At 37.6% G+C, this 144,179-nt stretch overlaps 1 protein-coding gene across 1 annotated transcript; it reads left to right on the forward strand.

Annotated features, from left to right (window-relative positions):
• The first annotated feature begins 10,403 nt into the window (after positions 1 to 10,403).
• Positions 10,404 to 118,396, forward strand: Trpm6 (transient receptor potential cation channel subfamily M member 6). Its single transcript, XM_077797819.1, is given in 38 exon segments — positions 10,404 to 10,513; positions 13,917 to 13,955; positions 17,375 to 17,552; positions 19,613 to 19,826; positions 25,282 to 25,406; positions 29,320 to 29,491; positions 33,303 to 33,471; positions 34,423 to 34,546; positions 36,804 to 36,876; positions 36,999 to 37,099; positions 39,790 to 39,924; positions 40,893 to 40,946; positions 44,041 to 44,181; positions 46,492 to 46,593; positions 48,053 to 48,333; positions 50,299 to 50,527; positions 53,109 to 53,261; positions 58,640 to 58,786; positions 62,149 to 62,277; positions 64,702 to 64,953; positions 66,518 to 66,692; positions 66,896 to 67,010; positions 70,420 to 70,613; positions 77,909 to 78,041; positions 84,473 to 85,617; positions 86,022 to 86,131; positions 91,049 to 91,169; positions 94,066 to 94,157; positions 95,719 to 95,777; positions 97,439 to 97,464; positions 99,093 to 99,143; positions 100,614 to 100,679; positions 102,704 to 102,990; positions 103,283 to 103,365; positions 104,361 to 104,566; positions 110,584 to 110,635; positions 115,038 to 115,144; positions 118,263 to 118,396. Coding segments are annotated over 38 exon segments (6,084 nt in total).
• The last annotated feature ends 25,783 nt before the right edge of the window (positions 118,397 to 144,179 follow it).

Raw genomic sequence — 144,179 nt, forward strand, 5'->3', positions numbered from 1 at the left:
TCTTGTGGTGTTGCCTTCAGGTGTTTTCAGTCCCAGGTAACAATTTCCTTTCCTGTGATGATAGAGCGTTTAGGGTTTCTTAGCATGATGATCGAGTATTGATGGGGTTTAGGTCAGGCTGAGTCACAGTGACTATGAAGTGATCCTTGTTCGATGGGTATGTTTCAAAATGGTGCTGCCCTGTCAAGTTCTTTCTAAGAGTCAATGCATGGGCTGGGCACAGACATCTGAGAGGGTATGTGGAAGGGGAACTTGATTCAGATCTGGGAGTTTCCAGAAAGGTCTTCTAGAAGACATGATGTCTAAATTGGTGAAGAGAGAAAGGGAGTGTAGAGTATAGTAGAGAGAATAGCGTGTAGAGAACACCTGGAGGTAAATTCAGACACTTCCAAGTTGTTTAGTAGTTATAGAATGTAGAGATTGAAGCGGGGAGGAGGAAGGGATAAGGCCAGAGAGCATAGGCAGTGGACTCTGAACCTGTGGAGGTCTTTTAGGCTTTACCTTGAAGACAATGGCCAACCATTGGGAGGTTTTAGGTGAGAATGACTTATTTACTTTACTTATTTACTACAAGAAGATTACAGGGTTTATTGCAGAGAATGGATTGAAGAAGAAAAAGCTGGAGGCAGAAAGGCCTGGGAGACAATTTAGGCAAGAGTTTATGGTGACTAACTAGGGTAGTAATGGCATGAACTAGGATAGTGGCAATAAAAATACAGAGACAAGAGCAGATAGAGAAGGCAGTATTCCTTGGTGGTTGATTGAATGGGAAGAATAGGGAGGAATTAAGAGTGATGCCCTGTTTTCTAACTTGGACACTGAGTATACTGAGGAGCCCTTAGGGAATACAGGAAGGGTAGAAGGTTTTGGTGGGGGAAATGATAGGTTTAATTAGCAATAAATGGTTTTGTTCCTTGGTACCTAATCAGCTAAGTTGCATACAAATGAGCAGACTGCCCATCGCCATAGGGCAGTAAGAGACCATGCACCTCTGTCTTCTAAGTCCTTTCCCCACTTCTCAATTAACACATGACTTAGGAAGTATAATCAGAAAATCAGAGCATTCTTTTCATTGAAGTCTTCTAGTCTTCAGTTGTCTTTATTGCTTTATTGGTACTGGAGATTGAACCCAGGGGTGCTTTGTCCACTAAGCCACATCCCTAGCCCCTTTTTAATATTTTATTTAGACAGTGTCTCACAGAGTTGCTTAGGACCTTGATAAGTTGTTGAGACTGGCTTTGAAATTGTGATCCTCTTGCCTTAGCCTCCCGAGCCACTGGAATTACAGGTATCCACCACTGTGCTGGGCTCCAAGCCTTTTTTTATTTTTTGAGATAAGATCTAATTAAGTGGGCTGGGGATGTGGCTCAAAAGGTAGTGCGCTCGCCTGGCATGTGTGCGGCCCGGGTTCGATCCTCAGCACCACATACAAAGATGTTGTGTCCGCCAAAAACTAAAAAAATAAATATTAAAATTCTCTCTCTCTCTCTCTCTCTCTCTCTCTTTAAAAAAAAAAAAGATCTAATTAAGTGCTGAGGTTGCCCTTGAATTTGCAGTACTTCTGCCTCAGCCTCCTAAATCCCTGAGATTACAAGCAAGTGATGCTATGCCCAGAAATAACATGTTTTCAAAGATGTGCTATAGATATTTTCAACTTCTGAACATTAAAAGCATTGTGGGAAGTAGATTGAACTTCTGGCAATAAGGATTTTGTTCATTTATTTTATTTGTTATTACCATTATTTTTACATGGAAGGAATTTTGTCATCTCAAAATTCTTTTGGAAGGAAGTTGGGTATGAATAGTACACAAATATTTTAGTTCCCTGAAGGAATAAAGTGCATTATACTTAGTGTATTCATGATTGCTTGAAAGTTGCTAATAATTCATATCTTTTGCTTATACATTGGTACCCCTCTATAGAGGGCAAGATGTTAATATTTGAGTTGATTTAGAAATTTCACTTATAGATTTGTATTCTGTAGTAATAGAGACACATGAAAACTATGCTTTCATAGCCATTTTGCATAAAATGAAATATAACATGGATATACATGAGTAGGTAATTGGCTAAATAAATTATGGGGCTTCCATACAAAGGAATACTGGTCATCCCCAACCAGAATGAAGCAACTCTATATAATCAGATGTGTAAGATTATTACTGACTATTATTAATAAGTAAAAGAATAGCAGAGCAGTGTGCATAAGTTACCTGTATTTATGTAAAAGTTTATTTGATATATGCTTATAAATTCATAGAGTATCTTTAGAAGAATGAACAGTGAATGAACAGTTAGCTTTTGAGGAGGGAAGTTGATGGCTGGGATGCAGGAGTTGGAGGGAGGCTTAACTTTTCCGGTATCATCTATTGTGTCTTGTGGATTTTGTACCATTTACAACTTTGCCTATTTTTTAAAAATTGCTATTGCTGGGTGCAATGGTGCAGGTCTGTATTCCCAGTGACTTGGGAGACTGAGATAGGTGGATCACAAGTTCGAGGTCAACCTCAGCAATTTGGTTAGATCTTGTCCCAAATAAAAAATAAAAAAGGCTGGGTGTGGTGGTGCACACCTGTAATCACAGTGGCTCTGGAAGTTGAAGTAGGAGGATCCCAAGTTCAAAATCAACCTCAGCAATTTAGCAAAGCCCTAAGTAACTTAGCAATACCCTAAACAGTTGGAAATTACTCACCAGGGAGAACAAGATTTCTCCATTTTGCTGAGAGATTATCCAGAGGCCAGAGATGAAAGCAAATATATCTTGATTTTTTTTTGTTTTTTTGCATTGACCCTGTCTCAAAATAAAAATAAAAAGCTCAGTGTAAAGTGCCCCTGGATTCAATCCCCAGTATCCAAAATAAATAAATATACAAATACAAACAAAGTTATTTTTATTTGTATATTTACCCCAATTTTTATTCCCTTAGTCTAGATATTTGCAGACATGAATATTATGAGGAACATGCTTTGAGGTTCACCCATCAGGGAAATCCTTTGACTATTGTATTGTAGAAGTATTGTATTCCCCATAGGATGTCCAACGGGATACCATTAGTTTTCCCCATCTATATTAAATTTGGTGATGCTTAATTGAGAAAGCATTTCATATGCTCTTATGATCTATAGAACATACTCTGGAAAGTGCATCATACTGTGTCATGGTACTGTTAGGAGCTGGTTCAAAAAGAGACTTGGAATGTGCATGTGTGTCTCCCACCTTCTTTTCTCTCTCTGGGTAAGAGGTAAAAGGCAACCTTCAGAGATAAATGGGCTGCGACTTTCTGTAGAATATAGTTTCTAGAGTCTTGGGCAAAATTACCAAGTACAAATATTGTCAGTATCAGAAGAGGAAGAATTTTCAAGTCTGAACCCTTCTTCTTCTTTTTGTAAAATATATGTTTTTAGTTGTTGATGGACCTTACACGTATTCATATGTGGTGCTGAGAATTGAACCTAGTACCTCATATGTGCTAGGCAAGACTTTACTACTGAGCCACAACCCCAGCCCCTGAACCCTTCTTCTTGATGGTCCATGCCATCTCTTCACACCCACCCGTCCAACCCCACACCAAGATCTCTTAAGCCATTTTCATTCTCTCTTTATCTTCACCTCTCTCTTCATTGACTTCTCCTTTGTCTGTGAGTACGGTCTTACTTTTCTTCACATAAAATAAACTTCCTTTCAACTTCACCTGTAAAACATGGTGTAAAAGACTTCTGATATTGGTATTAGAATCTGCTCCTATGTACAAGGGAATAAATGTTATAAGTCATACAATTATGAATATTACTTTAGCTACAGCACACAAGAAATTTAGCACAGTCTTTGGCATATAAAAGGCTTTGTAAATGCTTTATAATGTTAATGCTTTATAATTTTTTGCTTTATAATGTTGATTTAGTGGGTATTGTTTTTAATATCGCTTCTCCCAAGAGTGTCTTTCACCATCTTCCTGCCTCTTCTCTTTTACAACCCAGTTCCTGGTTTGTTCATCACGGACAAAATTACCACCATCTTTACTTTCTTTGCAGTATTAATCATAGAGGAAGTATTTCTTTGAAATTTCCTACTTTTGTATGATACGTACATTTTTCTTGAAGAGAGGCCTCTTTTCCTATTTCAGCATCACGGCTAATAACTCTGTTCTTTAGTCCCTGGACTGTTCTGCACCTTTAGGCTTAGATGTTTCCTGAAGTACCTGACTCCTTCATCTTCTTTATTCTCTGCTTCTCAGTTTCCAAAAGGCTTTTGTCATCACCTTAACAAGGATGCTCCTGAACTCTCCAGGCTGAAACCTCTGTGTTTCTAACTAATGTGGAATTCCATCATCCCCGCTCTTGTCTTTCAAGGATTTTCCTGTATCCCATGACTTGCATGAAGACTTCCCATGTCTCTGCAGAAGGCAGAAAGGATTCTCTTTCTACAGATTCCCCCCCACACACATTTTTTATTGGGGAATTATAGTTGTCTTTCTATAGAGTCTCATGGCCTATGCTTGTGCCATATATTACTTAAGCCCTCTCATGGTATCTACTTGTAGACAGAAGTTCTTCTGTTCTGGTTTGAGTATTGGACATTGCTTTATTTATTTACTTACTTATTTACTTGCAGTGCTGGAGACTGAATCCAGGACCACCTTACACTTGTAAGGCGACACTCTGCCACTGAGTTATGCCCAACTCTTATTTATGTTATTTATTTGAGTTGTCAAAGTATTTTTTGATGAATGATTAAAGCTCTTGTTCTTATAGTTATCAATGTTTTTGTTTTTTGGTGATACTGGGGATTGAACCCAGGGGTCTCTATCGTTGAGCTATATCCCTTTTTTTTAAAAAAAAAATATTTTTTAGTTCTAGGTAGACACAATATCTTCATTTTATTTTTATGTGGTACTGAGGATCCAACCCAGTGCCTCACGCATGGTAGGCGAGCACTTTACCTCTGAGCCACAACCCCAGCTGGGATGTCATTTTAATGACATCTTTAGGAGGACGGGTGTGATATGCTCTGAAGTCATCTGTGAGGTTAAAAATAACATGCATTCAAAATGATCCTTGAAAAGCCCCTTGCCCATAAAATACAGTAAGCACTTGATGATTTTCATTGGGAACTACTTTTCCCTCTATGTTGGAACTTTTTTTTTTCATTGAGACCAGATTGAACAGGTGATCATGAAGTACCAGAATCTATTCACTTAGCAGACTAAGACATGCTTTCATGTGAGAATTGAGGCCAACTAGGGAATGGTGGATTCTCTTCTCCTCTCCTCACCTCACCTTGGGCCTGTATGTAGTCACTTGCTGGCAGTAGCTCTCCATGTGTGGTTCAAGGACTCCTGAAAGTCCCTGAAACTCTTTCAATGGTCCTAAAAGTCAAAATTACTTTCATAATGGTACTGGTATGAGATTTGCCCTTTAATTAGTTCTTTCATGAAGGTACTTTTTCTGAGATTCAGTGATGAATCCAAAAAATTCTAAAAAGTTCATTAAAATACTTTCTTTGGGGCTCGGGTTGTGGCTCAGTGGTAAACACTTTCTTAGCACATGTGAGGCACTGGGTTCAAACCTCAGCACCACATAAAATAAATAAATAAAATAAAGGTATTGTGTCCATCTACAACTTAAAAAATTAAAAAACCCCAAACCTTTCTTTGTCCAACTACATGTCTATGTGAGGCCAATTTTCTTATATACTTCAACCCAAACTATTCAAAAATAGACTGAATGCAGAAGCAAATATGAATACCTAGCTGTCCTGTTCCAGAAATGAGAGATTTGCAGAATTGCAGGACAAGGCCCTTCTCCCCTACTCCTGCCCCCCACTTCCTTTTCACCCTCTCTTCCTCCATCTTCTTTACTGAAGGTTAAATCCCGGTGTGTTCTACCATTTAGCTAGTTTCCTAGTCCTTTGTATTTATTTATTTTTACTTCTGAGATAGGATCTCACTGATTTGTTGAGACTGGCCTTGATTTTGCAATCCTCCTGCCTCATCCTCACAAAGAGGACTACAGGAGTGCCACTGTACCCTGCAAGAAAATGCTCTTTTAAATTTTAAATGTTTTTTTTTCTTAAAAATGTTATTTATGATAATGTGTTTTAGACTAATCATTATTTTTTTAAAATGCACCAGTTCATAAATACTTTTAAAGTCTCAATTTTAATTTCTAATATGGAAAATACTGGTAGACTCAATTCAAAGTTTTTTTGGGGGTTGTTGGTAATTTTTATAAGTATGAAGTGATCCTAAGTCCAAAACATTTGAGAACTGCTGCTCTTGGGGATAAGAGACACAGGAATGTGGAATGGTCACTAAATTGCCCACAGTGTTAAAATTGTTTCTGCCTCACACTTCACCTTCTAGCTCTCTCTCACATTCTTTCAGCAAAAATTTTGGAATTGTCTAACTAAATATGTGGTATGTGTACCCACCAATTTTTTTTTTTGTCTCTACCGAAGTTGAAGAAGTAAAATCCTGTTCTCTTTCTGCTGTACTACACTGAAAAAAAAAAAAAAAGACAATCTCCATTGCCATGGGGGTCATAAATAGCTTTTAAACTATTTAGGCTTTACTGTCCCAGATGATGATAAATTTCTTAAAAATCAATTATTTAAAAGTATAGTTTAATTAGTAACTCCAAGAAAAGTTTGTTGTTGTTTTTGTTTTATTAGATTACACAGATCATTCAGATGTAGTCCTAGTCAAGTTCTGGGTAATTTAATAAGATACTCTGAAATAAATACTATGTGTGTGGGATGGGAGTGTGTACCTCAGGTCAGTGGTAGGACACTTGCCTAGCATGTGGCATGGTTTTGATCACCAGCAAAATACACACATACATACACACACACACACACACACACACAAATAAATAAAAAGTAAGTAAAGACCATCTATGTATGTACATAATAAATTTGTGGGTATTTTGCTGCTCGGAAATCAGAAAGGATTGAGTTCATCAAATTGGGAAATCTTAGCAGATTAAAGTGGTTATATAACAACTAGGTCCGACATTTGGTTTAAGCTCTGTATTTTTTTATTCAGGGACAGTTGTAAAGAACAGTAATAAAAGAATCTTCCACTTCCTCTGTATTCCTTATCAAAATGATTTAACATGACCTGAAGTGAAAAATGTTTTATTTGTGTATTTTACTCCCTGGGAGACTGGGCAGCCCTGACGCATGTATGACACTTGAGGAAAAGGAGATCTTTCACTGCTGTTTTGAAACTGGGTTTTTGGACTGAAATAATGAGGGATTTAGTTCATGGAGAGAGGAAGGAAGGGGTGTGACATCACTTTGGTTTGTACCTTTATGATCCACTCTGTTGGGAGGGTCACTGTTGAATTCCTCTAATTCCCCAGTTGGCTCTGTGGAGAATTCATAAATGCTTTCTGCTCATTTACTCATGAGTTTATATGATCTGGAAACTCATTCTAAGGTGCTAAATACCTTTGTCCAAGAAGGCAGTACAGGAAAGTGTTAGTAAAATCTCTCACTTCTGTAGGAGAAGTGGCATTTTAGAGAATTGTGATTTATTTAGTTGACATCATATTTTTAGAGGTTTTCCTTTAAAAAAATTACTACCAACAAAAGAATGTTCACCTTTTATTACCAAAAAGGAAAAAAAGATGTAAGATTATTCTGTGGTCTCTTTCAAAGTATACTGCTAAATGTTGCCCTCTGGAAAGAGTATTTAGTGAACTGGGTGGCACATAACAATAATTCTAGCAATGAGGAGGCTGAGGCAGGAGAATAGCATGTTGAAGGCCAGCCTCAGCAACTTAGCAAGACACTGTCTTAACATTAAAAAACTGGGAGGGGGGCGGTTTGCTGAGAATGTACCTCAGTGGTAGAACACCTCTGGGTTAAATCTCTGAAAGCACCAACATAAAAAAATAAAAAATAAATTTTTAAAAAAAGATTATTTAAAGGAAAATCAACATACCTCATGGTAATGTTGGTGCAACAGGCCTTTAATTTCTGGATAATTTGTGTTTGGATGCTGTTTTTCTGAGTGTTCCTCTTGGATCCAGTGAGTGAAATGAGGCATCCCTGCAGAGTTCAAACAAAATTCAGGACAGGGCTCTGAGCTGATGCTTCCGGTGAACCAGCCAGCTTTGCACTGATACTTTTCCTAAGCCAAAAGATTGTTCACGCACCTGCAAGTCTGTTTGCCTGGCACTCAGTCTGAAGGGGTCTTGCTCCAAGGAAGGAGCTCTGTGGAGAATATAGGAAACATCACTCTGGAGTCTGAAAATCTTCCTTCTTCATTTAACCTATTCTGTTGCTTCCCCAAAGACTGCAGATTCCAAGATAAATAAAGCAATGCCTCTTTTGAGGTAAATTATAATAAGGTTAATAAGTAAAGATAGCAGAACAAGTACAGTCAAACTTCAGTACTGTGATATGTGAATAGAACCGGTGGCATCAAAATAGGAGCAAGTCATCAGTTCATCCAAAAAGTATTTATTAGATGTTGGATTTTATTTTATAACTTTATTTTGTTTATTTAGTTATTTATGTGGTGCTGGAGATCAACCCAGTACCTCACGCATGCAAGACAAGTGCTCAACGACTGAGCCACAACCCCAGCCCAGATGTTAGCTATTTGAGGGTCCAACCTCCACTCTTTTTTAAAAAAGAAAACAAATGACCTGTTACCTGTCCCTTCTTATGCCCAATCCTACAGCACTAGGGAATTAAAACAAATAAAATAATTTTCTGAAAGCTAAGGAATCTCTCTAAGATTATGCCTGCTCAGAGATTTCCCTGAGAAAATGATCTGGAAACCCTCAAAAATTGTAGAGTAGACATGCTGTCAGGGAGGGGCTGAGGCGGGGCACTTACCTGGAATGGGTGAGGGCCTGGCTTTGATCCCCCAGCACCACAAAGCAAAAAAAAAAAAAAAAAAAAAAATACTGTCAGTTAGGAAAGTGTTATTTTATGTACAGCTGCTGTTGGAGGACCAGTCTTTGGAACAATTCTTTCTAATTCCTGGCCCTCACCAGAGGCCTAAGTTTGAATGTAAAATCGTATTGTATTTTAGGGTAAAGCAAACTGAAGTCAACACTATTTTTATTTCTCCCTTTTCCTCCCCCAAGTAACAATAATTAAAAAACAAAAACAAAAAAAATACACCCCTTCTGTGAAGGCTGCCACAGTGGCCACAGAAATGGCATAGTCCCCACTGTTAGCTACTATTGTGTCCATGGTTTACTACTCCGTCAGAAGAAGCTAGCCCATTGGGCATTTGTCCCATCCCTGTTTGGGCTCCTACATCAGAACCAGCAAACCTGACCATGGGGTCTCTCTAGGGTGTGTTGGAGAGCATATTGAAAATGAGACCATTATGAAAGCAGAAAAGAATAAAGTTTTAAAGTAAGAATTATTTGAAATACTTGAAAATCAAGACTGCTTTTCTCTTGCCATAATTTTGAGCTAAGATATGGGAGTTAAGGAAAACCAGTTCTATGTTCCTGTTATGCGTGTGCTTCCTTGTTTACACCTGTGGAGGAAAATTCTACAAAGTGTACCTGAAGTTCTATTTTAAGTGTGTTCATTTTGTTGCTCATTCAAAAAGCAGAATGACTGGCATTGGGACTATGGGAACTATCGTATAAAAGTAGGCCATAAAGGACACTAAATTGTATTATGAGTGGTCCTCTGAGGGAGATTTAAAAGTCAGAATGTATTTTCTGTGGGGAAAAAAATACATTAAAGTTAAATTCTCAGGCTACCAACCAAAAGCTGAGTTTTACCTTTGATTTGACTAAAAATATATAACATGGAATTAAAAATATTTTCCTATTAGATAAAGGCCAAGCTTATTGGTTGGTGGGGTTCTGTGGTGGAACCAATGTCATCTGCCTCTAGACCTTTAATCCAGCTAATGGAGGAGGTTGGCTACGACTTGCATTTTGTGGAATGGGACAGATTTTATTACAAAGGAAGAAAGAATTCCATTGAACCACTTGGATTTTGGGACGGTTAAGGGCTGTGTAACATGAGGCAATACTGCCAAGGTAAACTAGGTTTATGGACTATGTATAGAATTTTGCCAAGATGGCATCTCTCCTCTGGCACTCTTTCCTGCTCCCTGTGAAATCTTAGGCAAAGGAAAAGGTTTTATGAGTGAGATTTTTGAAGTTTTGAGAGCTAGGTATTTATGCCATAGGAGTATGGTGCAAAATATAAAAGTGATTTTTAGCTGACTTAAGAGAACCCATCAGTTATGTATTTATTAGGATACATGTTGCTCAAAATGAGATAATGGATGAATTGTATTTTTGTGTTCACATTTGGCTTATTTATGTAGTAGAAATCAGCTTTGGTTGATCTTAGCATTTTAATGAGTAGCCATGATAATGAAACATTATCTTGCTTAACTGAACTACCGTGGTTATGCTTCTAACTTAGACACTTTCTGTTCAGTCCCAGAAATCCTGGATCGAAGGAGTGTTCGACAAGAGAGAATGCAACAAAATCATACCCAGTTCAAAAGACCCTCACAGGTATACTTTTCAATTAAAGTTTTCTTTTTAAAACAATTTGACTAGCAAGACTGTTTGTAGACATTTAGAAATACCACTTGTCAGAAGATCTGGTAATATCTATAAAGTCAGCATTAATTAATTTTAATGAGTGTTTGTTTTTTTTCCCTTTATAAAAGAACTACACGCTTATTGTAGAAAATCTGCTAAGAAAAGGGACCTTGTCAATTTTGTGCCTCACTTCAGCCCCAGTGCCTATGACAGTCCCTGTCCCAAATGAGGCTCCTTATAAGTGCCTGATCATTGAATTAATGAAGTGTAAAGAAGAAAGAAGTTAAACACAGTGATATCACTGTTAATATTGTGATGGATTTTTTTCTCTTTTTTGTTTGGTAATGGAGATTGAGCCCATGGGCGCTTAACTACTTTATATTTTTAATGTAAACCCTTTATATTCTTTTTTTTTTTTTTTTTTTTTTTTTTTTTTTTTTTTTTTTTTTTATTGTTGGTCATTCAAAACATTACATAGTTCCTCATACATCATATTTCACAGTTTGATTCAAATGAGTTATGAACTCCCAATTTTATCCCGTATACAGATTGCTGTATCACATCAGTTACCCTTCCATTGATTGACATATTGCCTTTCTAGTGTCTGATGTATTCTGCTGTCTGTATTATATTCTTAAGTTTGAGACAGAATCTTGCTAAATTGCTAAAACTGGCCTTGAACTTAAATCCTCCCGTCTCAACCTCCTGAGCTGCTGGGATTATAGGCATGCCCCAACATGCCCAGCTGTGGTGGATTTTATTCTACTTGCTCTTATTTCTCTTAATGGGGGAGATAGATGTTATAGAAAAATAATACATCCATTCCATCAAATTTGTATAAATAATTTATAATATTTGGATATTAAGTGTTCAAAACATTGTGAATATTCCTCATCCTCAACTGAATTATCTGTGACTATTTTGGACCTATCAGGATACTGTACTTAGATTATATGAACAGGTAATTTCAGTAAAATGGTCAGTAGAACAGAGTGGTTTGAGTTTGACTACTTTGTGTTCTTGATAGCCCTCTGGAAACTCCACTTGCAGAACAAAGTTCAATAAGGCAGCCTGTGAAAGATAGGGGAAGAAATGGATATGGAAAATTCCCCAGGGCAATCAGATCCATGGAATTAAGATTGGCTATCTTTGCCCTTGGGGCAAAAACTAAAAGGAAAATAGAAGAGTCACATTTTAATTAGGGGAGCCACTCTATACTTAGGTTCTTTGAGCCATTGGCCTTAAATTTATTAGAGTGTAGAAATCATAACTGTGTGCTTAGGACCACGTTGAGGTTCTTGAAATTCTTTTTCTTTGGGGATGACTAAAATAGTGTTCCTTGCCTTTGTTAAACATTGACCAGTTCCACCCTCATCAAATTACCTGCCCTCTATAAGCCCCGTGATTGGAAATTCTCATTTTACTTGTTTACAAAATGTTTATAGATGCCAAGGCAACCTTGTTTTTCTCCTTTGTCTTTTATGATGTCTTGTAATGTTATGTGGCTGCAGTGGAAAGCAGACTAAGTTCCAAGTGGGTCATTTTGCTTCTGAAAATGGAAAATCATCTTCATGATCACCTTGAACTTCACAAAAAGTGATAAAATTGCTAAATCAGTTAGACTCAAGAAGAACATCAGTGGGAGCCAAAGGTATAGCTCAGTGGTAGAGCACAAATGTAGGAGGCATGAGGTCCCAGATTCAATCCCCAACATGAATAACAAACAAACAAACAATGATCATAATTCCATGAATGATCTAAGACCTGATATGTTTTATGCAGAAGAGAGCTAACTCCATCTTTGTGAAATTATAAAAAGTTACTGTATGGCAAAGGCTTTTTTCTTAGATACTAGTAAGATTCTCTAAATTGTAGCTTTTATGTAATTTTCTTCATTATAATGGAAAAAATTGGCAGTATTTCATTATTATAAATTTCAATAAAATTTATCTTTGATTCTTTCTTATTTTTACTTCCTAATGAGAACCGACCTGATAGACTCAGTTATAGCATCTTTCCTCTTCCTTCTCAACATGCTGTAGAGGTAAAACTTCTAAGCACAGACATTCCCTGAAGGCAAGGACAGGAAGACATGAAAAGCCTGAATGTGAGTTTCGGAATTACAGAATGACCCTTATTCTATGAACACTGCCTTTGTTTCTATTATTTTAACTTAAGTTTTCTGTTAAAACTTCTTTACACTGAAAATCTGATCTTTGATGACCACAATGCTAACCCCCAAATCCAGAAGGTTCTTCTGAATCATAAAAGGAAAGATCAACAAGGATAAAGATCATAATTATGCCAACTGCCTTCCGAATCATTTTATAAATTTAATAAAATACCTATCAAAATCCTAAAAAGGCTGGATGTGGTGGCTCATGCCTGTGATCTCAGTGACCCAAGAGTCCGAGGCAGGAGGATGGCAAGTTCCAGGCCAGCCTCAGCAACTTTGCAAGACTCTGTCTCAAAAAGGGTTGAGGATGTATCTCAGTGGTAAAGCATCCCTAGATTTGTTCTCCAGTACCCTTCCCTCGAAAATATTCTAAAAATATTTTTTTTTCAGGAAACTTGACAACAATTCAAAATTCATATGAATGTATAAAAGTGTCCAGAAAAGTAAAATAATTTTTAATTTTTTAAAATTTTTGTTTTTGGAACCCGGGATTGAACTGGGCATTTCACTCTAGTCTAGGAAAGTAAGATAACTTTTTAAAAACAAGACTATAGCATTGAGGGCTTTCCATATCCAGTGTCAAGATACATTGAGAAGCCAGGTGAGGTGGCGCCTGTAATCCCAGCAACTTTGGAGGCGGAAGCAGGAGAATCAAGAGCTCAAAGCCAGCCTCAGCAAAAGTGAGGCCTTAAATAACTGACTGAGACCCTGTCTCTAAATAAAATACAAAATTGGGCTGGGGATGTGGCTCAGTGGTTGAGTGTCCCTGAGTTCAACCCTTGGTTACACCCCCTCAAAAAAGATATTGAAAAGCATAATAGTGAAAACATTTCTTCTTGCACATGCAATGATGTATTGGATGCGTGCCTGACAAGTAATGTATATGCTTGCCAAGCTCAAATAATCGTTTCAATTAATTTATAGGGCAGATGCTATTTCCAACTGTGAAAACTGGGACTTAGAGGAATCACTAAATCAATGAGATTTAAGTCTAGCATATTGGTTTCAAACTCCAAAATGTTTTAATAATTATATCATTGTTGTTACAGTAGATGTAGTAAATGACATATGGTATAGGAATACTCAGCAAATCTTGATTACCAGACTATGGAAAATAATAGGTATTGACTATATAATCATTAGGTATATTTTAAAATACAAAAGTAAACTAATAGATGTTTGGTTTCTTTCATTTAGATGTACTCCAGGCTGCCAAGTTTGCCAGAATTTAATCAGGTAAGATTTGTATAAATAAGCTTCTTTTTAACTTTAAGGCATGTGTTTATGACTCAATAGGATAGTTTCCTTGCATCTTGAATGGACTCAGTACAAAGTCTATGCTATTTGTTTTCCAAGGAAGGTTTTAAAAATGAGACTTTTTTTGATGGTGAGTGTTTGAATGTAATTGATTATTTGAATTACTTGAGACATTTACCTACATAACTGAAGGTCTTTGACAAGAGTTGCTGCCAATTGAAACATGGAAAACATTAAAATTTTATCTTAATATTATCTTATGCTTGGATAAAATAATATGCATCATGTGCTTGATCCATGGCTTGCAAGTAAGTTTTATGCATACCAAGCTCTATGGGAAAAACATTTGTGCTTATTGAAATTCACAGTGCAATGCAAATTTTAACAATGATGTATACTTTAAACTATGTGTTATTAACTGATTTTACTTTCTTTTTTTGTTTTTTTAAAAAATATTTTAGGTAATTTTTGGTGACCAATTTTACCTTTACTTATTCTTCTTTCTTTTTTAATATTTCTGGTAATTTTATTTTTAAAGAATTTTTGTTTGTTCTTTTTAGTTATATATGACAGTCGAAATCTATTTTGATATTTTATACAAACATGGAATGTATCTTATTCTAATTAGGATCCCAGTCTTGTGGATGTACATGATGTTGAGAGTCACTCTTGTGTATTAGCATATGTACATAGGAGAGTTATGTCAAATTCATTCTGTTACCTTTTTTTTTAGTAGAGAGAAATAAAATTACCTTAATTCTGATTATATACTTAGGTTTACATTAAGAATTGGATAATGAAAAATAAATTTTTATAAAATAGAGTCCTCAGTTTAGCAAGTCAGATGAAAAGGAAAATAATATGCACAAAACTTTAGAGTGTTTGAGAAACACCTAGTAAACTCTATAGCACCAGATAAGCATTGGTTATTGTGGTTGTAATATTATACTTAATGACTGATTGATTTGACTGAATTTGGAAAATACTCTGGCACTTTTTTTTTGTATCCAGGAAGGACTTTGATGTCTTTAGCCACATATGAAGTACTTTCCAGGTGGATTAGTATCTGTAATTATGTGTTGATTCCGTCTATCTGCATTGGTTTTAGTTGCTCTTTGAAACAGCTGCACACAACATCTTAAAATCATACAATATATTCTCTTCTCTCACAACTCTCCCTCACTTTTTTTTTTTTTACCCCCCAGTAGTGGGAATTGAACCTCAACACCTTGCATGTGCTAGGCAAGCAATCTACCGCTGACACTGAGCTACATCCCCGGCCTTTTTATTTTATTTTGAGACATGATACCTCTGCCCAGGCTGGCTTGAAACTTGTGATCCTCCTGAATCAGTCTGCTGAGTTTCTGGGATTATAGGCATGTACCAGCACACCAGGATCTCACAATATACACTCTAGAACATTGGTCATTAAATTGGGATGTATAAACTCCACAACATTAAAAAAAATACATTGAGGGATCCTAAAGAGAGACTGGAATTTGTATTTCTGTTTTTAAATCTAAAAAATAATTAAAATTTACTAATATATTTTTCAACATGCTGTAGAAGTAAAACTTCTAAGCACAGACATTCCCTGAAGGCTAGGACAGGAAGACATGAAAAGCCTGAATATGAGTTTCTGAATTACAGAATTTTAGAGTGTTTGAGAAACACCTAGTAAACTCTACAGCACAATTTTCAATTTCACATAGTTCAAAACTAAAGTTTAAGAAGATTTATAGTGAAAAATGTTCATCTTATTCTTGCCCAAGGGTGGAGGCAGCCCATTCCCACTTTCCCTATTCATGGTTCCTATGATTATTAGTTTCTTGTGATTTCTTTATGAGTTTTTAGTACACACATAGCAAAAATAAATGTGTTAAAATTTTCTTCATTCTTCTGTTTTCCACAGACACTAAGACATAGTAGAGGATACTCCCTGTGTGCTTTGTTGAATGCTTCCATACACCTTAAAATGCTTTCTGTAACAGGATAGAGAGAGCTCTGGATGCCCCATGAATTACATGTTTGATTTTCTATTGATGAATGATGTTTAGGTTATCTAATTATTTGCAATCTTTTGCAATTGTGAACCGAACAATAATGAATAACTTGGGGCATTTGCAATTTCACTTATGTCTTGACTAATTTATTATGTAGATTAACATTAATATACACTATAGTTTATACATAAATATACCGCTATTGGGGGGCATTCTCAAATGATTTTTGGTATTGATAAAGTGGTCTTTACACATTTTACTGGGTATGTATCATTAATTTTTGGGGCGTATGTACATCCTAGCTCTTTCTTAGTGATTTTAAAGTATAGAGTTCAGTAGTGTTTAGTACATTCCTACTGTTGTGTATGGATCTCCAGAACTTTTTAAAAATTATTATTATTTTATTTGTTCTACTTTGTTGTACATGATAGCAGAATGCAAATTCAATTCATCATATGCAAATGGAGAGCAACATTTCAGTTCTCTGGTTGTACAAGGTCACACCATTTGTGCAATCATACATGTACCTAGGGTAATGATGTCCATCTCATTCCACCATCTTTCCTACCCCCATAATTCCTCCCAGCCCTCCCCTTTGCTCAATCCAAAGTTCCTCCATTGTTCCCATCTGACCTCCCCCATCATAGATCAGCATTCAATAATCAGAGAAAACATTTGGCCTTTAGTTTTTTGGGGATTGGCTTACTCTGCTTAGCATAATATTCTCCAGCTCCATCCATTTACCTGTAAATGCCATAATTTAATTCTCTTTTAATGCTCAGTAATATCCAGAATTTTTTCATCTTGTAACACTGAAACCCTATGCACTACATGTCTCTCCATTGCCTTTTTCCGCAGCCACTGTAACCACTATTCTACTTTCAGTCTCTATGAATTTGACTCCTTTAGATATCTCATATAAGTGGAATCACATCACATTTGTCTTTTCTGGCTTATTCAATTACCATTATGTCTTCAAGTTTCTTTCACCTATGATTTAACATATATCAGAATTTCCTTCCTTTTAAAGGTTAAATCATATTCCATTGTATGTATACACATTTTTGTTTATCCATTCATCCAAGATGGATATTTGTGTTATATCCACCTTTTGGCTATTGTCAATAATGCCTCTATGCACATGACTATGCAAGAGATTTTTAACATTTTAGAAAACATTCTCCAAAATGATATTTATGTCTAATCAAAGGAGAGAACCAAGGAGGGTATTTCTAAATTTAGAAGACAATCCAATGTAATGTAATTAGTCTAATATAAATATTAATGTAAACTTGTAAGGCTTATTAACATATGGCATCTGTATATTACTCTGGGAAAATGTAGAAACATTGCATCGATTTTCTATGCTAAAGTCATTTGTTTTCTGGAATGTAGGTGTTGCTGTGGCCGATTGATCCAAGACCATCATGGGATAGACTATGCCTGGACTTGCTCGGCTGTCAAGGGTAATGAAAGTGAACAGTGGTCTGTTGAAAAACATACAATGAAAAGCCCGACAGATACCTTTGGCACTATTAATTTCCAAGATGGAGAACACACCTACCACTCTAAGGTTTGCTAAAAAGATTAATTTTGACTCATAATGTTAGAGGTTTCAATCCATGGTCACTTGGCCTTGTTGCTTTGGGCCTGTGGTAGCACTGGACATCATGGCAGGAACACATGATAGAAGAGGTCTGTTCACCTCATGGAGGGTAGGAAGCAGAGAGAGAGAGAGATGAGAAGGGCCTGGGGTCCCAACATTCCCCTCAAGGACATGCCCCCAATGGATGACCACTAGGACCCACCTCTGAGAAGGCCTCCCTAATAGTACCTTAGGGTGGCAGCCAAACTTTTAACATGTGGGCCTGTGGAGACACATCTTAACCACAGCACATAGATAGTATTGACAGGCTAGCCATCCTTCAGGTACTTTCTCTTGACCATATGAATTCCCAGTTGTTTGAATCACAGGCAGTTTCCCCAGGTAAGCCCACTTCAGGAAAGCTGTGCATCAGCTGTACCCTGGAGTGTGACCAGCAGGTGGATGGATTTGAAACAAAAGTTCATCCTCGTGAATACGGTTTTTTTCTTTTCTTTTTTTTTTTCCAGTCCTGGAGATTGAACTCAGGTGTGCTCTACCACTGAGCTACATCTGCAGCCCTTTCAATTTTATTTTGAGACAGTCTCTCTCTGCCAAGGCTGGCTTTGAACTTATGATCCTCCTGCCTCAGTCTCCCAGTTTCTGGGATTATAGATGTGTGCGACCATGCCCATCTTTGTAGTATTTTATTTTTTCCTTTTTTTTTTTTGGTGCATTATAGTTGTACTTAATGATGAGATTCGTTGTTATATTTCTATACATGCACATAATATAGCAATGTAGTTTGGCTAATTTTTGTTATTTTAATATGGCAGCTGTGTCCTAACTTGCAAATTAAATCATGATTATTCTTGGATTCTTTCAATTACATATTTGGTGATAGCTTTCCTATCCCAACATTCAGAAATTCAAAATTTTAATAATGAAATAAGGGATGGTGTATTATGAATTTCAAAGATGAATAGCTACCGTTTGCTGGGTGCAGTGGCACACATCTATAATCCCAGCAGCCTTGGTGGCTGAGGCAGGAGGATGGATAGTTCAAAGACAGCCTCAGCAACTTAGCTAGGCCCCAAGCATATCAGTGACACCCTGTCTCAAAATAAAAAATAAACATGGCTCAGCTGTGGCTGGGTTCAATCCCCAGTTCTCCCCCATCTTGTCCCAATTTCTACCATTCTGGAGGATAGTGTGAGATCCCTACCTGCAGGTATGATTTCTACCTGTGGTTCTTCTGGGTTTCTTATTGCTCTGATTTCATTCTATAAATCTGGACTATTCTTACTGCTTTTTGGACATATACTTGAGGGAGGCAAGCCCATCTCAATATTACAGTATTTGAATGGCTTATATGTGGCTACATCTTCCTGGACAAAGAAGGCCAGTTGCGCCATGTAAATCTTAGGCAAAATACAAAATGATCCGGAAGCTATTTGCTGGTTTGGATTTCCCTCATCTTTTATTTTGCTTGCATTAACTATTCAGAGATGACTGTTCTGTGAAAAGAATTTGTTTTGGAAAAGAAAATGTTTTTAGAAGGACATGATGAATAAAGGAAATGATTGGAAAGTTAAAAACTTCATAATAAGTTCTTGTAAGTGCTTCTGAATCTTTTGTTATGTGAATATGTGGAGGGGTCCAGTGGATGTAAAGCCACAGCATTTATGAAGTCACATTTCACCTACTTCTCGCAGCTTTCTGTTACCAGGTTTGCTGAGGTGGTGATTTTGGCTAGTTGTTTGAAGTGTTTCTGCCTCCCCTCAGGCCTTCTGGAGGACAGTGGGGGCCAAGCCTCTAGCCAGAGGAAACTTTCCTACAGTGACTTAGAATTCCCAGAAGGAACTCAAAGGGGGTGTGGGATCTTTTAAAAGTAAATATTTCCAATAAGTGAGGATGAACTTTAAGAGAGATTGTAGACATTTCCTTGCAGGTTTTGGCCATTTGGGTCTCCCTGCTGTGTGCTCATTGTTTCCATGCCTGGTATGTATTTTTCACTGTTTTCTGTTCATGGATATGTGTCTGTCTTCCAGTACATTAGAACTTCTTATGATACCAAACCGGATCATCTATTACATTTAATGTTGAAAGAGTGGAAGATGGAGTTGCCCAAGCTTGTCATCTCTGTCCATGGGGGTCTCCAGAACTTTAAGATGTCCTCTAAGCTTAAAGAGATCTTCAGCCAGGGTTTGGTCAAAGCTGCAGAGACAACAGGAGCATGGATAATAACCGAAGGCATCAACATGGGTAAAGCACGTGTCCGTCTGTCTCTCTTCTCTCCCTCCCCTGCTTTCCTTTCTTCTTCCTCCTTCCCTCCCTCCCTGTGCTTTCTCACTGCACAGCAGGCATTATGGATCTAATCTCAGGTCTGCAGTGCTCCTAGGACATGTGGTGATGTGAAAGGGAAAGATAAAAAGCCAGTGACTGGAAAATAAGCCCAGCAGAATGACAGACTTTTCCTAGAATGTTTTTATCGTTGTCGAAGTATGCTATTTCAAAGTAACTTCAAGTAAACTTCTGGCAAAGAAGTAGTTTTTCTTGAACTTAAGTCTCTTAAACCAAAACTCTTGAGACCAAGGGTTCTCTGCAATAGTAGGGTTCATTGAGCTATTCCAGATGTTAGCCAGAAGAGGAGCTGGTCCTGGGACAAGTTCTACAACTACCAGCAGCAGGACCAGCACAGTTGGAAATGTGTCCACTGGAAACAAGAGTCAAGAGCATTTTTATAATGAAAATTTGGGGAAGGAAAGCATAAATTGTTCATGTTGAATTCACATTGGTGATATATAAGAGGGGTGGGATAATATGAAGGAGAGAAGAACAGTTTACAGAATACCATTGTTCCTGGTTTGGTTGGGGTTAATAGTCTGGAAATTTCATTTGTAAGCATCATGTGGTGACCCCTGATCAGCCACCTGGAGTTTTGAGTCAAGGTTTCAACATACATTCAGGAATGTGAAACAGCCTTTTGTTCCTTTTAGCCTATAGCTGTTAACAGATTAATTTCTCTTATCTCTTCCCACTTCCGTCCTCTGGTCCTTGTAACTAAATTTAGGACATCTTTTAGTCGGGTGTGGTTGTGCATGCCTGTAATGATAAGTGACTCAGAAAGCTGGGGCAGGAGAATTGCAAGTTCGAGACTTGGGCAATTTAGCAAGACTCTGTCTCAGAACAAAAAATAAAAAGGACTGACAATGCAGCTCAGTGCTAAATTGTCTCTGGGTTCAATCCCCAGTACCCCACCATCAACAACAACAAAAAAGGACATCACAGAATTTGTCTTTTATCAAGGCTATTGTGAGATTAATAGGAACATCAAACCATACAAATGTGTAGTATGTATAGGTCTAGATAGTAACTAAACTCAGTCATTGTTAAAGTCTTAGATATTGGAAACAAATGACATACATAAAATTGCATTGATTATTTTGGGAATGAGTAGACAATTACTTTGTTTTTAAAGACATTATTGTCAATAGACTGTCTATATCATTGACATTTATGTTTAATTAAATTTTATTATTATTATTATTATTATTATTATTATTATTGCAGTTCTGGGGATTGAACCCAGTGATGCTCTTTTTCTGAGCTATATCCCAGTCCTTTTTATTTTTCACTTTGAGGGTCTTGCTAAGTTGCCCAGGCCAGTCTCAAAATTGCCATCTTCCTACCTCAGCCTCTAGAGTTGCTGGGGTTATGGGCGTGCGCTAACACCCCTAGTTCGTTGACTTTTTTTTTTTTTTAACCACAGATATAACCCAGGGGGTACTTAACCACTGAGCCACATCCCCTTTGCTCTTTTTATTTTTAATTTTGAGATAGGGTCTTGCTAAGTTGCTGAGGCTGGCTTTGAATTCGCTATTCTCCCACCTCAGCTCCCCCTGAGCCTCACTGCAATCTGACATTCAAGAACCTCATATAGTGGCCTCTGAACTTTATTCCTTTGCATCAGTTTATGAGCATCCTGTACATAAGAATTCTCTAGGGAACTTAAAAAAAAAGCAAAAAACCCCAGAAATTAAAAAGCAGATGCACATGCTCTTCCTCAGATGAATTTGTGGCTTCAAGGGTCTAGCTTCTGAAGTGAATCTAATGTGCAGCTAGGCTTGAGAACAAGTGACTCCCCCAACCCTCATCTCTTACTGATCTGTTGCTAACAGATGGCTTTTGATCTCTCTTTACTCTTCTCTCTTCTGAATCCAAAGTCTCTGATTAAATCATGCCCATCTTTTAGGGCTGACACAAGATGTCAACACATTCATGAAGCAGCATCTGATGTCTCAACTAGAGCTATTTACTTTTATCTCTTAATTCCTATAGCAGTGACTTCCTGCAGCCTGTGTGTGTTTGCTTCACACATGAGCATGAGTCTGTGTAGTAGCTCTCTGCCCTGTCTGTGGTGCACCAAAGGCCAGCCCACACCTTTGTCCAAGTATTTAGCAACACGTGCTGATTTAACAATTTCTTTTGACTGAAGAGGAATAAAGGAAGAAAATGATAAACAAATTAGCAACAAACGACCACAAAAACCCATAAAAAACAAAATGAAACAAGGGATTTGGCCTGTCACTAATAGGAATCTGATAGTTTGTCTTGTACATTTTATAGATGATTATTGTTTCACATTTTGACATAAACTGAAGCTGGCAGAGTTCTAAGTCCGTTGTATGGTACTTATTTTATTTCCTGTAAAAAAAGAGAGTGGGGAGGAGAACTTTTAGAGAGCTCAGAAAAAGGTCGACTTGGAAAAGATAATTTTTTTGTTAAATAACTGCATTACAGGTTTCATTTTACTTATTGTTTTTTAGAAAAGAAAATTTAGGTGAGGATCACCAAACCTAAAGAAAAGCATAGACAGTAGTGGGAAGATGATTTAAGTAGATTATATGAACAGGAGAGATGATGGAAAATAAGGAAGACTTGCAACTCCTCTAAATAACCATCAGTCTGATTCAATCAGAGCTCCTAAACAGATCTCAGGTCCTACCCCAGACTCACAGAATCAAAATCTGCATTTGAACAACACCTTGGATGATTCTTGCACATTTAAATTTTCTTTTGCACATTTAAATTTGAGAAGCTCTGCTTATGAATGCCTGTCTATCTTGAGACGCTTCTGAACTAAAACTGAACATTTTTTTGGCACGGCTATTTGACAATTACTGAGTTGAATGCCACCAGCCTTCAAGATCTACTAGGTCTAGAACATCTGGATAGGTGTGGATGAAAGACAAGCAGTGTGGCCCTAGGTGAGGGACACAGGTGGGCTGTGACAGCAGACAAAAAGCAACTGATTAGAATTTGATGCTGACAGGGTTAAAAAGAAAGTTTGAGGAAAAGGAAAGGGAGGATGAATTCTGTTTTGAACTGAGGGCCCCTTTTGGATGAGGATACAGCCCATGGATTGGTCTTCAGCAAGGCAGTGGTGGCACTTCATCATGAGAATCACAGAAAGAGATCAACGCAAGTGTAGAGAGAAGTGATAAGGTCACTGGCTGCAGTGTGTGCCATGTGGCAGGGCTCAGGGACAGTAAGGGAGACTGGAGCCAGATTGGGTTCTGTGCTCATGGCCTGGCATTATTCTCTGTGTGGCAAAGGGCTCTTGAAGGTTTTTGAACCAGAGAATGGATAGGGGAATGATATGGTCAGATTGAATTTTGCAGAGACTCTCAACAGAGTATTTGTACTAGGATAGCAGGTGGGTTTCTTAAAACACCACCACCACCAAAAATAACTGTACGGTGTTGCTACCCTAAACCAGGCCAAACTTCTGGAATCAAAATCTCTATTGGGATGGATAGCTCCACAGTTGATATACAAGTGTTCCTGAAGTTCAGAACCCAGGTTCTACAGATGAATCTGGCAGAGTTTTAATGGATTGGGGGAGAAGATGCCAGAGATAAGAAAGTGATTTAGGTGCTCTGCATCAGATCCATGAAATATGAAGGTGTCTTTCTTAGTCTGTTTGTGCTGTTATAACAGGACACTGACATTAGTAATTTATAAAGAACAGAGCTTATTCTCTCACTTTTTTTGGCTGGGAAGTTCAAGATCAAGGGATCAACATCTGATGTGGATTCTCTGGCTGTTTCCTCACTGTTGAAAGGTGGAAGGGCAAGAGAGAACAAACCCATTATCAGAAACCCCTTTAAGTATCATAAATCCATTTATGAGGATGAAACCCTCATGACCTAAACAATTCCCCCAAGTCCCCATTTCAGACACTGCTGCATTGAGGACTAAAGTTCCAGTGCATAAATTTTTTTTAATATATATATTTCCTTTTTTTTAAATTGTTGGTCGTTCAAAACATTACATAGTTCTTAATACATCATATTTCACAGTTTGATTCAAGTGGGTTATGAACTCCCAATTTTACCCCATATACAGATTGCTGTATCACATCAGTTACCCTTCCATTGATTGACATATTGCCTTTCTCGTGTCTGATGTATTCTGCTGTCTGTAAATTTTTAAAGGGACACATTCAAACCATATCAGCAGGTTTTTTCCTCTCTGTGCTAATGACATATGTAAAGTCATTAGCATACATAAGGAAGACTGTCTTAAGATGCAGTGTTGTAACTAAAGGTCAGAGTCAAAGTCAAAGGACTACTTATTGTATGATTCCAACTATGTGACCATCTGGAAAAGGCAACTATGGAAAGAAAGATCAGTAGAAAGAAGATCAGTGATGTCTAGGGCTTAGCAGAGAGGAGGGATGAATATTCAATGCACAGAGAAATTTCAGGGCAGGAAAAATATTCTGTATGATATTACAGTGGTAAATAGGTGTCATTATACATTTGTCAAAACTCATAGAATATATGACCCCAAGAATGAACCCCAATGTAAACTATACCTCTGGTTGGTAATTGATTATAACAAAATGTACCACTCTAGTGGTGGTTGTTAGTTGGAGAAGTTATGTTTGTGAGATGGCAGTGGGCATAGGGGAATTTCTGTACTTTGTGTTCAAACTAAAACTGCTCTAAAAATAAAGACTATTTTTTTTAAAGAGTCAGATTATCTAAATTGGAATCTTAGCTCTACAAATTGCCAGCTCTATAACCTTGGGCAAATTATTTGACCTCTCTGTGCCACCATTTTTGTCTATAAAATGGACTAAAAAAATCCTAATATGTAAATACTTGTAAAGTAGTTATCACTTGCTGAAATCTTATCATGTTCTGGAAAGGGGTGGCTACTATAAATATTATTATTAACTCCAGGAGATCAAACATTAATGTACTATTTCTTAATGTATTCTCTCTGAATTATTTGTGTATATGAAGCTATTAAAATAGTTTGCCTTAATGAAGCCAGGGATACATCTGCAGGGGGTTTTGCTGAGATTTTAGAGAAGATTAGAGATAAAGACATATAGAACATTCATGATATCAGGGCTGGACTTGCTGAGAAAGGACAACGCACAGAACATTCTGGTCATTCAGCAGGCTCAGAGCTGAGATTGTAGGCAGAAATTGCCCAAAAGGAGAGGGAAATTCTTTAGGTACAGAGGTCAGTGATAAGAGAAAAAGGTGTCAGGAGAGAATAGGGGAAAATGAGATACCAGAAGTCAATTCCACTGTGCCAGCAACTTTCCTTAAAAATAACCTTTTGCATTATCTGTATCTGTTTGACTCTGTTTTATGTGATTTGTGAGTTAAAATTTGACTTCTGAACTATTTGTCGCTAGGAGTGTCCAAGCACGTTGGAGATGCCCTAAAAGCCCATTCCTCTAAGTCCTTGAGGAAAATCTGGACTGTTGGAATCCCTCCTTGGGGTGTCATTGAGAACCAGAGAGATCTCATTGGAAAAGATGTAAGTAGACAATCCTTTCATAGCAAAAGGAAATAAGTGTAAATTCAAATTGCCCATGTAACACTGCAGCTAGGTGTCTAATAGTCCCCTCAAATGTAGTAAATATATCCCTAGCCAATTTCTGCCTTCCTCCTACATCCCTCATCCTATTTTATTCTTTTACTTTTTTATACTTTAGTATTAGGATTGAATCCAGGGGTGCTCTACCACTGAGTTACACCCCCAGCCCTTTTTATTTCATTTTTTGAGACACATTCTCCTTTAATTGCTCAGGCTGGCCTTAATCTTGTGATCCTCCTGCCTCAGCTTCCCAAATGGCTGGGATTATAGACATGTACCCCAAATTCAGCCTTCATCCTATTATAGAAAATGACAATTCCATCTTTGCAGTTGTTCAAGCCAAAAACCCCAGATGAATTCCAGAATGAGCTCTTTGTCTCATGCCTGAGACCTGATCCATCAGTAAACTACTTGAGCTCCACTTTTGAAATATGCTGAAAAACCTGACCTCTTTTCATTATCTTCACTGTTAGTGACCAGGTCTAAATGACCTTATGATACTAAATGATTGTAATAGTCTTCCTTCTTCTTATTGTTTTCTCCTATCTACAGTCTAGTGTCAACACAGTAGCCAGAATGTTACTGGTAAAATAGAAATCAAATCATGCTATTCCTCTTTGCAAAACTCCTCAATGGTTACTGTCCTGCAAATAGCCAATATATTTGGAATGGTTTGCATGTAGTGAAACAAGACAGATTCTTAATTTGGCTCTTGCTAGTTCTTTTCTCTTATTTCATATTACTCTCTGCTTCATTCATTCTTATGTATTGATTCTTTGATCCTATCTATGTGTTTATATTAGGAGGGAATGGATGTGTCTATTTATAAAGCTTTTTTTAGTAAGATTATTGGTATTAGAAAAGATATAAAGAAGAAAGAAAGATAACTATTGTTAATATTTTGGTGTGTTATGATTCCAGAATTTTTCTCTGAATATGCCTATCTGTGTTTTTAAAAATTGCCTTTAAAAAGTAACAAAATAAACTCACTGCTATGCTTTTTTTAAATTTAACTATTTAGCATAGTTATTTCTCTATGTTAATCAATGTAGTCATGTTTATGGTGTATTTTAACACTTATTTTGGAAATTTTCAAACGCATTAAATAGTAGAGATATTAGAAGAGAGTCATTGGGATTATAGGTGTGTGCCTATAATCCATGCCTGGTTTGATTCACTTTTCCCCATTCTTGCAATTCATCTCTTTTTTTTTCCCCCTTCAATTTGTTTGTTGAAGAACTTGGGTCATTTTTCCTGAAGAGTTTCTCACAGTTTGGATTTTCCAGATTTAACCTTTTGCAGCAGACTTAACATGTTTCCTTGTTTCTTGTCTTCCTTGTAAATTGGTAGTTTGGTCAAGAATAACAATCAGACTTGGATTCTTTTTGTTCAGGTTTATGTTATGGGAGGTGTGTCCTTCTGCTGTGACCTTTGATCACCTGTCTTTTCTTGGTTTTAGCAGTCATCACCTAGATTCATTATTTCAATAAGGTCAGAAATGCTGATATTTAATTATAGCATTCTCCTTTCAATTATTTGCTTTGCTATTCTTCGAAGAAAATAGTTTCTCATCAAGCGCTTGTCTTACCTTGTACAGTTGGATAGGAAAGGCAGAAAAAATGTCTGATACTTTATTTTCCAGTTTTCAAAATAATGGGATGATTATTTACCATCCTCCAAAGGTGAAACTTACTTTTTCTTTAAATTCATGAATTTAAACCTATATATTTCACTATGCTAGTCATTATTGTTAGAATTTTTGTTTTCTTCATTGTACTGGGGATTCAACCCAGGGGAGCTCAACCACTGAGCTACACCCCCATCCTTTTTATTTTGAAACAGGATCTTGCTGAGTTGCCCCACTTGGATTCAAACTTGTGATCCTCCTGCTTTGGCTTCCTGAGTTGTTGGGATTATAAACATATGCTGTCACCATGCCTGGCTCTATAGTATTTTTTTATCATACTTAAATTGCTCCATTTTGTCTAGAAGAGGTTTTTAGTATCTTGTTGAGTCCCTTTGCTCAATTCTTTCATCTCATAACTTTCTTGCTTTTTTAAGATGAAAAAATATTCTGGGATGATTGTGTATAATTTTTGTTCCCTAGAGATACTGCTGTTTGCTTTCAGTGGGGCATAGTGTTAGGGGACCACAATTTGGGGCCACGGGTGCCTTTTCATTTTTCTTACCTGATAGTGTTTTACCATATTATAGTTAATTATTCCTCTATGATTGCCCTTTCTTTCTCACTTTTATAGGCATTATTAATATTGTGTGAGATATACAAATCTTTGGTACTGCCTTGCTTGTTTCCTTAGAAATTGTTCTCAAAGAGCAGGGCTTGGTCCAGTTGCTGTGTATATTTAAAAACATGAAAGGTTGTCTTACATGAAATTGGTAAAGAAATGGTGATTGTTCATAATGTACCAAGGGGGTATGTGAGTGCCCAAGTGCCCTGTTCCTTGGCCAATTAGGAATCTTCTGTGTTTAAGACTTTTTTTTTCCCATTCTTATAGGTATAAAGTCATACCCAACTGTTCTTATTTACATTTATCTGGTTGCTAGTGAGGTTCAGTGTCTCTTCACATAGTTTTTTATTTATAGCCTAGTAATACTTTTTTCATGTATACTACATTTCTCTCAAATTTTATTTTATATTATTTATGAGTTTTTTTCCATAAATATAAGCTGTATAGTAATTCTGCCAGTCATTTTCCTTTAGGTTTCTGGTCATGTTTCACAATTATAAAGGTGACTTTTTTTTAATTTGTTGTTTCTTTTTAGTTTTACATGACAGTAGAATCCATTTTGATACAATTAGAGCCTAATGTTAGCAAAATTCATAGTTCTTTTTACATCCATTATTTCTTTGAAGGCTCATGGCAATCCTCCAAAGTAGGAATTATCCTTGTTCTCATACATGAGGAAAATAAGCCTGAGAAAGGAAGCAGGAGTAACCCAGGGTTAAGGTCAGCAGGAACTTTAACTTGGTCTTTCTGATTAAATACCATGTCCATACATCTAAAAGCAAATAAGAATTGGAGCTGCTCAAAGGGGTGTTCATAAATGTTAAAAAGACCTTAAGTTTTTTTTTTTTTTTGTACCAGGGGTTGAACCCAGAGGTGCTTAGCCACTAAGCCACATCCCCAGCATTTTTCATTTTTTATTTTGACACAGGGTCTCTTTAAGTTGCTTGGGGCCTCACTACATTCCTGAGGCTGGCTTTGAACTTTCAAACCTCCTGCCTCAGCCTGCCCAGCTGCTAGGATTACAGGCGTGTGCCCCCACAACCAGCTGACCTTGATATTTTTTATCAAATAAAATGCCAATTGGCTGGTTGATTGTTACCTCTCACTTCATTTGGAATACTAGAAAAAAATCAGTGGCACAATATTATTCTATAATAGATCTACTGAGAGACAGCGTGATTTGTATAGTGGTGCCAATTCTTGAACTGTTTTTTCATGGTCTGAAACAAGGTGAGTATGGAAGTGGAAAATAAATATTTAGAACCTTTTTTAGCAATGCAACTGTGCAATGGTATCTAAGTGTTTGGTGGATGTGCTCATCCTGCTGACCATGGTATGTGTGTGTGTTTTAGAAATTGTATTATGAGGCTCACATACAATGGGCTGTATAGTAGTCGTGCATAATAAGAGCACATTGGTATTTTATTGGCCCATAAGAAAGGGTAAATTTAAAAATTTGATCTCTCTCCACAGAGAGTTTGAGAAGCACTGTTCCAAGTAGCAGGTAATAGTTTTTAAACTTGACAGCTGCTCTGTTAGTGCATAGAGCAGCTGAGCCTGGGGAAGTTGAGCTCTGACCCTCTCTTGTCCTTGCTGTCCATCAGGTGATGTGCATGTACCAGACTCTGGGTAACCCCCTCAGCAAGCTCACCACACTCAACTGCATGCATGCGCACTTCATCCTATCCGATGATGGGACTGTGGGCAAGTATGGAAATGAAATGAAGCTCAGGAGGAACCTGGAGAAGCACCTCTCTCTGCAGAAGATACACAGTCGTGAGTTCTGTCAGGGCTCAGCTGACAGGTCTGCCTGGGGGCCTGCTGATGAGCCCAGTCCAAGCCAGTTCCTGCCTCCAAGCAGCCAGAGAGCCAGAAAGGGGGTGCAAGATAGTGCAGAATTATGAGAAAGAGGATCACAAGTTAGGGGGACAGTATAGCCAGGAGAAATTTCATGGAACAATGGAGACACTAGCAAGGCCTCCAAGAGTCCATAGAGTTGGGTAGTTGGAGTTTGGGAAGAGGGAGGGTTTCCACAGGGAAGACAATGAGACAAGCCTTAGAGGAGCAGGGGTCAAGGAAGACTATGTTTCATATGTGTGTGTGTGAGTCGGGGGGGGTAGAGCTCAGGCATGGATGTGGTTCAGACCTGACAGGGCTTTTAGAAAGTAGGGCGTGGAAGGTGTCAGGTTTGTGTTGTGCTAACAGTGGTGCTTCAGATGGCCATTTTGGGCTGCTGTGTTCAAGGAGCCCAGAGCTTGTGCAGGGCAGCCGTAGCTCAGTGGCTGACACTTCTCTAGCATGCATGAGACCATGGGTATGATTCATTTTGGTGGCATCTGTGGAGTGGGAGTCTTTGGGCAGTGAGGAGGGCTTCTTTATAGAGAGGAGGAGAGCTGGATGCTGGCTGGAGAGATGGAAACTTTTTTGGTCCATCAGGAGCAGCAGAAGGTGGCCTTTGCTTCTTGTGATGAATTAAATCTTCCACACAATATTTCTACCTTCTGGGACAGGCTAGAAGCTTCTCCAGGAAGCTTCAATTCTGCTCAACCTTTGAGTGTTGGCTGAAAATACTGAAAGTCCTTTTAGTTTTTTTGCCTTGACACCCTGAAACAGTAGGAAGCAGTGAGGTTAGACAAATCACAGCTGTATTCCACTGCCTGTGACCTTGGGGGATGGAGTTCATGTGGTGAAACTGCTTTTTTTTATTATCAATTGGAAGGACCCTTTTACCTCTAACTGTTGTTGCAAAAATTAAATGAGAAAAGGTATGTTAGATGTGCTTAGAATAGTGTTGGGTGCATAGTATCACCTCAATAAATGTTTGTTTGTTTCTTTCCTTGTCTTCCCTTAGTACAGTGGTCATCTTGTGGTTGTGGGGTCAGGAAGGCAGGGGAGGGGCCATGGAAATTGCTACCAGTCACTTATGGCTTAGGGTGAATGAAGGTCTTGAGTCTCATTTAGGTCAGGAAAAGGGGAGGATTGGGTGTGTGGTCCTCTGTGGGACAGAGGTGGCTAGGGAAATAGAAGACCAACGGAGCACAGGGAAAGAGGAAAGGTTGGAGAATGGCCCTGAAGAAGAACCATGCTGGGAAAGATCTGTTAAGTCTCTAAAATGCTAGTTATTTAAAGTATCCCGTGGCTTCTGTTCACCTGCGCTCACTACCTGAATTGCTCAGGCTCTGTGCAGCACAGTAGTGTATGCTTCATGAGGGTCTTTGTCTTTCTGGTGCCCTACTGATTTTCCATTTTTTTCCCTCCAGTATTGGGAACTGAATCCAGGGATCCTTAACCACTAAGCTACATATCCAGTTCTTTTTCATTTTGAGACAGGATATTACTAAGTTGTCCAGGCTGCTATGGAACTTGGGATCCTCCAACCTCAACCTCTGGAGTGGTCAGATTGCAAGTGTTTTCCTCTATGCCCAGCTGATTTTCTGTTTTTGTGTGAATGCAATCAACCCCAAGCTTGCACCGAGCAGAAGCAGTTGATGTTTGTACTTTCAAAGACTTTGAAACTTAGGACAAGCTGTGTGCAGTGGCTCATACCCATAATCTCAGTGACTCAGGAGGCCAGCTTCAGTAATTTAGCAAGGCCCTAAACAACTTAGAGAGACCCTGTCTCAACAGGGCCAAAGATGTGGCTATGTGGTAAAGCATCCCTGAGTTAAATCCCCATTACAAAAAGACAAAAATAAAACAACAACAAAGAAATCCTTTGGATGTACCTGGAGGGCTTCCATGACTATGGACAAAGAATGTGGGATCCATCGTAGTGGATTGGTAACATCCTTATTCTAAGGAGAACTCATATGAAAATAGCAAAAACAATAACTACTCCCCATACAGAGCAACATTTTTAAAATGAAAACTGGGATGCTAAGATAACTATGCTTATTTTGTAGTCTCTTCTTTCCCACTAAACATGGATGCATTTTCATGTTAATAAGCATGCTACTACATTTCTAATGGCTATGTAATATTCTATTGTATGAGATGTAAGAGATTCTCTTAGAATTTTTTTTTCTGTCACAAGATTAATGAATATTTATCTTAAGTTTTCTTTCTTGCCTTTGTGCTTCAATAAAACATTTTCCACATTTAATTTAGTTTTGATAAGATGATATGATTGGAAGACCCTATGTCTACTGGTTGATAGATCCTAGGTTTGCTTTTTGTGATATGGAGACAACAATAAGGAAGTAGAATTGGCAGGTATGCTGTTGCCTGCTAATTTTTCTTCTTTTGAAAAGTAAAAGTATTGATTTAAAAGTAATATATCAGTCAGGTATTGGTGGCACACACCTGTAATCCCAGTAACTCAGGAGGCTGGGGCAGATGGATTACAAATTTGAAGCTAGCCTGGGCAACGTAGTGAGATCCTGTATCAACAAAACAAAACAAAACAAACAAACAAAAAGTAGAACACCCCTGGGTTCAATCTCTAGTATTGCCACTGCATAATAAATAAAAATAATATATCAGTCTGGAGTACATTTAGTGTTAAAGTGTTTGCCTAGCATGTGCAAAGACTTGTGTTCAATGACAACAACACAAAAAAGTGATATATACCATTAGTGTATGGTATTAAAATGTAATAAGAAATATGTAAGATGAACAAATTTATCTAAACCCTCCCCTACCTTTTCCACTGCTAATAGTTTGATGTATATCCTTCCAGATTTTGCTAGTCATTTATATAACATGCTAAAGATATAGGGATATGCATGTAAAATATATAGGCAATTATAAGGTTTTGAAAATACAAATTGGGTATATTATTTATTTCATTCTATATGTATTTTTTTCACTTAATGTCTTTTTTAAAAGAGTGACTTGGCTGCTCCTTATTTTTTCATTGTTGTAATAAAATAATTAATGCTGCCAGTAAGAATTCAAATGGTTAAAAATCAGAATATATTGAAATGTAAACATCTTTGAGGGTTGCCCAATTCATCTTATTTAAATAATGATAATTCAAATAATGACTTAAAAATTTATTGAGCTGGGTCCCATGCTTTAATCCTAGTGACTTGGGAGTCTGAGGCAGGAGGATCACAAGTTCAAGGCCAGCCTCAGGAACTTATCAAAACCCTGTCAATAAATAAATAGGACTAAGGATCTAGCTCAATGGTAGGATGTTGCTGGGTTCATTTCCGCGTACTGCAAGAAAAGGAAACAAAAAGATTTAAAAAATTGATCGTATTTATAGAGGAGTGATGGATACATTTGAATCCATCATATAGTTCTGTTTACTTTTCGATGTTTGGGATTTCCCAAAATGAAAAGTTTAACTTTCTTGAAGACAATGTCTTTCTTTCTTTTTTTAAATCACTGAAGGACTTGAGTTAACTTTTGTCCTGGCAAAAACTTAAGGAGGCCCTCACCATACTTTATGCTACATTTTATTTGAAGTCCAAGTTTATAGCTTGACTTCATCTAAGCAAACTGGGTAAATTAAGGGACAGGGGCAGGTGCAAGCAATGAGGATATGTGGTAGTGGAAAGACTTGTGCCCAGAAACCAAAGGGGCTGACTCTCAGAGAGGGATGTTTTGTCTCAGTCTGATGATGGTTTGTGATCTGAAACAGGCTCACGACAAGGCGTGCCTGTGGTGCAGCTGGTGGTGGAAGGAGGTCCTAACGTCATCCTCATGGTGTGGGAGACTGTCAAGGACAAAGACCCAGTGGTGGTGTGTGAAGGTACAGGCAGAGCTGCTGACCTCCTGGCCTTTACCCACAAACACTTAGCAGATGAAGGGTAAGTCCTCAACTCTTCTTTTTAAAATGACAGTGACCTACTTACTTTTCCATTTTAGATCTTTGAGCCATACATGATGTGGGTCGGATATCCTTGGAGTACAGAGGGTGACACTGGAAATCATTTTTGTTCATTAGTCCCTAGATGCCTCCCCAACAATGAAGGCTGTATTTTCTTAGCTGAGGAATGGCTTGCCTTTATTAGGGAATCTTGAGCCTTGTTTGAACTTCCAGAAAAGGCATTTCCAGGGAAATCAATGAAGAGATGTCCCTGCATTGTCCCTTATATTTGAGAGAGCTCTGCAGGGAGGGAAGGAACCAGTATTAGCCCCAGATCTCCTTCAAACTCATTTGCCATTAGAAAAAATAGTGTGAATAGGGAAAAACTAACATGCCAGCATTTACATAACACGAGTTGTGTTTACCTCAGGCATTTAAATGAGAAAGTTTTTTAAATGAGAAAGTTTTTCTCCAGCCATTCCTATGGGCAGCATGAATCTTCTTTGAAAGCAGGTTTATGCTGTATAAATACAGTGCCTAAAAGTAAAATGCCAACTCTGTTAATCTATTTGGTAAATGTATTTCATGCTTATGTTCTTCTATCAGCTCTCTGGCATCTCTTTCCTTCTGACTTCTCTTCCCATTCAGACTTCAGCCACCTATTTCTACCCTGTACCCCTCTCTGTCTTTTCATACCTCTCCTTTTCCTAAAGTCACCTGGATGAGTGGTTCTTAAAGTTTTTAGCATTTCTCATCCTTTTACTCATGTTCCAGTTCAGCCTTCTGCTGGATCCCCTCCTTGCATTTTCTTCCTGCTCAGTTGTTCTCTGGCAGAACTATCCATAGAAACCTTTTCAGTGGGGCGGGCAGTTGGGTTTTCTTGAATTGAAGTTTCTGGCTTGGTGCCTTCTCTGGGTTGCATCCAGTCATAACCATTTATTTCTCTCTCAAGGATGCTGCGTCCTCAGGTGAAAGAGGAAATCATCTGCATGATTCAGAACACTTTCAACTTTAGTCTGAAACAGTCCAAGCACCTTTTTCATATTTTAATGGAGTGTATGATGCACAGGGATTTTGTGAGTATGAGTTGATGATTCAAACTGACTTCAAAGAATGACAGTTTGCATACATTGCAATGTTTAATTTTTTCATTTTTTTTCATTTTGAACTTGAGTAGATGTAACTCAACCTTTCATTGAGTCAACTTAGCTTTTTCATGCTTCACCCTCACCTCCACCCCAATCCTTCATGATTCAAATTTCAGACTCTACCTGGGAGAAGGCCCCCTAGGATAGGTCCCTGGATAGGATTAACTGTGTTACAGAAACATCGTAAAACTTGGTGAAAGTTACACATAAATGTTTTCAGAGAGTAAAGGAACAGCTTCCTGTCTTCAGTGAACTCAAGTCTGCTGAGTTCAGATGACAGCATCACAGACTGTCCTGGAGGAGGTCGCTGGGATGGTACTGGACAACAGGAAATGTGAAAATACACTCTGGAATAGAAAACAGAGTCCATAGGCTATGGCTGTGGTCATATGCACACTTCGGAAAAGTGTTTAGTGTGTCAGGGACAGGGGTCAAAATTTTTATCAATTTGGATGATATAAGGCTGAAAATTAGCCCGACCTGGTGGTGTACACCTGTAATCCCAGTGGCTCTAAAGGCTGAGGCAGGAGAATCTCGAGTTCAAAGCCAGCTTCAGCAAAAACGAGGCACTAAGCAACTCAGTGAGACCCTGTTTATAAATAAAATACAAAATAGTACTGTGGATGTGACTCAGTGGTTGAGTGTCCCTGAGTTCAATCCTGAATACTCTCCCCCCAAAATAAATATAATAGATAAAGCTGAAAATTATAGCACATATGCAGATATGTCATGATTCAAAGTGAACTTTCCAGAATTGGAAGAATTTTGGTGATATTATAGTACTTAGCCTGAAAAAACCTGTTGGATAGAACTAGGCTACAGAAATTGTGGTAAAACATGTAATAGTGACTCAATAACAATTGGGTTTATAATTATCATTATGCTTTTGAATATATTTTTCTCCTGAAATAGCCCCATGAGTAAGTTCAGTGTAACAGCGGTACTGTATTTTAATTTCAAAAATGAAGCTAAAAGCCAAAGAATCTAAGTGATTTGCACAGCCTTGCAGTTAAAAAATGTCAGAACTGAAACTCTCGAGGTCCAAGGTGAAATCTTGTTCTTAGTCTACTCCACTATTTATTTCCACAATAATCAGTAAATTAAGAAAAGGACAGGTTAAAGAGGATGCCATTGTGCTCGCCCCTTCCTGTTATCAACAAGTGAAATGAACAGAGTAATGACTGGAAGAGTAGGGAAGGCAGCTAAAGAGTTTGCACATTAAAGCAACTGGGTTTTCAGCTCCTGTGCCATTGAAGGTTGATTTTATTCATGTGCATAGTGAAGGGAATGAATGTGTGAAGCTGTAGGAACATGATATTTATATCTTATAGGAACTGTTTTAGTTCTTCATCCCTGTGATAAAATGCCTTATGAAATCAACTTAAAGAAGAAGGGATTTATTTTGTCTCAGGGCTTTAGAGATTTCAGTTCATGGTTAGCTGACCCCATTCATCCTGGGCCTCTGGTGAGGCAGAACATGGCAGAAGGGCCTGGCACAGTAAGCTTGTCAGTCCTGGCTCTTTTCTGTTAATCAAGTTTCCTCTGCTATATGGAATGTAGTTTCATCTGGAAAGGCTAGAATATATTCATTAGTTTTTATTTGTCTTAAAAAAAAAAGACATTCACAATCCAAAACACTCTGGGCACTTTGACATTGTGAACAATGTCTATGCTACTGTTCATTGTCCTTGGTCACTAAGTCCATTGTAAAATTGCCTTACTTGTTTTAGGACAAATGTTTGAGGATTCATTTCTCATTAAAAAATAAAAGTCTTGGTTTCTAAGTTTAAGTGAGCGGAGGATCTCATTTGGTATCCCTTCAAAAGGAAGATTGATCTTATTTTCAGTAGAAATAAACATTGAGGTTCTTTTTCTTCCTTTTTTTGTAGCATGCACATGGAAAATTAATATAATATTGTTTTTTCAGAAATGTTTCTTCTAATACACATGGAGTTTATAAAGTTTCTTCTTATTCCAAGCGCCTACAAGTTTTTTTTGTTACCCTATTTTAAAATATTTATCATTTCTATAAGTAAAAAAAAAATTAAATTACATTTTGAAATTACAAAATGAGGAATGATTTCTTCAATTCATGAGCTTAAATGTGAATTCTATGAATATTGATTGAGAGCATGTCTTTGGTAGTTTCTGAATATATGGCTTTTTTATTTTTCAATTGTTACAGATAACCATATTTGATGCTGATTCTGAAGAACAGCAAGACCTTGACTTAGCAATCCTAACAGCTTTGTTCAAGGGTGAGTGACTGAAGAGATTTTTAATTGTTCCTCACTTCCTGTTCTCACATTCCAGGGCACCTTGTGCTTGTTGCCTGGATATTTTGAATAGAATATATGATTGTTCCTTTCTTTTACCACAGGCACAAATTTATCAACATTAGAACAATTAAATCTAGCAATGACCTGGGACAGAATGGACATTGCCAAGAAACATATCCTAATTTACGGACAACATTGGAAGGTATGATGAAAACGGTGTTGTTTGGAAAAAAAATATCTTGCATGTTTTGTTAGGGAGAGGCAGAGAAAAAAAATTAAAGGAGAAATAGATAGGTTTGGGAGGGGTATAGGAAGAGCATCTTGATGTCTGGGCACCCAGGAATGGCTAAGACATTTCTCTCAATACATTGCCTCCCTGAAAATAACTTTTCCCTCACTCTTTAGTTAATGTAAGCTGGAAAAGAAAGTTGGAAGAAAGACAGAATGGAAGGATTTTTATTTTATTTTTTGAATGGGTAGATTTCTGTTATTTAAAACTTAAAAAATATCTCTACTTCCATGAATATGTAATAAATACTCACAGTAGAAATTAGTGGAAATAGGAAAAAATGATTACCTGTAATGGTAATGATGATCACTATTAACAGTTCATTAAATAATAAAGTTGCTGGGCAGGGACTGTGCTCAGTGATAGTGCACTTGCCTGGCATGTGTGAGGCACTGTGTTCGATTCTCAGCACTGCATATAAATAAATTAAAGATATACCAACAACCATATATATAAAATAAAGTTGTAACTATATCTTGGGTAAGTTATATTTGGGTCAAATGATACATGCACATTGTTTAAAACATCAAATGGTATTAAAGGGCTTTTAAAAATGTAATTCCCTTCCAGAAGGAGTCTACTACTTTTGACATTTTTGGACTGTTCACTTCTGACATTTATAAATTTTCATATTTCTCTCTCTCTCTCTCTCTCTCTCTCTCTCTCTTTCTTTTTTTCTTTTGTGTGGTACTGGGGATTGAAACCAGGGATACTGTACTACTGCATTACAAGTTCAGGACAAGATCACCAAATTGCCCTCGGTGGCCTAGAACTTGTCATCCTCCTGCCTCAATCTCCTGAGTTTCTGGGATTACAAATGTGTGGTGTGCCACTGTGCCTGGCTAAATCTCCCCATTTCTAAATAAAGTTGTATGGCTATCTTCTGATTCATCAATTTTAGAAGACTCTCAACATCTGCCTTTTGGGGGCCTCATGGCTGCAATGTGGGCAGATTGCCTCTATTCCTGGTGCTTGGCTGTACTCCTAGAATCTACCTCCATCATGCTGGGAATCTTTTTCTCTCACTCCTCTGGAAGAGTGGCTGTTTTCTGTACATGAGGACTTCCTCTTTGTTGATTTATTCCTTTATTTTGATGCCATGCATGCTTGAGTAACTTCTAAGAAGGGACTATGGGAAATAAATATTTTGAGGATCTATATGTTTTTCTATTTTTAATCTACACTTGAGTAAGTTTTTCTATAGAATTTTGGGCACTCAGCATTGCTGTTGAGAAATAGAAATTTGTTTTCAGATCCTTTATGGCCATTTTCCCCTCCTGCTGTAAGTTTTAAAAATCTTTTTCCAGTGTTCTGAGATTTCACAATGATATGTGTTACTATAAGTCTGTATATCCATTCTATATTATTGGCATATGATATCAGCTTGGCATGGATGTTTTCTTTCCTTTCCATTCCATTCTGTTTGTTTTTTGCATTCTCTTTGTGGATTCCTATATTCTGAATGTTGAACCTATGGATTGCTGTTCTAATCTTCTTATCTTTTTCCTCCTATGTTCCTTATCTTTTCTTAGTAGATTTCTTCAACTTCAGTTTTCTATGAAGCTTTTCTCTTCTGAGAGCATATAGTTAATCTAGTAATTTCCCAGAGCAAATATGTTCTCTGATAGTATTCTCCTACCCTTTGTCCTCATTGGCATCCATTATATGTCTTACTTTATCTCTCTGAGACTATTAATGGTAGCTTTTTTGTAGGTTTCTCCATGCATTATCTGATTTCTCATTGTTGATGTTTTCTTATCTGTTGGCTTTGGTCTTTCTGTTGAAGGGTGGAGGATGGAAAGCTCATTAGCAACTCTGAGCCTCTAGTTGGAGCTTTTCTGTAAATGTGAGCATCACAGTAGGTGATCTGTCATTTGTTGTGGGACTCCCTCAGATGTCAGCAGATTCATGTGTTTTCTCTTGCATTGGTGTTATTAACCAGAAGAGAATCTTTTGATCCCCTGCCTGGAAGTCCAATGGGGAAGATGATAGGGAAGGACCCAAGGCATTTATTTCATCTTGGTGCTGCTGGAATTCAGTGGCATAGATCTTGTTTGGTTCTTGACATTTCCCAATTGAATTATTTGGCTTTCTGGAAACTGCTAAGTCAATTACCACTTGACTAACTGCTTTCCAACTTCCAAAATGTTGCACTGTTGTCTCCACTTTAGCCCTCCTTGTGCCTGTGAATTTCTTTCTTTCTTTTTAAAAAAAATTCTTTTGCAGAGTCTTAATGGTGGGACAAATTTAGAGAAGTATGTTTAACTTGCCGTTTATACTCAGAAACCAGGTAAAGCTTAAATGAAACATTATGTTACCAACATTAGAAAAAAATTTTTTAAACCCCAAACCAAAATACCGTTTGATTTTTATTAGAATTGCATTAAGTCTGCACACCATTTTGGGAAGTTGTGAAATCTTTATCATAGTCAGTTTTCCCATGAAATATTTCTTGATTTAGTCAAGATGCCTTCACTTAGGTCCTGCCCGTTCTTGGTAAGGCTGTATTTTGTAATTACTGGGTGTGTATGCTCTAAGTGCAAATATGTATAATTCCTTAGTTTATCCTACTTTAACTGTCTTTTAATTTGTACCTGATGAAGCCTGGCACACTAGAACAAGCAATGTTAGATGCCTTGGTGATGGATCGGGTGGATTTTGTGAAGCTTTTGATAGAAAATGGAGTGAACCTCCATCGCTTTCTTACGATCCCCCGACTGGAAGAGCTCTACAATACGGTGAGTGTAGAGCTTCATCAGCCATCCTCCGATTGAAGGTTTATTTACTAATTAGCTTAGGATTTACCTATCTCCTTGAATGTTCATGTACACAGTTTATAAAGATACAGGCTTTTCAACCGAAGGAGAAACCTTCTCACCAATTCTAGTTTATTCTACTAAGACATAGATAAAGACTAAAATGTGAATAAGAACAAATTGCCTTTTATTGAGCTACTTGAAGTATCTTAACCCAAGGCCACTGTTAAAATGATGTTACTGCAACTTCCCAATGCAAATCCTTTGTTGAAACTAGTCTGGCTTACTCATTGTGTAAACACCAGTTGCTGAAGCAGTGGAAATATCTTTTCTTGATCTTTGAATATTATTCTCTCTTCAATGTCCTATTCAAGCCATGTCTTCTTGATTATGCCAGTTAGTTTACAGCAGTCTGTTCCTAGGGTATGGATTAGTTATAACTCTTTTTGAGCACCCACATATCCATTTTTTAGTGTAATTACTCACTGCTTTCTATTTTTATAAATATGCCACTGAATCCCTTAGAAACCTGGTTGATTATAATAAGGTTTCAATAAATGTCCAATGTTAAAAATGTACTTGTGTCTTAGGATTTGTAATAGTATGAACATTTATATATAATAAAGAATAGTTACAAATTACTTAAAATGTATTTCTGCCTTTTATCACATAAAGCTAAAGCTGATATCCTTAGTGTATAGATAGATAGATAGATACCTTGTTTTGAAAATCTTTTCATCCAGAGACAAAAGAAAAGGGAAAATATTTCATCTAAATACATCTTCTCTAGGGAGAGTTCTTCCTTAAAACCAACCAGCTTAAGTTTCATTACTAAAAATGTTGAACAAAATTTTCCATGTTGTGCATTATTTACACACTTGGAAATAAAGGGTCCCCCTCATTTTACCACAATTAAAGGAAATAATTATTTCTATTGTTCTTTATCACAGAAACAAGGACCAACTAATATGCTGTTGCATCATCTTGTCCAAGATGTAAAACAGGTAACCTAATTACAAAGATGTGGAAATATCTTTGTATATTGCCTTAGCTTTGTGATTAGAGGAGTAGCCATATTTTGCTTCTTTTGATTTTCTAGTGAATTATCTACCCTTTTTACATATATATGGTTCTAAGCAATTTTTTCTCATCAAACCACACTCTTACATTTTTTCCCTTTAATTCACTTTATGTTTTTAGTTTAGATCTACCAAGTAAGTGACATTAGCTAATAAAGAACAAAATGTGATATATATATACACAATGAAGTATTCCTCAGTCATAAGGAAGAATGAAATTATGATATTTGCTGGTAAATGAATAGAAATGGAGAACATCATGCTAAGTGAAATAAGCCAGACTCAAAAAGCCAAAGGTCGAATATTTTCTCTGGAAGCTATTCCAAAATAAGGAGAGGGGAATCCAGGGTGGAAGATTCCATCAAAAAGGAAGGAAGGTGTGGGCTAGATGAATGGGGACTGAGTGGGAGGGAGAAGAGATGGGATAAGGGAAGAACAGAAAAGTGAATCTGACCTAACTTTCCTCTGTGTACACACATGAATACACACCACTGAATCTTACCATCATAAACATCCACAGACACTAACCAACAAGAAAAAAAAAAAAGACTTAAAGTAAATAGCAGAAAGATCAGTGGAACAGAGAGAGGAAGAAAGGAAGGGAAAGAGAAAAAATACTGGGGACTGAATTATAGCAAATTATATACCATGCTTTTTTAATTATGTCAAAATGAATTCTAATGTTATGTATAACCAGAAAGAAACAATAAAATATGTGAAAAAAGAAATTGCAAAAAAGAAACAAACAAAAGCATGAAACAGAGACATGTAACACTTCCAATCAGAACTTCAGCTCTACACGACAGGGCAGTGGTGCCCATGGTGACAACTGCCAGCAGAAAAAGAGTCTGTGGTTCCGTTGTCTTTATTGGAGGACTAACATGATTTCGTTGCTTTTGTTGATACTGTTTGGAATATTTGTGACAGCTCGGGGACACTGGCACATTTTTTCTGGGTCTAACCACTGTTCTAGGGAGTCTGGAGGGACCCCACTGCTCAACACCCTTGTTCAGATTTTGCTCCTGGTCTTCCCCATGGAACTTTGAGTTAGATCAGACCCAGGATTGGGACTTCCTATTTTCCCCCTGGTCTTGTCACTCTGGTTAAAATCTACTGAAGGCACACTTTAAAACTTCCCTCATTTCTTTGAAGCCTAGTATCTCATAGGATAGAATGATAGAGTGTGGAATTTCTGCTTATGTTGACTTGGAAGGAGAACCAGAGCGAAAGAAATTTACTTGGCAAATTTGTAATAAGCAAAAGTGTCTATGCTGAGGTGGATTTTATTTATATTGATTTATGCTATGTCAAGATAGTTTCTTAAATTATTTCTTTAAACTCTATCAGTAAATTGAAGAATAAGGCATAAAATAGGTTAAAGATGCTCTTACTAATTTATTTATCATCGTATTTATTGGGGATTGAATCCAGGGGTGCTTTACCATAGATCCACAAACCCAGTACTTTTTATTTTTTCCTTTGAGACAGGGACTTACTGGGTTTCCCACACTGACTTTGAACTTATGGTCCTCCTGTCTCAGCCTCCCGAGTCCCTAGAATTATAGGTGTGCACTACCATGCCCAGCGAATTTATGCTTTTAACTAGCAGCAAGTAAGAATGTTATTTATTTATTTATTTTTCTACCAGGGATTGAACCCAGGGGTGCTTGACCCCTGAGCCACATCCCCAGCCCTTTCTATTTTTTATTTTTTCGAGATAGAGTCTTACTAAGTTGCGGAGGCTGGCTTTAACTTTCAATTCTCCTGTCTCAGCCTCCTGAGCCACTGGTATTATAGGCATGTGCCACCACACTTGGTTACCAGGAATGTTATTTTTTTATGATCTTTGAAAAAAATAAATTATAAATGTGGAAAAAAAGAAAAGTATATATGGATACACATACTCCGTCTCTCTCTCTCTCTCTCTCTCTCTCTCTCTTTCTCTCTCTCACACACACACACACACACACACACAAAAAAAAAAAACCCACCTAATTTCTTGTTCATAGCTTTGTGAATGTTATTCACAATTTGTCCATTTTAGAGACCTTGTTTAACACTCCACCTTAAAAAATTTATATGAATGGCAGTTTAGAAGTCAGCAGCTGTACAATTTGAGGTGTAGGGGGTCAAAATAATTTTCATTTAGAATAAGAGCCATGTACTTGGAATTCTGCTGTTCAATACTGCTGTCAGCTATAAAATTTCTCTTGGCACAGCCTCATGTTTTGAGATATCATTTGACTCTGTAATTCTATGCTCCTTATTTATGTTTGTTCTACTTCCTTCCACATTCTTGTTTTACATATGATGTGTTCAACACACTGCAAGGTGTAACAGCCATTTCAACAGAAGCTGAAAAGTTAACCCAATATAAACCGGGCATGGAGGTGCATGCCTGTAATCCCAGCTGAGGCAGGAGGATCACAAATTCAAGACCAGCCTCAGCAATTTAGCTAGACCCTAAGCAACTTAGCAAGATCCTGTCTCAAAATCAAAAATACAAAGGGCTGAGGATGTTGTTCAGTGGTTAAGTATTGCTGAATTCAGTCCTTGGTACCATAAGAAAAAAAGTTAACCCAATGTGAATTTTGGATTGCCTACATTTACTATATACTTCATGATTTTACTTTTGTTGTTGTAGTTTTATATATATAAAACAATCTATATATATATATATAAACAAAACAATCTATAGATTCTCTATAATACTACATTTAATTGTATCTTATTCAAATATATGTGTGCCTATGTTTGCATTCATGATAGGGAGAGGGAAAGAGAAGATAGATGTAGGCGTACATTTTCTGTCTGTGAATGTAAAAAGACGTTAAGGCTAAGATTTTTTTTCTTCTGAATAAGTAGATTCTATCAATAGCTGGCAATATAAATTGATTAGTTTGTAAAGAGGATTAAAGTATATCTCATTGAAATTAACTTGGTTATTGTCTGATAGCATGGCCAAAGAGGCAGAGAAAGAGAACTCAAAGTCACAACTCCTTGCGTGCTTTTGTTGCAGCACACCCTTCTTTCAGGCTACAGAATAACTCTGATTGACATCGGATTGGTGATAGAATACCTCATTGGTGGAGCATATCGAAGCAGCTACACTAGGAAAAGTTTCAGAGCCCTCTACAACAACCTCTACAGGAAACACAAGGTAGCATAATTAACAAGTGCCCCTAATGAAATTAAGAATAATTAGAAATTGTAGGTTTAGAAAAATGTTTTGTTATGTTCAGATGTCAATAGCTTCTAACGTGGACATTCTATTTGTGAACCTTTTTTACCTGCTGTATGTAAATACTGTGCTTCGCCTGGCATGCTGTGATGGGATGAACATAAAGATCAGGAGTTTAGAAACTTCTAGATGATATAGATTTATGAAGAACTAGCCATAATACAAAACAGAACATAATAAGTGATATATTGAGGGCTGGGGTTGTGTCTTAGTGGTAGAGCACTCACCTAGCACGTGCAAGGCCCTGGGTTCGATCCCCAGCACCACATAAAAATAAATGAATAAAATAAAGGTATTGATTGTGATAACTACAAGTAAAAAATAAATATTTTTAAAAATAAGTGCTACATTGAGATAGAAGTAATGTGATGAGATGGGACTTGTTAGAGAGAGAAATGGCCAGTTCTTTTTCTCTTTGTTTTCTTTTGAAAATATAGAAGTTAAAAGCTTAATAGGATTAGATCTATAAACTCTTTAGCCCACAGCCAGATGATGACAACCTTGGGATAAACACAGGGATTTTATTGGAAGATGCAAACAGAAATTTTTTAAAAATAGAAATAAACATTTTATTTTCTATCATAGATTTGAAAATCTAAGAATAAAAGTTTAGAGTTGTTATTTAGTAGATTAGCACAAAAAAATTGCTTGTTTTTTGGAATTTCCATTGTAGACTGGACTGAGGAGCCTAACTCCTTTGAGAAGATAAGGGCAGAAGAGGGAGTTTGGGGTATTTATGTTGACAGGAGCAGGAGCAGTGAGGGCCTCAGCACTCAGACACCGGGGTATGTTTTTTGCAGTGACAAGGAGACCTTTACTGGAGAGTAAGTGCCAGAGGCACAAGAGATGAGATTTGCAAGGTGGTTGGGATCAGATCATATAAAGAGCCTGGACTATTCAGCCACTTTGGCCCTTTGTAAAAAGTAATGAGAAGTGGAAGCTGAACTTGGCTTTAGGACTTGGAAAAAACAGGAAAACAATGCAAAACAGATGGAACCCCAAAACTTACCCAGAAAATTCTCTGTTAAGATTTCAGAGGCATAGGGATGTATTTAGGAGGTACCAGCTATTTCATTAAAAAAAAAAAAAATATATATATATATATATATATACATATGAGTGTGTGTGTGTATATATATATACATATATAATGTTCTACCAAATATCTATCTATATATATATATATATATTGCTGTGAGTTTACTAATGGCAGATATGAGGACTGATTGTAGCATGTAGTTTTTTTATGTGTGTATACATATATATATGTGTGTGTGTGTATATATATGTCTGTATATATATATATATATATATACATACATATATATATATATATATATATATATGTAAAATTTTTTTAGAGACACAGTGATGTATTTAAGAAAGCAGAGACACATTCAAGGGAGAATGTGGACTTTCTTAAGAGTGAGAAACATGAGGAATGGGGATAAAGCAAAGAGTATACATTCAGGGGAGAATGTGGGCTATCGAAAGATCCAGAAGTAGCCTGTATATTTATGTCAATTCTTTTAATATATTCTTTGTGTTTTTGTTTCTTATTGATGAACACTTGATGCTGATAACAATGACTTATGTTCTTATTGGGCCCAGTCACTGAAACTCTAAATTTAAATATAAATGTAGAGTTTATAGATCTAATCCTATTAAGCTTTTAATTTCTATATTTTCAAGAGAAAACTATATAACATCTGGAGAAATTTCATAACTTTCTAACTTCACTTATTCTTGGAGCAGTTTGTGAATGGGAACTTTTTCTTATCAGAACTATAAATCTTTATTGCCTATTTTGAACTTGTTCCAATGATAGAATATCCATTGATTCTAATGAAATTTCCACATAGAGAAGGAATGTAAATATACAGTAGGGAGCAGAAGAGTGTGTTCTCTAAGATGTTAGAAAGTAGCAGTGTGCTTAATAAGAGGAAGATTATGAGAGGCTCTTGAGTAATTAGACTCCAGGGAGATGAAATGCTAATGATGGATGAGAGGCATAACCATTAGATATTTGGTAGAACATTATATTTATTTTTATATAAAAAATATAAACATATGTATTTATATTTATTTATTACATATTTTCATTATTGTCTATGAAAAAAATATTGTTACCACTATAACTTTCTTTTTTCTGTTTTCTTTTCTTAAAAAAAATAACAAAATAACTATATATGCCAGAGAACAACCAGCTTTGCTCAAAGCTTCTCCCAGCATCCTCTTCACCAGCGATGTTCTTTGTCAAATAGAAACGAGTCTGCAGAAAACACCTCGCATTCCCAGTTCTTCAGAACTGCCCAGCCTTATAAATTCAAGGTATCACTCATTTGTTTTTAGAGTGGACAATAAATTATTCTCTCAGACTGAGATTGTTTCTTCATCGAATATTGGAGAAAGCAATGTGCAAACAGAGAAACCATTTATAAGTGCCTTAAACAGATGGCACAAGTCAAAAAGCATAACACAGCTGTCCTCTGACAATCAGGAGCAAAGGCCTAGGATATAGCACTGGCAACCCAGTGATTGTCTGGGCTTGCACTTTGGTTTCTCTTTCTTTCTCCTAGCTTTGCCATGCCCAGACGGTGACTCAGGCTGGCAGTCTATGCCATAGTATTAAAAATTTATAATCATTGCCCAACACTACATCCTTGTCTTTCCTGAACCAAGGTTGAGCTGTATGAGGACTGCTTCCTTCTCCTTCAGTGCTCTCAAAAATGCCTTTTTGTGTCTTCCTTTTTCCATTCTAAGGTTTTCTTGAGATTAATTTAGCCTGTCATTATGGTATAATGATAATTGCATGTGTGTGTGCGTGTGTGCCTGCACATACACAACAACCTTAATATTTCCCTTTGCTTCTTACTTCCTTAATCCCATTTTCCTCTGGGGAAAAATGATTTTGCTTAAGCATTTCCATGGAAATATTTGCCATGTTGGATGAAAGAGATTTGCTTTCCAAGGCTCCTGGGATGAACATATATTTGATTACCCTTGGCCATCATTAATGAATACAGATTCCTTTTATTTTGGAAAGAGAGAAAATAGATTAGAATTCTTTTGCTATGATCCCTCAAATTGCAAAGAATAATTACTGAATCGTTATTATATTTCCAAGTATTATTCTGGCTACTAGGTTAAATTTGGGAAACAAGTGGGTCAGGAAAGATATGAAGATGATTCAGAAATGATTCCATTTTTCTCCAGGTTATACAGTAGTACAGTACGAGACAATGAAATAAAGACATACGAAGTGACATCTGAGATGAGCTAAGAGTGACCTCACCAGGAGGAGAATACTATTTCATTATTATCCCTAGAGAAATATAATTAGAATAAGGGAAAGAAAACTTAAAAACCAATCTGTTTTGATGCATGTTTGGAATACTAGTGACATCCACTTAAGGGGAAAATTATAAATCTATTTGATAAAGTGAGGTTAGAGATTTTTAAAATAATTTCCATATTTCCAATATATTATTTCAACACCTTTCCTTGGGAAATCAAAAGTTGTCATGTAGTTATTGGGTATATCTCAAAGTAGTTGTGCCATGTGAATTTAAAGTATCTCAGCTTAGGGACTCTGGATGCCTTAAATACAACAAGAATACATCACTGTAGAATGTTTAATTTTTTCTTGCTGGTTTATAAAATCCTATCAATATTTCCATGTCTTTTTTTAAGTGATTTTAAAAAATATCTCTAAGATACTTGCTGTGTTATATTAGGTAAAACCTCATCCTAGTATTTGGAAATGTAATCCTATTTTGCTTTCCAACAGGAAAAGCCTGGAGTCTCTCATAAATCAAGGAAGAAGTCAAAAGAAAGACAAGACATTACAGATGACCCTGAATCCACTGGCTTTATTTATCCTTACAATGACCTGCTGGTTTGGGCTGTGCTCATGAAAAGGCAGAAGATGGCCATGTTCTTCTGGCAGCATGGAGAGGAAGCCACAGTTAAGGCAGTGATTGCTTGCATTCTCTACCGAGCGATGGCCCACGAAGCTAAGGACAGCAACATGGTGGACGACGCCTCAGAAGAGTTGAAAAATTACTCAAAGTAGGAGTTATCTCTTCACTTCATACTAAACACGGACAGTTCTTAGAATGGTTAGACACTTTTATCTCCCTCGCCTTAGAACTTGTAAGACAAGTAGATTTATTACCATGTCAGTTAGTCAGGGTTCTCCAGAGAGACAGACCAGCAGGTTACATAGGTAGACACATGAGAGGGGATTTATTGTGTGATTATGATGGCTGAGAAGTCCCATAACAGGTTATCCATAGACTGGAGACCTGTGGATGCTAGTAGCATGGCTCAGTCCAAGTTCAAAGACTTCGGAACCAGAGAAGCCCCACTGGTAGTACTCTCAGTTCCAGGCTGAAAGCCTGGGAAACTGGGGAGGGTGCCCCTGGTATAAGTCCTGGATCCCAAAGGCTGGAGGGCCTGGACTTCTGTTGTACAAGGCAGGAGAAGAAAAGCTTGTCCCAGGCCTCAGGGAAATAGACTCATTTTCTTTCTGTATTTCTTCTCCCCAGCAGATTGGGAGAACAAATACTGAGGATGGATGTCCCTGGTCCATTTCAGACTTACATACTAAGCTCCTCTGCAAACACTCTCACAAACACACCCCAAATAATGCTTTATCAGTTTTCTAGGTATTCCTTAATCCAGTCATGGTTACACCTAACATTAACCATCACAGAGTACATTTCATGGACTCTCCTGTTAAAGGGTCTGTAGGGATTTTAAGGACCTTTGTGGGATATACAAAAGAGAAGAGGGCTTCAGGTCAGAAAAGCTGGGTCCTAACCTAAGTCCAGCTGTATACTAACTGGACAGATCACTTGACCATATTTCTCGGCTTTAGCTTCCCATCTATAGTTAATGATTTTGAAATGAATGATGTTGAAAATTTTTCCCAAATCTCAAACTCCTTGACATTAAGTGAAATTAAGAGTTGTTTTTTTAGAGATAGTTTAATTTACTTTATTTTTTTATTAGTTGTTCAAAACATTACAAAACTCTTGACATATCATATTTCATACATTTGATTCAAACGGATTATGAACTCCCATTTTTACCCCGTACACATATTGCAGATTCACATTGGTTACACATAAGAGTTGTTTGTAACCTTAAGTATCTCTCATGTTGGGAAAACGAATAAATGTATTGTGTTTAAGAACCAGAGAGTAATGGCAGAAGACAGAAAAGTTGGGAATGTTTTTGATGTTTGGATTACTAAAGTATTGTGGTATTAAGAGGGGAAGCCTAGAGATAACAGAAACTCATTTACAATTGTGATTTAAAATTCCAGAGAATGGCAGTTTTTTCCAAAGGAAACGTCCTCCTGGAAAATCTTCTGATGATGTCTCTAGGTCTAGCTTTTTATTTAAGTCATCCAGGTATCTGGTAAAAATAAAAAAGAAGGGCTGGGGATGTGGCTCAAGTGGTAGTGCTTGCTTGGCATGCGCAAGGCGCTGGGTTCGATCCTCAGCACCACATACAAATAAGATAAAGACATTGTGTCCACCAAAAACTAAAAAATAAATATTAAAAAATTCTCTCTCTCTCTCTCTCTCTCTCAAATAAATAAATAAAAATAAAAAAGAAAGAAAGCTAGAAAGAAGAAAAATGGTTCCACAACATTCCTTAGATGCTAGCTTGGTTTTGAAGTGTTTTTCACCAAATAATTCTCTATTAGGTCTTATCCGGAGTCCCACACCAAGCCTTCTGTAGCTTGTTGCACAGTGTGTACTGACTCCTCCCTGTGAATAAGTAAGGTGTCAACTAAATTCCATATGCTACCAGGGAACTCCTGAGGTTTTGTTCCTTCATGAAAAGGAGAAAAATCCCTTTCCTAAGCAGCCATTCCTTTAACTTCTGCAGACTGAGATTCTTAATGTTTCTCAAATTAAGCCTAATGACTGGTGCTTTTTGAGTCTCCTCTCCAATCTTTTAGAACATTTCTGGAGCTCTCCCTTGGCCTTGCATTCTCCGTTCACCACTGTGTTCTTGCAGGCAGTTTGGCCAGCTGGCACTGGATGTGTTGGAGAAGGCCTTCAAGCAGAATGAGCGAATGGCCATGAAGCTGCTGACATATGAACTCAAGAACTGGAGCAATTCTACCTGCCTAAAACTGGCTGTGTCTGGAGGGCTGCGTCCCTTTGTTTCACATTCTTGTACCCAAATGCTGCTGACAGACATGTGGATGGGGTGCCTGAAAATGAGGAAAAATTCTTGGCTGAAGGTAAATTGACTTTCCTTACAGAGTGTAATGTTGGTTCAGTGGAAAGGTCTATATTCTTGAGCTCCATTTTTTTTTGTTTGTTTGTTTGTTCCTGCAAGGCATCCACAGGAAAACTAGTTGCTATCTTTCCACAGGTGAGGCAGGATTTTCACAGGGGCATCTCCAGGGGCATCTCCAAAAACTACTTTGTCTACTATTGCCACAATTACTTTTCAAAAATGGGAATAATTGAACATGTCTGGTCAAAGACAGACCCATGTGAAGGAGGGGAGAAGAAGTTAAGCAGATACAAACATGCAGGTGTCGGGCTGGGGCTGTGGCTCAAGTGGTAGCACGCTCGCCTGGCATGTATGTGGCCCGGGTTCGATCCTCAGCACCACATACAAACAAAGATGTTGTGTCCGCCGAAAACTAAAAAATAAATATTAAAATCCTCTCTCTCTCTCTCTCTCTCTCTCTTTAAAAAAAAAAACCAAAAACATGCAGGTGTTGTTATTATTACATGCCACTGCCTGGGAGAATCCTGACAGAAGTAAAGGAGACTATTCAGGAAATTTTTTCTTAGTTTAAGAATACTTCTGATCAAACTGTAATTAAAAAGACAACAAAACAAAACAAAAACAAACAAAAAACCAACAATATTAACAGAGGCTGGGGTGTAGCTCATTGGTGGAGCATACAATTCAGCATGTGTGAGGCCCTGGGTTTAATCCCAGCACCAAAACAACAACAAAACAATAACAACAAACACTAATAGATAGTAAGCTAAGTAAAATTAGCAATGTCTGTGGCAATTCTCATCCAATGTGCTGTTTCTGGGCCCAGTGACTCTCTTATAAGGCTGCCCTCAAACTCGTTTCTTCACACCAGTAACCATCTCCAAATTCTTTGCTCCTCCTTCATTTTAAATTACCAAGAGTAAAATGAATTAGGTAAAAAGGACATTTAACCTTTGACATGAACCTAAGCTTAAAGTTTTAGGTTGTGGTAAACCTATAGAATGTGTTTCTGAAACTGAATAGAAGGAGATAAATCATGAATATTAAGAGCTACATAAGAATACACACATCTACATATATATATACACATATGCATATATATTTTTAAAGAATTTAACCTTTATTTATTTATTTATTTATTCATTTTTTATGTGGTGTCAAGGATCAAACCCAGTGCCTCATTGTGCTAAGCAAGTGCTCTACCACTGAGCTGTTCCCCCAATCCCAGAGAGTCCTTACAGGAGATCATACTAAAACAAAACAATAAAATAAACAACCCAGCAGGAGTTGGGAACCTAACTCAGTGACAGAGTACTTTCTTAGCTTGTGTGAGTCCCTGGGTTCCATTCCAGTACTGCAAGAGAAAAAAATAATTATTTAAGCATGATAAAAAAGGATATGACGTCAGTTTTTTAAAACATGAATAGTGGGTAGTCAGGCTTAATTTTATTTTTGCTCACTCAATCCCACAATACTGAGGCTTAATGTTAGCTAAAAACAGGTAGGATTTAGCAAGTTGATCTTTACAGCATTTATTAAGTCTTCTAAACACTTCACCTTGAAGGCCATATAAGTTGGACAAAAAAATTCTTCTTCTTTGTTTTGGGGGGCTGGACGTGTTGGGGATGGAACCCAGGGCCTTGTGCCTGCTAAGTAAGTGTTCTACTGCTGACCTACAGCCTCAGACCTTTTCATTTAATTTTGAGACAGGGTCTCATTAAGTTGCCCAGGCTAACCTTGAACTTGCAATCCTTCTAAGTTTCCCAAGTAGTTGGGATTTCAGGAATGCACCAGCACACAGTTTAAAAATAATTGTGAAAAAACTATTAATAATTTATAAATGATAGCAATATAATGAAAAAATTGGGTCTTATTGACAGACAAAATATTTGTGTAGGATGGGAGATAGATATGATTTGGTGTTATTATATTCTTGATTTAAAAATATGAATAAATTCTAATATGTTTTATATGGTAATATATACTTAGAGGTTTTTTTTAAAAATTATTAAAACAATGTATTCATTGAAAAATAATACTTGCATTGCCTTGCCCAGGTGCTGCTGGCATAGTATACTGTATAGTATGTTATTCTACATATTTCTAAATTTTAAAATGCATGTATGTCTATGATCGTATATTTAAAGTTTAATTTTTTTTAATGGGATCACTGTTCTATGATTTGTTCTTCTTTTTTTGGTCACTCAACAATATTTCCTGGATAACCTTTTCAACATTGCATTTGTCATTTAATGATTGGGTACTACTTCACTTTTACGTTGTTCCATGCTGGCTGTCAATGTATAGATGAATGTTTAAGTTGTCACATGAGTTTTGTGCTTTTGTAAATAACCATACAGTGAACATCTGTATCTACATATGTTTGTACTCTGGAGTATTTCTTAGGGAAACACTTGTAGAAATGAAATTGCTGAGTTAACAAATATGATAGAATCAGGACACAAATTGAATGGGGAATGGATCTGATATTTTCTAGACCCTTAAAATCTTAGTTTTGTTATCTGAGTGCTACAGGTATCTTGTGCATCCTTTCTTACTTATTTTATTTTATTTTTTCGCAGATCATCATAAGCATTCTTTTACCACCCACCATTTTGACACTGGAATTTAAAAGCAAAGCTGAGATGTCCCATGTTCCCCAGTCCCAGGACTTCCAGTTTACATGGTATTATGGTGACCAGAACCCCATCAGTAGCAAAGAAAGTGCTTGTATGGTCAGTGTGACATAGTAAATTGAGTTTTTATGGTGTTGACTGTATGCAAATAGACATACCCACAATGTTTATTTATATAGTAATCTGGTAAACAAAATTCCTGTTGCCAGGGGTGTGCCCTAGGGTTATGCATTATTCTCAAATGCCTGACTCATCAATCCAGCATGTGATTCTCTTCTGCCTAATTTTTTTTTGTAGTTGTAGATGAACAGAATGCCTTTAGATTATTTGTTTTTTATTTTTATGTGATGCTGAGAATTGAATCCAGTACCTCATGCATTCGAGGCAAGTGCTCTGCCACTGAGCTACAGCCCCTGTCCTTCTTTAGCCTAATCTTAATATTATTATATTGTGATCAAGCGTGACATATATGAAAGGCCTAATTAACAATGGAGTATTGAATGAAATACTCCATTTCTAATTTGAAGCCAAAATCAAAGACTTTATTATACTTAACATGTGTCTAAGTTTTCATTTTCCTTTGCAACTAGTATAGTAAATTGACTTACTATGCTAAAACAACAATGAGAAATGCCTCATGTTCCTAAAATCCTTGTTCCTAAAGATCTGTGTTTAGAATTTGTGCCAATCTTCCCAGTTCCATTCCACAGATCTTTCCATACTTTATATCCAGTGGCTGAGGGGAGTTATGAGTTCCACATGTGTGGTCTGTCTGAGCTACTTCTGCCACAGCCCATCTTAACTGCAGAGTTTCCAGTATGCTCTGAATATGTTCTTTGCTTTTCATGTTTCCACTTGGGTCATTGCTTATAAAATCATCATTTACTATGAGGTGTAGTAATGTCTTCTTAGGTACTTACACGAAGTATCTTTAGAATCCTGTCTGGTGTACTTTTGCATTTATAAAGTATGTATTATAATATTTAAAAATACATTCAATATATGCTAAGTGAAAATTAATTGTAATTAGTGTTTTATGATTGGCATCTGTTGTATTTGGTTGAATAGCCATTCTGATTGGTTGATGCTTCTGTCAGACAGGTAGTTAACTATTTTAACCATCACTATCATTTGGGTATGTGTGTGTTCCTCTCCCCTCCTTCCTTCTCCCCTTCTTCTTTCCCTGCCCCCTTCCCTATTTCCTCCCTCCTTTCCTTCCTTCCTTCCTTCTGCTTGATAGTCTATCAGGTATTCTTAGAATCCAAGAGGCCAGGTAACATTTCAACCTCTGTAGAATGTGTGGGAAGTCATCTCCCACACACCTGAGCTAGTCAAAGTCATTACATTTGTGACTATAACAGCCAGATGATACCTTTATTAAGTTTGGACCATTTCAAAAAAATTTTAAGGAATAAGAATAAATATAGTTTTGATTTAACCCCTTTAGAAGTAGAATACTGCCAGGCATGCCTATAATCCCAGTGACTTAGGAGGTTGAGGCAGGAGGATCCCAAGTTCAAAGCAAGTCTCAGCAATTTAGTGAAGACATAAGCAACTTGGCAAGACCCTGTGTGAAAATAAAAATTAAAAGGGCTTGGGATGTGGTTTAGTGGTTAAGTCCCCCTGGTTCAATCCCAGTACCCCCCCCCCCAAAAGAATGCCATCCTCATATTGAGGTATTCAGTTTAGCTTTATGCCTGTCTAATTGTTCACATTAAGTTTAGTTCCATTATTAAAGCCAACAATAAAGAGAGCTGTTTATTTTTCATCTACATATCTACAAAGAAATATGAATTAGATTGGCAGTTTCTTACAGGTTGTAGCAAACAGTACTTTGCAAATGGGTGTAACTTCACTTTTGACTCTCAGATTTCATGGGATGAACTCAAAAACACTTAAGACATTATAGTTAGCTAGAGCATTCCACTAAATAATAATTTTTAAAGGGGAGACTCAGAAATGAATTCTCCCCTTCAATGGGAATTAAGTGTACTCTTAATATTAAAAAATATTGTAAATTTCACAATTTCCTAAAAAATCACATTTTGGTAATATAGTGGTTGTCTTCTAGCAGTTGCTTACTGAGTTGGTTTGGATATGACCATATAAATTTATTAAGTCAATGAATATTTAATGGCCTACATCCATGTGCCAGACAAAATAGAAAGTTCTGAGGGACAGTATCATTAATTGAAGCAGATGTGGCCTCTGCCCCTCTGGATTTATCATCAGACAGAATGTCCATGATGCCTCACCACTATTCAATTTAAATCATAAATTAGTTATAAAAAAGTATTTCACATATATATTACAAATGACTTATAATCATAGGAACAAGTTTTCTTTAATCTTTGAATTTTACTTAAGCAACACTTATTGATTAGCTGACTAGGTTTTAGTATTATGCTGGGTGAGGATGAGAACAACACTTTGTTGGGATATACAAGATTTCATAATGCTAATTCAGCCAGTGTGATTAATTAATTGAGGAGCATAACTTGCATTATGTATTGTGGGAGAGAACTAGAGGAAGGCAAAACGTAGATACCTTTGGAGTGCGTTTGAAGTAATAAATATAAATATGAGAATATGTATAGTAATAGGAGAATGATGGCCATTATTCTCCTGCTGAAACTATACAGAATCAAATACTGCATTTGCTTTGTGAGGCCTTGTAAAATTCCTCATTGAAATTTGAATGGGCAAAATTACTTTGCCAAGAGAAATTTAACTTTTCCTAGTTGCCGGTCTCTTAAAAGCAGGAATTTGGATGCCATGGGCTGTCCTAGGGATGACCTACAGCAAGAGGCAGAGTGGGCTTACCCGTGGAAGATGACTTCTCAAATAGGGGCCCGTAGCTGAGGGTTAGGGGTTGGTGACAGCTTCATGATAGACATGATGTTTGAGTTGAGACTTGAAGATGTGGAAAGGGAAAAGAGCATGACAACAGGAAGTGGCACAGAGACAGGAAATAAGAAGGCATCAGCGAACTTCACAAGTGCCATTGTTTGTTATGGAGGATATGTAGGCATGGAAGGATCTGTAGGCATGGCTGGAAAAGTAGGTTGAGGTTAAATTGTAGAGATTCTTGTATGCCCTATGAAGGAAAGAGTTATATCTTTATTATACATTTTCTAATTATACATGTCAGTGGCATTCATTACGCATATTCATTCATGCACATAATTTGGTTACTTTCATTCCTCAGCACCTTCCCTCTTTCTCCCCTCCATCCTCCTCCGAATCTGCTTGCTCTACTCTATGAATTCCATTTTAATCATTGGAGAACCAGTGAACGTGTATGACTAGTAGGAAAATTATACTGCCTGTAGTGCATAGGATGGTTTAACACCAAGACAGGATGAAGGCAGGGAGAGCATGGGTCAGGAAGAACATTCCTGTGAGAAGTAATAAGGGCATTATCCAGGATCAGTAGCAATAGATTTGGAGAGGAAACGACAGATTTTAATGAAGAGTCAATTGAGCATGGGGAATGGGTTAAAGGAAATGGTAAATGTGATTGAGAAATTGGTGGGTACACAAGGAGCCTTGAAAGGGACGAAGGAATGAATGAAAATGGAGTAGGTTTGGAACAGGAGAGATGAACTCAGTCTTAGGTTGATAAATAGCAATTGAAAAAAATTAAGCAAGTTGAAAAATCTATTCTACCTGTATCAGGGTTGAGTGTTGTTGTTGTAATTTTATTTTGTGTACTTGCTGGTATTAGAGAGAAAGAGAGTGGAGGAGAGGAACAGAGTTAGGGAGGGAGGGAAGAGAGAGAGAGAGAGAGAGAGAGAGAGAGAGAGAGAGAGAGAGAGAGATTTGAATGGAATGAACAAGTTAACTAAGCCAAGTATTTTTCTCTCTGCCTTCTTCTAAAGAAAAAAACAGAAGTCATGAACAGAAGTCCCATATTGTCTTTCTGATGGCATTTGTTTTTGACAACTCAGAAATAGGCTCAATTGTCACTTTCTATACTTTATAGTCCATTCTAAATTGTCAGGAGTAATTCAGGTCTAATGAAACACTCTTAGAAAAAATAAGAGAAGTCATTCGATAGAAAGATCATTACTTAAATTGATTTCTGGGGTCTTTCTGAAGTGGTATTGGTGTCATTAAAATCTCAGTCAATGATGACTTTTCTAATTGGTTTTCAGCCATTTTCACTGGAGGCTTGTTCAAACCTGTTAAGAACCGGGTCAGTTCCCACATCTCTAAGTCACAACCTCAATTCCACTGCACAAAGTGAAGGAAACTGAACAATCAAACAGGCACTAAAGATAACCCATCTGGATGCCCAAGGCCTTGAAAATTACGTTTCTGCTGTTCTGTAAACAATTCAAACAAAATTTGATTCATTTCTAAGCTTGAAAAATCTTGCTAACCTTGCAGGATAGACATTAGGGAAGGAACTTTTGTGACTAGGTTGAAGGAATGGGTTAGGGTGAGAAGTAGCAGAGAATATTCCTTTCTTTTCTTTTAGTATTACTTTAAAATTATGAAATGAATGCATTTCCCAGTAAAAATTAAAGTCCCATAGAAATAAAGTAGGGTATAGCTCTCTTGCTTCACTTTTGCTTTTATATTCTCCTTCTTCATGACAATTAGGCTACAGGTGCTTTTTTGTTTTCATATCGTTTCTCATGTTTCCTTTTTCAAAAGCCTGCTCTCTGTGGGCATGGGTGTGGTCACACTCAGGTGATGGTGCTCTGCCACACAGGTTCTCATGCTCATCACCTACAAGGGTTACTGCTTTTGGGCTGACATATAATTTTTAAGAAGCTGATGAAAGGTTTAATTCTTTTCCTAAAAAAAAAAACCAATATGCACATACAATACAAATACCTGCATATAGTTGCAGGGTGTCCAAGGAACTCCTGAGCAGAGGGCCCGTGAACTCCAGGCTAAGAGCGTCTCAGCTCTAAATACTTGGAAAGCTGCCAGAGGTCAGAATCCTAAATGAACACTGTGGCTGACTTCCCATGATCTGGAGTAGAGGCATTATTGATTTCATGTCCATTTTGTCCTCTTGTATTAAGGAAATAAATGTAACATGTTATTGCTTTTACCAGGAAGTTCCAAAATTACTGCTAAAGGAGATTAATCAGAACAGGAACAGCGAACATTTGTAATTCCTTAGAACTATTCTTACTTTGGATTTGATTACTAGAAATTCAGTTTGCATTTCAGAAATATTCTATGTTCCTTACCTGGTCAAAGATTTATTCAATATATGCAGTTTTCTCTCTTTAAGGCTAAGGCTATAATTTGGACAGTTCATTTATAATATGTCATTTACAATGTTTTGGATGTCCACACCTGTCAACATTAGAGTTAAGCTGCCTGCAAAAATGATTTATTATTATTATTAATTATTTTGGTGGAAGTGCTGAGGGTTGAACTCAAGGTCTCATAGAAGCAAAGCATGAGCTCTACTACTGAATTGCACCCTGAAAATTGTTTTTTTTATTTTACAGAAAGACTGTGATTTGGAGAGGGGCCCTGATGAGAAAGTGGATGAAAATCAGCACTTCGATTTAACAAATGGGCCCCAAAGCCTTCCTTGGACTAGGAAAGTCTATGAGTTCTACAGCGCTCCCATTGTGAAGTTTTGGTTTTACACGGTTGGTTTCGCTACAGCAGTATAAATAGTATTAATGACCATTAGGAGCTCATGGTAAAGTGGACACTGACGGACCTGATTTTTCAACTTGGGATAAAAGTATAGAAATGCAGGGGAAAAAAAGACAAAGGAGACAGCAAAGAGGTTTGGAGAGGACATGGGAAGCCAGAGTAGATTTTGGGAATTTGAGAGCATGTGTATTCTTCTTGCTTAAAGAGTTTGCAGTTAGCACAGATGGAACTGAGCATTTGGAGCTTTGAGAAACAACAAGATTAACAGCATTGTCTGTAGGATTAAGTGGATTCTTTTCCCATGTGGGGCAAGAAAAATCAGCAGTTGAATCAAGCTTTTCTTTGTAGGAATGCTATTAATATTAATAATAATTGTTTGTGTGACATAGACAAAAATGCAAGTGTTTGTTTTTGTCTTCAACAGCATGCATGGATAAACATAGAGAGGATAATAAAAAGTTTAGAATCTGAATTGTGCCATCAAATATCAACTCTATTATAGATAGCAGAGATTCAGAGAAAGTGTGAACTATACCTTAAATGTATTGAGTGCTTTCACATTGTTAGTAGCATTTATTTTTCTAATGCTTAGTTATACTTAAAATGTTCTTGGCCAAGGTTTTGTATTTCTTAAACATTTGAAGTGTGACTATTAAAAGATATTTATCTAAATGAGTTATATTTCACAATATGTACTTGGCTAACCACACACTTATTTCATATATTTATTGAATAAATATCTAACTCTGAAAGACTTTTATCGGTTTCTAAAAATCAAATCTCACTTCAAAGGATATGGTTTCACTACTTTTTTGAATTTGCAAAAAAATATTTGAGAAACCAATAGGAACCCTGAGAGTTTTTTTTTTGTTTTGTTTTTGTTTTTTTTTTTTGTACCAGGGGCACTTTACCACTGAGCCACATCCCAGCTTTTCTTTATATTTTATTTTGAGACAGGCTCTTGCTGATTTGCTTAGGGTCTTGCTAAATTGCTTAGACTGGCTTTGAACTTGATCCTCCTGTCTTAGCCTCCTGAGCCACTGGGATTACATGCATGCACCACTTTGCCCAGTGCTGAGAGTAGTACCATTATTGAGAAAAGAGTTAATCCCAAAAGACTCTAAATATCTGCATGTTTCTTTCCTTAGAAATTTCCAACCTCGAGAGCTTTTAGAGGGTGTAGGAAAGCTGAGCAGTAGATCCGAGTCATCTGGATCTGCCCACCATAACAGATGGTGCAAGCAGTGCACTCTAGTGTTTGAGTCTTGGCTCCACATTGCTGGACTCCGCTGTGTGTGCTGTACTGCATCTTGCTGCAAATGTGATGTAAAAACAAAAATGTAAACATTTTTTAGATCACATTTTTTATATTGGAAAGAAACAAAAAGAGTCAAAAGCAAAACCATAAGTAACTAGAGAGTTTTAGATCAGCCTTGTTTTGCCTAGAGGTGAATACTTGGGTTGCTTGCAGCCTTGTAAAAGGTCACTCTAGACTAATGAGCAAATGGACTGAAAATAGCGGATAAGAATCCAACCTGTTCTTAATTAGAGGAACTTGTGCTCCGTATATTAAGTTCAAGCTCAGTATCTATTTGTTGGACGCATTTGTTGTCTTTTTGTTTGTAAATCTGTTACGTTCATATAGTCAGACCTACATATGTTAGAAGAAAAAGTATTATGGCTGAAGATGACATAAGGTCCAAACCATTCAATTACATTTAACTGAAAGCTTATTGTTCTTTCTGAAGACAGTACCAAGCACGAGAGGTAGGTGGAAAGCAGGTTGTCAAACATAGTCACTGCCCTCCAGAAGCTTGCAGTTGAGTAGAGGATACTATTTCTGATTATTAAATGATATATATTAAATTATATATAATAATATTAATTATATATTAAATTATATAAATTATTCAAATATAAAGCAGGGGATAGGCAGTATTAATACAAAGGAAGTATAGACAAATGGATGAAAATATAAATAATGTATGAATAAAAATACACCCTCGAATAAAAATTAAGGGATTAATTTTCTGGTTACTATAAAATCAATGATGAAAATGCAAAAAAAAATATAACTGCTTTGGTAGAATAAATTTATTTAAATTATGTCCCTAGGAAGTCATAAGAGTAGACATTGAGACATAAGACAAGTATAGAATTAGTTAACTTTACCTTAACTTTTTTATATGATTCTATTCTATAGTTCCTTAATTTACAGGCAGTTAAATCTATAGTGGCTACCCACATATGCCACCTTCTGTAAATAATATAATTCTAGTGAAGTCAGAAATGGTTTAAGCCATTTTCTTTGTTACCTGTACAGAACTAGACTTAGAACCAGACTTAGAACCAGACTTACCAACTTAGAATTCAAAAAGGCATGAAAAATAAGGATCAAGGTTAAACTAATGTTTCTTGTGAGAACAAAACAGACATTTTTCTCTCTGTGGATTTAGGATTTTTAGAAATAAGTATGGGTCAGCAAGTGCTGTGTCTTCTCTCCAAAGCTGTTTAAACAACTGCATGATTCATAACTCGTTGGTGACAATGTAAATTGGTAAAGCCTTTCTGGTGGATAATTTATTAAGATTTGTCTCAGTTCCAATGTGTGTGCCCAGCTAATCTGCTTCTGGGTATAAATCTTAAGAAGATAAGATACTAAATAAGATTACAAAGCTGTTACTCACTATGTATATTTATGCATGTGTTTATTATGTTTTAATTCATTGAAGAGATTAGAAATCTAGGTATAATATGTAACATGGATTGAATGTCTACCATGTGTCAGACATCGTTCTGAGTGCTGATAAGCCACAAACAGTCCATAGTTACAAGGGATTACAGTTGGGCAAACTTTTCTATCAACCACAATGTTTTAATCAACATAAATTAATATTCCCAGTGTAGTAAATGTCACAACTCATTGTATTTGAAGACACGCTCCACTGATGTTGCTCATCGGACATATTTGGCAGACATACTGTCGATGTTTAAATTGAAGGGAGCCATGAGATTCTTCTCTGGCTTGCCTTTAGTCTGCTAGTATCCACATTGGAATGTGCAGGGTACTGGAAATTCCAGTGTGAAGTAAATAGGATGAGACAGTATCCTCTTCCATGCATCTGAGAACAGTGATTTTCATTTCTGCCACCAAATTTTAGACTAGAAAACCATAGATTCTTGTGATTTCCGTGATATTAGGTCACCAATAATCTGAAGGTGGCCCCCCACGTGTTTTTGTGTTATCATGTTGAAATTCATGGCTGTGTTTCTTCTGGACTCTCTGTGTGTCTGGTTGGCATCCTCCATGACTGCTGGCACTCACATCCAGGGAATGTGTGTCCCCTCACAGATGGCATATCTGGCATTCCTCATGCTGTTCACTTACACTGTGTTGGTGGAGATGCAGCCCCAACCCAGCGTGCAAGAGTGGCTTGTTATCATTTACATCTTCACCAATGCTATTGAGAAAGTCAGGGAGGTGAGTTTTCCTTCTATTTTTTTATTAGTTGCTCATGACAATACAATGATCTTGACATATCATACATTTGAATCAAATGGGGTATAATTTCTTGTCCTCTGCTTACCTCTGGTAGAGTTGTTCTCAAGTCTGGTGATGTAAAGGGACAGCTGAGGGTGGGAGAGAGAATATTCTGATACTGAGTTGCATACTCCAAGAAGATCCTTGGGGGAAAATTCCCCGATTTTAACCCTTCATCCTTATCAAATACTTTCTGCTGGTTACTGGACTTTGGAAGCAGTTATCTCTGAAGCACTTATCTCTTAAGGACTTAGTATGTTTGTAAGTCCTAGAATAGACAGGTGATGCATCTAATTGTTATTAACCCTCCAACTATTTGATTTCCATGAAGTGCATATTTTTTGTGGGATTGATTTTTTTATGGCCTAGCATTATCTACGTGTTATCAATTTTACATGACCGAGTGGTACGTAAAGGCTGAAGTTGCAGAATACATAAGGAATTCATTTACAGCACTTGAAAGTTCCTACTAAACAACTTTGAAAATTGAAGCTAAAAATCCCTTTGGACTCATTGCAAGTAGTCTAAGAAACAAAGCAAACAAGCTTTCATTTCTAGTTTGCACCGAGTCACTTAAAAATTAACATTCGTTTGCAGTTATAGCTACAATCACAAATAGTTGGACTGTTTTAGATGTCATTGTGTATGTATTTCTTTGTCTATGCACTTACATACATTTATTTTGTCCTATTACCATTTGAGCAACATTAAATACTAAGTATAATAATAATCACATATAATAATATGTAATTAATTATAATAATATTAATAACTATAATAATAATAATAATAATAATAATTGCCGATGTCTTGGGGGGCACCAGAATCAGGAGGCACCACAGCTTTGTAGGTTCAAACAAACAGCAATTCTTTATTCCCGATCTCACACCAGCCTCCACACACGTTCAGGGGCAGTATAAATCTCCCCGCACAATTCACCTACTCCACGAGGCTTTTTCCAAATCCCATATGAATTTCATGAGAACTCAACGGGAACAAGCAGCAGGAACACCCTAATCCCAGCAGCAATAATCTTCAACCTCAACTTCCCTAAAACCCATATTCTTAAACCGGGAAATGCCTTAAACCGGGAACACCCTAAACCCAAGGACCAGGATACTTCCTCAAACCTGCAGGATACTTCCTCAAACCTGGATCCACCCTCAATCACCTTGAGCAGGGTCATCTTTCTCAAACACACAAGCAAGGTCGCAGCAAATTTCCAAGGCAAGTCCATTTAACATGGGGTACACTGGCAAGGATTACGATGCGTCAATACCTACTTGGTAATGGCCCTCAGCAAATAATAATATAATATATAATAATACTATGTATTTTTAGTAATTATACCTATATTGCCTACTAGTTACTTATGTGGTGTTCAAAGATTATAGCAAACAATTCATTATAGAAACATTTGAATTTTTTAGGATTCAGGGAGAACATGTTTGCTTTTACATTTCAGTTTGTAAAGTATTTCAAGGGTGATTTCTTATGATAGTAAGCTCCAATATCATATTCCTACTAGTTTGTTAACAATTCGCTAAATTGCTGTGGTAGGACTAGATTTTTTGGTTTTAATCCAGTATTCTTTGCATTCTGTTGATCTCATGGAGTGGAATCATAGTGATGTGGATCCATTGCAATACTGAGTTTTATTTTTATTTTTTTAAAGAGAGAGAGAAAGAGAGAGAGAGAGAGAGAGAGAATTTTTTAATATTTATTTTTCAGTTTTTGGTGGATGCAATATCTTTATTTTATTTTTATGTGGTGTTGAGGATCGAACCCAGCGCCCCGTGCATGCCAGGAGAGCGTGTTAACGCTTGAGACACATCTCCAGCCCAATACTGAGTTTTAAATTGTCTTGGTGCTTCTCATCTTAGTTTTGGATAAATGAAAGCTAGAAAAGTACTATTTTCCTTTTTAAAAAAATTTCTAGGGGAGTTTCAATTAACTAGTATTAATGCTAACATTATTAATTTAATTTTAAATTAATTTTAATCAACAAGCATTAAAATATATTTATAGAATTGTTTGATCATTTTTTTAATATTTATTTTTTAGGTGTAGATGGATACAACATAATGCCTTTTTTTTTTTTTAATGTGGTGCTGAGGATCGAACCCAGATCCCGCTCATGCTAGGCAAGCGCTCTACCACTGAGACACAATCCCAGTCCCATGTTTAATAATTTTTTTACCTAGAATAACTTTTGTCTCAAATCCCTGTGTGATGTTAGGTTTAGCAGTGCAAAAAAAGATTGAACCCAGGACCTTCTGCATGCTAGGCAAGCACTCTACTATTGAGCGGCACCCCCACCCTTCTGCCTCGTTTTTTAAAAATTTCCCTTTCTTTCTTCTTCAGATCTGTATTTCAGAACCTGGGAAGATTACTCAAAAGGTGAAGGTATGGATTAGTGAGTACTGGAACTTAATGGAAACTGTGGCCATTGGCCTGTTTTCAGTTGGTTTTGGCCTTCGGTTGGGTAGCCCTCCTTTTCACACAGCAGGAAGACTAATCTACTGCATAGACATCATATTCTGGTTCTCACGGCTCATGGACTTCTTTGCTGTGAATCAACATGCAGGTCCATATGTGACCATGATTGCAAAAATGGTGAGTACAGTCTGGTTTCTATATGCAAGTGTTCTTTGTTAATGGTTCTGCCTAATTTCATGGTTCATATACAATAGTTTAACTTTGGGGATTAGTTCTAGAAGCACAGACAGATCATTCCATCATTATTTTCTATATAACCACAAATTCATATTTAATATGAATGATTTAATATGAAGGATGACACATTGGGTCATTGATCCAGATACTCCTTTGGTTAATATGGAATTGAGTCAAATTAGTCTTGGAGCACAATAATTTCATGTGTTAGATTTGTATGAGGCTACCACCAAGAATATTTTCTGCTGAAATCTTAATTAGTCTTTTATCACTCACCCTTACCACACTCAAATATAGTGCTTACTATGGGCCACACACTGTACTAAGTACCTTGTGTATATGAACTTTCTAGTTGTCATAACAACTTTATGGGACAAGTATAATTATTAGCCACATTTTACATACAAGGAAATGGAGGTTAAGTAAACTCAAGGACATGTGTAGGGGAGCCAGGATCCCAAAGTGGGCCACCTGGCTCCGTCTGTCATCTGAGCTTGCCGTATAGTTGTGTCAGTTTCTCCATCTGACTTTTGGCACATACCCAAGACCATTATTATTGTTTTTCCTTCCAGACCACTTGCTGACGGGGAAGGGACAAGTTCTGGAGAGTAGGAGTAGTGCTGAAACACAGGAAGGTGACAGAGAAGGGAGAACCTGCGGGAGTCCAGAGACCGATTTTTCTTACTTTTCTTTGTTTTCTCTAGTCTTGGTGACATTGGTATTTATTAATGGACTGTATGATGTAACTAGTATATCTCAATGTCTTAGTACAAGGTCATGGGTCTCTATGCAGTCACTCAGGGGGTACAGAACCCCTCCATTTTGTGGCATAGACATATCCCATTTGTAGCTTCTAAGGTTTCCCATAGCAGAGAATGACAGGGATAGAGAATCTAATGGCTTTTTACACCTCCGTACAGGAGGTGACCCAAGTCTCTGTCACTCCACAGCCTGTGAGCTAGAATGGGTCTCATGGCCCCAGCCTAATACCCAGTGAAATAAGGAGTGTGGGAAAGCATCCAGGTGCAGTGGTGCACCCATAATCCCAGCTACTGAGTCTGAGGCAGGAGTGTTACAAGTTTGAGTCCAGCCTGGGCAACATAGCAAGACCCTGTTTCAAAATAAAAAATAAAAAGGGCTGGGAATGTACTCAGTGGTAAAGTCCCCTTAGGTTAAATCTCTAGTATCACAAAACAAAACAAAAAGTTAGATATTAACTAAAAGCTGCTCACATTTTATATTTATTACTGTTTAAAAAAAGAAGCACGTATTCTCTACTCAGCGTATTTGTGTGGTTCCATAGATCAGTTTGACTTGAAACACATACTGTGCAGAGAAAAGGAAATAATTTGCCAAAGAAAATCCAGCTGTTTATAGAGTAGGGCATTTTAGTTAATGACTAGACAATGTTATTGATAAATGTAATTATGATGGCTGCTAGTATTTTTTTTTTTTAAATTTCAAATCTGTGGTAAAATTCCAGTTGAGCTGTGCTATTTTGCAGGCAGCAAACATGTTTTACATTGTCATCATGATGGCCATCGTCTTGCTGAGCTTTGGAGTGGCGCGCAAAGCCATCCTTTCGCCAAAGGAGCCTCCGTCTTGGAGCCTCGCTAGAGATGTTGTGTTTGAGCCATACTGGATGATGTATGGAGAAGTCTACGCTTCAGAGATAGATGGTACATAGGGGATTTGGCCAACATGCAGAAATTGAACCTTCATAGATACTCAGTTAAAAAAAAATAATCTGGAGAGTACTTATCTGAATCTAAGAAGTGCATAAAGTTTGGCATTTTGCAAAGTTCAAGTGCTCAGTGTCTGGGGAGGGTTTTGGGACTGTGGTTGATCATCTCTCTTGCTTATTTACATTCTCCGTGTGTAGTTTGTTCAAGCCAGCCGACTTGCCCTCCGGGTGCTTTTCTTACTCCGTTCCTGCAAGCTGTCTACCTGTTCGTGCAGTACATTATCATGGTGAACCTGTTGATTGCCTTCTTCAAGTAGGTGATTTTAATTATATTTGCTTGTTTTATTTAAATATAAGCTGGGGACAAGCATGTAGAGGAGATTTACTTGTATGTTGAGAATATTACCTCTGTTTTTGTGTTTCGTGTTTTATTTACTGTGGCTTTAAAGCATAGGCACGAAAATCCTGGTAGGAAGGAGCAGATCATGTGAGGCAATGAATCATTATCAATAGAGAGCATCCTGGGAAGAGATCTTGAGTTGTGATTAAGAGAGTCAGGTTCATGAAAGAGCAATAGTTTATGGGTCCTTAATTAAGGAGTTCTTAATGCACCTTTTACCCATGGGTCTCAGAATATCTCGTTCTGTCTTTTCTTCTCTCTTACTTTTCACTTTATCTACATCTCCTTTTTATGGATCATCTTTGTATCTCTGGACCAGACCTTGCTTTTCCTTTATGTATGTATTTATTTATTGTGATCTTGTTCAGTTTCTGTATATCTTGATATTCCTCTTTATATCTCTAGCCCGGCTCTTCTTATACTCCAGTCAGGTAGATTTAACTGTCCTCTTCCATCACTAGTCAGAAATGTAGTAGTTTCTTTTAAATTTAAACTGTCCAGACTCTTGATTCCTCTCTCTCTCACTGTGTACTTACTCTATTGCTAGTTGATTGCAAATCTGTGGGGAAGAACATGAGTTTCTTTTGGAACACCATCTTTTCAGCTGCTCAGAAGCCTGCTGGAGGGGCTGGGGATGTGGCTCAAGTGGTAGCGCGCTCACCTGGCATGCATGCGGCCCGGGTTCGATCCTCAGCACCACATACAAAACAAAATGTTGTGTCCGCCGATAACTAAAAAATAAATATTAAAGAAATTCTCTCTTTCTCTCTCTCTCTCTCTCTCTCTCTCCCTCTCTCTTAAAAAAAAAAAAAAGAAGCCTGCTGGAGTCATTTTCAATGACTGTTGTTTTCTCTGTCTCTAAACTGATAGAAACTGAGATTGAGTCAGCCCTTGCCTGTTTGACCACCTCTCACTACCGTACTGCTCTTACCATAGAGCCTCCTCATTTAATTTTCTGCTTCAGCCTTTGGCTCCTCTATTCTGTTCTTAACACAGTAGCTCAATTAAAACCCCTTAAAAACATATGTCAGATGAGGTCACTCCTCTGCTCCAGACCCTTGAGTGGCTTCCAATTTTCCTTTGAGCAAAAATCAAAATCCCTTCAATGACCCATATGGCCCATGTGATTTGGCTTCTGATCTTCTCAAATCATCCTTCACCCCACTTTTCCTTTAACTTATTTCTGTTTTAGTCAGCTTGTTTGCCACAAAATACCTGACAAGAACAACTTAAAGAAAGGAAAGTTTATTTTGTCTTAATGGTTTCAGTGGTTCAGTCCATGGTGGGCTGACTGAATACCCCTGGGCCCATGGTGAGGTAGAACATCATGGCGGAAAAGTGTGGAAGAGTAAAGCTGCTCTGTTCATGGTGGGCAGGAAACAGAAAAATAAAGGGAAAGGGGCTACAAGGAAGTCACCTCATACCAAATCATAGCATTCTCCAAACATACTGGCTGCTCTCAGTTTTTCAAACAACACAGATACATTCACACTTCTGTTCCCTCGGGAATGTTCCCCCAACACTTATACATGTGGCTCATTCCCTCATGCCCTGCTAGGCCTCACTTAAGCATTACAGTTCGAAGTTCAGCCCTCTTTACTCTTCCATATCCTTGGCATGTCTTGTGCCCCCCACCTTTAATGTTCACATGTAACATAGACATAATCTGGTTTATGCTTTATTTATTTATCATGTTATTCTGCTATTCAGCTCCTCTACTCCACAAGAAGAAATATTTTTTTCTAGATTTTTTTGCTCATGAATTTATCCCAAACACAGAAAAGAGCATCTGCTTATTTAGTAGATGCTTTATGAATGAAAACATACTAGTGAAGCATTGGCAAAAGGCTGGTATTTTCTGAATGCCTCTTATATGCCAGGCACTCTGCTGGGTATTTGATTCATTGATTATTTCACTGAAGAAAGATAAGAAAAAGAAAATCAGTGCATGGAAGCTAAGTTAAAAAAAAAAAGTAGAGAAGGTAGAGGGTGGAGGTAGGCAAAAATAAATCGTATCTCCCCCAAAGTGCATGTTGGTTTTGCACCTGGGTATAGAGGACATATCTTCCCAACTGTAACAAGACTATGTGTTAACTGTCATCTCTCTTAGTCTGGCTGTTTTTGACCATACTACATTTATTGACATTTAGGTATACTATGGCTATTTTTGGTATATCATATAATATTAAAATAGGATGTAAGATTTTTGTTTCTCAAACATGTTGGATGTCAGTGGGCACTGTGGCACACACCAGAAATCTCAGCAGCTCAGGTGGCTGAGACAGGAGGATTGTGAGTTCAAATCCAGCCCCATCAACAATGATGTGCTAAGCAACTCAGTGAAACCCTGTCTATAAATAAAATTATAAAATAGGGCTGGGGATGTGGCTCTGAGGCCGAGTGCCCCTGAGTTCAATCCCTGGTACCCCCCACCCCCAGCTCCTGCCCTCCCCACCATATTGGGTATCAAAAGAGAGGCTGAGAAATCCTCACATGGACCTATATTCTAATTTTAGAGATGAACACACTGAGGACTAAACAAGCTGACTGACCCCCAGATCAGACCACTTGTTCAGGGGCCCTTTAAGGCAATTATAGCAATTATTAAAGTATCTGAAATACACTATGAATGTCGCCATCTGCTGGTGGACAGGCAATAGTCGTGTTTGGACCGACAATTTGTAATGGAGTGGTTCTCACCACTCAAATGAGTTTCTAATTCAGTAGTTCTGGAATGGGGCCTAAGGATTTTCAACTCTGGCATGTTCTCAGGTGATGAGATGCTGCTGGTTCAGTGGCTGCACTTTGAGATCCACCCTGCCAACCCAGCCACCTATGTGTGGGTTGTTCACTGGATGCATCCTATGAAACTTCTCCCATTATCTGAAGTTGGTTTTTCCCAGGATATTTCCAATTCCTTCTCCTTATCATTGCTCAAGTTTAGTTTGCCTGTGCTTTTATGTGCTAAATTGAGCCACTCAAATTTAACTCTGCTGTTAAATTTTGTTAGTTCAAGCAAAATGCTAAGGTGGATATTCCATCATACTCTCCCCCCAAATCATACACTTTGATTACTTATCAAAGATCATATGTTGTTTTGAATAACTACCATTCACCATTATTTCCATCTTGAGTTTTATAATGTCAATATTTACTGTCTTCCTATTATAACTGATGTAATTTAAAGGAAAATCCAAAGTGACCTATAAAAAAGAAGTAGAAAAGGAGGATCAGAAAAATTGTACTCTAAAGAAAGAAACTAACTGCTGTTGTTTTGGGATCCCACATTAAAACCTTGTTCCTCTCTTTCTACAACTTACAGCAATGTGTACGTAGATATGAAATCCATTTCAAACAAGCTATGGAAATACAATCGCTATCGCTACATCATGACGTACCATGAGAAGCCCTGGCTGCCCCCACCTTTCATCCTGCTCAGCCACCTGGGCCTCCTCCTCCGCCGTCTGTGTTGTCACCGAGCTCCACATGATCAAGATGAGGGTGACGTTGGATTAAGTAAGTTTTTATTGGTGGGGCAGGAGGAAGGAAGAGAGTAAAGGGTGGAGGTCCATGGTGAAGACACACTGGAGCACTGAGAATTAAAATCAAGGGCCCAGGATGAAAGACAGAGTTAATTAACAATAGACTGTCAGCAGGTGTACCTGGTCTAGGTAAATACATTGACCTCGTTTGTGGCCCTTTGCCAAGATAAGTGATACTTTGAAGGAAAGGAACAGGTAGGGACAGAATCAGTGTTTGAATGTGGAAAAGCTTTCTGTTATCTGGAACCTGTGTTTTCCCTGCTGACCTGGTAGCTCACTGAAGAAACTCCTAGGGAGTCGTCACCTAATCCTTACTCATTTCCCTGTTATGGAAGGTGGAATTTAAATAGAAAGCCATTCCAGAAGGCCTTGGGTTTGAAGGCGAATACAGAAGCAAGGCTTTGCTTAACTGATTAACTAGAGTTCTGAGTCTCTGGTTCTGTCATCTGTGGAGGATGAAGGGAGCTCTGAAAGGGATATTTCTAATTTTTAAAAACTTCAATTCAGGATGCAGAAATATGGAATTATGGGTTCTCACTTTTTGTTCTTCTAGAGTGCAAATCTACATATTTGGACATTTTTCTAGTTCATCTTGTTTAGTTGTTTAGTCTAATTAAATTCTTTTTTTCTTTTCATTGTGCTGGGGATTGAACCCAGGCCTTCCAGCATGTGTAAAAAGCACTCTACCACTGAACCACACCCTCTGCCCTTCTTTGCCAAATCATGACTATGATATGACAGCCCACTCACTGTCCTAAGAGAACATTGTCCATTGTGCTGTACAGACCCTCTATGGTGCCTGTCAAAAAATCCCACAGTTGGTACCAGGTCCATTTCTAGGTTAATTCCTACACATAGCAGTCAGTGACATAAAGTCACGATACTTTATCCCAATTCCTTAATCCAGAATACTTCTGAAAACTGAAAGTCTTAATTTTTTTAATAAACTGGGGAAAATTCATTTGGCCAGAAAAGGAGCAGAAGAAGGAAATGCAGTATTATTATTCATTGATTTTATTGTAGAAATAGTAATGTTTTGATTTTGGGGAATGTTCTAGCCTGAACTAAGGAGTTCACATTATTTATAATGTATATACCATGTTACTTTTCTAAAACTAAAAAAGAAAAATTTTGAATTATATTGCAGATAAGGGATAGTGGACTATTTATATTAATAGGGAGCCATATTGTCCCCTACAATGTCATTATGGGGTTGAAAGGTCATCATACTCTTTCGCTAGTTGTAGTTGGTTCTGTGAAGTACCTTCTTCCTTCAAGAGTCACTTTGAAGATTTAAAAAAAAATTTCTTCCCAATAGATTTAGCTTTTAGAATGAAGCCAAGGCACAACTGAAATTAAGTTGGAGACTTATAATTATACTGTAAATTTTAGGCCTCTAATAGAGAGACATCCCAGGCATTGGCCACAGAACCACTGCAACCTAATAGGGTGTGAACCAGTGAAGAGATTCTGGAATTGGTTAGGCTTTGCCTAGACTTTCTGGTGTCCTATAAAAGAGGCTTTCCTGGGCTTACTGTTATCATGGCTTACAGGACAATTCCTTTAAAAAACTCAAGTTAACTTTTCTTTTTTGTGTGGTAAAGGCTGTTATTTAATCATTTAAAATATATCTTATGGAATTTACATGCTTTTCAATTGAATGTGACTTTGACCCCGAGCTCTGGAACATTTTCATGGAGTTACTTCCGATTCTTTATGGAGGATAGAGACATTTACACACGGGGCAGCAGTGACACCTGGTGGATAGTCGTAGGAATGCTCCCCATTTGCAAGGTGCATCCATCTCTGAAATTGCAATTTTAATAGTTTGCTTCTGGAGTCCACAGCAAAGACTCACCTCAGGACAGTTTTTTAAAAAATTTTCTACAGCCTGTATATTTATTATATAAGACTACATAACACGGAGATAAAATGAAAAATAAAAATGATATAGTCCCAAATATTAACATGGTTATTTCTGAGTGGTGCAATTAGGATTTTTTTTTAAACATTTGCTTATTTAGATTTCTTAAAGGCTCTGCAATCAGCATGTATTACCTCATATGAAAAGTTAGAGAAGTGAAAACTAACTATTCTTTCAGACTTCCTTCCTTCTGCTTCTACTATGTTCCTTTGCCATCTACAGGAAAGGCCTGTGAGAGTGTTATTTTTTTCTGAGCCATTTACCTTCTTTCCCAGTTTTCACATAGTATGTGGTGCATGGTAAACGATTCTCTGTAAAAATCTCTTCTTTTTAGTTACACATGACAGTAGAATGTATTTTGTATATGTAATTTTATATATACATAGAGTATAACTTGCTCTATTTAGGATACTACTCTTGTGTTTGTACATGATATGGGTTACCCTGGTTGCGTATGCAAATATAAGGCTAGGAAAGTTATGTCCTATTAATTATACTGTCTTTCCTAGTTCCCTGACCTCTCCCTTCCCTTTGTTTCCCTTTGTTTAATCCAATGGATTTCTGTTATTCCCCTTTCCAACCCTGCTTGTTTTGGGTTAGCATCACATATCAGAGAGAATATTTAGCCTTTGGTGTTTGGGGACTGGCTTATTTCACTTAGCATCAGATTCTCCACTTCCATCCATTTACCAGCAAATGCCATAATTTCATTCTTCTTTATGGCTGGGTAATATTCCATTGTGTATATATACCACATTTTATTTATTCGTTCATCTGTTGAAGGACACCTAGGTTGTTTCCATAGCTTGGCTATTGTGAGTTGAACTTCTATAAACATTGATGTGGCTGGGTCAATGTAGTATGCTGATTTTAAGTCCTTTGGGTATAGACCAAGGAGTAGGATAGCTGGGTCAAATGGTGGTTCCATTGCATATTTTCTAAGGAATCTCCATACTGCTTTCCATAGTGGTTGTACCAATTTGAAGCCCCATCAACATTATCTGAGAGTACCTTTCACAACTTGGCCAACATTTCTTATTACTTGTATTCTTGATAATTGTGATTTGGATGGTAGTGATATGGAAGCTCAGTATACTTTATTTTGCATTTCTCTAACTTCTAGAGATGTTGAAAATTTTTTCATTGTTTTTTGTCCATTTGTATTTCTTCTTCTGTGAAGTGTTTGTTCAGTCACTTTGCCCATTTATTGATTGGGTTATTTATTTTTCTGACGTTGAGTTTTTTGAGTTCTTTGTATATCCTGGAAATTAATCCCTTGAACATTGATGCAAAAATTCTCTATAAAATACTGGCAAAATTCATACAAAAACATATCAAAAAGATAGTGTACCATGATCAAGTGGGGTTCATTCTAGGGATGCAAGGTTGGTTCAACATACAGAAATCAATAAACATAATTCACCACATCAATAAACTTAAAGACAGGAATCACATGTTTATCTTAATAGATGTAGAAAAGCATTTGACAAAATTCAGCATCCATTCATGCTCAAAACATTAGAAAAACAAGGAATAATAGTAACATATCTCCACCTGGTAAATGCCACATGTGCTAAACCCAATGAAAACATCATTCTCAATGGAGAAAATTTGAAAGCCTTCCCTCTAAAAACTGGAACAAGATAGGGATGCCATCTTTCACTACTCCTATTCAACATAGTCCTTGAAACTGTAGTCAGAGCAATTAGACAAAAGAAAGAAATTAAAGGGATATGAATAGGAAAAGAAGAGTTCAAACTATCCCTATTTGCCTATGACATGATTATATATTTAGAAAACTCTATTGGAAAGCTTCTAGAACTCATAAACAAATTTAGCAAAGTATCACAGTAGGAAATCCAACAAATCAATTGCATTTCTATACACCAGTGGTATATTAGCTGAAAGAGAAATCGGGAAAACTATTCCCTTTATGATAGCCTCAAAGAAAAGTATTTGGGAATCAATCTAACTTCAGAGGTGAAAGACCTGTATAATGAAAACTACAGAACACCAAAGAAAGAAATTGAAGGAGATCTCAGAAAACGGAAAGATCTCCCATGTTCCTGGATAAGCAGAATTAATATTATTAAAATGGCCATACTAACAAAAGTGCTATGCAGATTTAATGCAATTCCTATTAAGATCCCAATGATCTTCTTCATAGAAATAGAAAAAGCAATCATGAAATTCATCTGGAAAAATAAGAGACCCAGAATAGTTAAAGCAATCCTTAGCAAGAAGAGTGAAGCAGGTGGCATCACTATACCACACCTTAAACTGTACTACAGAGCAATAGTAACAAAACCAGCATAGTATTGGCACCAAAATAGACTTGTAGACCAATGATACAGAATAGAGGACACAGAGACAAACCCACATAACTATAATTATCTTATTTTAGATAAAAGTGCCAAAAACATGCATTGGAGAAAAGATAGCTTCTTCAACAAAAGATGCTGGGAAAACTGGAAATGCATATGCAACAAAATGAAATTAAACCCGTATCTCTCGCCATGCATAAAACTCAACTCAAAGTGCATCAAAGACCTAGGAATTAAACCAGAGACACTCCACCTAATAGAAGAAAAATTAGGCCCAAATCTCCATCATGTCGGATTAGACCTGGACTTCCTTAATAAGACTCCTATAGTGCAATAATTAAGATCAAGAATCAATAAATGGGATGGGCTCAAACTAAAAAGTTTCTTCTCAGCAAAAGACACAATCAGGTGAATAAAGAGCCTACATTTTGGGAGCAAATTTTTTATCACATGCACATCAGATAGAGTACTAATCTCTAAGATAAATAAAGAACTTAAAAATTTTAATACCCCCAAAACAAATAACCCAATCAATAAATGGGCCAAGGACCTGAGGACACATTTCTCAGATATACAATCAATCAACAAATATATGAAAAAATTGTTCCACATCTCTAGCAATTAGAGAAATGCAAATCACATCAACTCTAAGATTTTATCTCACTCCAGTCAGAATGGCAGCTATAAAAAATACAAACAACAATAAGTGTTGGCGAGGATGTGGGGAAAAAGGCACACTCACACATTGCTGGTGGGACTGCAAATTGGTGCAGTCAATCTAGAAAGCAGTATGGAGATTCCTTGGAAAACTGGGAATGGGACCACCATTTGACCCACCTATCTCTCTCCTTGTTCTATACCCAAAGGACTTAAAAACAGCATACTACAGGGACACAGCCACATCTGTGTTTATTGCAGTACAGTTCACAATAACTAAACTGTAGAACTAACCTAGATGCTCTTCAGTTGATGAATGGATAATGAAAATATGGTATATATACACAATGGAAAACTATTCAGCATTAAAAGAGAATAAAGTCATGGCATTTGCAGGTAAATGAATGGAGTTGGAGAATATAATGCTAAGTGAAGTTAGCCAATCCCCAAAAAACAAATGCTGGATGTTTTTTCTGATTTAAGGATGCTGATTCATAATAGGATTGGGGTGGGGGGAGCATGGGTAGATTAGATGAACTCTAGATAGACCAAAGGGGAGAAAGGGGTAAGGAAGGAGAATGGAGGTAGGAACGACAGTGGAATGAGATAGACATAATTACCCTAAGTACATGTATGAAGACATGAATGGTGTGAATATACTTTGTGTACAACCAGAGATATGAAAAATTGTACTCTATATGTGTAATATGAATTGAATGCATTCTGATGTCATACATAACAAATCAGAATAAAAATTGGAAAAAAAGAAAATATGTTCTCTATATAAATCATTTTCAAAGAATAAGTGAGAGAGACTCAGCCTGGTGTTTCCACCTCTTTCTTTTTAAAATTTTTTTTATTTGTTCTTTTTAGTTATGTATGACAGTAGAATGTGTTTTGACATATTATACATACATGGAGTATAGTTCCTCATTCTTGTGGTTGTACATAATGTGGAGTTACAAATGGTCATGTATCCAGATGCTTTTGTGTAGTACTTCTCCATTAATATTAAGAATACAATGTGACAATCTTTTATCATACAAGCTACATTGCTATCATTTTTATTTTTAAAAGCATTTGTTTGTTGTTTTTTATGGTGCTGGGGATTGAACCCAGGGGCTTGCCTATGCAAGGCATGTTCTCTACTCCTGAGCTACACACCCAACCTAGTTCTATCATTTTTAATACAAGTGGAAAGAAAAATCTCATATCCTTTGTCCATTTTGTGTGTTGCTGTTGCAAAATACCTGAAACTATTTCTAAAGAAAAGAAATTTACAGTTGACTTTGTACTAGTTTGTACTTTAAGGCTCCCCTTTTACACAGATTTTATTTTTGAAGATTTGCAACAATCTGAAAAACTTGAAGACATTTCTACACAGTAGAAATATCAAGAAAATGAAGAAAAAGTTATGTCATGAATACATAAAATAGGTATAGAAAATTGTCTATTTTATCACTACATTAAAATATACACAAAATATTACTAGTACAAATTATGCACAAAATTATATAAAAACTAAAATTTGTAGAACAGTTATGGTGCCAGAGTAGTTATGGTACCATTTGCAATCAAGGAAATTTAAACAAATGTAAAGATGCAGCATTAAATCACAACTACATAACAGTAACTGTGCCACACACTATGTTATTGTGATTATCTTATAGCCACCTACTCCTGTTGTGGTGAGCTCAAGTGTTTTAACTATCTACTTTAAATGCATGAAACACTGATTATCACACGAGCAGTTCATCTTTCCAGTAAATTGCTTATCATAGTAAAAAATGATCTCTCACAGTTCTTCCAAATTTTTTCACAATATATTATACAGAACACATATTAATCATATATTTGGTAAGACTGTCAACTGCAGGCTATTAGTAGTTAGGTTTTTGGAAAGTCAAATGTTATATGTGGATTTTTGACTGCATGGGCCTCAGTGCCTCTAACCCTCATGTTGTTGAAGGGTCATCTCTATTTAGTAGGTGGCTTTGGAGGCTGAAAATTCAAGATCAGGTGGCTCCATCTGGTTGGCCTTTCGTGAGGATCTTGTAACATGGTGGATGACAGCATGGAGGTGGTTAGGTACATGGAAAGACAGGAGGCAAGGGGTGGAGGTCCAGGCTTGTTCTAACTGGTCCTGTGAGAGCTACATTAATCCCTTCCAAGGATGGTGCCCCATAGTTTGATCATCTCTCAAGGGTCTCACCACCTCAGCAACACTGCACTGAGCACCAGGCTTTCAGTACATGATCCTCTGGGAGACACACTCAAGCTGTATCCAAACCACAGCATACTCTGTATCAGCTTCCATTAAGGGAAAGAATAATCTTTTTTTACATATAAAATTTATCACCACAGAACTCTACCTGAGTAAGGAAGATCTGAAAAAACTTCATGATTTTGAAGAACAGTGTGTGGAGAAATATTTCCATGAGAAGATGGAAGGACTGAACTGTAGCTTTGAGGAAAGAATCCGAGTGACATCAGAAAGGTAAAGTGTTTATCTTTTTAAAAATTCCCAAAGCCTGATTCTATTAGAATATCTAAAAGAGTAGAAAGACCCACTTTTAAATCCCAGAAGTTTGAGTTCTCTACAATTTGAATCATTTATTAGCTCATGCAATTTATGTAATCAATGTGTATTTACTGAGCATCTATTACGTCAGGTAATCTTCTCATTTCTAGGAATAAGTGGAGAATAAGAGACTATCCTCTTTGAGGACTTACATTCTAGTGTATGTATGTAGAGGGGGAGGGATGAAAGAAATGAAAGAAGTAGACAACAACAACAAAAAATGCCAGGAAACACAATTTAATATTAGTAAAAGAGCTATGAAGAAAAATGAAGCCGTTTAAGGGAATGGGAAATGATGGTGGTGTGAGGTCTCGCGGAGTTGGGAGTGTTGGGTTGGACTGCTATAGATAGCCTTGTTCAGGAGGGTCACTGTGAGAAGCGCAAAGGAGTGGGCCAGGCAGGGCCACCTCATGGAACAATGAACTCCACCAAAAGAGCACAGATGCAGCCACCTGGGTCCCCGGGGGTGGAGTGCAGTGTGGTTATGAAGAGGCATGGGGTCTCAGATAGGCAGCTCCCTGACCAGCAGTTGGGTGGTGGAGCTGCTGGCAGCCTGAGGAGTCCTGGAGACAGCGATTACAGACAATGTTTGTTACAAGTTTCACTGTGAAGGGAATCGAGATGGAATATAAGGACATGATGAGCTCCTGGTATTTTGTTTCATGAGGAGAAAACAAAATAAATAAATATGGTCCTGGAAATGCACCATCAAGGGAGAAACTGCAGAAGCAAGGAGGAGGCAGTTTGCTGTAAGGAAGTCCCTGAGAAGCTGGGTTAATGGAGGACCCAGCTTTTCCCCCAGGAAAGGAGACAGGAGAGAATATGGCTGGTGCACCTGAAGAAGCAAACAGGGTGTGGGCACACAGCTCTTGAGGCAAGGCCATTGGTGGAGAGTACTTGTGGGTATGTGTATTTTGGGGAGAGGATGGTGCTCTTGGGAGACCATTCAAAGGTTTGAGGAAAAAGAGAAAGATACCTTGGAGCAAGTGGATACTGAGAAACCTGATGGCCTCCAAGGCATTGCGGGTGTGTTACCAGTTGCAGATGCCTGGCCTGCGTTAAGATGTGGAAGACTGTGTGTGACTATATACATTTTTAGAAACAGAATTGCTCTTGTGTTCCTTCATTTAAAAAAAAATATATAAGAAACTAGTTAGGTGTGGTGGTGCATGCCTTTAATCCCAGTGGCTCAGGAGGCTGAGGCAGGAGCTTTGCAAGTTCAAAGCCAGCCTCAGCAACTTAGTGAGGCCTTAGCAACTTAGCAAGACCCTGATAATAAAATATAAAAAAATTATATATAAAAAAATAAAAATGTAATACAAAATAAAATATAAAAAAAGCTGGGGATGTAGCTCATTGGTAAAGTATCCCAGGTTCAATCCCTGGTAGCAAAACAAAACAGAACACCACAAAACAATAACACCAATGAAACAAAATAAAATATACAAGAAACCGACTACAAAATGTTGAATCTAATTCTGCATATATTTTTCCATCTATTTTAGATAGACGTGAATTCTTAAATATAACTTTATTTAAAGCTGAATCATATTATGAACTTTCTAAATGGCTCACCACAGGCAAAAGTTCTATTTATATGATTCTATACTTTTCTATTGATACCATATTTATGTAAATGTGTTTATGTAGCTGATTGAACTTCAGGTCTTCAGAAGATGGGTCCCACAGCCTGGCCCAGGTAGTGGTGGCGGGAGAGAGTGAAGAAAAAATCAGAAAGAACAATTCGTGAGGCATGGTGGGGACCAGATGGAGCCAGTGGAGAGGATGGGATCCAGGATGACTGACTCTGCCGTCTGTCACAGAGGTAGTCAGGTGAAAGGTGGCACCACCAAGATAGAGCATACACAGGGTATAGGGAAAAGCAGCTTAGATCTGTGGAGCTTGAGATTTTGGGGGCACATCCAGCTGAAGATGTCCAGGAGGCTTTGAATGAATGGATCTGAAGCCCTGGGGCAAGTTGGAATTGGACAAAGAGACCATCTGCCTCTTGGGAGAGTTAGTTGTAGGAGTCACCTGCTTGTTGTTGCAAACAAAAGGAATGAGGAAGCTCTAACTTAAAAACCTCATCCATTTTCCCTCTTGATGGGGTTGTTTTAACAGCACAAATTTTACACTGTCCTCCTTGCTAAGGTCATTTCTGGGGAGCACATAAATAAGGTGTGGGAAAGAGAGAAGAAAATTTTCTGAGGTAACTGAGCCATAGTTTGAAGATCAAGAGAAAGGAGATTAGGGGCCCAGTCACGTCTGCCTACCTCTAAAGAAGATACCACCTACAGCCTTCCAGAATGAAATAAGTTATGAACGTGGAACGAGAGCGTGCATTAGGGCCGTGTGCTGTCTTGCACACCTTATGTGGAACACCAACTTCTGTGATGACCTCAGTCATGCAAACTAGCTTTTCTTTTTCTTTCTGTTCTGTGGAATAATATTTTTCATATTAAGCATGTTTCATGCATTATATTTGGGAAATCCTGGGGTTCCTAAAAAATGTAAAAATTCTGTCATAATGTGCATTGTGACTTAACTGTAGACTTGTAGCTTGAACACCTGTCATCATTATTTGACCACAAAACCTTATTGAGGAACATCCGTGAACAACTCCCCAGCATGGGAAGAGTTGGGGACCCTAGGACCCGCAAAGAAACTTGCCTAGATCCTGAATGGGTCTCTGAGTAGTTATATACTGAATGCTCTGGCCATGGAGTTGCATTTCTGAATTTGATGCCCAACCCTGTGACTCTGGATATGTGAACCAACCTCTTTTCCGTGAAAGGGATAATAGTCCCACCCACCTCATAGAGTTGTTATGAGGGTGAAATGAAATAGTACGTGCAGAACCTTATAAAATGCTTGGCACCTGGTGAGCATGCGGTAGAAATTATGATTATTATGATTATAATTATACTTGTTATTATCTCATTTTAAAATATCCTGTCCAAAGGCCCACAATAAAAGTTACCATCCTCATCTTTCCTCCACGCTCAGACTTTGCAAAGAGGAATCTTTGTGATAAGAATTTATTTTATGTGTCAGAATGACTGAAAGGCTAGATTAAATTAATGTAGTTGGTGGTCCAGGATTATAATTAAAATATGTTTCACAGGACATTGTGCTTTAGGAAATAAGTACCTGTAAAAGCAAGAAGACCCGATTTGAGGTGACCAGGTTATTTGTCTAACAGGTTTCTATTGTAGCCTGCTACCTGTTGCTGTGAATAGTTGCTGGTTTCTATTGTATCCATTTGATGTAGCTGCAGCTAATGGAACTTAATGAGTCTCCATTACTGCTATTCAGACTGTACTGTTTTTGAATTAGATGAAACAGTGTGCTGGGTGGGAAGGCTCCAATTAAATATATTTGGAAGGGAATATACATACACTTTGTGATCATCCTTGCCAATTCTAACTTTGCAGGTTCCAGAAGGTCAGGAAGCATTTATTTAGCCACTATTGAGTTATAGAAGTTGAATTCTATAGCAAAAGCAAGAAAGAGAGGGTTCTAACCACATAGAATACAATAAGAATGGAAGAGACCACCTGCTTGATTCTCTAATTCTTTTCTTTGAAGCTCCCAGGAAGAAGAGGGTCTTTCAATCCCTGTGCCTTGAGATGTGTTCTAGAGGTAGGGAGTCTAACGCTATTTTGGGACTTTCTTGCTACAGCTGAGCGTTTCAACTCCCCCATGGAGTGATCTCTGCTTCTCCCTGTCCCACATAAGACTGAGGATCATTTTTTTTTTCAATAACTGCAGATGGTCATATGAGCTGTGAAGCTGTTGGATATATTTCCTTCCTTGCTGTTTTTTACTTTAATTTTGTTTATCAAAGATTTTCATCATTGAGAATTTGGAACTGTATCCCTCATCCCTACCCCCAAATAAAAGAACAAAATGAGGGAAGAAGACAAAGAAAAAACACTGTCAATAAGCCAGAGCTCTCTGTAAAAACTTTGGCCCCTTTCCCTTTAAATCTACTAATATATTTTCAGTTAAGATTACACCATATTGTTTTCTATTTATTTCCCTTCATATCAAAAATCTGTTCTGCAAGTAATTAAATATTCTTTGCAAATATGTTTTAGCTTTTATTATTCCTTTACTTATAAAATTTCATGCCAAATTTAAAAACACACAATGTAGAATATAACAGACATCTACAGCCTGGCCCCTGTCATTAGAAACAGGTAAACAATTATAGATGTCAACATACGTAAGTGTGATTTTTAATGGCTACATAATATGCTATCTCATAATGTAACGAGTATTTGTGTGCTTTGGCATCGTGAAATTATAGCCTTTTTATAGATATTGTATCTCAATATTGGTTTGTCCCTATTGAGTTGTTTTAATTTGCTAAGTTAAAACAAATGTTGTTACGGTGTAGATAAAGTCATTGTCATCTTAATTTTCATCTCTGATTTCCTAGTGAGGTTGATTGTTTCATCATATTTTCTAACTTTTGCATTTTATACTTGGTAAATTATTTGTTCATATTATTTGGAGTCTTTGTATTTTTTCCTTCAATGATTTGCAAATGTTTTGACTTTTTGGAGGATATGAATGCCTTTATCATATTTGTTAGAATATCAATTTTCAAATTTATTTTTGCTTTAAAAATTTTTTGGGGGGTGGTATCAGGGGTTGAACTCAGGGACACTCAACCACTGAGCCACATCTCCAGCCCTATTTTTTATTTTATTTAGAGACAGGGTCTCACTGAGTTGCTTAGCACCTTGCTTTTGCTGAGGCTGGTTTTGAACTTGCAATTCTCCTGCCTCAGCCTCCTGTACTCCTGCGATTATAGGCTTGCACCACCGTGCCCCACTCATTTTTCCTTTAAAATTTTGTATGTTATTTTCACATCTAAGTTTTTTTTTATGTAATCAAATTAGATATATTTTTAAAGTTTATTTTATTGATTGTTAAGCTTTGATAACTGTATTAGTTTCCTAGGGCTGCTGTAGGAAAGTACCAAAAACTTCTTGTTTTATATCAACAGAAATTTATTGTCTGACATTTCTAGAAGCTAGAAGTCCAAAATGAAGATGTGGCAGGACCATGCTCTCTCTAATGTCTTAGGAAAGAGTCCCTCCTTGCCTCAGTTTCTGGTGTTTCTGGATAATGCTTTGTGTGTATTGCATCACTCTGGTTATAGCCATCTTCTCCCCATGTGCCTCCACCTCCTTTTCCCTCTGTGTGTGTGTGTGTGTGTGTGTGTGTGTGTGTGTGTGTGCCAGGATTTCATATACATATGTTGTAGATGGACACAATACTTTTATTTCTTTTATTTATTTTTATGTGGTACTGAGGATCGAACCCAGTGCCTCACGTATGCTAGGTAAGTGCTCTACCAATGAGCTACAACTCCAGCCCAGGATTTACCCTTTTTATGTGGACATCAGCTATATTGCATGAGGGTGCAGCCTAATGGACTCATTTTAACTTGATCACCTCTCTGAGGATCCTGTATCAAAATAAGAGTTTTGTGCTAGGGTATAGGGGTTAAGACTTCAACATACCTTTTTTTGGAGGGTGGGGGGGTCACAAAATGAAACTCCATAAGAGATATTTACAGAGACATATACAGATAAATATTGATCAACAGTTTCTTCTTTCTTTCTCTCCCTTTGTATGAAATTGTTATACTTAATATAACTTTTTTCTTTCATTACTGAGACATGTTGTGCTGCTTTTTATATGAATCAGTGGCTAAACATCATAATTTTACGTTAAATTATTCCAAATAATCTAAAAAATTCGCCTCATACTTTTTCTCAGTGTAGGTATCCTAAAATGAATTCTGTTTGGAACTTGGAGAGTCTGTTTTAACGTACAGTTGGAGTTTTTTCTTTTTCTTTCTTTCTTTTTTTTTTGCCCCTAGTTGTTTTTCTTTCTCTAGTTCCACATCTGATTATTGATTTGGTTTCTTTCTGCAGATTTCCCATCAAAATTGCACAGTGATTGCCCATGGGAGATGCATGTTTATCATGTAAATTAATGAATATATTAGTGAATAAAAATGGAGTGATTGATCAGATAATTGCAGAGATCACTTGCAGGAACCTGGAAATGTGGTTCTGAAATATTAGAAAGAGATCAGAGATAAAAATGCAAATGTGCAGTTTTTCCTTATTGGGGTCATAGTAGGAATCCTAGGAGTGGTGTATTCATCTGGGCTGAGAGAGAAGACAGTGAAAGGCAGGTTTAACTTAGGGAAGCAGCTAAGGTTTAGCCATCTCCTAAGGATGGGAGTAAGAGAGGAAGAAAGCAAGAAAAATTCCCACTGGTTTAATGTGTTTATTGTTTTTTTTTTTCTTCACCTCCATTAGGGTTACAGAGATGTACTTCCAACTGAAAGAAATGAATGAAAAGGTGTCTTTTATAAAGGACTCCTTACTGTCTTTGGACAGCCAAGTGGGACACCTACAGGACCTCTCTGCCCTGACGGTGGATACTCTAAAGGTCCTTTCTGCTGTGGACACTTTGCAAGAGGATGAGGCTCTCTTGACCAGCAGAAAGCATGCCACTCGCAGAAAACTCCCCCACAGCTGGAACAATGTCATCTGTGCAGAGCTTCTGGGCAGCATGGAGATCCCTGGAGAGAAGAAATACCAGTATTATAGCATGCCCCCTTCCTTGCTGCGGAGCCTAGCTAGAAGCCAGCAACCCCCAAGAGTGCAGAGAGGCACTCTTTTTGAGATTAAAGACAGTCAGAGAGAGGCCTCCAATGTAAGGGATGACCAGGAAGAGCAAGAAACAGAAAAAAGTATAGTTGCTTCTGGAGAATCCCCTGATAGGCAAGCATACTCCAAGTATGGCCAATTTCTCCAGGTCCCTTCTTATCTGAAGCAACTTCCTTTTTCTGCAGAAGCTGTCTTGCCTCTGTCCAAACCAGCTGTGGAAGGAGATGCAGATACGCTGGCAACTGAACAGGTCCCTCAGAATGAGGTCCCTGTTCATCTGACTTGGCAGACCCCAGCTGTCTCAAGCCAGGCAGCAGAGGCTGAACCCAAAGGGCAGATTGAGCCAATTGCTCAGATACCAGCTAGACAAGCCAAGGCCCAGCAAGTTCCGCCCACTTTGAGTTGCACACCTGCACCCATGTCAATGGCCTCTCTTCCTTCCCAAGCCAAGAGCATGCAAGCTGGAGGTGGATATGTGAACTGGGCATTTTCGGAAGGTGATGAAACTGGTGTGTTTAGCTTCAAGAAAAAATGGCACACCTGCTTGCCCTCCACTTGTACTAGTGACTCTGCTCAGAGTGAACAATGCAGGATCCAGATCCCAGGCAGATCCCTGTCTGATAACTCAACCAGATGGACCCGGAGCTGTGACTGCTCAGAAGTGGTGGGACCATGGCTGCAGCCAAACACATCCTTTTGGATCAATCCCCTCCGCAGAGACAGACCCTTCAGGAGCCACAGTTTTAGATTCCATAAGGAGGAGAAACTGATGAAGATCTATAGGATTAAAAGTAAGGAGGAAACGTTAAAAAAAAAATAGTCTTGCCAGGTGTGGTAGCATACACCTGTAATCCCAGCAGCTTGGGAGGCTGAGGCAGGAGGATCACAAGTTCAAAGCCAAGCCTCAGCAACATCAAGGTGTTAAGCAACTCAGTGAGACCCTGTCTCTAAATAAAAATCAAAATAGGGCTGGGGATGTGGCTCAGTGGTCAAGTGCCCCTGAGTTCAATCCCTGGTACTAAAAAAAAAAAAAAAAAAAAAAAAAAAAAAAACAAAACAGTCTTAAGTTCTTTACATTGCTGTCAGCTTTTAAAAACTCTATGACTCTTGAATGCATTATCAACTCTTTGTGTAAAACAAATAGTCCCCTCCCCATGGTCTGTTAACTTTCTCATGAAAACCAATTTCCTTACAGGCCATTCACGAACCTCAGAGATAGGGTCAGTGTGGGCCAAAGCAAAGATGTTAACCAAGGACAGGAGACTGTCAAAGAAAAAGAAGAAAACTCAAGGACTGCAGGTGCCAGTAAGTGTATTCTGTAATTTAGGTTTTTGAACAATTGAAGCAATGGCCTATCTTACCTTGGTTTTTCTTTTATTGTAAAATGTCATATACACAAAATAGCATTGTACTGAAAAGAATGAAAATATGAGTTATCAGAGTGAGTGTATCATGATTTATGTATCTGCTCATGGGTTGAAAAACATTGAGTTGTTTTCATTTTTTGGCTATTACAAAATAGGCCGGTATGTACATTTGTGTACATATCTTTTTGCAGACATATATATTTTCGCTTCCCTTTGGCAAATATTTAGGAATGTCAGTTATGGTGTTTAATTTTTTTCTGGTACTGGGGATTGAGTTCAGGGGAATTCCACCACTACGTCACATCCTTAGCCCCTTTTATTTTATTTTGAGATGAGGTCTCACTAAGTTTTGCCCAGGTTGGCCTCAAACTTGTGATCCTCCTGCCTCACCACCTGAATAGCGAGGATTACAGACTTGCACCCCCAAACCTGGCCTGGTGTTTTAATTTTTACAGAAACTTCCAAACTGATTGTAACATTTTATATGTCCAACTGTAGTTTTTGAGCATTATTAGTTATTTTTCATCCTTACCAGTCTTTAATATGCAGTCTTTATTTTAGTTATGTTAGTGGGTGTGTAGTGATATCTCATGGTTGTTTCCTTTGTATTTCTGTAGTGGCTAATGCTGTTAGGAATTATTTCATGTGTTTATTTGCTACATCTATGTTTTTTTGGTGTGACATCTATTCACATCTTTTGCACATTTTTGAAGTTGGGTTGTTTTCTTATTATAAAGTTGCAAGTTTTTTTTTTTTTTTTTTTTTTTTTTTGGCACTGGACACAGTGGTACACACCAGTAATCCCAGGTACTGGGGAGCCTGAGTCAGGAGAATCACAAGTTTGAAGCCAGTTTCAGCAATTTAGTGAAGCCCTATGCAACTTAGCAAGACCCAGTCTCAAAATAAAGAATAAAAAGAGCTGGAGATGTTGCTCAGTGGTAAAGTGCCTCTGGGTTCAATTCCTAGGTCCAAAGAAGAAGAAGTAGTAGCTTGGCTGTTTTATGTTCTTGGAATTTTCATATAAATTTACAATCAACTTGTCAATTTTTACAGAGAAACCTGCTAGGATAGTGAATGGAATTGCTGAGTCTATCAGACAGTTGGAGGAAACCTGCTGTTTTAACGATAACAAGTCTTCTGATCCATGGACATGGTTTATCTATCCATTTAGATTTTTCATTTCTGTAATTTTTTGTAGTTTTCAGTGTACAGGTCTTGCACATCTTTTGATACACATATCTCTAAATATTTCATATTTTAAAATTTTATTTAACAGTTATTTAAAAATTTTTAATTTATGATTTCTTGTTTCTATCATATAGAAATATATGTTTATATCTTGTTTTTTTATTCCACATTCTTGCTAAACTCACTTATTTGAGTAAGTTTTTTGTAGCTTTTGAGAATTTTTTAAAAATATGAATGACCATATCATCTGCAGATTTAGTTTTACTTTGCCCTTTCAAATCTGGATGTGTTTTCTTTCTTTTTCTTGTTTGATTATGCTGGCCAGAACCTCCAGTACCATATTGAAGAGAAGTGGTGACAAATCATATTTTTTCCTTATTTCTGCTCCCAGAGGGAAAGCATTTAGTCTTTTACCATTAAATATGATATTAGCTGTGGGTTTTTATATAGATGCCTTTTATTGGTTGAAAATCTCCCCTTCTTTCCTATTTTTCTGAGAATCTTTGTCGTTAATGAATGTTGGCATTTGTCAAGTGCTTTTCTTGCATAAACTTAGATGATTCGATGGTTTTCCTTTGCACTGTGGATTATATTAATTAATTTTATCATGTTTGAGTAAATGTTTAGGATATTAAATTAACCTTGCTTGGATGAACCCCACTTGGCCATGTATCTAGTTTTACATACTTATCATTTTGCTAAAATTTTGATACTTTTTTTTTGGGGGGGGGTATCTGTCTTCTTGAGGGATGTTTGTCTTGGTTGTAATATCTTTGTCTGGCTTTGGTATCAGTGATATCACTCATGGTGAAAATCAGCCCAGTTCCATTTCCCTAGATGTTAACACCTGAGAAATGCTGAGGCAAGTATAGAAAGTAAGTTTTGGTTAAAGGATAGCACAGAGACAGTCTTCTCCGTAGAGAAGGGGTCACAGAGCTGGGTATCCAAAGAAGTAGGGGTGTCCTGCCCCTTTTATACATTTTAGAATTCCTTTGTTCTCATGGTCTCTCCTTGTCCCCTTATCTTGTCTCTTTCCTCTCCCATCCTACTTAGGAGACAAGTGACCCAAAAGGTGGGCCAACAGGTTGAGTGATCCAGGCAGGAAGGTAGCAGCCCAGGAGGCAGCTCCCTGCAGGGAGGAACAATCTCTGCGGCAGGTTACCTTAGCAACAGGTTGGAGGAGGGTGGGGAAAGGGCTTTGGAGATATCAGCATTCGATTTATTTCCTTTCCAACCAGCCCCCATCTTCTTAATCAGACCCAGTTACTTATCTACCTGGACTACCTTTTTCCTTGGCTTCATCAGGATGGTGCTGGGTTTATTGACTGAGTTGGGAAATATGCTTTTGGTTTCTTGGGTGAGTTTACAAAAAAATAATATTCTATCAACCTTAAGTATTTAGTAAACTGAACGAGTAAAACCATCATTGTGGGAAAGTTTTTAGTTACAAATTCTTTTTTTTTTTTTCTTTCTGTTTGATACTGGGGATGGAACCCATGAATGCTCTACCACTGAGCAACATCTCCAGTCCTTTTTATTTTCATTTTGAGATAAAGGATCTTACTAAGTTGTTGAGGATTTCGTGAAATTGCTGAGGCTGGTCTCTAACTTGCAATCCTCTTGCAATCCTCCTGCCTTCGCTATAATTTATGATCCTACTGCCTTAGCTACCTGAGTTGCTGGGATTACAGGTGTGCACTACCACATCTAGTTTAACTACAAATTCAATTTCTGTAGTAGTATAGGGCTATATATGTCATCAAAGTCTGCCTGAGTGAGCTTTTCTTTGTGCATTTCAAGGAGTTTGTCAATTTCCTTTACATAGTTAATTGGCATAATATTGTTTACAACATTCTCTTACTGTTCTCTTATAGCCTGTGGGACCTGCAGTGACATTGCTTCTTTCATTCCTAACATTTACAATATGTTTTTCCCTTTGTTTCATAATCAACCTGGCTACAGATTTTGTATTTTATTGATCTTCTTGAAACAACAACAACAAAAACAAAACAAAACAAAACAAAAAGCTCTTTTATTGATTTTTCTCTGATTTTTATTCCGCTGATTTCTCTCTTTAGTACTTCCTTTGCTCCATTTACTTTGAGTTTAACTTGCTCTTCTCTTTCTAGGTTGTTAAGGTAGCAATTTTGGTCACTGATTGAGACTTTCTTCTTTTTTAATATAGGCATTTAGTGCTATAAAATTCTATCTAATCAGTGGTTTAGCTCTATCCTAAAAATTCTGATGTATTGTTTTCATTTTTGTTCAGTGAATCTGAATTACCAATTCTGTAAGAATTCATCTTTTATGGTCTCCATATCTTGCTTCATTTTTCTTTTTTACACTTATTTTTGCAAATAATAATCCAAGTGCATTTGAAGAAACACCTCAGCCCCGTGAGTAAAGACATAGGTATTGAGACAATTAGGTAAGACCACCTTTTAGAGCAGAGATTAGCTTGAGGAGGAAAATTACTCTTTCAGAGAAAATGCCTTGAGTTGCTGGAACCCTGTGAAATATGCATTTAAGTGGGTGTTGTTTTTTTTTTTAATAATTCAAATAGTTAGAGTTCAACTAGGAATTACACTGAGCTCCAAATACACAAGGTTACATTAATTTATTGCTTTGTAGTTTGCCATTGTGTCCCATTTGTTCTTTGTTCCTGGTAAGTAAAAAGGACAGCCGTATTATTGCTTGCTTGCTTGCTTGCTTGCTTGCTTGCTTGATTTATTTATTTATTTATTTATTGTGGTACTGAAAACTGAACCCAGGGGCACTTTACAAACTGAGCTACATCCCCAGCCCTCTTTATTTTTTATCTTGAGAAGTGGTCTTATTGAGTTGCCCAGGCTCGCCTGAAATTTGTGATCCTCCAGCTTCAGCCTCTGGGGTTGCTAGGATCACAGGTGTGCACCTGGTATCTATTATTTTAATGAATGAAAGAGTAAGGCACAGAGACTTTAAATGATTTACTCAAGTTCACATAGCTTGACAGGGCTAGCTGAAATTGTTTGGATCCTTATTCTATCCCCTCCCCCACTTGTTTTGTTCTGTACCACTGGTTCTCAAACTATAATCATGAACTTCTCTTGAGAACCTCTTAGAAATTCAAATTCTCCCTCTCCCCAGACCTACTGAATATAGATCCTGCAGATAGGATCCAGTTATTTGAAGTTTACCCCAGGTCCTCCAGCCTCACCCTGTCAGTCCTCTTGATTCTGATGCAGACTCAAGTTACAGAACCTCTGCTCCACACCTTGTTCTTTTTTTTTTTTTTTTTTTTGGTACTGGAGATTTAACCCAGAGGCACTTTACCACTAAGCCACATCTCCAGCCCTTTTTATGTTTTATTTTGAGACCCAGCTTCCCTAAGTTGTTGAGGCTGGCTTTGAACTAGAGATCCTCCTGTCTCAGCCTTCTGAGTCACTGGGAGATTTCGCTAATGCACCACCATGCCCAGCACACACTTTTTTTCTTAATTATGTCTACAAAGAAAAAAATCACATGGGTGTTTGTATCTTGCCAGCCTGAGTGATGGGACTTGTCAGAATGTCCCAGGGAATTTGAACGTGCAATCTTTGCTTTCCACCATGATGCCTCTATTAATGTGACTCAGAATGTTTTCAGATTAATGTCGCTGTGTTTCAATAAGTAACTTTCTCTCCAGGTCATAACAGTCAATGCCTGCTGTCAAAATGATCAAATGGATTCAGAACCAGGAGAAAATAACATCTCAGAAAAGGGGTGCAGCAAGAACTGGCTCACAGTGTCCAAGTTTACCCAGATAAGTAGGTACCAGTGTATGTTCTTGGATCCCCAAAACCTTGACAGAGTTTTCTTGGAGTATGGTCTTGAGACCATTGGTGGCTTCTATTTTATTTCAATTGCAGATATGGGAAAGAAGGTGGCAACACTCTTGAAGAAAAACAGCCTTTTCTATTTTTAAATTTTGAAGGGGACAAAATTTCATTTGTTTAAAGGAATACAAATCAGGATCTGGAAAAGAAATATTAAGATTGAGGCCTGGTACAATCCAGTGGCCCAGGAGGCTGAGGCAAGAGAATCGCAAATTCAAAGCCAGTCTCAGCAATATAGCAAGGCCCTAAGCAAGTTACAAGACCTTGTTTCAAAATAAAAAAGGGTTGGGGATGTGGTCTATGGTGAGGTGCCCCTGGGTTCTATTCCTGGCACCAAACAAATAAAAAATAAAATAAAGATTTGGGTAGTTTCACATATTCAAAGAGTGATTTCCTAGGAGAGTGTTCATTTAGTTGTATTTATGAGGTGGGAAGTTTGTCTACTTTTATAAATTCTTAAGGTTCACGTGACCCTAATCTGAATCCTTACTCAGTGGATTGAGTTATTGTTGGTAATTTGCTACAGCCCACCTTAAGAATTTATTCTGTGGACAAGTTTCCCTTAGGCTTAATGATTGTAGTGTTTGTGGAGGAGGGAAGACAACCATCTAGGTGTGAAAACCATGAGCCAGGCATGGAATGTAAAGTTCCCCTGGATGGGGAGGGAGAGACCACAAACAGAAATGAAAGCAATGATCAGAACATTGAACTTTGTTTTAGTATTCTTAAAAAAGAAGAAACTATATGATAGAGATACCATAAAGAGAAAAAAATTATTTAAAATAATAAATGTAAAGGTGCAAGTAAATTTATATTAAGTGTTTATGCTTTTATACATTTTTATAAGGCTTGCTTACTCTCACGTCAGTGGTTCTCAACCACTGACTTTGTGACTTTGCAAATCCCCACCCCTTCCTAAGGGACATTTGGCAAGGTCTGGAGACCTATTGAGTGGTCACCACTAAAGCAGGGGGTCGTGGCATCCTGTGGCAGAGGCCAGGGAAGTTGCCAGATATCTTGCAATATAAGAACTAATCCTCACTCTAAGGAATTATCCGGCCCCCAATGTCAATGCCAAGGTGGAGAATCCCCAATTTATATTTAAAAAAATACTCAACTTTCCGTTGAACCACCGAGAATCAAATGGACTCTAACCTGAAGGAGAATTTTGAAGTTAAATTATTTTAAGCCCTCTCAATTTATAAATCAGGCTCAAAAGCTTAATTGGTTGGCCTACAATTACAGTTTACTAGAGACCATACATTAAAAAAAAAAAAGAATGAAAGAGGACACATTTCTAGGACCAGATATAAATTTATCCATTTTAAAAAATAATTATCAACGTATTATATATATATTTTTTTATAAAATAGTATGACCCATGTTTAGGTTCTTATATATCATTTGTACTTAAGTTATTTAAGCTCTTTTCAGTGAATTTCAAGCAAAGTCTAAGATGCAGTTGTCAGGAGGGTTCTGGGAAAGACTCTCATAAAGTTGGACAGCCAGTCAGGGAGGCAAGGCCAGGGATACGGGCTGAACCTGGGCTCCGCTGATCTGTGTGGGTGATGAGGCCCAGCATCTCTCTGGAACCACACATCGACTTGAGAAGCTTACTTTTTTTTTTTTTTCTAAACATTTTTCTGACCCAATTGAGAAAAGAATATTAAAAAGTTTTAAAAAATGTTTGGGGATTGGGAGATACCTATCAGGTAGTTTTCTTTAAACACAAGAAATAAAGCTTTGAGGAAATTAACTATGAAAAGAAAAAGTATATATTTAGCTTTTTCTGTAGGTATTTTAATTATCATACTATGCTATGAAATAACTTTTATCATAAGTTTGTGGTATTTCAATAGGCTATTGTTTTTTATACTATATATATATATATATATATATATATATATATGTATATATATGTACAGAACAAAATTAATACCCCCCCCCCAAAAAAAAAAAACCCTGCAACTATGGTCTTCTATGCTCAGTTAGAATCCTCAATAAGTAGTATTCTCAGAATTAATTTCATCAAGAATTCATTAAGTGATTATTATGCACCTACATAGTAGGTACCAACTATAAAAATATAATGTCAGTAATAATTTTCAAAATCCTTTTGAAGAAGAAACTAAAACTTAAACCTGTTTGATAGCATTCCTGTTTTTCTTTTGTTGTTGTTTTTTGGCCTACTGTGATACTTGATCCAGTTAATCAGAAAGGACACCTAACAATTTGTAACGAAGTTTCACATTCTATTTATTTATTATTTTTTATTAAAAAAATATTTTTTTTTGTGGTACCAAAGACTGAAATCAGGAATGCTTTACCATTGAGCTAGATCCTCAGCCCCTGAGACAGGGTCTCCTTAAGTTTCTGAGGTTAGCCTCAGACTTACCATCCTCCTGCCTCTGGAATTACAGATGTGTGCCTTTGTACCTGGCACATAAAACAGGCTGTAAGATGTAGGAGTGGGTAAATTATTAAAAAACAAATAAACAACAACAAAAATAAAAAATAGCCTACTTAGAGTTGTTTTTTTGAAGAATAGGTTATGGATCATGTAATCTTTGACTTTAATAGAGAAGTATAAGTTGTTTATAAATGTAAAGTTACAATAGAAGAATAGAAATAGAACATATAGCTTTTAATTACTTCAGAAAAAAAGGATGGAGGAAACTTGATAAAACTTGCTAAAAACAGAAAGAGAAAAACTACATCCAAGTTTAAATGAATGTACTGTGTTCAGATTTTTCTATTTGGGAACTGTGATTTGAATGTAACACATTTCAAGTATTTTCTAATTTTTATCTTTTTTTTTTAAAACAAGGTCTAGAACCTTATATATATCAGAAAATGAAAACTAAAGGAATTGAGCAACGTACTGTACAAGTCAGTGATTATCTGCAGCAGTATAAAGAGGTAAAAATATTTTAATAGTTTTTATAAAAATCATCAGTGCAGGCAACACTTCACTGGGCCATATTATTTTTACATTTATACCATTTAATTGGCTTCTACTTTTTACTGGCATTGAATTTGAATCTTTGTTTGAAACTATGCTCAGGTGAATCCCTATGTGATTTTTTTCCCCCACCCCTTTAGATTGTTCCTTCCTTGCGGTTCCTGTGTGCAATTTACCTATCCACCTAGTTTTCTGGGGATGTTTAGCATAAGAGAGACAGAATTCAGGAATTAGAAGAATTGTTTTCAGGTATATGAGAGTTGTCATATGGAAGAAAAATAGGACATTTTAATAGGTTTTTAAGAGGTGGATCTAGAATGAGCATGGAGAATTTACTGGGAGACAGATTTCAGCCCAAGCTGAGAAGAAATTTTTAGCAATTGGAGCTTTCTAAGGATGGAATGGTTTATTTCTGGAAGTAGTAACTTCCTGCCTAGTGTGGTGAGCCCAGCAGAGGCTGAAGGAACCTGTTTGCAGACATGGTGGAGAGGATTCAAGCATTGTAGGGTCAAGGCCCCTTGGTGTTTCTCTGAAGCTAAGATTCTCCAGTTCTGTAGTCTGCTTTTCTTACCATCTACAGATCTATGCCTTGTTTTTGTGGTACCTGCCATTTGTGATTTAGTTAGAGTAACCTAAGAAATCTAATTTTGGCGTTATTTGAATATTTTCTGTTTGAACTTGGGAACTATAAGAACATTACCTATAGGAACAATCTTAGATGTTCTTGTTGGGAATGGAATCTGTGAAAGGTTTTGCAAGTAGATAGTAAGACTATATGAGGGCAATTGAGTCAGGAACCTATGTTCACATCCCAACTCTACCATTTCCTATGCTTCAAAGCTATGTCTATCAATTAACCTATGAGTTTCTTTATCTATATCTCTAAAACACTATCCTTATGAGATTGTCAATAGTAGTCTACAAACATAGTACCATGAATAATACCTGGAATATGCTGGGTTAAAGAAATATTAGTTTGATAAGTAGGAGGTAGAATGAAGTAAATTAAAGGTTAATATCTTTTTTTTTTTTTTTTTTTTAAGTACTAGCAATTGAGTCCAGGGCCTTGTAAATACTAGGTAAGCATTCTACCACTGAGCTATGATCCCAGGTCTAATGTAATTTTAAATAATCCTTATCACCTGGCATATCATCTATAGATGCTAGGACATGAGTCAACTTGGACCATCACTTCCTTTTCATGTCATTAACTGATTTTGAATAGTCAATCCTATTTCTGTAGAAGTTTTCGTATATTACATTTTCTCTTCCATGTCCCCATAAAAGTAATTTTATTTTGTTAAAGTCCATCAGCACATTAAGCTACTCTGATATTATGCTAATATTTGCATCTTTCTAACATGTAACATGGTTTTAGTTTGTTTATTAAGAGAAATATTGAGCTAGAGGAAAGAGAAAGAGCTATCCTCTAAGGAGTGTGTTTTGCAAGTATATTGCGGGAAGCTTGGGGTGGCAGTGTGTTGGATGCACATGTAATGGTCTTTCTTTTCTACTCAGGATCTGAGCAAAAACTCTTTATGGACTTCCAGGAGCATCAGCCTTACTAGGAGCCCAATGTGAGTATTTCTGAATGTCTCTCCTTAAGAGCTTTGAATTCTACTTTTTAACCTGATTGGGAACAAATTTTTTTTTTTTTTTTTTGGTCAGAAGAGGAAGACAAAGGGTGTCAAGTGACATCATTTTTATTTTATTAGCAAGAATGAAAACATTTTATTATCCAGGTTTTCCTGTTTCTGGCACCAGCATCTTACCTGAGTCCCTTTTAAAAATACCACAACAAAACACATACTCCTACACCAAAATAGACATTTGCCTTTTCAGTGTCAAAAAAGTTACTTGGAATAATGAATAAATATCTTTTCAGAGAGGTAAGATTGTAAATTTTCTTTGAAGAGTAGAAATAAACATGTGTTGCCTAAAGAAAAAGACTGAAATCCTGATTATATTTATTCTTTGTTTTAAAAATTGTTCTTTATCCCCCTCCAATGTTTTCCTTTTAGTTTATGAAGTTGATATGTTTTGGCTTTTTTTTTTTTTGTAACATCCTAATTGTCAAAGTAGTAGTATGTGAAGGATTGAGACTGGGAGGGAAAGAATATGGGATGGAAAGAGTGTGCAGAAAACACAAATGGGTATCCTCATGGGGTTTTATTTATTCAGAAATAAAATTTGAAAACTAACCAAGAATATATTATCCTATTTTATTTTTATTTGTATTTTTTTTCAAGTGATGGAGTCTTGCTATGTTGCCCAGGCTGGCTCTGAACTCCTGACCTCAAGTAATCCTCCTGCCTCAGCTTCTCCTGAAGCTTGAAATATGGGTGTATACCACTGTGCCTGACTGACAATTTCATTTTGTTTGTAGTGTTTTTTGGACTTTTCTAGTGTTTTTTTTCAAATTAAATGTACATAGAGTTGTGGGGAGCAGAATTCAAAACTTATCTTCAGGTACGAGGTGACTTTCATTTGCGGTCAGCTCTTTTGGAGATGGCCTTTCTCTGTGATCTCCGTGCAAGCCTGCCTCCAGACTTAAAGGACAAATGACTTTCTTCTCCCAAAGGTTCGGCAGTTTGTGTTCATGCAGAGTAGTGGGTTATTGCAGCATGAAATTAAACAATAATTGTAATTGTACTTTCTTCCCTAAGGACCTTAAATACTGGAGATATTCTTTGAATGCATTTATTCAGACTTGCCCATGGCCACTTGTGCACTTGAGCAGGGCAAGTAACAATTTAAAGAGAGCTAATTTCAGCCTGTGAACATTTAGGGGCCACGTGGGCTAATGAAACTGATTTGTAGACTTGTCCAGAGACATTCACAGACTCATTTGTAGGCATCTCCTTTGCATAGTTCAGGAACCCTTTAGTTTAATTGATCCAGAATAACACAAACACAGTTAAATCTTGTATTTGTGGTGTGATCACATAGCTAATTAAAAAAAAAAAACAACCTCTGTTAATTTAGCTTTAGGCATATACAGTGAATGACTTACATGCATATCTTGTGTTTATTTTTCAAGGAAAATCATTAGGGGGATAAATTCCTGTATTATTGAAGTGGGGATCAGATGTTACTGATAGAGTATGTATATGTAAATACCAAATATATGTACATATAAAATTTGTTTGCTTGTTTCACATACCTTTTCCTTTCTTTGATCATTGAAAGATTTTAAAGCAGAATTATCTATATAATTTGGGTTTTTTTCCCTAAACAGGTTGAGAAGTTCAAATGGAGTTGACAGTAAGTTTGTATATTTAAACATTTTATTTTTGTCTTATGAATGGTGAGGTTCAGTGTCCTGCTGAAACTTTTGTAGTTCTTTAATTAGTATTTATAATTTATGTCTAGTATACAAAGTAGAACATTCAGTATAAAGATAGAAAGTTGAGTATCTTTCTCCAAATAAATCAGGGCAGATATGCGATCTGTTCTTTTCCAATTACCTCTTTGACTGTGATTTTCCTGTTTCCTTTATGAGTGTGGGGATACCCTCTGACTTCATTTTGACTTGTCAACAACTCTGTCATTTTTCTACACTTTGCTCATTAAGAGCAAACCATTTGGAAGAGTATATGTGAATGCCTTTTCCTGTGCAGTTTCAATAGCACTTTATGCCCCAAATTGCTAAAAAGTGTTAAGTCATATAACCAGAAGCCTTATCTGTTTGCTCCTTCTCTGGAGCATAGGCTAGTACCTGGCATACAATAGGTGCTTAGTAAGCATGTGTTGAATAAACACGAATAAGTTTTCACAGCTTCTGAAGTGGTGAAGTCTTGCTTGACTCAGCTTTACACTCTTCAGATATTTACACCTTCAGATATTTAAACCTCCATGAAGGTCCTCCCTCCAGATAGAATTAATGTGGTCCCAAAACCTTGGTACACACACCTCTGTTATATAGCAAACTGTATTGTGATTCTAGTTATGTATTTTTTTCTCTAGTATGTTGCATATACTTTTCTCTTATTCCTATCTCTCTTGCCTAGCAAGACCCGAAGTGGGTGCTGAATATATGTATTTGATTATTGAATGAATTCAGGAAGGAATAGTCTTTTCTGCTGATTTTACTATTTTACCATACACCCTCAAAGGAAGTGATACCTGCTCCTTTCTTCTCCAGCAACAAGAAGGCATTGAGATCTGTGAGACTGGGCTCATTATGCTGCTTACTCTACTAGGTATAAGGCAGTTGCCACCATGAGACTAAAGTTTCTCCACTTTAATTTTGATTTTATGAAATGGCAAAACTGTTGCAGAGTCTTTCTCTGGAGCCTTGTAATTTAGCCTGGAGCAGATAGAAGAGAATGAGTTAAACTTGGAGGGGTGTTCCCAGCATGCAGAAGTTGCATCTCCAAGCAAATCCCTTGGTGCTGTTATCCACCCACTCCACTCCTTTGTTTCTGGTATATACCCCTTAATGTGTTTTCATCATTTTGCTGTTATTTTAGGTCAGTGAAGTAGTCTGCTAATAACTTGGCATTAATAATGTCTTTCTGTGGATACTGCGTCTTGGTAGGGAGCTCAGAGAATCGTGCTTCTGGGATGTTGTGAAGTGTGATGGGCAGCTGAGTGCTTTTTGCAACCCTGAGGTATAATTGGTTCAGAGGAAATACATCTTTGAGGCTAATATTACCTGTCTTTCTCCAATTCCCTATATAAATATGTTTGGAAATATTACATTGATGATTGGAAGCTGTCAGGGTACCATGTGCAATAATGTGGTTAAAGGATATTAGGCAAGCTTTTTCAAATCCAGAGAAGCCATTCTGATTAACCTGTTCAATAATAACTTTGAAGGCAATATATTCATAAGCATGTATTTATCTCCAGCCCTGTAATTAAAATGCCAATCTTCTCTATAATTTCAGAGATCTCAGCCTCCTTAAAAAGCCCTCAAGAGCCTCACCATCATTACTCAGGTAGGAAGTGTGTGTGCATAGAAGGTCAACTGAACTCAATGTCTGTGATTCTGCACTTGGAAAAAGAAATATCGGGGAATTCCATGTTATTGATATGGCTCCAAACTTGGAAAATTGTTCACTTTGTTGGAGAACAGCCTTTAAGTTTTTTTTTTCTAGGCATTGACTTGGAAAGGCAAATTGTGAGGAATTAAGAGGATTTAGATTCAAAGTTTTTATTGGCAAGTTCCAAATTGTGAAGGAGCAGGATGTCCTGGAGGTATACAGATTCCTTACATATTCCAAAGCAACCTAGAGCCAGAGATCTTTTGTATTTTGTATTGAGGGAAAGACAGACCTGGAAGTAGTTCTTTGAGGGAGGGTTTTGTACCCTCCGTGGGCCCTCAATAATAGATGTCACCTCACCTAGAAAGTTTAACAAAGATGTCTTACACGTATATTATTAAACAAAGATGTCCAGGGTCTCGACTCTCTTAAGCAATATCACATCATAGTGCTTCAGCTGTCTTTCTTTCAAAGAGGGAATAACTGTACTTGCTTTTCCTGAGGAACAGTCTGCCAAAGGGCTGAGGGAGAACTAAGAGGAAAACACTTTGAAATGCAAAATAGAACAACCAACTGGACTTGTGCCACTGGATGGTTTCTTGGAGGTCGCTGCTCTCAACCCTGGATGACATAATACATAGGTCAGCCAGTCTTTTATACAATCTAAAGCTCAGTACGTGGGCAAGACCTTGTGCTAGAGTTACCATTCTTATTATAATGAAGGTCATTTTTTAGGGTCCAGTAATAGACTGCCTTATCCTGAATTCTCCTCTATAGTGAATAATGAGTTAGTGGATTCCTCATCCCAGGCTCTTATAACCAGGTCTCTCAGCTCAGCAGTCATCCATTATTTTGACTCCAGCTGTCAACTGAAGAAAGTCTCTGGTGAGGAATACTGTAACTCATATTGACTCAGATCTGCTAGGATATGGCTCTTCTCAGGAAAATGCAGATCTCTTGCTTCTAATTAAAATAAGTCTTCACATCTCTTTGGGAAAAGGAGTGAATTGCACAAAATCACCAGTAGGTGTCCCCACAGTCCACTGTGCATTGGATTTGCTTTGGAAAAGGAAAACCAGAGAATGAAGACCACAAATTAAAATGCCATTTAAAAGACAGTTCCACATATGTATGGGTTGATGTGTGGTTTGCCATTCAGGAGAGCAGGGGACACAGTCCTTCCTTGAATCATGACATATAACCTCATATAAAATGTTCCTAAGATTGGGATTATTATTGGCATTTAAGGCATAGTATATATTTAAAAATGGTATAATTTATCATATATTGATAATGGAAAAAATAAAAGGCCTTTGAAATGAAATATTCTCGTATTATTTGACTATATTGATGTGGGGGGAAGATTTTCTGTAAATTTAATCCAGTGTTTCAGACTTAAAAGAGTAAAACTGTTTTTGTTTGCAGCCATTGAAAGGAATAATTTAATGAGGCTGTCTCAGACCATACCGTTTACACCCATCCAACTGTTCGGTGAGTAGCATCTCTACCTTCTTGAGGTCACACCAGGGCAGCGGCATAGGACATCGGAGTGAATCAAAGGACAAATCATGATACAGCATTTTACTTGAAAAATTTCCTTTGACCATAATTATAGATTAAGATTCATTTCCTAAAATGGAAACTTGTTGTGGCCAACATTTAGGGTCAGAATCTGATACTATGGGATGAGACCTATAATGAGCAGCAGCTGGGAAGAAAGCAACAATGTTGCACCTGGCATTCACTGACTGAGGCTGGAAGTACACAGTAAAAGAAAAGAATAAACCAACCACATATAATAAGCACAGAAGAGAGCATGAAATGTCAATATGGTGAAAGCCGACAGGCATCTAAAGAGAGATACTTTGTATGTTGTTTTTTATTTGTTTGATGTTTTTACATACACGGATTAATCTTACCTCAGACTGTAAATGTCATTTTGAAAGGTTGGAGTAGTAAAGAACAAGTTTGCTAGAGCATAAAGTTCAGAGGATAAAGCGGGAACCAATTGACACTATAACAAGGTCCCCCACGCTGCCCTTGATTTCCATTCTCTTCACGCTGTTCACATGGGACAGACCAGGTTGGCTTCTGATTGTTCATGCAGACGCCTCTTTCCAGTTGGTCCTGTTGCTGATTTTGCAGATCACTAGCTGTGCTCTGAATTCTCTAGGGATCAGGACTCCAAAGAGATCTCATCTCCTGTGGCATTTGTCTGGGCACCAAGAATAAATATTTGAAAACGAGTTACTAAGCATTCCCCAGATGTGTTTACTGGTAAGGAACTAGATACAAGAGTGAGGGAATGGATTCCTTTCTAGGTAAACCAGTACAGTGTTCACAACAAACACACAAATAACAACAACAAAAAAGTAACAAACATCTGAAGCAAAGATGTAAGAAAAAAAAATGAGACAACCTCAATGGAAAGTCTATCACGATTCTGTTACATCTGTCTGAAGCATTAACACTGTGTTGATGGAGTCCAGGTTCAAAAAGAATTGTGCCCATTCAATAGCTGGAAAATGGAAGCTGTGTAGCAGTTAAGTACCATTTTGTCTAAATTCCTTTGAGATTGAGTTTTTATCTGACTTCAGCCGTGTCAGTGTTTTTAACCTTTGCAACAACCCATTTCATCCTCATTTTACTGATGAGAAATTGAGGCTTTAAATGACTTGTTCAAAGGCACTAAGGGAAGAGGGAGAAGCTGTGGGTGTGACCCTGGTACTATCTGACTCCAGCTGCCTCAGTGATATAATAACATCCCCAAAGGAGAAAAACAGAAAGCACAACCCTTATTCTTCTGTAAAAACCACATTTTATATATATATATATATATATATATATATATATATATATATAGAGAGAGAGAGAGAGAGAGAGAGAGAGAGAGAGAGAGAGAGAGAATATAAACATGCACATGCATTATTATTATTATTATTATTATTATTTTGCTTCTGGGGATTGAACTCAGAGGCACTCATCCACTGAGACACACCTCCAGCCCTATTTTGTATCTTTATTTAGAGACAGGGTCTCACTGAGTTGCTCAGTGCAAGGCTGGCTTTGAACTTGAGATCCTCCTGTCTCAGCCTCCTGAGCTGCTGGGATTGCAGGTGTGCACACTGCGTCTGGCTGCATTCTTAATGTTAATTAGTGATAGGGAGGGCAATTATGGAAACAGGCCTAATAAAGCTCCTTTAGGAATGAAAATGAATATCCCTTTTAAAACATTTCTGTTTAATAAAAGCATTTCCATACTACTTTGATACTTTTTTTTGTCCAGTTGTAGTCTACAATAAGACTAACTTAATTCTTACATGTCATCTGATACTGTCCCTTCTTTCCTCCCCACCTTTATTGGACACTAGCTTGATCCATGTCTTTATTCTGCCCTAGTCCCTTCTTCTGTGATCATGGGGATCACTGAACTAATTCTGAGCTGATATCAAGGATGTTCCCTGTCCCAAACCCGATGACCTCATTGAACTCCTGGCCTTCACTTCTCTTTGCAGCAGGAGAAGAAGTCACCATCTATAGGCTGGAGGAGAGCTCCCCTCTGAATCTTGATAAGAGCATGTCCTCTTGGTCTCAGCATGGAAGGGCTGCAATGATCCAGGTGTTGTCCCAGGAAGAGTTGGATGGGGGCCTCCGCAAAGCCATGCGAGTCATCAGCACATGGTCTGAGGATGATGTTCTCAAACCGGGACATGTTTTCGTTGTGAAGTCTTTTCTCCCTGAGGTCGTGCAGACTTGGCATAAAATCTTCCAGGAGAGTACAGTGCTTCATCTTTGCCTCAGGGTGAGTCTGAAGTTCAGAGACTCAGAGCCAAAGAAAGGAGACTTGGCTACATCTTTTCTAAGACTACCAATCCAACTTGAAGGAAGTCTCGTATTATTTTGAAGGTGGTGAATTTTGTTGTATTTGTTTTGTAGGACTTTCACTTTTGAGGGAGTGGTGGTAGCTAAATAAGGTGAAAAATCACATTTGGGGAGCCTCTAGTGAATTCTGTGATCGTTAATCCCTAGGTGTCAGTAAATGTACACACACATATACACACATTTATATAATATCAATAATCCTTATTTTGTAGGAAATTCAACAGCAAAGAGCTGCTCAAAAACTAATCTATACCTTCAACCAAGTGAAACCTCAAACCATTCCCTACACACCGAGGTAAGGAAATCTTGGCAAAATGGCCCTTCATTTTAAGTAGGAACTCCTATTAATCTCTTCTCAGCCCATTAGTTATGAGAAATATCAGACCCATGGGAAAGTCTCCCATGGCTTTATTTTTGGGGTTCTTCCATAGTTATATAGACTGGAAAAAAGAGAATTAGATGCCCCAGAGATGTGTTGGCCTACATCACTAAATTTATGGGAATGGAAAAAAAAAAAAGAAGTTCAGGTAGATGCCATCACCACCTTTTCGATTATGCAAAACAGGCAGATCCTGGATGTGTTACTAATGTCCAGGATCAGTGTGGCAGAAAAGCATCTCTATTTTAAGCATAGTTTCTCCCTCAGTGTCTTAAAGAAATTAGGAACTCTGTAGGATTGAACTCTGGTTACTTTTACTTGAGTGTTTCCAGAGAATTGCATTCACTCATCAAGACACTTAATAATTTGGTGCTGAGGACTTAGGGTAAAACTTCATTGCTTTACTGACAAGGAATGTCATGCAGTGTGACAAAACAAGTTGGGTCTAGCCTGGTGTGGTGGTACATGCCTGTAATCCCAGCAATTTGGGAGGCTGAGGCAGGGGGATTGCAAAGTTTAAAGCTAGTCTCAGAAACTTAGTGAGGCCCTAAGCAACTTAATGAGACCCTGTCTCACTAAAAAATAAAAAGGGGTCGAGATGTGGTTCAGTGGTTAAGTGCCCCTGTGTTCAATCCCTGGTACAAAAAAAAAAAAAAAAAAAAAAAAAAGTTGGGTCCAGGATTTATAAAAGGGTTTGAAAGTTTTCTCAAAGAGAAGGGAGGCAAGTAAACATGGGAGAAACCCTCCTTGTCTTTGTATTCTGTTCCTTCCCTTCCCAGGAAGGGCAAGGTCAAGTTCTCCTAGGTTTCATTGGTCAGTCTTAGGCGAGCTCTCCTGCTGTGGACTGTCCTGGAAGGGAAAGCCTGCTTTGGCTATCTTCTAGGGGATCATGGCTTCTTTTTCCCTCACAGGTTCTTGGAAGTTTTCTTAATCTACTGCCACTCAGCCAACCAATGGTTGACCATTGAGAAATACATGACCGGGGAGTTCCGGAAGTACAACAATAACAATGGAGATGAAATTGCCCCCAGCAATACCCTGGAGGAGCTGATGTTGGCCTTCTCTCACTGGACCTATGAGTACACCCGGGGAGAGCTGCTGGTTTTAGATCTGCAAGGTAATTGATGACGGCATGACTTGATACAATAAGTATGAGGCAAAGTTCAGAGAGATCCAGGTTGGGCAATGTATGGGGTTGCTCTCACCAGCTTAGAAGGGAGGTGGAGATATTGGGCAGTGGTGATCATGAATACTTACTATGTTGTTTCCTACTTTGAGGGGAAAATGTAAGGAGACAATTAGCTGCTTAAGATGTAAAGACATCTTAAATTTTAAAAGAAATGGGGAATGATTTTTATATGAATTTTTCCAGTTTTATGGCCTTGCCTTGCTCTTATGTTTATTGTAAAATTTAGGCACACATTTGTACACATAGGGAAGTTTAAATTCTAGGCATTTTGAGTTCATTGCCTTAGCAATTTGTAGTTTAGCTTGCTCTCTTTGCTCTGTCCCTTGATATGACAGTTCATGAAAGAACACACTCAGCCTGAGAGAGGCAACGCACTGCACTCTTATTTAATGGAAACCTTTGATCAGCAGCACATCTCCCCACTATCAACACCTCACATGTGACTTCTAATCCTACAGCACAAACAGTATCTCCAGCAGACTTTCCTTGCAGGGACAGAACAAAATATGTATTAAGGTCAAAGTTTTGTCCTTGGGCTCACTGACTAGGGCTTTGGTTTTAAATAAGGGATTTAGTGCAGGAACTTTCATAGAAGTTATATCATTTAATCCCAGAAGCAGCACCTCAAGGTAGATATTATGGGGAATTTAGGCCCAGAAAGTTTAAATAACTTGCCCAAGGTTGCACAGCTACTTAAAGGGAAGCCAGGATGCAGATTAAGCTGGATTGACCATCTGTGTTCTGTTCTTTTTATTCCTTTAAAGAGTTTCTTACCTAGAGGACGCAACCATCTTATGGCTCATTTAAACCACTTGGGCCTTTTTCTTGTCCTCTATGACTTTCTCAGCTGTCCAGTTCTGGTGTTCTATGCTGAAAGCCAGGCTTGGAGTCTGGGGAATGTTGAGATAAATAATCCAGGGGAATCATGAGCAATGTCCAGTAAGACTTCAAAGTCACCTTGAAATTGGCATCTCATGCTCAAGGATGTACATGCACTTTTTAAACTACAAATACGTACTTCTGACCTTTGAGATTTCTGCTGTTCACAAGATCAGATTATATTTCTATCCCTCAAACACAATATTTCAGGAAGCAATATAAACAAAATTAAAATGACCATCATGACTCAGCTTTTTAAACCAACAAGAATTGGATCCATATAAACTCTGAGTGAGGCTGCCTAAGGCAACTGTTTTTGTGGCTCAAGTTTGGGAAAGGTTTATTGTTTTCATCTGTACTTGACTGTTTGTGCTTTGAGTTTTGGGTGGAGTTGATTCTAAAACAAAAGCAGAAACAAACAAACAAACAAAAACAACCAAAGAAAAACTTTAAGGAATTAATGATGACTCTTCTGTGCATTTTGTATTCCACTTGAATAGGTTTTTGTTTAATGATGTTTATGTTTGGGGATTTTTATGTCTCTTAGTAATTCAAAGTGACATTAAACAGAACAAATGCTGTGCTGATAGTCTTGGGGGAAAAAAGGGAATTAAGTTTATTCTTTTACTGAGCAATTATGTCAATTGCAGAAATAGGCCACTCCAAATAAACTATGTCAAAACATTGACCTTCAAAGAAGGGAAGAGTGGACATCAGAGAATGATCATGATGAAATTTGAGATGCTTATCAGAGAGTTGTGGCTAATTGGTTAGGCCTGAGTTTAGGAAGAATATGAGTCCTGTAACAGTAATTATAAGCAGTTATACTATTACTACTGCTAACTAACATTTACTAAGAACTTATTTTGTGCCAGGCACTTGGCTAAAAGCTCATGTGCAATATCACGTTTAATCCAAACCAGGTTGGAAAGGAGAAAATATAACATGTTTTTAAAATCTCATAATGGGTTTTCATTCAGTTTTATATTGTATTTAATTTATTTGTATTTCTGATCTTTGGAGAGAAGAGTTGCCTAGGAGGTGGGGGTGAAAGATGCGAAGCTGGGTAGAAGCCCTTGGGAGGAGGAGCTTTTAAGTTGCAGTGCCAGAGTCTGACTCCTGGCTCTACCTCGAATTGATTTCATGACCCCAGGAGTGGCTTTCGAGTCCGACCTGCCTCTTTTGTAAATGGGAAAAATAATATTATGCACTTAAGTCATTAGGCTATTGAAGAGTTCAGGTGAGACAAGTTCTTGCAGGTAGTAAGTCCTCAATAAATGTGAGTTATTGCTATTTTTATCTCAGTCTCTGCAAGGTTCTTTAAGATGGAGGTTAATCATTAGTGGGGTTCTGGTGCTACTGTAGGGAGACCCCAACTTAGGTCTCTGTTCTCTACTGCATTGAGGAGAAGAAGGCAGGGGAAACAGGCAGTTTATTCTTTCAGTCTCCCTTCTTTCTCCTCTTAAATTTCTTACAAGAGAGTCCCAGTCATTAACCCAGAAATTGCCACACCAGGCCAAGAAACTGAGCTCTAAGGAGAGGTGTGACCAATTTCACATCATTTGTAATTATACTGAAGCTTTCCGGTCTTTTTCCACTTAAAAATCCTGCATATGAGGTTCTGAATCATCATCATTATACTTGAAATCCACTGTTTAATTCCCAGCAGTAGAAATTAAAAACAATTGTATTTCAAATTACCGTGGTGCACAGCTTTGTTTTTTTGTGGTGCATAGCTCATTATGTTTTTCAAGGGACTTTTGGAGATACAGTATTAATTTCTTATTCAACAAAGCCATTTCCAGAATAAGTCAATATCCACCACATTATCATAAATTGTACATCAACAAAGAAAGTAACTTCTTTGCACAGATGTAGAAGATAATTGATGGATTCAAAGGTGATTGAGATCAGAAGGCAAATTTGTGAGTTTTCTCATATTACCTGGATACTGTTACAGTCAGTAGAGAGATGCCTTGGGGGGACTTTTAGGTGTTGAAATACATCATTTTCCCATGTTTTCCAAATGTTCAGAGAATATATGTGTTGGGAGGTCATGATGGTCATTTTCTATTTGGATGTTCCTGTGTAGCTGGGAGAAACAGAGTGGCAGTGGTGGTGGGTGGCTGCTGGTGGTTCATTGGTGTTTGGGTGGTCTCTCTCTCTCTCTCTGTCTCTCTCTCTCTCTCTCTTTCTCTCTCTCTCTCTCTCTCTCTCACACACACACACACACACACAAACAAACACACACACACACAAAGACACACATACACACGTTCAGAAGGCCCATCTTCCATTGGAGGGCCCCAAAATATGTATTTAGTAGTTAAGCTTTGAACTGTTCAGTGGGTTTGTGGATACTCTACCCTCATTCTTCTAAGGTGTCATGTTTGTTAGGAAATATAGTGCTTTAGGGAAATAGGATAATCAGAAGCATGATTTTACCAGTGGCAAAAATATAAAGTTTAATTTTATAAGAGGTCCTTGATTGAATAAATATGATAAAAATAACAGTTAATATATTTTAGTTTCATATGTGTCAGATAATCTGCTAAACAGTGTGTATACTATTGTTCATTTAATACTCTCAGTAATCCTATAAGATAAGGCACAGATTTCCCACTTTCAGATGATAAAACTGAGCTTCAGAGAAATGAAGGGAAGTCCCCAGGTCTCCCGTACTCGAAGGTGCTGGAGCTGTGAGTCCTTTGACTTCTGTGACTCTGATTTAAAGTAAACAGGGGCTGACATGATTTTGATGGACTTTTTTTTCCTCCCTACAAAACCCCCTTTTTGTCAATTGCTGTTATCTCTTCAGCTATGGTGTGTCCTCCTAGCTTAAATTCACACTTTACTTAGATACCAGCCTAAGTTTTCATCATTGCTGTAAACTCCAGGCTTGATGTTAGGTCTGCACTCAAACAAGTAAAAGGTTTGTTAGCCTCTCTACTGGTGGTACTTGGGGTATCTTTCTGCCTGTCGTGCTGTTTACTTAATTCATGGTTAGAAAACCAGCATCTCTCTAGGCTGTTCCTTTCTTATAGGAGTGGTGAGAAGAACACGAAAGGACCAGCCTCTTCCTGTGATTTTATTCAGAAGGGATAAGGGATGAGCAGAGCAAGTTTTGCATACTTCCTTTGAGCTATATTTCAACCTTACTTTATTTTTTCCCTATTCAAATTCAGTGTGAAGTTAATATGCTAGGAGTTTTTTAAGGCGCTCCTGGGTCAAATTCACAGGGTATATGGATTTTGATGAGAAAACAAATTATGCCTTATTTGCATTAACTGGTAACTGAAACTTGTCATTTTCTTCAGTTACAGTAGACCACATACCACAGTGATATTAGCAGTACTTGTGAGTGTTTACAATAGAAATTACAGATATTAACATAGTATTTACAAAGATGGCAGAAATCTCAAAATATTGTTAGTATTTGTCACACGTTGGATGTTATAGTAGTTTATAGATCCAGGAGAAATCCTGTTATTTAATTTACTCGTAAAGAAGCACATGTATTGTAATACTGTAATTAAAAAATATTTTGATAACTGTATTTCCATGCCATTGGTTTCCTTTATAATCCTACATATTTAAATCATGTAAAACATTATTCTGAGAATGGGGTCCCTTACCCTTACCAAACTGACAGAGAGGGGACATGACACAGAAAAAGTTAAACACTGCTGCTCTAAGCTCTGACTTGCTTTGTCATTTTCCTGGGGAAGTCAGTTTTTAGGGGAAAAGTCTGTAAGGATTATACTTTCTTGTGGAAGGTTTAATGTATTTAAATATACAGAATACAGAAATATTTTAAAAATAGTGTTTAGACAGAGCTGTGGCTGTGGCTCAGTGGCAGAGTACTTGCCTAGCATGTGTGAAGCTCTGGGTTGGATCCTTAGCACTGCATACAGAAATAAAATAAAATAAAATAAAGGTATGTTGTCCATCTACAATTACAAAGAAAATATTGGTTAGACAACATGAGTTTTAAACAGTGGTTAGAAAACACGAGTTTCTTTCATGAAGTACAATACATACCAATGTTGTAAAGTTCACATAAGTTTTAAATAATCTTCCCACAAAGCTAATCTCTTTCAAACACAGAACCAGAGCAAGTTAGAGAATGATCTCAGACACTGTAGCATGGTGCCTGTTTATCTGTCCAGCTGCCTGCAATGTCACCACCATTGGAAATCAGCCTCCTCGCCATTTGAATTTTATGAGATTCACTTTGGGCATTCATCCCTGTTTTTTTTTTCTTTTATATACAATTTGCTTTAAATTGAACCTATATTATCTGTTAAGGCTTTGGTGTCACCTTGTAACAAGTAAGTTTTATTGAAGACTCATATATTCAGAAAAGTGCTGGTAGCTTAAATTGAACACAGAGGTGCAACCAGCAGCTGATCAACAACTTGGTGTTGATTCATTGTAGTATTTGTAAGTGGTGTAAATAATTTGATGTATCCCTTTGATGGAGCAGAGGCTGTACTTGCAAAACCTCATAGCACCTTGTGCCTTGCTGAGCACTGATGGAGTCCATCTAAGGGGACCCTGAATCAACGGGAGGAACACGACTTCCCTCAGCTTTTATCTAGTTATGATCATGGATGAACCAAGAGACCTTTGACAAATTACTTAATCTCTTTGAACATCAATGTACTCATTGATGTAAATGAGATTCACATGTAAAATTAGGATATGAGACTAATATCTTATGATTGCTGAGAATTAGAGAAAATAGAACTAGAATGTCTAATGTGCACAAGTGGCAAATTAATGGCAGATGTCACTATCAGTAACTGTGAACACACCACCAAAACATTCATTTGTGGTCTACACGTTTATTATAACAGAGGGGATTGTGGGAGACAGTGCCTTCACTAAAATTTCCAAACATTCCTGGACAATTTTTATATTAGATTTAATTCATATGATGTTTAATTTACTACACAGCGATTGTGAGATCAACAAAAAGACGCTAAGACTTGATTATTATTTTCTTGAACTTATAAAAATGTAAAACCTCCATTTGCTAAGTGAATTTTGTTTCTTCTTTTGAGGTGTTGGAGAAAATTTGACAGATCCATCTGTTATAAAACCTGAAGATAAACAGTAAGTTAATTTATGTGTTATCATTTAGAAAATTACATTTAATTTGTACATGTTTCTTTTTAATTATTCTTTAACCCTTACATAAAAATGTAAAAATTATACATATAATAGGAAACCATGCAATGTTTCAATACATATATACACTGCATATTGTTTAAATGGTACATGGTTTTAAAAATAATTTATAAACATACAGCTTGTTGCCTAGATCCTAGAAAGATTTTGAAGCAGCTTTTGTATATAGGTCTAAAACAATAAGATTTTAGATTAGAAAATGTGGGTAAAAGGAAAGTATGGAAATAAAATCATTAAATCTGGAGTTGGGTTAGTATATATAAATGGAAATTATATAGTAGTCAGAATTTGGTTGCAAATTTGATGCTGAGTTTCCTAGTGTCCCAAACACAAGAGAAATGTGCTTAAGTTTAGCTTGTGTTGGCTTTGACATGAAAGCAGTGTCCTGTGAGAAGCACAGTTGCCTTTGTTGTCTTCACAGTGGAATCATAGCATCTTATCATGGGCAGCATCTTCCATCACTTGCTTATAAAATGACAGCTGAGGACATAAGTGTGCTATCCAGTCACAGCAAAGCTATGAGAGGTCAAAACAATGGGGCTGAAATAACAAGCATCAGGTTGTCCAGCTTAATTTATAGCCAAAGTTATATAGAAGGAGGAGTCATCTGCCTGTCCTTTGAATTCCCGAGGGCATTTTGTCCCATCAGCAGGCTTTTTGAAAGACTTGACACTAAAGGATCTGAGGTTGTGTTCTTCTGTTAAAGGTGGAGTAAAAAGAAGTGATGGTGCCGATTAAGGACCGCTCAATACGGCAGACAACAATGGTTCTCAAATGTGAGTTTGCATCACCATCACCAGGAGAACTTGTTAAAGCGCAGATTGCTGGGCTCCACCTCCAGAGTTTCTGATTCAGTAGGTTGGGGGTGGGACCAAATAATCTGCACATCTAACAAATTCCCAGGTGACTCTGATGCTGCTGGTTCATAGACCACACTTTGAGAACTGCTGGCATTTAACATTTTTACTTCTTAGTCATCTTAGGTATCTATATGTGGTTCCTAGGTGGTAGAAAAAAAAATAAAACTACATATGTGGGCAGTCCTTATACAATAAAGTCTGACATTTTTACTTTTCCTCCCCCAGAACTCATAGATGTGCACTGCTGTAATGCTCTGTTATTTTACTGAATCTAAATTTGGTCCCGCTTATAGATTTCTATGCAAAAGCCTATCTATATGTTGGATATTTAATTGGATTAGGTGAGCTAGAGAAGGTGAGGTGATCATATTGCTCATATGCATTGTCTAATTCTCATGATCTTTATTTGACTATGTCATCCATGTTGTAATCAGTAGGGTACACATTAAGGCTTTATTATTTTTCACCTTAATAGGGCTAAAGTTTTTTTTTTTTAACCTAAGAATATTATTTCTTCAGTAGCCCTGTGTGCCTTGGGTTTATAGTAGGAACCTTGTTCTGTACATTCTTTGTAATTTTGCAGTGAAAATTTTGTGCACATATTATGAACCTAGTTTATACATATTCTCATTCATTAAATTCTGACCTTGGCATATATCACTTAATATGACCTGAATAGCCTATATTTTTAGGATTCCAAGATTCTGTTATCTCACTTGACAGTTAAGTATTTAATTGCATTCTATGGGCAGTAAGTCTCAGTTTTTATTAAGGTCTCCTGGGGAAATTAAAAAAAAAAAAAAAAGATGCGCAGGATTGGCATCCAATTAGAATCTCCAAAGATAGGGCCCTTATGTCTGTATTTTTTAAAAGTTCCCCATGTGATTCTGTGGGCAACCAGAGTTGAGAATTTTCTGTCTTTACCTTTTATGACTTGAGGATGAGACTCTGGAAACTGATGGGATGGCATCACCAAGTCCTGCCTGGTTTTGTGGGACCACCCAGTTGTGGGTGCAGTTAGTCTTCATGGTGACAATAACAGAAAGTCCTATTTTCTCATGACTCATTAGTTCAACAAGAATGACATCTAATTAATTCAACGAGGCACTTCTATGTCAGAAACCCTGGCTACACAAAGCATGGACCTAGGACCAACAACAACAGCTTCATGGGAGATTGTTACAAGTGCAATGCGGCAGAACTTCCTTAGACCTATAGAATCAGAATCTGCGTTTTTTTACAAGATCTTCCCGTGATTTGGTGTGAATTAAAGTTTGAGAAGCACCAATTTAAGCCAACACTTTCACATATGTTATTTATTTTAGCCTTTGCAACAACATTGGAAGTAAAGCATTTTCAGTCCCAGTTTGCAAATGATAAAATTGAGTCTCGGGGAAGACAGGACAATAACTTGTGTATGAGGAAAGGGAGTCAAGATAAGGGAATAATCCACTATCAGAAGGGAAGGGGTTTTTTGTGGTATACATTCTAATATTGTTTCTCATGCCTATTGTCTCAACTTTCTCTAATCTTCTGCCTGTTTTATTGGTAGTTTGAGTTTATATCTTTTTAGATTACTGCCTTGATGGTTTTGGGCATTTGACAAGCATGAAATGATGAGATGTTCTTTAGTAAATCTATGTATAGATGGCACTAATTAGCGTTTCCTCGCGTGTGGAACCAAGCGACCACCTGCTTTTCCTATGTTGTGAAAAATCTGGAAAACAGCTAGTTGCATTTTTTTTTTTCCTTAACCTGATTATCTGGACTGCAGGGCCCAGGGCTTTCTGTAAAGTGTAGATGCAAATGAATGTGCCCGCAATCTTTTACCCTCTGCTGCATGGTGGTGGGAGTGGTCGAATCCCTAATATATTCATTTTGGAGTAATTTTGATTCTTTTGTCTTGACTTTCACATAGCTCCTCGGGGAAACTGATTTAGCTTAGAGCTTTTATCTGAGAATCAATGTTATTTCTAAGTTGGGGGTTTTCATTCTTTTTTGGGAGAAATGGCAGGTATGAAAGGCAAACAGGGACATGATGGAGAGACTAAGGAAAGGAATCCTTTGATGGGAATGACTAACTAATGCCTTTAGTTTTCACTATATTGGGATTGTAGAGTTCTGGTCTAAATACCAAGCAATTCGACTTTTTTTTTTTTTGCCACCTTCCGTTTCACCTGATTGAAGTAGTGCCTTACCAGATGGGCTGAAAGGGAGGCATAGCTAACAAGAGGCAGCTTATGAAGCCTGGTAAACACCACCAGAGCTGTACTTTGTAAGAGCGATTGAGTGACCAGGAAAGTTAATCCTAAGTGTCTTTCCACTCTGTCTTCCCAAGAGATTTCCTCCACCTACTCACCACAGAGCAAAGAGGCAATCTGAGATCAAACTGACATCAGCCCTCATTCTGAGCTTGGCACATCTTCAGAGCAGCTACTGTTCTTCTGCCAAAAGGAAGTGGAAATTGAGATAAATGTTTCAATACTTGGATGGAAAAAAGTCCATTTTTACACCATGTCCCCTTTGAAAAACCGCATTCCTTAGAAGCGAAGTTTATTGTTTCCTTTTGTGATAGTTTGCTTTGCTTTTTTCTTAAGACGTGGTATTTAAGAGTGGTAATTGAGTTCAGACTTTTTAAATGTGCTGTTTCCACTCTGCATGTCATTAAAATAAAATATTAGCTTTCATAAAGTTTCTTTGGAAGTGTTTCTGGTGTGCTGTGTTCCGTGGTGTGCAGAATGGCATGGTCTGAAGAATCATGGTTATAGGCAATATGATAATGGATGGACACAATCCTAGAATCTGCTGGAGATCTATTACAATGATAGAATATTTGAAATCTGCCTCACATATACCGATTCTATTCGGTGAGCATATCTGGTTTACTTCCATGTGCACATGGTCTAATAGTAGTTTTGTTGTCCCATAAAGAGCCCAATTTGCAGCTTAGAAAGTGGCTTTTGAAAAAGCCATAAATACTGTCTCTAGGGTTCAGACAGGTATTTATTTTTGAGGAAGGTTTATTTTGAGAAAAGTATTTGGGTTTGCAATGATGTATATGCATCATTTTAGAAGGTGTGTTTTAATAGCAATTTTACTTTATACCTTACCTTTCCATATTTTACTAGAACATTTGGTAATGAATGTCACTCTCTCACCCCATATGCATTAAAAAGGGTTTCACTGTATTTTGTTTTAATGTGGTACATAGAAAATTCACTCTTCTATCAGATTAGCGTTGAAAATGAGTTTCACAGTAGGTCTTGGAGTTGGGTACAAAGATTTAAGTGCATTTGAATTTTAAATTTGCAAACCTAACATTGTTGCTTCCCCAAAGTGCTCTGTTCTTTGTTGGCTCCTTCAAGTTACTGGGTTACTATGGGATACTGTTCGGTATCTTAGAGAATCCTAGTTGAGCTCCTTTTTTCTTAGCCATGATCTAATTGATATTCTGATATTTCCTCTAGATCAAGAGGAATGGTGTTTGGACCAGCCAATTTAGGGGAAGATGCAATTAGAAGCTTCATTGCAAAACATCGTTGCAACTCCTGTTGCCGGAAGCTCAAACTCCCGGGTATGCCACAAACAATTCTATTTTTCTCTAAGTAAATCTCTCATAGAAACAACATCTATTGTAACCTGGGATCGAGTCGGAAATCTTAATCACATTTTTATCTCATTCACAGTCATTCGCAGAGCCTGACTTTCTGACTGCAAAATTTTCAAGACTCCGAAGGGATTAAAAGGACAGGGATTTACTTTAGGTTCTGCCAAAATGTGATAAAACAACATGGGGCCCAGTACTTGTCACAGTCACTCCCAGGGAAAAGTTTCACTGACTTAAACGCGCCCTGGCCTGCCCCTTTGATTCCAGCTTGCTCCTACCACCCTGGTACCCATAACATTTCAATTCTATTCTATTTTGCTATTGGACACTTGGGAGGGTGGAGTCTAGAGGGACACAACAACTGTCAATTAAATTGTGCTTCTCACAATAAAAACTTGTCACATTATTTAGTTTTTGCTGTGCTGGGGATTAAACCATGGCCTGGCATTTGCAAGGCAAATCCATTAGCACTGATCTACAACCCACCACATTAAACACATCTTGTGATTGCTGTTTAAACACTCTGGCTAGATAATATGGCATAGCTTCTCTGAAACCAAAACAGACACCATGGAAAATATCCCTGATAAAAAAGCAAACAGCTGGAGGTCTCTGACCTCCAACCTGACAATCCCAGCTCCATGATATTCTTTAATTTTGTCTCAGGAGGGGAGCTTCATGTCTGCCTCACCCTTTTCTTAGGTCACATCAAACTTGATCTGATACTGGACTTTCACATATTTTAAGCTAAGTAGCCCTTCCTGCCATATCAAAAATTATACCCTTGAGCTGTCTGTGGTGGCAATAAGCCTATAGTGCCAATTACTTGGGAAGGTAAAGCAGGAGGTTCCTTGAAAAGCCCAGGAGCCAGCCTGGGCAAGGTAGTCAGACCCATCTATTAAAAATATATATCATACCCTCAGTTGGAAATCAGTATGAGTACTGGCCATTCCCTTGGATGAAGCAGATATAAATTTATAGTGTAAAGGGAGGGAGGACTTTTTTTTTTAATTGTAGAAGGACACAACACTATACCTTTTATTTATTTATTTATTTATTTATTTAGGGTGCTGAGGACTGAACTCAGGGGCACTCAACCACTGAGCCACATCCCCAGCCCTGTTTTGTATTTTATTTAGAGGCACTGAGTTGCTTAGTGCCTCACTATTGCTGAGGCTGGCTTTGAACTTGCTATCTCCTGCCTCAGCCTCTGAGCCTCTTGGATTATAGGTGTGCACCACCGCGCCCAACATATTCTATTTATTTTTATATGGTGCTGAGGAAAGATCCCAGTGCCTTGCACATGCTAGGCAAGTGCTCTACCACTGAGACACAACTGTAGCCTGGGAGAGGGAACTTCTGTGGGCAAAACTTAGCAAAAAAACCTGGGTTTTAGAGCTGGCCTCTAGTTCCAGTAGGAATATAGTGCATTAGCCAGTGTGTGGGGTCAGGGTGCATATGTTGGCTGGGGAGGTCAAAATGGAGCAGTAACAGGGGTAAAGCCCAATTCTCATAGCTACCCAGACTCTCTCACAAATCAAACACCAGACTAGCTGAGAGATCAGTACCCAGCATTTTATCCTCCCCTCTGGTCAGAAGCAGCCCAGGCTGGGGCTGGGCTGAGAGGTCTTAGGGCCTCCCGTGAAGGGCTCTATGGGAGGCAGGAGCTGACAAACCCTTGAGTTATCCCATGATTGCAAGTTGGACTCTTTAGCTGCATGTCCTCAGGCACTGGCCCGTCCCTAGCCTGATTCATTGTACCCTGGACAGGGCAGTCTCCATTCTTAAAGACACAAGCATTACATCTAATCAGCCAGGAGCCAGGGAGACTTGAGCCATCGTATACTACTTCCAGTTCCTGAACCTAGTTGGCTGTTCTGTCTCATTAAGGTTGAGATCGTTTTTTAAATACACTGGTGGGTTTCAAGTAAGTGATTTGATAATTTCTCCATCTTTAGACATAATCTGTGTTTCCCTTCCAAACCTTACTTTTAAACCAACATTTAAATGGAAATAAGAAATATCTTTGTTTACTCCGATGTTTGTGATATGGATTTTTAAAAAGTTTAGTTTGGGAAACAAGTTCAGAATTGACTTTTCTGATTTACTTTTCACACTTACTTATTTGTGGAGAGGCAGTTTCGAACAGTGTTTAAGAGTCTAGGACCTAGAACCTGGCAGTCTGGGCTCATATACCAGTTCTGTTTTTTACTAGCTATAGGAACTTGGAGTTCAGTACCCTCATCTGAAAACTTGGGGTAACAGTACCTGTCTCAGAAAGTTGGTGTTAGATGGAGTTAATATATGTATATGTTTAATAGATGTTGATTATTATTAAAATATGTATTAATTTTATGACTCCAGTTCCTACTGGAACTGGAGGCCAGCTCTAAAATCCAGTTTTTTTGCTAATCCCCATTTAACATTAAAAAATGCAAAAAATGCATTTTCCCCCTTTGGTGTTGAAGCTGGAACTCGGGGCCTCGTGCACACTAAACATGTGCTGTACTGCCAAATGACACACCTAGCTCCCTGATAATATACATTTAAGACCACCAAATTTAGTCAGCGCATCACAAAAAGTTACACACACGTTTAAAGCTCATTTTCCTCCATGTCCTTCTCCCAAAGATTACCTCTATGAATGTTTTTCCAATTTCCTGTTTTCAAATGGAAGGTGGAGGACTTAGGAAACATAGGATCTGATCATTGGATAAAACTTTTGTAGGTAGTGCTGAACTTGAGGTATGTTTTTGTTACAGAAAGCTGACCCATTTGGGCTGACCTGCCTGACCCTGCCCATAATTAAATAGTTTCTCTTTCTGAACTCTGGCCAGGTTATACCTTATGGGGCACTGTACATGAAATCAAACTACCATATCTCTCCTCCATGTGTCCAGTGCTCCCCACAGCAAGGGAGTTAGAGTTACACCTGGGCATTGAGGTGGGAGGGAGGACTTGGTTGGATCATGGCCTGGGGAAGTAGAACCCTCCCTGAACACTTAGCAGAGCCTCAAGTTGAGTCTATCTAGAGGATATAAGTGTGTTTGTGGGGTATCCTAGAACTGTCTTGTCTTCCTTGTAGATTTGAAAAGAAATGACTATTCCCCTGGAACAATAAATTCCAGCTTTGGATTTGAGAAGGAAAAAGAACCAACCGAGGGGCCTCCAGCAAGAGAAAGGAGTAGAAATTCCCTAGAAGATCATACACGACTCTAAAAGAGGGAGAAGCAAGAAGATGATGGCCCTCAACTTTTCTGCCATGAGTTCTTTGGTGATGTAGATTGATGATGCAACACTGATTACATCAGATCAAGGGATCAGGATGGCTTTGTACTGGGACACATCTGTCCCTGCCCAGAGGCCTCATTGGTATATAAGGAACGGATTCTCCAGGATGATGACCTATGAAGGATATTTGGCATGCATTCCTCTCTCCTCAGGTTCCACAAGAAGACACTTGGACAAGTCAGCTGGAAATACTGTTTTTTTTGATACCTCATTGCTTTAGCTGCTCACTTGGAACCTTTGGAGCAGAGTTCTGTGTGCTAAGGAACTAGGGGGATGAATTTAATTTAATTTATTTTCTCACTGTGTATGCAGACTGTTGCCCCCCCCTGATGTTCACCACCTCACCCACACATTATTCTTATGTGTGTGTATATATATATGTACATTAAGAAGTTATTTGACTTCCTCCTCTATCCTATTCAGTAGCACAGAGCTTTGACTAGCAACAACAAGGAAACAATGCAATAAGGGTGTATTTGCACAGATCAGAGCACACTCCTGTACCAACTAACCAGTAAAAGTTAGTATCCTGGTGAAATCTAGTTGGGTTTGAGTACTGTCAGTAATCTATGTGATGTCTGGGCATTTCGGGTTTCTCTAAAACAAAAAATGAAGGGAAATCTAAAACAAATGCCTTTCCTTTTATTTTTTATTTTTTACAAGGAATTGTAAAATTGGAGATAAATTAAGAAAGGGTTTCCCTTCCTTGATCTTAGGGGTGCTGTCAGTCAGAATTGATTAGGTCAACCTCCATCATGCCACTTTCTTTTCCAGAGCTCTGTCTGTAATATTATAGGCTGAATCACTGCATGTAGGGTCTTATGAAGAAATATATGCTTTCAGACTGAAACATGTTTTTCAGGTGTTTACTTTGCTCCAAGATGGAGTTCCGGTGGTTTTAATCTGGCTTGAAAACGTGTCATCAGTTTCTGATGCCCAAAATGAAGGATCTCTGGAAAGTACACTGTGTGGCATTTTGGAGGGGTCAATTGTGCCTCTTGCACACTAGGTTGGGTTGCCCTACCTCAAAACAAGTATGAGCTTTGAACACAAGCAGAGATGGAGGGCTGGGAATCCTCTCCCCTCTCCCCCTGCCTCTCCTTTCTTATTATAACATGTTCCAATCTGCCAGCAGCAAACCTCCTGGGTTTGAAAAATTTCAGCTTATCTTTATCTTTAGTCTTTACATTACATATCTTGCTTCTGAGCCTGCTTTTCAAATATATGCTCCTGCATTCTTAGGTTATACTTCAGGGAGCCTGTTGCACAGTGGGTAGAAAATCAAGGATTTTGTTTGCAGTGATTTTGTCTGATTCTTTTGAGTTGCTTGCTATAAGGGTTAATCTATATTCCTTTGACTTTGGTCTGGGATGGTAGACAGTGGGAAATTTGGGTGATTTCTTGATTGACAGTGAGGGCAGATAAAATGTTAATATTTTATTCTATTTTATGAGTCAATAAAGATCAATTGGTACTTACTTCAGTGCTGTATTCAACTCAAATGGAAAGAGGCAATTTGTCCAAGGACAAAATCAAAGACATCAATTTATTAGCCAACTACTTGTTACCTGGGATAGAACCTAAAAGCAAATACATTTTGATTTCAAATTTTTGTGGTGTGCTTAAAAAAAAAAGAGTGAAGAAAAATCTACAGAATAACATTTTAAAAAGATGAACTGCTAAGGGATGGGGTTGTGGCTCAGTGGTAGACCACTTGCCTAGCATGTGTGAAGCACTGGGTTCGATTCTCAGCACCACATATAAATATAGGAATAAAATAAAGGTCCATCAATGTCTAAAAGAAAAATTTAAAATAAAAAAAAAGATGAACTGCTCAGCAAAGGTCACTAGGATTGCTTGGAAGGCAGCTATGCTCATCACTATCCCACCAATGCAGACAACTAGGATTGCTTGAATACAATGTGACAATAACTTTGATTTCTGATCACTAGAGTGAAATGTTTATTTATTCAATTTTATTCAACAGATATTTATTAAATGCCTTTTCTACATTGCATGAATGATGAGGATGCAGAGATGAACAGGACATGTCTTTGCCCTTAAAGAGCTTTATGTCTCCTACTTTTGTTTATTTCAAATTTGCACTTCTACCAAGTGCTAGAATTTTTTATTTCTGGGCAAATGTTGAACTCAGAGATGTCTCATACCCTACCTGCCAGGGCAGTATGTACACACTGAGACAAGAGAATTACGGCAAATAAGAAGACATAGCTAGGACTGGTTTTAGGAACCTGTGAAGAAAAACAGACCGCATAGTCCTTTTCTGAGCACAAAGCCTGCATCACAGATAGGATCTGAATCTGGGGACCAGAGAAACAGGCAGGATCCAGGAAATTCTCTACTGGGGCACTCACTGGGCACATAGGATTTTCTTTCCACGAGGCGGTACATGCCTGGAGTGACTTCTGCCCCTGCTATCTTAGAGCTTCCTTACAGCTCTGAGGGATGAAGTTTGATGTGGTTTTGAGTATTTCTTGCCCTGTCGTCTTCTGAGGCTTTGCAAAAACAAGTACTGGCTGACCCAGACTTCCCAACATTCAGTCAATACTTTAAAAACTTTCTGTTGTTGTTGCTTGTGACTCTTATTTTAGAGGAAACTGGCTACTCTGGTTCTAGAAGTCATGCCACAGATGTCCCTGTTATGTCCTGTGCTTTCAGACACCCAACCCACATCTAGCACAAAGCTGGGCACATAACACACTTTCAACACTATTTTTTAAAAAGAAGTAACAAAACCTTCAAATGATAGTGGATTTCATTCACTAGGTAATAGATCAGATTTGCATTTTTAATCTAGAAGAAAATGATTACCAATTCCTTAAGACCCAACACAATTCTTTTGATCTCTCTCTGTTTTAATTTTCTAGGAAATAGCTTTTAACAACCTACACCTTGTCTATTGAATTCCCAACCAGTTCTTGCCCTTATCACCATCAGTGACAGTGCCAGAGTGCAGTCCTTTACCGGTGACTATTGAAATGAGATGATAACTTCCCAGAAACTGCCTAGGAATAATCATCACTTTATTACCCTTTGAAAAGAAGATTGATAGAAAAGTCATTTGAAAGATGGTTCATTACCATGCCCTAGTACGATTTCTTTACTCACATCTCTCCAAAGCATGAGAAAGGGAGGATTATTCTCTGAGGTCGGAATTTGAAGGCTGTGTGTTTGCCTCTTTGAAGTCTTGGTATTTAATTTTCTGTAGTCATTTCTTGGGCAATTTTCTAAGAAACTAGTTGAAGCTAATTTATCATAAGTTAAAGTCAAATGACAGAAAAGATTTTTCCCCCTTAACAGCATTTTATTCCACAGAGGTTAGCTTCTGAAGGAAAATGAGACTTAAATAGCATTTCAAATCTCCAGCCACATGGGTGGGTACAGAGAATAGAGAGAATTCTGGAAACCACACTGGCTTTTTATTTAGCACAGTTATTATTTTGTGACTTTTCTTTCTAGACCACGATGTACAGATAAAATATTGTGTTTTTGTGAAACACCCTCCTAAAAATAATTAGATAGGTTGCTTAATTTTTCAAAGAAAAGCTGTTAGTGCTCAAGGGATAACAAATCTTGGTATCTATCATTTTCAGACTTGTAATATAAGTTTATATAATTTGGTTCACCTTTCTGTTAACCCCTAACTCTGAAATGGAGATGAAGATACTTACCTTTTCAAATGAAGGTGAATGATAATGAGAGAGCATTTATAAAGTCCTTTGAGAATCTCATTTAAAAATCTTCTGTGAACATGGGATTCAGTTCAATAAATAATAAGGGTTTTCATTTTTGATATGGTGTGATCATTATTTAATGTTTACAGAGGATACTCAGTGGACCCGTTTCATTTCAAACACAAAAGTGATTCTGCTGTTTCTCCCTTCCCAAGGGGAAAAAGCTCATGGCTCTCTTTTTGGTTTGAAGCTTAATTAAATAGTTTTCAATCAGGAAATTCACGATATCACAGCATCTGCTACTTCTTTTGCTTTTTTTAAAAAATTGATTGATTGATTGATTGATGATTTTATACGATTCTGAGAATGGAACCCAGTGCATCACACATGCCCGACAGGTGCTCTAACACTGAGCCACAATAACCCCAGACCCTTATTTTGCTTTTTGATGGATTTAATTTGACTTATAGTTTTTGTTTGTTTCTCTGTGTCCAAAAAAAAAAAAAAAAAAAACTCTTCTAGGACAAGAAGTAGAGTCCAGCACTGGCACTATCATTGGTGATAGTTTTGAACGTAAATAGCAACTTTAGAATCTTCCAAGATCATATAAGTACCCAGTGCTAATCAATTACGGCGCCACTGGAGCCACTGTGCAAATTTAGAAACTTACTGCTTGTTAAATGATGATTTTTTAAAAGTTCAAATTAATGGTGATTTAATTTTGTCAGTGTAGGTTTGCTTAGTAATAAGAAATTTCTGCCTGAGAACTGCCTGTAAAATTCTCATGTTCTCCTAGTGAATTTTTTTATTGTGAATCATTAGAAATTATATGGGATTCCTTAGAAAACTTGGAGTGCAACCACCATTTGACCCAGCTATCCCACTCCTCAGTCTATACCCAAAGGACTTAAAAACAACATACTATACCAATACAACCACATCAATGTTTAAAGCAGCTTTTTTCACAATTGCTGAACTGTGGAACCAACCTAGATGCCCTTCAATAGATGAATGGATAAAGAAATTGTGGTATATATACACAATGGAATATTACTCAGCACTAAAAGAGAATAAAATTATAGCATTTGTAGGTAAATGGATAGAGTTGGAGAAAATCATGCTAAGCAAAGTAAGCCAATCCCCCAAACCAAAAGGTCAAATGTTCTTTCTGATAAGTGGATGCTGATCCATAAATGGGGGTCATGGGAATAAAGGAGGAACTTTGATGGGGCAAAGGGGAGGGAGAAGAGGGGAGGGGCCATGGGGACAGGAAAGATGGTTGAATGAGATGGACATCATTACCCCAGGTACATGTATGACTGCACATATGGTGCTACACTACATTGTGTACAACCAGAGAAATGAAAAGTTGTGCTGCAATTGTATACAATGAATCAAAATGCATTCTGCTGTCATATATACCTTATTAAAACAAATAAATTAATAAAAAATTAAAAAGTTGTTTAAAAAAAGAAATTACATTAGTTTCAAAGTTTTAGCAAATATCATGGTAAAAATCCTTTTGCTAATGAATGTCCAAATGTGGATATAGTGATTGTCTTGGATGGAGGGATTGGGGGGATTCATCCTTAATGACATTTTTGTTTGAATGTTAGCTTCTAATAGATCTATTTCTCTGTACCCTATTAATAGCCAAGCAAAAGATCACAAATCCTAGGAGTCTTTGGAGATCCAATGAAATCCCTGGTAGGTTGTCATTTTGGGGGATTCCCTACTCGCCCTTGAAAATTTGCAGATTAGGACTTGGAAGTGCTGGTAACAACAATGGAGATGAGGCGAAGAAATGACTGTCAGGTGTGTGTGTCTGCTGTGGGTGAGGTTACAGAGTCGTGGATGGTTGGCAGGATTGGTGATGTATTTTACTGAGAGAGTAGGGAGTGGTGTTTTCTGGAAGCACATTGCAAATGCAAACAAACATGGGCTAGGCTTTGTGGGATGAGATGTTTGCCTACTGCTCTGGGGCTTCTGGGGATATTTTTTGGTATAGGGTGGGAAGAGAGGTGTAGTCATGATTCAGGGTTTAGTTCTTAGCTTTGTGGAAGTGTTCATTTTCTATCCAACAAACTTTTTTGAGCCTTACCATGATGTCCTGACACTAAGGTTAAATTTGTGAGATGAAATAGGTCTGTCTGCAAGCTTCTCCAAGACAAATCAGGAATTCACCATACGTTGATTTACCATTGTTACCAGGTAACATGTATTGTGTGCTCACTATCTCCTCTATATTGTGCTCAGTGCATATTGTACACAGTCATTCAATCTGAACAATAACTTAATGGGCCATCTCTACGAGGCTTTTTATATTGATTTGAAAATGTTGCATATGAGTTAAGTAACTTGACTAAGTCAGCAACCCAAGGAGGAGCTGGAATTTAGCGCTGGAGCTAATCAGTGACATAGAGAACAATGTGATCTTGACCAACACACTTAAAATTACTACAATGCGACTCGACGACAATGACTGGAAACAGAGATTTGAAAGTTGGGACCTAACTTTGACCATCAGATAAGAAAAATCTAAACTGGGAATTGTAGAGTGTTTCCTGGTGTCCTCTTTGCTTCTGTTATATCAAGAAAATCTCTCTTGCTCCTTAATGCCATCTTTGGCCTCTGTGAGTCCACAGCAAAGCCGTTTCCCTTGGCATGTCTTGAGGTAGGTGCAGGAAATATAGTTTCTTTGAGGCTGGCATTGGATCTGCTAGCAAATTTTTTTCTGCCTCCATCTCTATTTCTGTCATGGCTCCCTTTGGCTTTCCTAGACAATTAGATATTTGTTGGGTCAACACAACAATACTTACCATTTGATATCATCTAGTGACCCGCTAGCTTATCAATTTATAGTGAAAAATAGAACCGATGCAAGCTTTACCAAACTGGCCGTTACACAGTGTCTCTCGGGGTCTTGGAAGCTGGATTCTAATAAGAAGGTTGCTTGAAGTACATGGAATCAGAACAAAGATGGGTAGATCAATCAACTTTTTAATGGTGTTGGCTAAGACTTCTGTTCATCTCATCTTCTGCAGAGGGATAGGCCTGCTAGTCAGAGTAGAATATTCAAAGTCTGAAATTCTTCAGCTTGATTCTAAAGGATACAGCAGAATTTCAAGCAACTCTTAGGTGAGCCCTGAGAAACATGGATCAGGATGAGAAAGTATTTTTTCTTTTTTTAATCCTTTCTCTTCACTGTCTCTTCCTTCCCTCTCTCTTTTTTCCTCTTTCTTTTCTCTAATTTCCTCTTTTTGTCTAATTTCCTCTTTTTGTGTTTGTCTTTTTACAACACACTGGCTACAAAGGTGATCCAAGATATATCATTAATTTTCCAACTGAGGCACCAATTTTCCCAGAATTGTAGATTTAGAAAATGTGAGAGCCAAATATAGATGAGGACCAAGAGATTAAAAGAGATTGTGCTTCACCAAAGTTAACATAACTGTTGTTAAAGGAGAGAATTCAGGCTTCCTAAATGACTATCAGTTTAATAATCACACTAATACATTAAACAAATGATATCCTCTTATTTCAAAATTTTGTTTTGAAAAAAAAATTCCAGATTAAAATTCTGTGATTAAATTTTTAACTGGGAAAACTTGTGATTAAGATGGAGTCAAGTGAGATTTTTGTCTGCTTTTCAGTGAGACTGATTCATTAGATATGTGACTTCAGAGTGCTATAGTTGCAAAATTAGACTGCATATTAATTATCTTACTGGTTTTCTTGGCTTATTTGCATGTCTGTGTGTATTTGTGTGTGTGGTGTGTGTGTGTTGTGTACGTGTGTGTATGTGTATGTGTTTACATAAATAGAAAGTAGCTCTTTGGGTGACCATGGAATCTTTTAAATGAAAAGTCTTGGATTTCAGTGAATGGTTCAAATATTTAATTTTATTTGAATTATCTATAATTATTTCCTTTTATAGTTTGGAACTGGAATGTCCCTAGAGGCTCCAGTGTTGAAGGATTGGTCCCCAGCTGGTGGTACTATCAGGAGGTGAGGCATAGTGGAGGAAATAGGTCCCGGGTCATGCCTTTGAAGGGTATGATGTGAACCCAGCCACACTGTTTCTGTCTCTGCTTCCTGGCAGCTATGAAGTGATCCGTTTTGCTCTTAAGCTTTTTGTGCTGTGTTATTTTGCCTCATCACAGGCCCAGAAAAATGGAACCAAGTGATTATTGATCAAAACTATTTTGAGATCCCCACTGAAATCTCTGAAATTATGAGCCAAAATGAATATTTTCTCCCTAAGTTGATTGTCTCAGGTATTTCATTATAGTAATGGAAAACTAACAAATTTCCCATTGTCAAAGACAGCCTCTTAGGTCTGTGGAGCCTTATTCCCAGAAGAGTCCAAATGGAATGGTAGAAAATTCTCTAGGCCTTTGAGTTGGTGTATTTGGGTTTGAAATGAGACTCCGCCATTGAGCAGTTGCCAGTCTTGGGCAACTTGTTTGGCATTGTTAAATTTTGGTCTATCATCTGAAGATGGCAGGACAATCTATTAACATATTGACTTGTGTTTTCTTCTTGTTATTGCCATCCCAGGAAGATAGGTGGATGCTGGTGCTTTGGGACGCTAATGGCGTTTCACAGAGGTTGTGAGGTCCCTATAGGACAACTTTCCTCCAAGACTTCTGGGAAAATTGATGGGGCTATAACTTGGAGTTGCTATGGATACAGGAAGACTACCTGGGAAAGAAAAGAGAGGCTTATTCCTGGAGATGGGAAGATGAAAGTGTTTTTGGTTAGATGTGGAGGGCTAGTTCATGGTTGTTAAGAGGACTAAGTTGGAACTATGGCCTAAGAAGTCACACGCAATGATTGGTGTCCCTGCTAGTCCTGGAGCAAACCGAGAGAGCTGCTGTCAATGGATCACATAGGCCTGGATCGTGGGCCTGATGGCCTCAGAGGTAGAAGATTTTTCTGTTCTCCAAGCCCCTGCAAACTATCTATCTTTGTTCTTACACGTTTTAGAATCCCAAAATATGACTTATATTGACTCTATCATGTGGAGAGGAGACATATGTCTAGATTTAGAATATACGAGAAGGTGGCATTTTTGTACCTGAGTGCTTTGGAGGAAATTTATCACATTTGTAACATAATGTCTTACCAAGCAGGATCATTTTCTGAATTAGAATGTACACCAAGCACTTGGTGTAGTGCCTGGCATACAACAAACAGACCTGATGAGAAATTGTTAGTAATCATTGTTTCTATTTCTTTTGTCTCATCCAGAATGATCTTCAACCCAAGATTGGTGGAGCTGGAGCTGCTTCATGTGAGAAACTAGATTGTTCATGACACAGATGCTGGAATGTCACAACTAAAAGGGTTCTTTACTAGCATGAAGCTAGGCAAAAATAAACAGACATGAAAATGTGATGACTGAGCACAGTAGATATTTATTTCTTGTTTACATAAAAGTCCAGGGCAGCCTAGGATGAGTGGGGGTTGGGGGATTTTCTGCTCCACTTAGTCTTTATCGTATCCAGACTGACAGGGCTCAACCATCTTCAAAGATGGATCCCAACATAGCCCTGGGGCTCCTCAGCTGGTATACAGAAGGGGATAAAAAGGTAGAGGAGCACCCATGGGAGATCTTATGAAAACCCCTACAAGGAGCACACATCTTTTTATTCACATACCACTAGATAGAACTCATTCTCAGTCAATCCCATCTGCAAAGGAGACTAGGGAATGTCACTTAATAGTATGTCCAGGAAAAAGGGAAGAAGGACTTCAATGAATAGTTAGCAATCTCTGTCAAATTGGGGATTGTATATACAGGTCCAGTTCTTCATTTGATTTACTGGGACTGTTGAAAGAGTAATATGGTTTCTGAGAGATGTATTCCAAGAGAATACATCTTAATAAAAAGTTCTCTGTATTTAGACACACTTTTGAATAACTTTCCATATCTTCTTACATATCTTGGAAATCTCATTATATGTATGTGTGTGTGTGTGTGTATGTGTATATATATATACACATACATATGTGTATATATGTCTGTTTTTATTTTCCCATAATTCACTCATGCTGGAAAAATCTATTGGGCACAAAAAGTGAAATCTAATTGGAAAGAGAGCTGGTTTTATTGAACACTGTTGGCTCAGTGACAACTATAAAATATGTCCATTGCCACTCTCCCCCTCACTACTTGACCCCCCCATCCTTGTCCTCTTTCTGTCCCTCCAAGCAACCATCATGTTGCCCTCCTTTCTAAATCGCACACACCCAGCTTGCTGACAAATAAGCTCTGAGGTAAGAGTGGTAATTAACATATGGAGCCTACTAATATACTATACAAATAAGGGTCCTGTTGAGAATGTTAATTCATTTTCTACCCTGGATGGCCTTGATCACTGTAACTTTTCATCATGGCAAGAGCTAAGATGGAGATGGAAAGGTTGGATATACCAGAGGGATGGGGACTCACTAAACTCTATGAAGAGCGTTCAACATCATGTACATTTCCCCCAAAATAGAAGACGTGAAAGTTGGATTCATAAGCTTGAAAATGATTTTTAAGATTCATCTTGGATATTTTCTTGGAGGGAAGGACTGGGACATTGAAATAATTTAACAAAATATTTTAATTTATCAAATTTTAAAATTAGAAATATTTCGACTATGAAAATTTATTCATGATTTACCTTTTTTAAACACCCAAGAACCCTGACAGAGCTTAGGTAGACAGAGCTTCTGATCTTTCTGAAACTCCCTGGGGGTTGCTTGATTCCTTTATTGGTTCATTCATTGATTTATTGTGTTAACTACAATAAACTTTGTGCCTAGAATTTGTTGGCATTATGCCAAGATCATAAGATGGGTATGGGGTAGGTCTGTGAGAAGACAGACCTATATGCAAACCTCCATCCACCCAGCAAGAGAGAGAATTGAGACCTTTGCAAGATGTTGTTGGAGAGGAAAGGAAAGGCTTCCTGAAGAACGATAAGAAGTAGTTTACCTGGTGGAGGGAACAGCATCTGGGAGAGGCGTTTGGGAAATGGTGAGTAGCTGCGTGGCTAGTTTGAGGGGCACATGTTGGATAAGGTAGGAGGTAACAAGACGACTGGGAAGAATGTGTAGGTAAAGTTGCTAAAAGTCTTTCACGTTATTGTGTTAAGTTTGAACATGCATGTTAGGGAAGTTAGCATATATTTTAAACATGATTCTAGGTAGATTAGTTGATTAGCTCAACAATTATATATCACCTACTGTATACAAATTTTTGGCCTTAGAAGTATGATACTGAATAAGATATAGACCCTGCCCATAGGAACTTGCAGTTTAGCAAATGATAACAACTAGTAGAGATGGCTCTCACGAGTTTTTTTTTTTTTCAAAAGAGCTTTAATTGCTCCATACCATCAACCCCTTCCAAATTCACCTCATATCCCCATTTATGTTATCTTTGATAGGACTAATAGAAGTTCTCTCAATCTTATATAAAGTGTGCTTTTTTGAAAGCACACACTTATTGATCTATAGCATAACACTATATAAAAGCATTGCACCTATTATATAAGCATGAAAGGATTCCTCGTCCACACTTTCCAATATGTTTGCCTCCTTCCCACATCTGTCCTGTGTAGTTCCTCTGGAGTAGCTGTGATGGGTTTCACTGTATACTGAGATAAGGTGTGCTACTATGTGTGTCCTGAGGGATGCACATCTCAAATCAATTGTTATAGCATCAGGTGGTAATTGAAGAAAGAAAGAAAGCAGGGGCACTTAGGGTACATAGTTGGGGGAAGACTTCCTGGAGGAGGTCTTGGGGTAGTGAAAAAAGGGGCATTTCAAACAGAGAACAAGCATTTCAAACAAGGATGGTTGGATTTGGCTGGGGCATCAAGTGTTCCAGAATGATTCTGCTGGCTGCCTCTGTGGAAGAGATATTAGAGGCTGAGAATCAGAGAAGGTTCAAGACATCTTGATGACTGAAAGGTTTTGAAGATGGTATTCAGGCTCTTTTGGCCAACACCTGTTCCCTTAAAATCATCCAGTAAATTCAAGTAAGATTTGGGAAGGAAAAGGGAAGCCCCTTATTGACTCAACAGGGATCTCTCATAAGTTCTTGCTCTGGTTTCAAGAAATCTCATGGGGGTTGGGGTAGCTCAGTGGTAGAGTATTTGCCCCATATATGTGAGGGCCTGGGTTCAATCCCTAGGAACACACACATATACATGCATGACAAAGTTTATACTGTTTTGTAAGCCCAGTATAAACTGCTGCAAGAGTTCACCAGTGTTCTATAAGTGATAGCAAGCTTAATTCCTAAATTCATTAATGATACATGGAGTTGGGGCTATTGGTAGGTAATTAGGATTAGATGAGGTCCAGGGGATGAGCAGTAGTGACTCTCTAGGAAGAGGAAGAGAAACTCGAGCTAGCATACTTCCTGTCTCACCATGAGATGCCCTCTGCCACGCTGTCATGCAGCAGGAAAGCCCTTACCAGATGCCGAGAAGATGCTGATGCCATACTCTTAGACTTACCAGCCTCCACAACTGTGAATCAAAAAAGCTTCTAGACCAAGTCTCAGGTTTTGTTTTGTTTTGTTATAGCAATAGAAAATGGATTAAGAAAACTGCAAACATTTCATCTGTGAGATCTGTGAGGCTATTTTTCAAAGTTGTTGGTATCTCCTTCCTGACCTTCATGCCCTGGTCTAAGAAGTTAAGTGTTGTACATTTGACTTTAGATTTCCCTTGGCCTGAATGGACCATCTGGATTATTAATGGATTGACTTTCATTGGACCACAAGCCTGAACTGGGACTCCGGAGAAGAATACTGGGGAAAAACACACAAAAAAGATGGTAGGTGTGCATGATTTTAAAAGGTGGAAAATGTCCTTGCCTCTATTTAATTTTTAGAGACAGCAGAGAAAACTGAAGATTAAAGATTCTAGTGGGGAAGTGACATTTCAGTTGATCATATAAGATTTCTCACGATGCCAGGGACCATTGGCCTTCCTCTCGTTGGGGTCTTGGGACACACACTTTTTCTAGGAGTGGGACACATCTCCTCTACTAGTTCTGCCCAGAATTCAGTGTTCACCAAGGCAAGACAAGATCAAGAGTTTGCCTAAAGGAGCAAACAGAGACAACAACAAACTGTCCTTAATTTTATCACCTTTCCTAACCCTGAACATTTCAAAATGTCCTGTCTAACCCGACACTTCCAGTAGTTTCTCTTCCTGCCAATATTAACAAGCTGACATAAAACATCTTTGATTGGTTGCCTGATCCTTTGATCTCTGACTCCTGACCCTTGCTCCTCTCTGAAGCAATTCCTAAGTAGTGAATAAAATTTTAAACTGGGCTTCTCTGATGAGGTACTCTGGAATCCTGAAGGAAAGCATTTTATTGGGCTTTAGAAAATTAGCTGAAAACTCTGTACTGTTGCCGGGCACGGGAAGATCCCATAGCCACTTGCATACCAGGGCAGGATGCTTTCCCCCTCTCGGGAGGAAGAAGGCTGTAGAAGGTCAGGCAGTACCAGCAGGCCTTGACCCTGTCTGCTGACACGACAGCTTCAGTGCTTCTCATCTTATTTTTGGCCTCACTTAGGTACGGTAACCTCCCGCTGGTCTAGCCGTGATCAAGACATTCACCCTAGCCTCCATTCTGAGCCTCCCAGCCCGAGCTCAGATTTGAACTCGTGGTCCCAGAGTGCAGGATGGATTAGTGCTCAAGGGCTCCCACGCTGACTCCATCAAAGCTTTTCTCCTCACATCTCCATTATGCGAACAGCTCTGTTAACCAAACCTATTATCTTTCCCCCTTGGTTTTCAACTTGAGAAAGGGAAAGCAACTTCTTTAATGGCCCACAGATTGATGATTAACATTTTACATGTCCCTGCTGCTAAGTAAAAGAACTGCTTTGTGGACAGCGAGAATGCCCAGGAGAAGGAAGCGGGAGTCAACTTGGTTTATTAAGTTGTGCTGCTTCATTAATCACAATCTTTTTTTATGGCAGTGCTTAAAGGCCCATCCATTGTACTTCTCGGGAATGGGGTAGATCAAAACCAAGTGCTTTTAGTGCACCTTTGACATCTGGCATAGCAGCCGGCTATCTGCGATATTGCTCTCCAGCAGGATGGGGAGCTGCATTTACTGTGACCATGCTGGCCCCTCTGATTTAAGCTACTGCAGAGGGCAATGAATTACCTTAAAGGAGCTCCACTGCAGAACTCCAAGTTTTATGCCGGACCCCTGCCAGCTTCCCCACTTTATGAGTATGAACAATCAGACAATTGAACTGATTTGACTTTGCCACTCCTGGAGTTTCATTGCCGCGAACCTGGGGATGTAATGATGGCAATGCTAAGTGCCGCTCTGACTAGCAGCAGTGCCTGCTGCCCGTTCAAGTAGGGCACCCATTCTTGTTAGTGGAAAACGGCTCTGATTTGCAGCAAGGGGGAAAATAGATCCCATGCAATCACATTAACTCAACTCTGAATGTTATTTTCATTTAACACTGTGGAACCAGGCAGTGTCCCAATTTTTTTTTTTTAATGGTAAACTCATTAAAAGGCAGGGTTCTTTTGCAAGGAGTCTTACAGCACTGATGGAGAGGCACCTGCTAAATCTGATACAGATTGCAGACATATACCGCTTATAGAAACTTACACACATAACACATATATTTACCTATTTCACAGATAGGCTCAGGCTGTCTTATTCAAAGAATCAGCACAATAAATATTTTTTGAATTGATTAATTAATCTAAGATGATAAACAATTCCCCTTCAAGGCTCGAAAACTGTATTGACTTTTGCAACAATAAATGCTTATAAGACAATAAAATGCTATTTACCAGATTTCAGAGAAGGAAAACAAATTGTTATCCAAGAATTCTATATCCTATCAATTTATTGTACCTATGTGAAAATGAAAAAAAAGATTCAAATGTGTGAGATTGCAAAAGAATAACAGCTACATACTTTTGCTGGATAAAGAAAAAGATTGTCTTCAAAGGCGTTTGCCAGAACAGTCAAAAATGAGTAAAGCACAAAGAAGAAAATGATAATAATAATTGACGGTGCTAGGCACTCTTTTGGGTCTGTATGTTAATTCATTTAGTTCTTTTTGTTCAAACTAATGAGGTGCCTTCCACTATTGTTCCCCATTTCTAATGAGAAAGCCAAGGCATAGAGAGGTTCTCTTACCTTACTGCTCTAACCCGTACCACATGTAAGAGGGGATGCCAGGGTTTGAACCCCAGTGGTCAGACTTCAGATTTCACACTAAACTCTTATATTCTATAGCCCCGAATAAGCCTTTAAACACACTCACAGAAATTAATATTGGTAATTCCAAATGATGACTTCACTTGTTATTTACTCAATGCTAAAAGAAGAAAAAGATTGTTTTGTCTCAAATGATATCATGTTGAACTCCACAAAAATATAATGAAAACAAAGGAAATGGAGTAATACACATCTTCAAAGCAAATATACTAAACTCATTGCTCAAAAGGAAAAACCATAATCATAACTAATAATATTTTTAAAATATATTTTTTAATTGTAGTTGGACACTATTTATTTATTTTATTTTTATGTGGTGCTGAAGATTGAACCCAGCGCCTCCCATGTGCTAGGCGAGCGCTCTACCGCTGAGCCACAACTCCAGCCCCTAATCATTTGATTTTGATACTGGTGATTAGATAATTATAGGATTAAGCATATTCTAAAAGGAAACAAACAAACAAACAAAAATGTCACTGTTGGAGTAGCAAAGGAGTGGCCAGCCATACAGATCTTTGGGAAGAACATCTCAGGGAGAGGAAGCTACAAGACTAAAGGCACTGAGGCAGAGCACAGGTGGTCAAGAAGAACAGGAGCTCATTTTAGTTAAAGATGGGTGAGCAGGGTGTGGCCTTTTGGGGGAGGGTCAGCAGGGGCTGGGAAAAGGCAAATCCTGCAAGTGACTTCGTATATCTGAGATTTTGCTCTGAGGGAGATGTGATATTCCTAGAAGAACTTGAGGGAAGACATGCTACAATCTGTTGGAGTCCTGTATGGAGAGTAGTCTACCTGGAGCAGGGGAAGAAGCAGAGACCTCAGTTACGAGACCACTGCAATAGTGAAGAGCCAAAGGGATGGTCCCTGGTTTTGGGTGGGAAGTAGATGGGGGTAGGGGTATCTACTGGATCTGTCACATTTGTTTTTCTCTTTCTTTCTTTCTTTCTTTCTTTCTTTCTTTCTTTCTTTCTTTCTTTCTTTCTTTCTTTCTTTCTTTCTTTCTTTCTTCTTTCTTTCTTTCTTTCTTTCTTTCTTTTTTGATAGTACTGGGTATTTAATCCGGGAGCAATCTACCTTTGAGCTACCTCTCTAGCCCCTTTTTAAAAATTGTATTTTCAGACAGGGTCTCATTAAGTTGTTAAGACTGGCCTCAGACTTGCCTCAGCTTCCTGAGTTGCTGGGATTATAAGCATGCGCCACCATCCCTGACTTGGATCATCATGTTTTAAAGGAATAACAGTTTGGATTAGCCGACCGTTGGATGGATGCTTGAAGATTTTTTAACGCATACACATTTATTGCATTTATTTAATTATGAATCTCCTTTTAGCAAGTTGCCTGTAGCACATGGACCCTCTGGATCTGAAATCTTTTTATTTTCTCAGATTACTCTCGATCATTCCTCCTACTTGATTTGTTCTGTTTTCTTCCTTCTTTACCCAGAGATCTCTGATTTGTTCATTGCATCCAGTTATCATTTCTCAAATCATTTTTATCTCTTCATTCTTTCTCTGACATTCTTTAGATGATTCCAACATTCATCTCTTTGTTTTGTTTACCCTGTTAATCAGAATTTTACATTTTTTTCCAGTACCAAAGGAATCATTCAGTACTGAATAACCGATTAAATGGTTGTTTCTAAGCCAGGGTAGACCACAGTCTTGAGATTGGAGACAGGGAGGGAAATGACAGCTCAGGCCTCAACATTCAGTCGAAGGGGATACTGAGGCCTAGGGATCCTGGCAGAAGGAAACCCTGGACCAGGGCTGGCCAAACAGCCAGGGAAGGTCAAGGTCATGCTTAATCCTATACCTGCTCCTCTTTGAGTCAGCAAACAGGTTCAAGCAGACTCAGCTATTGGGATTCAAGTTCATATATAGAGAGAAAAGGGTAGGAACAAATGGATTCTAGAATTTTCTTCACCTAAAGACAGACATAAATCAATTTAAAAATTACGCTTCTCAGAATAACAAGAAGAATTGATAAAATTGCCAGCACAGATAAATGTGTAATTCAATTCTCATTCTAAATGCTGATGTCTGTGATCTAGTTTGAATGTGTTCCCCAGAAATTCATGTATCGCAGACTTATCCCCAAGTTCGTATGTTTATGATATTTGGAGGTGGGACTGTAGGAGGTAATTAGAATTAGATAAGATCATAAGGGCGGGGTCCCCTTTACAGCATTAGTAGTTTTATAAATGAGCCTATTCTTGCTGTGTCTCACCATGTGATGCCCTCTGTCATCTTATGATACACCAAGAAGACCCTCATAAGGGGTGGGGATATAGCTCAGTGACAGAGACTTGGCTACACTGTGTGAGGCTCTGGGATCTATTCCCCATCATGGGAAAAAAATAATAATAAGGGTCTCTCTAGATGCTGGCTCCATGTTTGTGGAGTTCCCAGCCTACCAAAACAAACAACAAACAAACAAACAAAAACAAGAGCCAAATAAACCTTTATTCTTTTTATTTTATTTTTTTTATTGGCTGTTCACAACATTACAAAGCTCTTGACATATCATATTTTATACATTAGATTCAAGTGGGTTATGAACTCCCAATTTTTACCCCGAATGCAGATTGCAGAATCATGTCGGTTACACATCCACATTTTTACATAATGCCCTATTGGTAACTGTTGCAGAATAAACCTTTATTCTAGCAACAGAAAATGGATTGTCTTTTTCTCATTCTCTTCCACCCTGCCCAATAATTTGATTCATTAGAAGTCTGTCTGTTTCACAGTTTTTCGAAGAGTCAACTTTTTGTTTTATTGATCAACACTATGTTAGTTTGGATTAATTTCTGCTTTTTTCTCTGCAGTATTTCCTTCTTTTGATTTTATGTGAGCTTAATTTATTGAGCTAAAAGGTTAGTTCAGTTTAAATATTATTTTCTAAAATGTATGAACACAGATTCTACTAAGCTCTATTTGGTTACATTCCATCAGTATTAGTATTTAGTATTCACATTTTTTAAATTTCAAAGTCACTTGTAATTTGAGTTTTGAGTTCCTCTTTAATCCAAGAGTTACTTAAAAATTTGTTTTAAAAATTTTAAGTTCTTCAATTTTTCTTTTTTCTTTTTGGCAATGCTAGGGTCTTCATTTGTTGTTCAACTTCTAATTTTTCCATTGGGTGAATAATTTGTCATTTTTGGAATATATTGAGAATTTCTTTGTGACCCAATATGCCATCAATTTTTATGAATGCTCCATGAGTTTGAAAATAACTTGCATTTTTAAAATTATTAGGTACAGCGTAAAGTACTTATATATTATATCAAACTTGTTAGCTGTGTTGTTAAAAACTTGTCTAAATTTTCTTGAAAAAAAATAGGAAAAAGGTACACTCATACATTGCTGGTGGGACTGCAAATTGGTGCAATCACTATGGAAAGCAGTATGGAGATTCCTCAGAAAACTTGGAAAGGAACCACCATTTGACCCAGCTATCCCACTCCTTGGTTTATATCCAAAGGATAAAAATCAGCATACTGTAGTGACACAGCCACATCAATGTTTACAGCAGCTCAACTCACAATAGCTAAACTATGGAACCAATCTAGATGCCCTTCAACAGATGAATGAATAAAGAAAATGTGGTATATATACACAATGAAATATTACTCAGCCTTAAAGAAGAATGAAATTATGGCATTTGCCAATAAATAGATGGAGCCAGAGAATATCATGCTAAGTGAGATAAATCAATCCCTCCAAAAAACAAAGGCTGAATGTTTTCTCTGCTATGTGAATGTGCTAATTCACAATAAGGAGGAGGGCTAGGGAAAAATAGAGGTACTTTTGATAGGTAGAAGGCAGTGAAGAGAGGGGAGGGATATGAGGACAAAAAGAATAGTAGAATGAATTTGACATTATTATTGTATGTACGTGTATGATTACACGCCCTGTGTGATTCTACATCATGTACAATCAGAAGAATGAGAAGTTATACTCCATTTATGTATGACGTGTCAAAGTACATTCTACTATCATGTGAAACTGATCAGAACAAATTTTTAAAAACCCCAACTACTTGATCTTCTAGAATCTGAGCTCTGTGGGCTTCTTGTTCTCTGTGGTATTTTATTTTTTCCTCAGAATTCTAATAGATTTTGCTTTATGTTTCAAAACTACAGGATTGGGTACATAAAAAGTAGATTAGTGAATACTTTAGGTGGTTTCACAACTTTTTGAAATACTCAGTAGTGCACACTATAGTTTTCTTGAGTTCTATTTTGTCTAATTACTATTTCTACATCCTTAAGAAGATCTTTTTTTTTGTTAGTATTATCTAGAAATTTTCAGAATTAATTTATTTTCAACTTTCCTATGTCAACTTCCTTTAAGTTTCTTGTTTAACACATTATATATTTAGATGTTTAAAAACATAATTTGTGACTATTTTTAAAAGTGGAATTGCACATATTTTAAATTACTAAAATGCATTAACTTATTTTTGTGTTTTGGTTTCAGTATATTATGTACCTATTATTTCTTTTCTTCCTTTCCTTTCAGAGATAGTGTGTTCCCCCATGTTCTTAAATATTTTTTTCTGCTTTAGGATAAAACTTTTATGATTTTGTTCATAGAGATCCTATACTTTTATTGTTAAATTTATTGGTATTTTGTGGTATTCATTACTGTAGTATAAGTTGTCTTTTTCCATTTCACTTCTTACTAATATGGTACTTTAAATGTAGATTTTTCACATACAGCCCTATAATTAAATTATCTTTTAAATTTGAATAGATTTGTGAATAGTAGTCTTGCATATCACAAAATTTTTTTACATATACAATTTATATCATTTACAATATAAAGATGATTTTGTTTCCTTTTTCTATATTTATTCTGATTAATTCTTTATCAAATGTAGCTTTCTTCTTGTCATTTATCAATAACAGTTTTTATTAAGAATTTTTTTTGGCAGCTTTTATTAAAATTGTTAGCTTCTCTCCCACAATTTGTTCTTATACAATACTTATTGGAATGCCAACTTATTAGGTAGGAAGTTTAGAGCTTTTAAGAAGTACTTTTTATTATTATCATATGCAGATCATGAAGGGATAATGTACTACAATTATAATGCAGTGTGTGGCATATAATATATTTTAGTGGTAGGATTAATAACTTTATAGATGGTCTTAATCTTGAATTTCTAGGACTATTAAAATCTGAAGGGCTTCCTTATATTTTTCAGTCATACTTTGCTTCCTTTAAGTGGGAAATTACACCCCATAGCTGGATTTTGGAAGTACTGCCTATAAATACTGATCTTCTCTATTATCTGTTTTTCTCTTAATGGGCTGTTATAGTGCTCAAATGAAGAATGTATGTGAAAGACACACGATGTGAAGAACTCTACAACAGTCTTGTCTCCATTAGTATAGTTGGCATTCAATCAGCATGAGTTAATTCTATTCGATACCTAACTTGGCCACTGTTATGATTTGGATCCGGAATGTTCTTAAAAAGCTCTAGTGTTGAAGGCAATGAACTATGTCCAGAGGTGGAGCCTTTATGAAATGATGGGATCATGAGGGCTCTAACCTCTTCTGTGGGGTGGATAAATTCATTTGATGGATTAATAACTTGAATGGATTGGTTGCACCAATTTGCAGTCCCACCAGCAATGTATGAGTGTGCTTTCCCCCCATACTCTTGCCAAAATTTATTATTGCTTGTATTCTTGATAACTGCCATTCTGACTGGAGTGAGATGACATCTTAGAATAGTTTTGATTTGCATTTCCCTAATTACTAGAGATGTTGAACATTTTTTTTATATTTGTCGATTGATTATATTTCTCTTCTGAGAAGTGTCTGTTCAGTTCCTTATATTTCTCTTCTGAGAAGTGTCTGTTCAGTTCCTTAGCCCATTTATTGAATGGGGTTTTTTTTGGTGTTTTTAAAAATATTTTATTATTTGTTGATGGGCCTTTATTTATATGTGGTGCTAAGAATTGAATCCAGTGCCTCACACATGTTAGGCAAGTGCTCTACCACTGAGCCACAACCCCTGCCCCTGGTATTAAGTTTTTGAGTTCTTTATATATCCTGGAGATTAGTGCTCTATCTGATGTGCATGTGGCAAAAATTTGCTCCCAAAATGTAGGCTCTCGCTTCATCTCATTGATTATTTCTTTTGCTGAGAAGAATCTGGAAAGCAGTATGGAGATTCCTTAGAAAACTTGAAATGGATCCACCATTTGACCCAGATATCCCACTCCTCGGCCTTTACCCTAAAGACTTAAAAACAGCATACTACAGTGACACAGCCACTTCAATGTTTATAGCAGCACAATTCACAATACCTCAACTATGGAACCAACATAGATGCCTTCAATAGATGAGTGGAAAAAGAAACTGTGGTATATATACACAATGGAATATTACTCAGCATTAAAAGAGAATAAAATTATGGCATTTGCAGGTAAATGAATGGAGTTGGAGAATATCATGTTAAGTGAAGCAAGCTAATCACCCCAAACCAAAGGGTGAATGTTTTCTCTGATAAGTGCATGCTGACCCACAATGACGGGGGGGGGGGGAATGAGAATGGAAAAACTTTGATTGGGCAAGGGGGAGGGTGGGAAGGGGAAAGGGGAAGGGCATAGAAAAGATGATGGACAGAGATGAACATCATTACCCTAGGTATATGTATGACTGCACATGTGGTGTGACTACATCGTGTACAACCAGAGAAATGAAAAATTCTGCTCCATTTGTGTACAATGAATCAAAAAGCATTATGTTATCATGCATAACTTATTAGAACAAATAAAAAATTAAATTAAAAAAATAACTTGAATGGACTATGGGGTGAAAACTATGTGGGGGGGCAAATTTTGTCCATGGTCCCATCCTCTCTGTTTATATATACTTCCTGGGTGCCATGAGCTGAGCACCTTCCCTCTCCTACACATCCCCACCACAATGTTTCTGCATGTAGCATCTAACACAGACTGAAAACTTTGAAACTGTGAGCCAAAATACACTTTTTTCTCTAAGTTGTTTATGTCAGGTATATTGGTCACAGTGATGAAAAGCTAACTAATATAGCCATCTTCGTCACATATTTCCTTTTTCAATATCTATGCCTTGTTAAAAAGGGATATGAGATTTTGTGCCCAGGGACATTTTGGATATGTGGGATTATTTATTTAGAAATGAATTACGACATACAGCTTCCTTTTAAAGGCAGACTTTGGGGTCTTTTTTTTTGCTGCTGATTCCGACAACACATCTGTGCAATACATGCTTCCCATGGTCATTTTGGTCAAATACGAAGCTGAGCAGATGCTTGCTCAAGTCTCAGCCACCTGGCAGGCCATTGTTGACTTGGCAAGAGCCTCTAGACTGGGAAATTTGAGGAACACATTTTATCCCAGATGAAGGCAGGATTATGAGTTGATGATTTACTGTGAGACCCAAGGTTTACTAGAGGCACCATTCGGAATGGAATGGGAAGCTTGGGGATTTGCATTCATCAGGCACAAGGACCAGGAGCCAGGAGGTGAATTGTAGACCAAAGCTGTTTCACCAGCTGGTGAGACTTAGCAATTTAATTCCAATCCAGGTAGAGTTGCATTCATTAACAGAGGGCAAGCAGACGAGCTGGCAAAGACTTTGCCAGGGTTTTTGCCTCCAAGGAAGAAAGAATCTTTCTATCAGGCAAATGGATACTTCCAGGAGATACCTTCTAATTTCTCTTAGATTGAGTTCCATAAATCACTTCCCAAGTAGAGAACCAGAGAGCCTAGCTAGTCTTCCCTTGCTTCATGGTAATCAGATGCTTTCAGGTGTTAGAGCTTCTGGGGATTACGTTGCTCCTCTCAAACAACAATAATACAAAAATATTTTTAAATATTAATATCATAAATTAATGATAATTTTGGTTTAAATATTATCTCATCAGCAGTTAAATTCTTGTATAAATAGTATTTAGCCAAGATTTTCTTCTTCTATGAGATTCAGCTTAAATATACAATTCCATGTCTATGGACATTTAATCTCTTCTATAGTTTTCTGTGGATTTCTGTCAAGTAGTATTTAAATCCTCAACATCACATAAGCCATTATGAGTAATGAAAATTTGGGGGTATGTATGGGTGCCATATTGTTCACTGAGCAGGAAATCACCTAAAACCATACATTAGTCATCCCTGTTCCTAAAATCTGGGCCATCCTGTCACAGTTTCCCGTGGAACCACTGACCCATTCATGTTCCAGTTTCACCATCTCATTGGCTCCTTTTATGAGGTCTCCTTCCCGTTTCCTCAGGTACTTCTTTCCTCTTGGAGAGCCCCCGTGTGACGGTTAATCTTGTGTCAACTTAGTTGGATGGAGAGATGCCTGGGAAATTAGTAAAGCATTCTCTGGACTTGTCAGTAAGTGTGTTTATAGAGATGATTGGCATATGGGACAGCAAACCGTAGTGGGAGGATCTGCCTTGAATGAGAGCTGCATTGTCCAATAGGCTTGAGGCTCAAATGGAACAAAAGCTATATAGGAGGAAGCTCTTCCATGTGTGGAAGCTCTGCCATCTTCCATGAATATCAGACTCTGGCTTCTTCAGTCCTTGAATGTGGACTCACACTAGCAACTGTCTAGGGACCGTCTCTATGTCTAGCCTCAGACTCAGGGTACATCATTGGCCTCTCTTGTTTGGGGCTTCAGCTTCTTGGATGGAGCAGCTTCTTGGTTTCTCTGGCTCTCCAGCCTGCAGATGGCCATTGTGAGACCATCTCGCTTCTGATTGTGTGAGCCCATCTCATAACCCCCACTTTTATAATTATATACACACTCTCTTGGGTCTGTTCCTCTAGAGACCCTCACTGATATACTCAGAAACTCTGGGTTCTTTTTTTACCAGCACATGTAAGTTCAAAGCTATCAAGTCTCAACAGATTTGAATATTTTCTCTGTAGTAGTAACTGTCTTCCTGAGTCGATAGTTGTGAGTATAAGTAACAGATCTTTTTTTCTTAGCACACCAATATAGATGAGTGGTAACTGTTCCAATGTTTAAAAAAAAAACCATAAGGGAAAACAAATTGACTCTGATTCAGCTTGTAGATGACCAGTTCTGTGAGGGCAGAGTTGGAGAAATATTGAGATAAAAATGAACCTCTCAGGCAGGCATTCCAAAGTTTTCTAACAGTCTACTTTTGACCTTTCTCAGTGTGTCTTCCATCATTGTTCACCATGTTCTCAACTCCCTATGGAACCAGGCAGGTAAGAAATAAGTTGAGAGGAAAATTAGAGAAAAATGTGTCTTGTTTAAAGGGAGCAGTCTTGACTGGGCACTAGTCAATTTTTCCATGTGTCAACATGGGAAATTGTTGCCAGATTTTTTTTTTAAACATTGGAAATTTTGATTTAATATGAAATTTCCTAATTAGTTCTAAACCAAACAAAACATGTCTGGGGTAATATTGGAATGCAGCTGCCAGTTACTCTGCATTCTTGACTTCTCTCTCTCTCTCTCTCTCTCTCTCTCTCTCTCTCTCTCTCTCTCTCCTTTCTTTCTCATGTTTCTTCCACTAAATGTTCTGATAAACATCATGTTATTCAGAGCTTTGTTTATATAACAGTCTTTCTGTTTCCCCATTCTACCCTATAGCTATTCCCAAATACCCTTAATCACTCCTTTTCAGTTAAATGTATTTGAAAATACATTTATCAAGTGTCCCTTTATTTGTTTGTTGTTCTATCTGCCTTGCTACATACACTATGAAAACCTCAAAGACAGGAACCATGCTTACCATCTGTTATCCTGGGAACCTGATATAATATTTAGCATATAGTAAGCACTCAATTAATGTTTGTTGAATGGGTGATGGGCCATGAGTCCTTGAACTCACATGTCTCTGCTCTACCTGGCAGATTCTTCTTGCCCAAAGGCAAGGCTTTGTGATATATCTCTTTTACACTTGATCACAATACCTTGACTTTTGGAAATTATTATCCATGATCTTTGGGAATAAGCAGAAAAATAGCTGATACAATCTATGTCAAAAATTACTGTGAAAAAAAATTACTTGTTGTTTTGAGCAAATGTCTGTGCTTTTTTTTTTTTTTTTGAAGAGTCTATTTTTAAAGCTGTTTTATTGTGCAATGGATCAAGGGAAATTTGGCAGGCATTTGTTCTCACCAGGAAGGAAGGATATGTGTGAGTGAGGTAAAAGCTGGAAGTTGGATGGAACCAGCTAGATAATATCAAAGACTCTTTTCTGGAATGCGAATTACAGTAATCTGACTTCTGCCTTGAACCTGTCTGGATCAGACATTTAAACTCTGCAGAGAAACAGATGAGTCTTTCCCTGAGGATGGTGCCACTTAACCATTTGTGAGACGAGGTCTCCACAAGTTCAGAAAAAATTACTTTTAGAAATTCAAATCCTGGGGCTGGGGTTGTGGTTCAGTGGTAGAGTGTTCGCCTAGCATGCAGGAGGCACTGGGTTCGATCCTCAGCCACACATAAATGTAAAATAAAGATCTTGAAAAAAAAAAAAAAGAAATTCAAACCCTGCTGGGTGTGGTGGGTGACTTGGGAGGCTGAGGCAGGAGGATTGCAAGTTCAAAGCTAGCCTGGGTAACTTAGTGAGAGATTATCTCAAAATAAAATTTTTCAAAAGGGCCGAAAATGTATCTTAGTGGTAGAAAGCTCCAGGGCTCAATCCCCAGTGTAAATAAATAAATAAATCCTAACTTCATAGGGAATGACAGTTTGG

The sequence above is a fragment of the Urocitellus parryii genome, chromosome 4 (genome assembly GCF_045843805.1).
Source record: "Urocitellus parryii isolate mUroPar1 chromosome 4, mUroPar1.hap1, whole genome shotgun sequence".
In the NCBI taxonomy this organism is placed as follows: Eukaryota; Metazoa; Chordata; class Mammalia; order Rodentia; family Sciuridae; genus Urocitellus; species Urocitellus parryii.